Raw genomic sequence first — 137,869 nt, 5'->3', positions numbered from 1 at the left:
TAAGAGACCATAAGTGTAAATGAGAAAAACACCATATCAACTTTGTTCCGAATGGGGCATAGCATTCTCTACCCTTTTTCTAGGCCAAATGCTACCTGAAATTTTGTTTTCCAGCACAGTTTAAAAGAGGTTCTAAAACAAAAATGCTTGACTTTGAAAACATATATCCACTGCGATTGAACGCATCACACACGTAACTCATTGGGAGAAATTATAATTCTTACCGGGGAGTTTTGGGGGGAATCTTGAAAACAAGAATAACCACTTATGGGGTGTCCCTTCTGCTCCTGGGAGTCTATGTGCATTATTGCTAACACACCTGATGACACGGAGAATGTATTTTATCACTGCCCTTTATATTTGGGGAAATGGAAGATTGCCCAAGGTAATATAGCTGTTGCTTGAGATTGGCTACAGAATATTCATACATAGGTATTGGTAGGTGCCACAAATCTGGGCATCCCCCCCAAACCCTCAGTGGCCAGTTGTTAAACATTTAGCCTCACGTCACTGGCTGCCAAGCCCCTGGGGCTCCAGTGGCTTGAAATCCCAATGATTTGAAGGATCCTACCCAGGAGGTCTGCTAACAGTCTAGCCACCCCTTCTTACTACCTTATATTCCTTTTTAAAATATTTATTTAGTTTGGCTGCGTCGGGTCTTAGTGGCATGCGTGCGGGATCTAGTCCCCCGACCAGGGATCGAACCCGGACCCCCTGCATTGGGAACGCGGAGTCTCAACCACTGGGGCGCCAGGGAAGTCCCTCTCCCTTATATTCTGACGGGGCTGCTGCCCAAGAGCCTCATGGAGATAACTTCCATTTGGCCCCCACAGCTCCCAGTTCGGGGGATCCCTGTAAAAGAGAAGTGATCACCACCTAGACTAGTAGTTCTCAAAGGGAGGCCCACACACCAGCAACATCAACACCACCCGGACACTTGTTAGAAAATTTCAAATTCTCAAGCTCTTCCCCAGACGCCCCTGATGAGAAACGCCAGGGGTGAGGCCCAGAAATGTGTATTTTAACAAGCCCCCTAGGTGATCTTAATGCTTGCTCGACTTTGAGAGCCACGGGGCTAGGTTGTCATGATGAGGGTTGGGTCCAATCCATGAAAGGAGACAATACATTTAAAACCAAAGCTCTGCATCAGAGGATTGGAAAGAAGCTGGAGTTGGAGGCAGGATGGCAGAGCAGGTGGCTCAGGGTAAGTCTGGGATTCTGTGAAGGATTGGCTGGCGTTCCGATCCTGGGTTTGGGGAGAAGCTGATTAAATGCTATACTGATCTCCCAGCTCATCCCACCACCCCCTTCCCGCCCTGGTAACCATAAGTTTCTCTTCATCTGTGACTCCTTTGCTGCTTTGCAAGTAAGTTCATCTGTATCATTTTTCCAGATTCCACATATAAGTGATATTATACAATATTTGTTTTTCTCTCTGACTTACTTCACTTTGTATGTATATATGCAGCATACATATATATATACACTACTATGTATAAAATAGATAACTAATGAGAACCTGCTGTATAGCACAGGGAACTCTACTCAGTGCTCTGTGGTGGCCTAAATGGGAGGGAAATCCCAAAAGAAGGGGATATATGTATACTTATACCAGATTCACTTTGCTGTACAGCAGAAACTAACACAACATTGTAAAGCAACTATACTCCAATAAAAATTTTTTTTTAATTTAAAAAATTAAAAATAAAAAAGCAAAGTGTTTCCTACCAGCTCCTTACCTGAGAGGGTCTTTGTGAGGATTTCATCACACACGTGTAAAAGGACACAGTAGCTGCTGTCTTCCTTACCTCTTCCCTCCTCAGGAAGCAGGAGTGGATGCTAACAGGTCAGGGCTCATGTCTCCATACTCCCTTCCTGGTTCCATTTCTCACTTGTGTAATAAAACAGGGAATCAAGCTATCAGCTGTGAGAAGATGAACCCCGGAAGTATTTCTAGGCCAGAGCACCTTCGAGGTCCAATAATCCAAGTTGAGGTCAGCTGATGAGCTTGAGACTAAGACGACGGGTTCTTTACCAGCAGGAAGAACAGGTGGTGTTAGGCAAGGCCTCCTTGAACCATCAGGCACCCCAAGAGGCGCTGGAGGTTTATATCATAAGTCAAAGGCACTTCCAATCCAGTTGAAAAGGTTCAGGGCAAAAGACTTTCTCCTTTGAAAGTAGAAAATGGTCCAGGACCCACAAGTTTAGCATACTTCACCTGGGGCCAGCTTTGCGAGTTTGGGTCTCTGTCCATGGCTGCCTTCAGAATCAGGCCTTTCTAACTGTTCACCTCTCTCCTTCCCAGTGTTTCTGTGGCCTCTGCCAGTCTTAAAGTTGTAGTTTACACAGCTGTTTGCCCAACCTCAGAGGTGGCATATTTTCCGGGTGCTAGGCACAAAGCAGAAGTGCCCTTAGGTCCTTTAACAGAAAAGCTGCTAAAAGGGACACAAGGACCAGAATAATCCTGACACCCCTGATGAGAAGAAATCAGGGTGGAGGGCTGTCTTTGACTATGGGAGGTGCTCAGGGCTCAGGGCTCAAGGTCACTGGGGACATGCCCATTGCTGGGAAGTCTTAATAGCTCTGCAGCTTGGTGTGTTGAGTGTCAAGTACAGAGGCCCAGGGAGCCCAAGAGGACCTCGGACAAATGCCTGACCCAGCAGTGGGGGAGATCTTCGCTAGGTGACAGTAATATTCCTGGGATCTTTATTCTGAGGATTTTAGTTTGTACACACTTGAGTGTTAGGAGATAAGAAAGCTGGGACCAGGGAGGTTGCCTAAAGGAAGAGGCTCATTTCTTGCCCTTTGGGATTTTATTCAGGGCCCTTTTTCTTTTTGTTTTGTTTGTTTTAGCAAATAAAACTTTAAACAGGATTTGTTGCTACTGTTGAATTTTCTAAGTTCATTTCTTACCCAGAAGTGAGATCTGGAGAGTCTGTTTTAAGCTCATTGAGACAGTTCTTTGGTCTAGGAATAGGACAGTCTGTTCACAGCCAGTGATGACAGTAGAGAAAACTGAAAGACCAGGCAGGCTTTGCTGCAGATTCCTTGTCGTTTAGCGCCATCTCCTTCCCAAGTCTTCCATCTAAACCACACACGACTGTGGAGCTCGTGGGAAATCAGAGGCCAGTCTCACAAGGGACCCTATAAAATGCAAGGCTCCCAGTTTATCAGCATTGGAATTACCTGAAGATATTGCAAGAAATGCAGACCCTCAGGCCTCCCACCCCAAGGTCCTGGGCAGCTGTTAGCACATGGACCACTTTCTAGCATCTTCCATGGGATTCCTACAGGCTGGGCATCCAGGGCCTCAGAATCACGTGAAGGTGGGGACAAAGGAGAACTGATGGATTCTCCCAGGGAAATTAAGTGGGGAGGGGTTGGGAAGTGAGGCAGGGGGCAAGAATAAAAGAAATAGAGCTGAAACAAGATCTAGAAAAGTACATCATTAGAAAGGATTCATAAATTCTAACCATGAATCATGTGCTGGGCACAGCTGCAGTGGACAGGCCCAGGGCCAAGCGGCAGGGCGGTACACAGTCATAAACCTGCTCTCCCTGCAGTGTCTGCTCCTAGAAGCCAAAACCCACCAAAAAAGAACCTCAAAAATGCCAGGATGTCCGCAGGGGACAACATACAGCCAGACCTGCTGCAAGGGAGGTGGCCAGGCCCAGCCCTACGACTCCTGGCCCTGGGCACGCAGCAATTCTGGGAGGCTTCAGAAGAGCACAGTGTGGTCTCAGGCCCCCCAACTAGGGATGAGTGCCCTGGGAGGACCCTCCAGGGCAGAGCCTCCAACCTGGAAGAGTGTGACTGTCCTGACTGTCCTCCTCCTGGTTTTCGACCCCAGGCCCCTCGCCTGGGTGGAGGCAGGCACATGTGTGACCGTCCCTCCCTCACCCTTCCCGAGTCACAGTCCAGAAGCATGATGGCTGACAACCCTCCGCCATCCACCTGTGGCACAAGCACTGCCAGGGGCGGCTGCTACTTGGATCTCCCGGGGTCTGGGTTCCCGGCTTCGCCCTCCTCAGCCACCAGCTTCTCCTCCTGTGGTTCGTCCCAGCAAAGCCCGGCGGCCCAGGGATATTGGGCAGGCTGGGCTGGTCGCTGGCGGCACGAGATGCTGGGCTCCCAACCTGCCTTCCGCAGGGTTTGCAACTGAGTGGGTGGTGATGCCGAGCTGCCGCCAGGTGCCCTTGGCTCATGCCCCCTACCCCAGCCCCCAAGGCCCTCCCCAGTGTTCATTCCAGTAATGCGTACCCTTCTGATGGGCAGAGCAAGGTGGGTAGAGTAAGACCCAATTTCCATTAAAAAAAAGAAAATACTAAACTCAAAAAAAAATCTATGTGTGAGCCTGTGACTGTATACAGATATATCCAAGCAAGGAAAATGCAAGGAAGGATACACAAGTATTTTTGAAAATTGGACACATTAAGACAGGAAGTGTAATTTACATATGAGGAGGTGGCTGCAACTATAACTACTTCTTTTTTAAAAATCTGTATTTAAACATGCTATAGAAACGTTAAGACCTTTATAAGTTGAAAAACAAATTTTTAAAAAGTTCAACAGACATACGCTTTGAATGTGTCATTTTAAAAAAGAATGACGTTCGGTTAACATCTTAAAGATAGAAATAAACTTATTTTGTCTTAAAGAAAAAAAAACTTAGTTGAATCTATTTAAATATGTTAACAAGTCTTGTAGTTGGATTCAAAGATTTCAATCAAAGAATGAAAGCACACATAGACGATACAAAAGTCAGACCCAGCAGAATTCTATCGTGGTATTCAGAGACAATGACCCCTTTCCGTTCTTTATACCTCAGAATGACCAGAGTATTCTGTGAGGGTTAAAACAGCATTCTTCAACATCTACCGAGTGTACATGTCTAGTGGTGAAGAAGAAGGCTGGACACCACATGCAATTCAAAATAACGCGTGAGGGACTTCCCTGGCAGTCCAGTGGTTAAGACTCTGTGCTTCCAATGTAAGGGGTGCAGGTTCAATCCCTGGTCGAGGAACTAAGATCCCACATACAGCATGGCACGGCCAAGAAAATATAAAAATTAAAAAAAATTTTAATTAAAAAAATAATAACGTGAACCACCCAAGATTCTTTACTCTGATAGGCACCAATCCCAACTTCCTGCCCCAAAGGCCCTACTAGAAAATCCACCATGGTGCATTCGAGGCCTTTTTTGGGCTGTACATAGAGGAATTTTACTAGAAGTATGCAGTTTGGGGGGCAAAATTTTTTTTCAGCCAAAAGGTTTTTTGGACAGTGGGAAAATTCCAGCCAGCCTCTGCTCATCCTGGAAATGCCAGACCATTCCCAATTGGTACCTCTGAGAATCACAAGCTTTCCTTTTTCATCATCAGAACCATGCAGAATGGATCCTGCTTCAAAGCCCCGGCTTCCCCCCACTACAGACCCTGTCACTCTCAGAATTCCTCTCCATCCCTCTGAGAAGTACAAACAGGACAGCCTATGGATGGATGTGTCAGGCCTGGAGCCCCTGCCCACACATCCTGGGCCCTAAAGGTTCCCTATGTCACTCCTCTCATCTCCCAGGGACATGGACACACCTCTGGCACCCCCAGGGCTTCCCAAGCCCTAAGAATTGATGCTGTGGCTGTGACTTTGGTATTTCTGCCCAAGATGGAATCTGGGCCTGAACATGCCCCTTCCCATCCTCACCTGGATCATCTGGGCCATCGCTATAATTCCAGGGTTGAGGGGCCTCACCCTCTCTTTTGCTGCTTGATTCTCAGCCAGGTGTTTCTTCCAGTTTTCTGATCTCAAGATAGGTCCTACCTTGATACCACAGGACAAAGAAAGAATAAGTGCCACGGATGTGTTCCTCAGCAGAAGGTAAAACCTGCTCTAAAGGGACGAACTAGTTTCTAAGCTGCTTCCATGGCACCTGAGAGGCTCCCTTGCAGAACTGTCCAGAACTGGATCTACTGTTCTGAGAAGAGCACAGCACCCAAGCCCAGCTGCCACCTCTACTCCGCCCAAAGAGGCAACAGACATCCCTCCAACCCCAATTCTCCCAGGGAGGCCAGAGGACTTGGATGGTGAGCTGACCCCTTAGAGGCCCTGCCCTCCTCCTGCAGGGCCTCCTTCCTGCCTCTCCCTGGAAGTGACTGGGAAGGGATCCTGCTGTCTTGGCTAAGGGCTTGTTCCCATGGCTCTAGTGCAGGCTGGTTCCTCCACATCCTGGAGTCCTTCTGTGCCCTCCCCCAAGGAATCAGCTACACCCCCTTCACAGCCTCTCCTCTTTAGAGCTGAGGCCCCTCCCAGTCCCCAGAGTCCCCTGAAATCCGCTTTTCTTTCCCGACTTACGCCGTGGCCATCTTCAGGGTCTCCATGGGACTCATCCTCTAGGTGAGGCCTCCAATCTGTCCTGGCGGCCTAGCCTCTGCCCTGACTTGGTATCCGGAGTCGGCTGTCCCAAAGCCCCGGGGCCTTCCAGGCATCCCTCCTGGGCACATGGAGGGCGAGGGCGGACCCCGGAAGCAGCGGGTGCAGGGGCTCCGGAGGCGATGAGGAGCTTGCCCCGAAGGCTGTCGGGACAGACCCAGACCCCCCATACCTGCTCGCCGTCCGGTGTCTGAGCGCAGCCCTTACAGCGCGCGCACCCGCCTCTGCCGGGCCTCCTCCAGCAGCCGCCTCAGGGCCCGGCTCCGCGCCCGCAGCCTGGCCTCCGGGCGCCGACAGCTTTCCTCCTGGGCCTGCACCTCCCGGGCCTCGGCCGCCAGCAGGCGCCGCTGGGCGCGCGGTAGCAGCGTCGGGGCCGGCGTGGCGGCATCTGGGCGGCCGGCGCTCCAGTAGCTCCTTGGAGAAGACGCGGCAGTTGGGAAGCCCTCCTGATCCCGCACTCGGCATGCGCCACCGCGGGCCGAGGCCCCGGGAACACCGACAGCAGGCCTTCCGGCGGAAACCCGTCTCGCCAGCCACTCGCGGGTGGCCGCGCGCCTCCGGGACAGCGGGCTGGGCGGGCTCCAGGCTCCGGAGCGCCGGGCAGGGACTCGGGGTCTGCGGGGCTGGGCAGGGAGCACAGGGTGCCTCCTGTGAAAACGCGGGGAAGCTGGTCCTCGGGGACGCTGGCGTTCTGGGGCTACCAGGCCACGGCTACCCCCTGCACCGTGCGTACTCGGGTGTCATGGGCACAGCGCACCCGCCGCCTCTCAAATCGCGCCCAGTAGCTGGACGAGTGAGAGGTCCGCTCCGTGGAAGCCGAGGACCGAGACCTCTGTGCTAGTCATGGGGTCTTCCTGAGCCCGGCGCTCGGGCTTCTTGATTCGGACGTTGCAGGCTTCATGGCCTTGTCCTCCGGGGTTGAGGCTTCTGAGAACGGAGTGTGAGTTACATGAGATCTGGGGCCTGGGGCGTGGTCTCTGTGCTGAGGCTCTGGTCTCAGGGGTCCCTGGGGCCTCTCCATCCCTACCCTCCTCCACCTCTGGAAATCTCATCACATCTTGCAAGGTGCTGGGAACGCTGCTGGGGGAGATGGAGTCTCATGAGCACAGTGGTACCTTATACCAAAAGTCACTGGGGAGACACTATAAGACAGGTTGAGAGCTGATGTTCGTAATTGGAGGATCTTCAAGGTAATTTTTTTTCAAAATCCGTTTAATACCAATGAATTTTGTCCTTTGGCACGTGGAAATCAGCTATTTCCCCGGAACCTTCATATTATTATGTTATTTCTGTGAGATGTTGTCTGTGAAGTGATTTTCTAGTACATTTAGGGTGTTAGCATACAACAGGTGAAATACCTCTTTCCAACCTCTCTTAAAGAGAGCACCTATAGAAGGATTGTACTTCAAGACATAATAATGTGTATACTTTGTTAAGGTTCTTGCATGTACACTTCTTCCCTGTGCCCTTTTAAAACCAAGAATCAGTAGCAGGTGAAAAACCTTCTCCAAACAAGCTCCTTGAAGTTGTCCCTGTGAGATGAACTCCATCAGTATGGAGGCCTCTGGGGGCCCTGATCCCAGCCTCCATGGCCAGTACGTAAAAACCTCATGTGTCAGGGCTTCCCTGGTGGCGCAGTGGTTGAGAATCCGCCTGCCGATGCAGGGGATATGGGTTCGTGCCCCGGTCCGGGAAGATCCCACACCCGTGAGCCATGGCTGCTGAGCCTGCGCATCGGAGCCTGTGCTCTGCAACGGGAGAGGCCACAACAGTGAGAGGCCCACGTACCACAAAAAACAAAAACAAAAACCAAAAACTCATGGAGTGCATCTGCGTGGGTCAGACGTGCCAGCTTCAGGGTCTGTGCGTGTTTCTGATAGGAGGGTAGTTTGGAAAGCTCAGGATGCTGAGAGAGGTGGCGTTGCGTGTTTCTGCGGGTAGAGAGAAGAGAAAGGTCCAGGGAGAGACAGCAGAGGGCGAGGAGGAGCCTAGGAAGGTGTTGGAGGCCAGGCCAAGAAGGGAAGGGGACTCAGGACTGCGCCAGGGGAGAGAAGATGGCGGACATGGTCCAGATGGCAAACTGGCTGTGAAAGTGGGATCTGTGGCAGAAGCACCGGTTAAGTGGGAATTGACCTTGGGATTCTGATGTGACCCCATGTGTGCGCAGCTGAGGTCCTTGGAAGAAGTGGGTAGAGGCCATACAGGGAGGTCCGTGGAGCTGTGGGAGGGAGTCTGCCCAGACCTTTCTTTCTCTCCGCTGGGGACAGCTGCAGGCCCACCAGGGCAGGGACCCCGCGGCAGCATGGGGTACCGTGCTTCCTCATGCCACCCACTCCCATAGCCTCCTGGTCAATTGTATTTCTTAAAGCTGCACATGATATCTTAACTCATTGTCAGTGGAAAACGTGATGACTTGAAGGACAAGACCCCAAACCACTTCCTCCCCAGCCCCACACCCACTGCCCCACTTGCCCACTTGCTCCCTTTCCAAGGACACAGGAAGGTCTCAGGCTTGAAGAGCCGAGTTCCTAGTCTCAGCCCATCCAGGAAAGGCCCTCAGACTCCCAAGAGGAAATTCTTAGGTTCAGTCACTCATTCCTTCATTTCATCATTCACGTTACACACTGAGTGAATTGTCTCCTAAAGGGCGGTTCTTTCTCAGTGAGCCTCACCCCTCACGCCAAATCCTTCACCATCACTCTCCTGGCCCCCTGCCCAGGGAAAGCAGACCCCTGGCTGCCTGGCTCCATCATCCATCAGACCATCTTCCCCACCCCCAACCGCTTACCTGGACTCTTAGAGAAAGCATCTTCCTCCCATTGCCGCTCATTCATCCTATCGGGGCGAAGGTGACCTAAAACGTGGTCTCTTTTCAGCCTGGCACACGGCAGATGGTGCTAAGGTCAAGACCAGGAAGCTATTCAGTTCACTGAACACAGATGCCATTTGAAACTCAGCCCAGCTTCTTGCAAATAGATATCCTTGATCACTAAAAAGACGGCCCCCACCTCCTCCCATTCCAAGCCCACTCCACACATCCTGGCCAAGTGCATCCTGGCACAACCCTACCCATGCCACCCACATACTCAGGATGGTCCGAGGTCTCCCCGCAGACACCCCCCCCACTCCTCTGTGACTTGGTGGCCCCCCACCCAACACTGTGCCAGCCACACTGTCCCACTCACTGTTTCTTTTCTTTCTTTTTTTTGTTTTGCCGCGCCACATGACATGCGAGATCTTAGTTCCCCAACCAGGAATCAAACTCGTGCCCCCTGCAGTGGAAGCACAGAGTCTTACCCACTGGACCACCAGAGCCAGAGGAATCCCTCACTCTTTCTCCTTGTACATATAACTTTGAGATGTAATCCACATACCACAACATTCACCCTTTTTAAAGTATACAATTCAGCAGGTTTCAGTATGTTCAAAGCTGTGCAACCATCGCTACTATTTAATTTCAGTATATTTTCATTACCCCCTAAAGAAACCACATACCCATTAGCAGTCACTCCTGATTTCCCCATTTCCCCAACTCCTGGAAACTACTAATCTAGTTTCTGTCTGTACAGATTTGCCTGTTTTGGACATTTCAGATAAATGGAATCATACACTATGAGGCCATCTACCACTGGCTTCTTTAACACAGCATAATGTTTTCAGTGTTCATCCATGTTGTGGCATGTATCAGTAATTTATTCCTTTTCATGGCCGAATAATATTCCATTGCATGGATATACCACAGTTGGTCTATCCATTCATCAGTTGATGGACATTTGGGTTGATTACATTTTTCTGACTAGTACTAATGACACTGCTTTGAATATCTTTGTACAGATCTTCTTCAACTTAACAAACCTGAGGTTACATCCTGATAAACCCATTGTAAACTAAAAATGTCGTAACTTGAAAATACATTTAATACACCTACATTATAGAACACCATAGCTTAGCCTAGCCTGCCGTAAATATGCTCAGAGCACTTACATTAACCTACAGTTGGGCAAAATCATCAAACACAAAGTCTATTTTATAATAAAGTTTGAATATCTCATGTAATTTGTTGAGTACTGTACTGACAGTAAAAAACAGAATGGTTGTCTGGGTCCAGAATGGTTGTAAATATATCAGTTGTTTACCCTCATGGTTTTGGGACTGGCTGGGAGCTCTGGCTTGCTGCCTGTACCCAGCATCACGAGAGTATCTACTGAATATTGCTAGCCTAGGAAAAAATAAAAATTCTTTTCTTAAAAAAATATTTATTGGGCCTCCCTGGTGGCGCAGTGGTTGAGAGTCCGCCTGCCGATGCAGGGGATACGGGTTCGTGCCCCGGTCTGGGAGGATCCCATATGCCGCGGAGCGGCTGGGCCCGTGAGCCATGGCCGCTGGGCCTGCGCGTCCGGAGCCTGTGCTCCGCAACGGGAGAGGCCACAACAGTGAGAGGCCCGCATACCGCAAAAAGAAAAAAAAAAAAAAAAATTATTTATTTATTTGGCTGTGCTGGGTCTTAGTTGTGGCATGCAGGATTTTAGTTCCCTGACCAGGGATCGAATCCCAGTCCCGTGCACTGGGAGTGCAGAGCCTTAACCACTGAGCCACCAGGGCAGTCCCAAAATTCGAAGTACAGTGTCTACTGAATACATATCACTTTCTCACCATCGTCAAGTCAGAAAATCTTAAGTCAAACCATCTTAACTCAGGGACCGTCTGTACAAGTTTTTGCATGGACAAGTTTTCAATTCTCTCTGGTATATACCTGGGAGTGGAATTTCTCAGCACTTGTTAACTCTTATGTTTAACATTTTGAGGAACTGCCAAATTGTTTATCAAAGTGAATGTACCATTTTGTATTCCCAGCAACAGTACATGAGAGTTCCTATTTCTCCACATCTTTGCCAAAACTCTTTATTGTTTATCTTGTTTATTTTAGCCATCCTAGTGGGTGTGTAATTGTATCCCATTGTGGTTTTAATTTGGATTTCCCTAATGACTAATGATGTTAAGCATCTTTTCATGTGCTTTTTGTCCATCTTGAATAGATACATGATGATGATGATTATGATAGATAGATAGATAGATAGGTATTCTATCTTGTATACATCTTTGCAGGAAAGTCTATTCAGATCATTGCCCATTTTTAATTGGGTTGTTTGTCCTTTTTTTTTTTTTTTTTTTCCTGTGGTACGCGGGCCTCTCACTGTTGTGGCCTCTCCCGTTGTGGAGCACAGGCTCCGGACGTGCAGGCTCAGCGGCCATGGCTCATGGGCCTAGCTGCTCCACGGCAGGTGGGATCTTCCCAGACCGGGGCACGAACCCGTGTCCCCTGCATCGGCAGGAGGACTCTCAACCACTGCGCCACCAGGGAAGCCCCTGCAGGAGTTTTTTAATATGTTCTGGATACAAGTTCCTCATCTGGCATAAGATTTGTATCAAATTTCGTTATTGAACTTAAGCACGATATGGCAAGATATGTGTATACCTTCTTGGAAAAGATATATTTCACATATTACAGCAAATAGAACAGGCAATGTTTACAAAATCTTTTTGTGTAGAAATCATGCTGGCTTTCTGTTTACTGTCAACCCTGGAACAAAACCCTTCCCACTGAACCACCTCATACAAAGTATGGGAGGTATCCTTAAACCTCATCTTGGATAAGCAATCATTTCTGCCTCAGGGGAGATAATAAAGGAGTTAAAACAACTCCTAGCTTTGGGGCAATTTCAGGCAAAACCTTCCAAGAGTGACCATCCCCCCTCAAAGAAAAAGAAGTGTCCAGAGATGCTCAAGATATAAACAAAACTCCCTTCACCCTCAAAAGGTAGAAACCAAGGTGGGTAACATCTGAACGGTGTTTGATCTTGCTTAGGGTGGAGGGTGAAGGGGTGACAGTAAAACACCTTTCTCTAGGCTCGCGTCTTCCCACCTTGAAATTCCCTCCTTATTTCTGTACTATAAATAAATTGAAATCTCCTCTGGGACAAAGAAAGAACTCAGTTTGGATTTCAGTAAGGTCCTAAAATACCTCTATAATAATAGATTTTGCTTTACTCCAATGGCGATTGGAGCCATTTAAAGGTTTTAAGCAAGAGAATGACATGATTTGATTTGAGTTATTAAAGATTGTTTCAACTACATGATGAAGAATGGAAAGGGCCAACCTGAAAATAAGAAAAGTTCGAAAGTTGCTGCAATAATCTGGAAGAGAGATGATGGTGGGTGAGGACAACAGGGGTGGAGAGAAGCGGACAAATACACGGCCTTGGTTGTTAAGAGTGTGGAGTAGAGTGAGGTCAACTCACGAATGACTCCTGCGTCTCGGATTTGAGAGGTTGGGTGGGTGTGGTGCCACTGACAAAGATAAAACACATGAGAAGAGGGCCAGGGGTAGGGAAGAAGAAGATTGGTTGGGTCTTAGACACGTGGAGATAAAGCAGCCTTAAGTGCAGCTGACGGTGATTGGAGGTGTGGGCTTGAAGGTCAGGAGGGACAGGGTAGCTTGGTTGGTGGTCTGAGAGCCGTCAGCACAGAGATGGTCACTGGAGCCTTGAGAGTGAGCAGGATGTCTAAGCGATGGTGCACGGACTGAGGCAAGAAGAGGGCAGAGCCCCAGGGAGCTTTGAGCCCTAAGAAGGACATGCCAACTGGGCAGCCTAAGACAGATAGCAGAAAGGACAGAGGAAAGCCACAGGAGATGGACAACATGGAACGAAGGGACGAAGGAGGATGCTATGAACTGAACGTTTGTGTTCCCCCAAATTCATATGTGGAAGCCCTAACCCCCTATGTGATGGTATTTGGAAGTGAGGCCTTTGGAAGATAATTAGATTTAGATAAGGTCATGAGAGTACAGCCCCCAAGATGGGATTAGTACCCTTACAAGAAGATGAAGAGACACCAGAGCTTCCTCTCTCCACCAAGGAAGAAGGTGGTGTCTGCCAGCCAGGAAGAAGTCTGTCACCAGAAATAGAACTTGCCAGCACCTTGACCTTGGACTCTCCAGTCCCCAGAACTGTGAGAAAGAAATGCATGTTGTTTAAGCCACCCAGTCTATGGCATTTTGTTATAGCAGCCCAAGCAGACTAAGACTGAGGGCATGGAAACTGAGCTCAATGTTGACAGAAGTAAAGAAAGAAAAGGAAGGAAGACGGGAAGGAAAAAAAGTAGGGCTGTTGGATTTAGTCATTTAAAGTCATTGACACCCTTGGTGAGATAAGCCAGATCTTAGTAAATTGAGCAGTGAGGGGAAGGTGTAGACAGTACGTGCAGAGAACACACTCGAGAACAGGAGCAGAGTGATGAGGAGGTGCCTGGAAGACCCAGCTAGAGGGTTGGTAATATAATGCCTTGTGCTCTGTCTTCTTGGTCATCCAGAATTTAATGCTTTGCAGTTGAACTTTACTTGATGATGTGTCTGCGTCTCCAACTGGTCCGTAAACACCTTAATTCCAGAGATAGTCTTATTCCTGTCTCTGGCCCCAGTGGTGCCTAATATTATAAGAGCTGCTCAATAAAAGGTGGAGGAATTTTTAGTTTATATTTTTCTGTGTGACAGGTAGTGTCTGGGTTAGAGGACCCTGGGCCCACTCTCCAGGGCAGAATATATGTTGTGTCACTTGTTTCCACAGCATTTGGAAGGAGGCAACTGTGTTCCTCCACTTGAAGGAAAAGCATATTGAGCTGGCTCAGCCACATAGGGAATTCATTGTTTTTTCTACCATATGGCCTGGTGCTGACAACAACCGGGGGTAGTCACTGCCGGCTCCCACGAGCCCCAGGATGTGCAAGAAGTGAGGCAAAGCAAGGGTAATAACACAGCAAGAGCTGGAAGGGGCCTAACATCTTGCTAAGTCCAGACCCTAAAGATCTAATCATGCTACTGTGGCAACAATTGTTTGTACAACATTCTCTCAAGAATGCATTTACCTCCGCAATAGTCAGGGTGATGGGACCCGAGGTCCTGCTCCACTGACCCAGAAGCTCTGCGGAAATGGCACTCAGGTCCCCTTGCAACCATTACCTTCCACTTTCACCACTTGGAGGGCAGCTGGAGACTGGGACACACCACCATGTTATTCTCTTGGGAGGTCTTGTAGAGAGAGGAAAATGCACGGTCTGGGAGTGAGACAGACCTGGGTTGACTCCCCAATCTGAGTTCAAATCACACCCAACTGAACTGACAATGGAAGATTGGTTCTCAATGGATTCTTTAATTGAGGTTCGTGGAGGGATGCAGGATCCATGGCGTCTGTATTAGTGCCTCACTACCCTTCCTCATTCCCTGTTATAGCCCTGCTGAACTAGAGGCCCAGACACACCTCTTTGTGAAATGCACGCTCGCTGGCACTAGATAATGCTGTCAGGATACTAGAAAGAGGAGTGACCTCTCCTAACTTTTGAATCTTGTACCATGTGACTATTTACCTATTAAAAATATGACTCAGGGACTTCCCTGGCAGTCCAGTGGTTAACACTTTGCCTTCCAACGCAGGGGGTAAGTGTTCAATCCCTGGTCAGGGAGCTAAGATCCCACATGCCTCCCAGCCAAAAAAGCAAAACGTAAAACAGAAGCAATACTGTAACAAATTCAATAAAGACTTTAAAAATGGTCCACATCAAAAAAATATATGAATCAGAAGAAAAGCAAATAAGTTGTGAGGGAAAGAATTCCAGTATACTTCTTGAATTTTTTTAAAAAAAGAAAAATTAAGACAATCAATATACATTCAATTGGAGTGGCTGGCACCTGGTATCTGTTATAATAAGCTCTGTACTTGCCTATGATTTTTTTTTTTTTTTTTTTTTTAAATTATTATTTTATTTATTTATATATTTTTGCGGTACGCGGACCTCTCACTGTTGTGGCCTCTCCCATTGCGGAGCACAGGCTCCGGACGCGCAGGCTCAGCAGCCATGGCTCACGGGCCCAGCCGCTCCAGGGCATGTGGGATCTTCCCGGAGCGGGGCACGAACCCGTGTCCCCTGCATCGGCAGGCGGACTCTCAACCACTGCGCCACCAGGGAAGCCCTGATTTTTTTAAATATTCTTTTTTTTTTTTCTTTTTTGGCCGCGCAGCATACAGAATCTTAGTTCCCTGACCAGGGATTGAACCTGCACCCCCTGCAGTGGAAGTGCAGAGTCTTAACCACTGGACCACCAAAGAAGTCCCTAAAAATATTCTGACATAGTGGAGAAAGAAGCAGATGCAGCAGTGGCAGTGGATGGAGAGAAGGAGGTGGTGATATTGAGGCATAAGCCAATGACCCTTGGTGACTGATTACAATCAGGAGGTCAGGCAGGGATGACTGTGGCTGACTTTGCAGTGTAGACCTTAGAAACCTGGCTTGGGCGGTCGTACCCAGGATTGAGATGAGGAACTCAGGAGAAGTGATCTGAAAGGAGAGGGTGATATGTGTAGTTTAAGCATGCCGAGTTTTGGTGCCTGAGGGCCATGGACAGGAGTCCGTTCTTTCTTTTTTTATTGAATTATAATTGACTTATAATATTATATTAGTTTCGGGTGTACAACATAGTGATTCAATGTATTTATATGTTACAAAATGATCACCATGGTAAGTCCAGTTACCATCTGTCACCATATGGAGTTATTACAATACTATTGACTATCTTCCCCATGCTGTACATTACATCCCTCGGACTTATTTATTTTACGGCTGGATGTTTGTACCTCTTAGTCCCCTCCACCTAGTTTGCCTGTCCCCCTCACTCTCCCCACCTCTGGCAACCATCAGTTTGTTCTCTGTATCTCTGAGTCTGTGTCTGTTTTGTTTTGTTTATTCATTAGTTTTGTTTCTTAGATTCCACATATATATGAAACCATATGGTATTTGTCTTTGTCTGACTTATTTCACTGAGCATAATACCTTCTAGGTCCGTAAAACTCCTAGAAGAAAACACAGGCAGTTAGCTCTTTGACATTAGTCTTAGCAATATTTTTTGGACATGTCTCCTCAGGCAAGGACGACAAAAGCAAAAATAAACAAATGGAACGACATCAAACTACAAAGCTTTTGCACAGCGATGAAATCAAATTTATACTTTAAGGCAGGACAAGAAAATTTAAACATAAAATTCTCTCTCTGCATCCCTTTGGGTTTCCTCCCTCTCTAATGTGCAGGGTGCACCTGCATTATACATTAACCAGACCTCCTCAAAGATGGGAACGCCTGCTCAACCTTGCAGATCAATTTTTTTCCTCCCTCTTGATGCTAACAATATAACTTCTTAAAAGAACAGCATTCTTTCCCAGCTCTGCGGGGGGCCACGGTGACTTGCTACTTGCTTTGTACATGCCTACCTGGACCATGTGTCTTTGGTGAACTTTATGTAAATATCAGTATGTCATCCTGATGAACGATCCTTTATCTCGAAAATGTGTATAACTGTGCTTTTAACTTTTTTTTTTTTTTTTAAATCTTTGGCTGCATTGGGTCTTCGTTGCTGCAGGCGGGCTTTCTCTAGTTGCGGCGAACGGGGGCTACTCTTCGTTGCGTTGCCCGGGCTTCTCACTGTGGTGGCTTCTCTTATCGCAGAACACAGGCTTTAGGTGGTTGAGCTTCAGTAGTTGTGGCTCGGGGGCTCTAGAGCGCAGGCTCAGTAGTTGTGGCACACGGGCTTAGTTGCTCCAAGGCCTGTGGGATCTTCCCTGACCAGGGCTTGAACTGGTGTCCCCTGCATTGGCAGGCGGATTCTTAACCACTGCGCCACCAGGGAAGCCTGTGCTTTTGACTTTTAAGAGGCAGAACAGTTCTCAGAGCTTCTGTGAGTCTCTCCTGGCTTATCAACCTCAGTTAGGCCTGAATCAATTTCCCTTTTTTTAAATTCTAAACTTGATTGTTAATTGAATTTTTGTTGACAATAGCGAAGGAAGCCATCAACAAAATGAAAAGGCAACCTACTGAATGGGGGCAGATATTTGCAAACAATATATCTGATGAATTGATATCCAAAATATACAAAGAACTCATACAACTCAATATCAAAAAAAAAAAAAAGAGGGCTTCCCTGGTGGCGCAGTGGTTGAGAGTCCGCCTGCCGATGCAGGGGACACGGGTTCGTGCCCCGGTCTGGGAAGATCCCACATGCCGCAGAGCGGCTAGGCCCGTGAGCCATGGGTGCTGAGCCTGCGCATCCGGAGCCTGTGCTCTGCAAGGGGAGAGGCCACAACAGTGAGAGGCCCGCCTACCGCAAAAAAAAAAAAAAAAAAAAAAAAAAAAAAAAAAAAGAAACCAACCTATTTTAAAAATGGGCAGAGTATGTGAAGAGACATTTTCCCAAAAAAGACATACAGATAGCCAGCAAGTACATGAAAAGATGCTCAGCTTCACTCATCCTCAGGGAAATGCAAATGCAAACCGCAATGAGATACCACTTCACATCTGTCCGGATGGCTATTATGAAAAAAGCAAAAAATAACAAGTGTTGGTGAAGCTGTGGAGAAAAGGGAACCCTCATGCACTGTTCGTGGGAATGTAAGTTGGTGCAGCCACTATGGAAAACAGTACGGAGGTTTCTCAATAAACTAGGAATAGAACTACTATATGATCCAGCAATTCCACTTCTGGGCATTTATCTGAAGAAAACGAAAAGAGTAATTCAAAAAGACATATGCACCCCAATGTTCATTGCAGCACAATTTACAATAGCCAAAATATGGAAGCAACTTAAGTACCCATTGATAGATGAATGGTTAAAGCAGATGTGGTATATATACACAATGGAATATTACCCAGTCATAAAAAAGAATGAAATCTTGCCATGTGTGATGACAGGTCCTTTCATTATCCCCAAACCTTACTGATGAAAAAGCTAAAACTCAGTGATACATGGTTCATAATTTCTCCACTCTTCCAAACCTCTGACCTCTCCTCTGCCTTCCTCACTCTTTGAGTATAACCTGGCCTCATTCTTCACAAAGAAGATAGAGGCCACCAGACAGGAACCCCCTTGGCATGAACAGACCTGCCTTTATCTGCACTCAGGTTTCGTCCTCCCCCCCCGATGTGATAGAGGAGCCCCGTGCCTCCCAGTAGAACTTAGTTCCTCCTTCTGGACCCTGGACCCCACTCCCAGCCTTCTCAGGGTTCTAGAATTACCTGTTACCCTCACTAGCCTCTCCTTGTTTGTTGGATCCATCCTCTCAGCATCCCAATTGCTTAAGTCATTCCCTGCTGAAAACAAAACAAAACAAAAATCCAACAAAGTAAAATAAACAGAAAGAACTTCTCCTGAAGTCCTCAGGCTCCCCCACCTCCTTCACTTCTGGAGAGTCGTCGGACCTTAGTTTCTCCATCTCATGCCCTCCCGCTCACTCCTCTGCCAGTTCCAATCTGTGTTCCCTCCATTCTCTCCACTGCACTTGTTCTAGTGAAGATGGTTTGGAACCCGGACACTGCTGAGCCCCAGGCTTGCTTTTCCGTCCTCATGGACTTGATTTTCTCAGCTCTCAATGGCATCCACCACCTCCTCCTTGGTGTGGTTGGCCCTTTTCCTGAGAGTCCCCTCTGCCACTCCACACCCCTCTCCTTAGCCAGTTCATCCTCCTGCACCCAGGATGGAAACACTGGTGTCCCCATGTTTAGTCCTCCGACCACCCCCCTTGCAGTTTCCGCTCTCTCTGGGCAGTCCGTTCCGGTGCATGACTTCAGTTACCCACACATCCCCCCAGTTGTACATCTCTTCTGGGCTCCCATCCCCTGTATCTCACTGCATCTGTGAAATTCCAACTTGAACACCCCACAGATGTCTCGGACTTGACGTATCACGCCTGCACTAATGATCTATTGTCCCCCAGAACTGCTCCTGACCTCAGCAAAATGCCTCTTCTTCTGCTCCTGCCCCACCCCTGCCTGATGGCTCAAGTTAAAACCCTGAGCACTGTCCCTGGTAGGCCCCTCTGTTGAAACCCCCCAAACTAGTTCACCACCTAGTCCCCTTAGCTCTACCCTCAAACATATCTGGAAGTCCTCATTCGGTGTCATCCGTCCCTGCTAACACCCTGGTACAGGCCCATCATCTGATGCCTCTGGATGGACCCCTGCCACCACCCTGCTGTCCTTTAGTTCTCCCAGGCTACTTTAAGATGCACATCTGGAGACTTCCCTGGCGGTCCAGTGGTTAAGACTCCTCACTTCCACTGGAGGGGGACACAAGTTCGATCCCTGGTTGGGGAATGAAGTTCCCGCATGCTGTGCTGTGTGGCCAAGAAATAATATAAATTTTTTTAAAAAGATGCAAATCTAACCAAGTCCCCCTCTTCTTAGAACCATTCTCAGGCCCCCCATTGTTCTTAGAATGAGGGCAAAATCCTTATGGAGACCTCCAAGGTCGTTCATGGCTGACCCCTGCTCACTGCTCTGGCCTTATTTCCTGACACACTTACCCCTGCCCTAGTCCTCTTTCCATTCCTCCTTTGCTACATGGAACTCATTATTACTTCAGGGCCTTTGCACATACTGCTATCTTGGTCCGCTCTTTCCCCATTCCTTGCCCGTTTAGCTCCTTCTCTCTGTAAATGTCAGCATGAATGGCACTGTCTCCAGGAAGCTTCCCCAAGTGCCCAGATCCTATCACGTTCTCTCAGGGTGCCCCTGCACTGCTCCATCAGACACAACGGAATTGTAACCAGATATTTTGTACACATTTGTTTAATGTAACTCTAACCTACTTGATTATACATTTTGTGAGAACAGAGACTATGTCTTCTTTTTTTTTAATTTTTATTTTATTTTATTTATTTATTATTTTTGGCTGCATTGGGTCTTTGTTGCTGTGCGCGGGCTTTTCTCTAGTTGCGGCGAGCGGGGGCTACTCTTCGTTGTGGTGCGCGGGCTTCTCATTGCAGTGGCTTCTCTTGTTGCGGAGCACGGGCTCTAGGCACGCGGACTTCAGTAGCTGTGGCTCGCAGGCTCTAGAGCGCAGGCTCAGTAGTTGTGGTGCACGGGCTTAGTTGCTCTGTGACATGTGGGATCTTCCCGGACCAGGGCTGGAATCTGTGTTCCCTGCATTGGCAGGTGGATTCTTAACCACTCTGCCACCAGGGAAGTCCGACTATGTCTTCTTCATTCACTGAATTTACAGTGGGAACCCAGTAGATAGATACTTGTTAAATGAATGAGTGTGTGTGCGTGTGAGAGAGAGAGACAGAGAGAGACAGAGAGAAAGGGGGAGAGGAGAGGCATATATGTGTGTGGATAGGGAGGGAGAGAGGGAATGAGAGAAATACTTGTCATCCTTTTGTAGGCTCGTGGGGAATATGAAATTACCAGGCACAGGATAAGAGTATAGCAGACACAAAAAATTGGGGTCCCCTCCTTCTTCCGTAGCTAGAAATGACAGGTTATTGTCCTGTAATCTGAACAACCAGGCTCTCCTGAGGCAGGTCATCCGAGGGTCATCAGTAGTGGCCATGGCCATGGGAATTACTGTAAAGGGTACCCGGGACTCTCACCTCACTACTGCCTGGCTGACCCTTTTCAATGACAAATTCATCAACCTTAGGGAAGAAGACAAGAACTGATCACAGACACAGATTGGGTGGTCTGAGATTTCATTTCAGTCTCTCTCCTTTCCTACCCTAAGCTCAGACCTTTTTAAAAGTCTTATCTCTCAGCTTTTGCTCTCTTGCATCAGCTCTTACCTTCATGGGGGCACAGCTTACTTGAATTAGAAGTGCATCCCATCTGCTAGACAATGCTGAGATTTGGAGTCTGGAGGTAGATAGAGGATATGGGGAGATGTCAGCAGTGCCTGGAGCTGTACCTCATACCCAGCCCTGAAGGGGAGGAGGAGGCACAGGGAGTGAAGAGGAAAAATGGTCTTTTGGGAGTGGGGATTCCTTATGGCTCTTCAGGGGACTGTGGGCTTTTGAGCAGGCAATGCTTCCTGGGAAGCATCCATCCAGGCCCACTCACTTGTATGAGAGTCAGGAACCACAGACCTAGGATCAGGACTGTGATGAGAGCTCTGTGAGTTCCGGAAACCCTGCACTCCGCCCGCCCCCAGCCATTTGCTACTGCCTTCTGCTTGCCCAGAGAAGAAGCCCCTTAAAGCAACAGTGCGTGCCTGTCTCTGGAAGTAAAGCAGGAGCGAAGCTGGGGCTCAGTCCCACTCCACAAGAAAGCCCAGAGACAAGGGTGGGATGCGGAGGCCAAGTTCTCAGACGACGCGTAACTCTAGACTCCAGCAAGGATGGAAAAGAGGATCCACAGTAAACGGGGACTCTGCAGCACCAGGGCTCCTGAGGGGCCACCAACTGGAGCCTAATCTTCCCGGGAGCAGGTACAAACCTCCACACCACGTCTCAACACACACACACGCACATACACATACACACACACATACACACATACGTACACACATACACACACATACACACATACATACACACATACACACACACACATACATACATATACATACACACACACACATGGTCACCCGTTCTGGGCTGAAGGAGGAGACGAGGGGCCCAAAGATCTCTGTACTGAATGATGCAGATCCCAGAGAGGTCAGACTCTTCTGGGCTGAACTTTCAAACTCGATGGTTCTTGAATCACTTGGGATCATGCTTGAACAAAGATGACTGGGCCCTTCCTCCCAGAGACTCTGATTCAGATCTGCGATAGGGCCCACGAGTTTGAACAGCTAACACAAATGAGAATTCCCAGGTGACGCTGATGCTGGGGTCCTGGGGCCACCCTTTGGGTTCTCAGGGGCTGCTATGGTCAGGCCGCAGGGAGATCAGTTTAGGAGTGTTGACAGACTGGGATGGCCTTGGGAAAGCCTGGAAAAGAGAGGAGGAGTCATGGAAATTGGTGCATGACATCCTGGCAGGTGCCAGGACAAAGGTGTGACAGCAGAAATTAATGGGAAAGGGTCAGATGGAGAACAATTGCTTTTGCCTGGAAAATTCTACAGCCCGTAATCCTCCACCAGTCACAGGATCTTTTATGCTTCCTGTGAACCTGCTGGCATTCCTCCAAAAGTTAAAGACAGAAAACTACTCTATGAGTCAGCAATTCCCCTCCTGGGAATATGCCCAAGAGAACTGAAAACACCTGCCCACACAGAAACTTGTATAGGAATGTTCACAGTGGCCTAACAGTCAAACAGTGGGCAACAACACCAAAGTCCATCAACTGGTGACTAGATAAACAAAATGGAATATTATTCAGCCATAAAAAGGAATGCAGTATTGATCCATGCTACAACACGGATGAACCTGAAAACATGCTAAGTGAAAGAAGCCAGTCACCATGGACTCATATTTTGTCCTCCCAGTCCTATAAAATGTCTACAATAAGCAACTCTATGGAAACAGAATGCAGATTAGTGGTTACCAGGGTCTAGGGGATGAGGAGAAGAGGTACTATCTATTTTATGGGTGTGGGGTTTCTTTTTGGAGTGATGAAAATGTTCTGGAATTAGACAGTGGGATGGTTGCACAACATTATAAATATACTAAAAACCACTGAATTGTACATTTTGAAACACTTCAGATTGATATGTACACATTGCTATATTTAAAATGGACCTACTGTATAGCACAGGGAACTCTGCTCAATATTAGGTAACAACCTGAATGGGAAAAGAATTTGACAAAGAATAGATACATGTATATGTATAACTGGATCACTTTGCTGTACACCTGAAACTATCACAACATTGTTAATTAACTATACTCTAATGTAAAATAAAAGTTAAAACAAAAACATTTAAAAATAAAATACTTCAAATGGTGGATTTTATGTTATGTGCATTTTACTTCAATGAAAAAAAATTATTTAATAACCTGCTTACATTTTCTTTCTCTCTAGATCCCCTTCAGGAGGGCAAGACTTGAATCCAGGACTTAGAAAGGAGTGTTCACATAGGGAAGGGCAGACTTTGAGGGAAACAGCTCAGAGTGAGTGCCCTGCCTTCATTTACCATGGCTCAGTAACGCCTGTAACTATGGGGCATGTAACCAACAGATCTAGTGGCTGAATGCTATGAAGTCTATTTCTTGCTCAAGTTGTCCATGACCAGTAGGGGTCAGTAGGGAGCTCTGCTCTACGCAGCCCTTCAAGGACCCTGACTGATGGAAATTCTACCACATTGTGGCGGTACTGTTTGGAATCCATGGCTTTCTCCATCACCTGGCAGGAGAAGCAGGTGCTGAGAAGCCTTTACATTGGCAATTAGAGGCTTCATCCTGGAGGGGACACACTCATGTCCACTCACAATCCATTAACCAGCAAGAGTCAAATATAACCCTCCCATGTGCCCAGAAGGAGAGAATCACTGTGGATGAGCACTAGAAGCCTCCACGATAGTCACCTCCAGGGGAGAGCACCCATTTCTTCCTATGGACTTGGTGGACACAAATATCATAACAATATAAGTAGTAAAAAATGCAAAGGAGGATGTTCAGAATCCCATCACCCTAACAAATCAACCATTTTTGGTTTTCTTTTTTTTTCTCTTCCTTTCACTATTCATCTGAATAAATAATTGTACATTGTTTAGTGTTTGTCATCATGTTTTGCTCATTATCATATGACAAACATTTTCCCACAATCTTCATTAGCATTACTCTCATAACTGGCAACCATTTCAATTGATGCATCCATCTTTAATGATTTTTAACTATTCTCTCACCCTTGGCGTACTCATTATACACCAGGCTCCGCACTCACGTTTTACCTGTGTAACCTGGTTCAGTCCTCACAACACTCCTAAAATGCAGACATCCGTTTATCCTCCTGTCCAGGGAAGGAGCCCGGGACATGAAGATGGTGAGTAAAAAGCCCAAACCCTCTCAGTGAATACGTAGCAAAGCCAGAATTTGAACCCACATCTGTCTGGCTCCAAAAGTTCACCCGTGGTCACAGCCAGCTCGTCTCTATTGTGGATCTTGCTTCCAGAAACCCTTCGAGTGTCTCATGGCACCAGAGCTTTTGCTGTTGCCCTGCATCCCACAGAAACCCCCCTTCCCTGGCACATTAAGACCTTCCCCAAAAGGGGTTCCCAAAGAATTCCAGGTAATGGGATCTTTACTAAGGATTTTCTCCAGGAGACAAGAGAAGGTTACATTGTAAACCATTCAGCAAGACTCTCTGAAATCTTGTTCTAAACGTGTCTTTCTCAGAATGTGTGTGTGTGTGTATATATGTTATACATATATATATATATGTATAACTGAATCACTTTGCTATGTAGTAGAAATTAACACAACATTGTAAACAACTATAAAATAAAATAAAATTTAAAAAATCACGTCTTTCTCTCTTCGCACAATATCAGCCCCTCGGGCAGCTGTTTGATAATCCCTCCCTCCACCCCCTTCCTGCCTCTCCCCTGCTGCCTCTCTCCAGAGTCCTCCCCCTTATTCTGCTCGAGCTGCAGCTCCAGAACCTCCCGAAAACTTGTCCTCTGCTTCCCAATCCTCTCCCAGATCATTTCCTCTGGCTGCATCTCTTTCTGGGCCGGGAACTCGTACCCTCTCCCGGCTCTCCAGTTCTCTTCACCCCCCGCCCCCTTCAGCAAGAGGCGATCCTGGATGCCCATCCAAGATGCAGGCCAGCTACGAGTCCTTCCCCCTTTAAAAGGTGACAGGAGGGTGGTATGCATGACTAAGGTGGTCAGGGGTCTTCCATGCCATACCCTTCCCCTCATACTTTAGTGTATTTCCTGAGGGCACGTGGGTACCGCCTGGAAACAGGCTACAGAAGAGCAGCACCTCCATACCTCCTCCTACGGTACGAGGGACCATAGGCCGGGCTGACACTTCCCTCCTGCACCTCGTCCAATGGGGCTTCCCTCCCTTGTCTGCATCTCCAGCCCCGAGGGACACTGAGCATCGACACCCTTGAGTCTTCCCCTTCCAGCTAAATGCCCTGAGCCCTTGGCTTGGCAGAACCTAGGGAGACAATAGACCAGGAGGTCTGGTGTCACTTGGCCACACAGTAACAATTTCAACTTCAAGAGTGAAAACGTGACGATGGCAGGTGAGGCGGTTGGACATGGCAGAAACTGCCTCAGCCAGAGACTCAGGAGACGGGTTCTAGTTCTGGGATTTTGGACTGAAGTCTCAGGACTTTGGACCAGCTACTTAATCTCTCTGTACTCTCCGTTTCCTCATCCTCAAAACAGATATCGTTCCCTGCCCCCTCCGCCCTGCCTGTACAGATGATGTATGAGAAAGGGTCCTGCACACTCTGAGCTGGTCCAGCTGGCGGGCGCCATCTTCTTCCCTGGAGCCTCTTCATTTAGGACTGGGTCATCCATCAGTCCTTTGCAAAATGCAAAGAGGAGGGACGGGCCATCACCAAAACCTGCTGCCTGCAGCCCTTCTAGTTCACTGAGAGCATGAGTCCGCCTGAAGGTTCTGGCCCGAAATGCAGGGTGTTGGGAGAGGGCGGGGGAGCTGACCCCACAGCTCTGGCTTGTCATCAGCAGCGGGAGGGAGCCCAGAGCAGAGGCAGAAGTCATGCTACACTGCAAACAACAGCCAACAGCTGCAGATATTCCAAAGCTTTCCCTCAAAAGCCACTTCCTCCGCCCATCCCAGGATGGTATGCCAGAGCTGATGGGAAGCTCAGGGTGCTCTAGTCCAGTGGAGAAAAGGTGACCAGAGAGAGCAAAGGGTTGGTCCAAGGTCATGTGCAGAATCCTGCCCAGTGTGCCCTTTCCAAGCTGCCTCCTGAGGTGGCCCCTGAGGTCTTTCCTGAGGGTCTTTGGGTCTCCTCTTCCCAGGTCTCGGAGGCAAGCAGCCCTCCTCTGGGCTAGGACATGGCCAGACAGGGAGAAGCCCACAGCTGAGCTTTCACTGGCAGACCCTGCCCCAGTGCCTGACACCCAGCACGGGAGGCAGGAGCTCTCCCATCCCCACCAGGCAGCAGCCTCGCCTCCCGCACCAGTTACCCCACCTGGGTATCCATGTCCTCAACTCGGGCCCATCGCTAAAGACACAGAACTTAAGAAAACAGTGACCCGCCCTTGTGAACATGCACTCCAATGACGAGAGACAGACCACACACAACTATACAAGTAAGTACAGTGGGGATAAATGCTACAAATAAACAAAGCAAGGTAAGTGAGACACAGTGGAAGGGTCAGAGTTTCTATTGTGTATAGAATGATCATGGAAGTTATCTGACATTTCAGCACAGGAGAAAGGGAGGGTGCTGCCTTTGTTGATCTCTGATAGAAGAACGGTCCTGGTAGAAGGAGCAGGAAGTGCAAAGGCCCAGGGACAGGATGAACTGGGGATGCAGAAGAGCCTGTTGACTCTCATGCTGAAGAGGCATGAGTGCGGGTGGAAGGGGCAGGAGAGGAGGGTGGAGAAAGACCAGGGTGCTCTCCTAGGGACTGTAAGTCATTGAAAGACTTTGGATTTCACTTTGAAATGGAAAACCAGTGGAGATTTCTGCAAAGCAGTGGTAGGTGTGTATTTTTTTCCACTATTATTAGTGAAACATTGCTTTACAATGTTGTGTTAGTTTCTGCTGTGCAGCAAAGTGAATCAGCTATATGTATACATATATCCCCTCTTTTTTGTTTTTCTTTGTTTTGTTTTTTAAATTTATTTATTTTGGCTGTGTTGGGTCTTCGTTGCTGTGTGCAGGCTTTCTCTAGTTGTGGTGAGTGGGGGTTACTCTTGGTTGAGGTGCTCAGGCTTCTCATTGCAGTGGCTTCTCTTGCTGCAGAGCACGGGCTCTAGGCGCGTGGGCTTCAGTAGTTGCAGCATGCGGGCTCAGTAGTTGTGGCTCACGGGCTCTAGAGCACAGGCTCAGTAGTTGTGGCACATGGGCTTAGTTGCTCCGTGGCATGTGGGATCTTCCTGGATCAAGGATCAAACCTGTGTCCCCTGCATTGACAGGTAGATTCTCAACCACTGTGCCACCAGGGAAGCCCCTATCCCCTCTTTTTTGGATTTCCTTCCCATCTAAGTCACCACAGAGCATTGAGTAGAGTTCCCTGTGCTATATGGCAGGTTCTCATTAGTTATCTATTTTGTACATAGTAGTGTATATATGTCAATCCCAATCTCCCAGTTCATCCCACCCCATTTCCCGCCTTGGTAACCATAAGTTTTTTCTCTACATCTGTGACTCTATTTCTCCTTTGCAAATAAGTTCATCTGTACCATTCTTCTAGATTCCACATATAAGTGACATTATACGATATTTGTTTTTCTCTTTCTGACTTACTTCACCCTGTATGAGAGTCTCTAGGTCCTCCACATCTAAAACGGTGGTAGGTTTTAAAGAGGGCAGCTGTGGCCACTGTTTGGAGGAGTGGCCAAATTCTGAATGTATTCTGTAGATAGGACCAACTTAATTAACTAGTAAGTGGAGAGTAAGAAAACACATCAAAATGACGGGAGGAGTTGAGGCTGAGTGGAATCTGCTGCCTGTGTCTCCTTACCCACGGCAGAGCCGGTTTCTCAGGCTGTGCCCCCCTCCCTGTGGGCTTCAAGAGAAGACCACAGTTGTCTGGAACCATGAAGCTGCCAGCCACAGACAGCAAGCTGCGTCGCCCAGGCCCAGAGCAATCGGAACCTTGGGCTGGGAAGGAGACAGACCAGTATGACTCTCCCCCGCCCCAGCCCGTGTCAGAGCTCAAATCCCTCGGCAGCCCTCCAGGCAGTGGCCACCCCCCGGGGCTGTGCTGAAATGTTACGGGTGATTTCAAGCCACCAATGGCTTACAAACTGGCTTGAAATTTTCCAAAAATTTAAAACTGGCTCTTGCCAGCTAGTACAGGCTTATACTAGCGCCTAGGGCACCACTTCCCTCCACTCTCTTGTTGAGCCTCTCCTCAGACGGAAAACTTACTGCGTTCATAATTCATCCCATGCTGGGTTATAGCCAGAAGCTTTGGAAATATTTTCCCCCAACTGTCTCCTTGCGAATCCCGCCATTGAAGTAAAAGAATCCCTGGGCCGGGCTTCCCTGGTGGTGCAGTGGTTGAGAGTCCGCCTGCCGATGCAGGGGACACGGGTTCATGCCCCGGTCCGGGAAGATCCCACATGTTGCGGAGCGGCTGGGCCCGTGAGCCATGGCCGCTGAGCCTGCGCGTCTGGAGCCTGTGCTCCGCAACGGGAGAGGCCACAACAGTGAGAGGCCTGCGTACCGCAAAAAAAAAAAAGAATCCCTGGGCCACCAGCAGGAATTGGGAACCAGGAAGCTATATGCCTGCTTCATGATGAGGTCATAGATGCATGTCACCTGCTTCAGAGAAGACATTGGTACCCATAAACGTACTAGGGACCCACGGGCACAGATTCTGGGCCTTCAGTGGCATCACTGGGGTACAAGCTGATGCCAATGATGATTGCCAAGCAGGGAAGAGCAAACAGACTCCACAGGGTAAGGTTGGTGCCCCCCTTCCTGTAGTCCCTCCCACAAAGAGGGCAGGCTTCCACATAAACTGACTCCAGTGCTCAAATATCCACCCAAATCAGGTGCAAACGAGTGACACTGTAATCCTGTTGAAAGCGACCTCTGAGTTAAAAACTCAGTAGACACAGGGCATCCCTTTATGAAGGATGCCACTGATTTGTTCCCGGTGGACGCTGAGTAGGAGCAGGTGGGTAAATTTCTCTTTTAAAAGGTCAACAATAGGGCTGAGTCAACCCAGCAACACTCTGCTAAGTGGTTTACATTTGATGTTGCATTTGATCTCTGCAACAATCCTGCAGAATTGTTATCTCCATTTAATGATTGAGAAGATGCCCTGACTTGGCCGTGGTTATATGTCTGATGAGTTCCAGAACTGTCTGACTTCAAGTCCAGCATTCTTTCCAGTGCATCCCCAACTCTCCCCAGGGACCATGGAGCCCATTTCCAGCATCACAGTCTCAAGCTAATGACCACTGTGGTCAAGAGTGATATAATTGTCTGCTTAATGTTCCCACCCCCTTTTCTCTGGATGGAGACATGTCAGAACATGGCATCACTGTTCCATTCAATGGTTGTGGTGATTCATGTCATATTCTATTATGGCCCCATCCCCTTGGCCACAGTTTACTGGCTATGGGAGGCTGTATTGTTGCTCTGGGTGACCCTGGCTTCACTGACATTAGGCTTGGCCAAGTGATTTGCTCTGGCAGCAGCTTTAAGACCTGTGTCCACTCTTTCCCTCTGCCATCAGGCCAAAAATATTCCATATAGAAACAAGTGGGGTTCCCAACAACGTACCAAGCCACAGCCCACCCACAATGGACATGCAGTGTGAGTGAGGGGTAAACTCTACTGCAGTGAGACGCTGAGATTTAGGGTTGGTTTGTGACCATGGCATAACCTCGTCTATCTTAACTGATGCCCCAGCTAGCGGGAATGTGTCCCAAGCTGGGTTAATGAAGCCGTGACTTGGAAATTTAAAAACTAAGAACCAAGAAAATTCATCAGTTTGGGTGACTAAAGCTGTTACATAAAACTCAGGAGACTGCCGTGGTTTCATGGGTTGAGGAGGAATGGAACCAAGTGTCAGATTAAAGAGAAGAAGCAGACATGGTGAGGACAGAGAGAAGCCTTGAAACCTGTGCTTCTCCAGCAGCCCTTTAAGCTAATTGGCATCTCGGTCCTTACTCTGCCTTGGTTGTCTTATTCTCCTTGGATTCTCTAATCCTTCCAGGATGTATTCCTTATTTTTAAGCTAGTTTAAGTTGATTTCTGTCCCTTGCAACCAGAACCCTACCTTACCCATCTCATTTCACAGATGAGACCCTAAGGATCAGAAAATGGATAGGACTTACCCAAGTTCTCAGTGTCCTCTGTGGCAGTACCAAGACTTCACCCAATTTGGTCCAGTGCACTGTCCTCATTCAGCTAGAGGGCAGGAGGAAGGTGCACAGGGGATGCTTGGGATTAATCTGGGGCTAAGAATTCTCAGCCAGGGAACTGAATTCTCAGAATTTGAAGAGAGAGACGAGATTGGGAAAAGCCTAGAATATCAGGATGCTGAAGGACTGAAACATAAAGTGGGAACTTTCCCCCAAGATTTTTTTTCTGAATGTTTAAATTATATATGTTCATAATTTTTAAAACCTATGTCATTTAGAAAAGTATAAAAAAGAAAGTAAAAAAATCATCTGAAATTCCATCATTCAGAAAGAAAGACTGTTGAACTTAGTTGATTACTCATCCGATATTTCTCTAAGCCTATATATATAATATATAGTCATATATAAATAGATTCAACGTTACATAAATGGGATTATATTATGTATGTGTGTCTTAGTTCGTTCAGGCTGATATAACAAAATACCATAAACTGGGTGTCTTACATGCAGCAGAAATTATTTCTCACAGTTCTGGAGGCCGGAAGTCCAAGATCAAGGCGCAAGCTGATTTAGTGTCTGGTGAGAGCCAGCTTCCTAGTTCACAGACATGTTTCCTTCCTGCTGTGTCTTCTCATGGTGGATGCAAGTAGGGAACTCTCTGGGGTCTCTGTTACAAGGGCATAGTCCCACTAAGGAGGGCTCCACACTTATGACCTGGTCACCTCCCAAAGCCCCCACTTCCTATACCCTCACAGGGATTAGGTTTCAAAACATGAATTGTTCAGGGACATATTTAGTCTATAGCAATGTGGTTTTGCAAACTTCCTTTTACACTTAACATTATGTCGTGAACATTTTTTCTGCCAATAAGTACAGAGTCACATTGTTATCATTAATGGCTACAAAATTCTCCACGCTATGGAGGAACTCATCCTGGCACGTCCTCTGTGAGATTCCATTAAGTACACAACATAGCACAAGAGCTGAGAGCTGGTGTCCGGAGTTAAACTGCTCAGTTTAAATCCTAGTCCCCCATTTTCCAGCTGTGGGAACTTGGGGAAATTGCTTGACTTCTCTGTCCTGTCTCCCCTTCTGTAAAATGTAGATGCTAACACTATCTTTCTATTCAGCTGGAGTTAGTAGGGGGGTTTGGAGAGATTTGTTTTGTTTTGTTTTGTTTTTAAGAATTAAGCAAGTTAATACACAGGAAGCGCCTAGAACAGTGCCTGCATCACAGTAAAGTCTCAATATATGTCATTATTACTCAATTAACCCGTCCCCTAGCTATAGACATTTAGGTTGTTTCCAATTTTTCACTGTAATAAATTCTTTATGCAAAGCAGTAAACATCCACTGTATGCACTTGGTTCCCTTGTCAAATTATCTCTTTAGATAAATTCTTGAAAATGGATTTGCTTGGTTTATGGCTATGCACATAAAGTATTCAATTTTGTTCTTAAACTGCTTTCTGGAAATAATACTAATTTACATTCTCAGCAACAGTGAGAAGAGAATGCCTGTTTTTCCAAGCCCCACGCCAACACTGAGTTTTGTCAATATTTTAAAGTTTGCCAATCAAGAAAGTAAAAAGCACAACCTTCCAAACTTCTTATTTGTATTTATTTCATTGCAAGAGAGGATGGCTATTTTGTCCTATTTACCGGATGTTTTGTCCGATTTACTGGATGTTGTGAATTGCCTGCTGGTCTCTTTAATTCTCTGTTCTATTAGGGTGATCATCTTTTTTGGTAATGACTGTAAAAGTTCTTTGTAAATTATGTACATTAAAATGTTGCTGTAATGTTAGGTCTACCAGATAAAAGATAGGACATCCAGTTAAATTTGACTGCCAGATAAACAATTAATGGCACATACTCATACTAAAAATTTATATGTTGTCTACCTGAAATTCAAATTTAACTGAGTGTTTGTATTTCTATTAGTCAAATGTAGTAATCTCATATCATATATATACATATATATAGTAAATATCTTTTCCATTTTGTCATTTACTTTTTAACTTATTTCATGATGTCTTTTTTATTTTAAATGTATGTATTTATGTATTTATTTTTGGCTGCATTCGGTCTTCATTGCTGCACGCTGGCTTTCTCTAGTTGCAGCAAGCGGTGGCTTCTCTTGTTGCAGAGCACGGGCTCTAGGCGCATGGGCTTCAATAGGTGTGGCGCACGGGCTCAGTAGTTGTGGCTCTCTGGGCTCTAGAGTGCAAGCTCAGTAGTTGTGGCACACGGGCTTAGCTGTTCGGTGGCATGTGGGATCTTCCCAGACCAGGGATAGAACCCATGTCCCCTGCATTGGCAGGCGGATTCTTAACCACTGCGCCACCAGGGAAGTCCCTTATGGTGTCTTTTTTAACAAAGAAATTTATTTGGATTTTTAATAAATCATACCTATCAGTCTTTTCCTTCATGATTTCATGATATACTTAGAATTTCACAATCACAGGTTTACAACAAGTATTCACCTATATATTCATCTAATTATTTTTTGGCTTCACTTTTTTACCTTCAGTATTGGATGGATTTGGGATTTATTTTGGCCTAGGGAACTATGTTGAAAATCAGCTTCCACTAGTCCAGTATCATTTTTTGAAAAATTCCTCTATTCTATCAACTTGAAGTGCCACATTTTAACACCACAGCTTCTCATGTACTTCTAAATTTGGGCTCTTCGTCCTGCTCCATTGAACAGTCATCTCTGGGGCAGTAACGTGCTATTTTAATTACTGTGGCTTTGTGATAAAGGCGGTGTAGTCTGAGGGAGGTTTAAGCACAGGTGCAGAGGTTATGGAGGCAGAATGCCTGCTTCACATCCCTAATCCCCCACTCCTAGCTGTGTGATTTGGGGTGTGATATTTATCCTACAGGGCCTGCATTTTCTTATCTGAAAGTGACAGCAATATTAGTATCTGCAGCACAGGTCTGTTGTGAGGATCAAAATGCATTAATACATGTAAAGCACTTCCTTAAATAGTAAGCCCTGGGTCACTGTTGCATTTTATTTATTCCTTCATGCATGTATGCATTCTTTCAGTTTAATATCCAACAGGCCTAGTTTCTCTTATACAGAACCAGGCCTAGTTTCTCTTCTTTATCAACATTGTGTTGACTGTTCTCTCTTTATGCTTCCACATGAGACCTACAATCATTATGTCAAGTGAAAAAAAGATTCTACTTGGAATTTGATGAACACTGTATTGAATCTACAGGTAAAGAGGATGTCACAAGGTTACAATGTTGGCGTATTTTTGTCCCAGAGAAAGGATTGTGTCTTAATAGATTCCAGTCTTCTTTGGTGCCTCAGTAGATAGTAGAAGTTTTTAACAAAGTAGCATATATTCCCTGGTAAACTTATATTCCTAGCTTTTTATGGTTTTGCTAGTAGTAAGAATGATATTTTTTTCCACTGGCATTTCTAACTGGTTAGTAAATGCACAGGAACGCTGTTAATTTGGGATGTTTATTTTGTAACCTGCCAGTTCCTTGGAAAAGACGACTATTTCACTCAATCTTCAGTTTGGATTTTCCATCTAAACAATTACATCTGCTGCATATAGTCACTGTTTTTCTTCTACTTCCAAATTTTTAAAAAGCGCCCCCCCCCCAATTTTTTCTTTGTTTTACAAAGGCACAACTTCAGTGTTTTTACACCTTTTTCCTTTTCTTGTCTAATTGCATTAACCAGACTTTCCAAACCAGCCTCTTGGTCCTGCTCCTAACTTTGATGGAAACGTTTGTCTCGCTATGAAGCATAATGCAGGCTGATCCTCTGAGAGACGTATCTGCTTTCCCATGAAGGAAAAATCTGATGGGAACGCTTGTGAACAGCATATCAGAGAAGCCCAGACTGGTCTGTGCGCCTGCAAGGGGCTCTTGAGCCCCCTCCGCGCTATCCACGCTCTGGTCTGGGGGGCTGAAGTTTCTCCCTGCGTTTCCGCTTGAACAGCATCCAGCTGCCTCGTCTTTAAAATGCCAGGGCGGCCGCGGCTCCGCTCAGAGCCCCCCTCTCGGCGGCTGGCCCGCGCTCGCCCGCGCCGCCGGGGCGCTGACTCAGCCGCAGCCCGGCCGCTGCCCGCCGAGCCGGGCCTGGACAGCTCCCTCCGCGCCCCGGGCCCCTGGCCGGCACGCGCCGCAGCGAGCGCTCGGGACGGCCTCGCCAGGTAAGCATTGCAGGAGCATCCCGGGACCCGCCGCCGCGGTGCCTGCGGGGCTGGGGCGCAGCGCGGTCGTTGGTGCCGCGGCGTCGCGCGGGTGGGTCCCCGGCAGCGGAGCCAGCCCGCCGGCCACAAGCGGAGGATCGGCTCGCTGGGGTCCCGCCGGGCCCCGCCGCCCCCTCCGCGAGGGGACCCGCCTGGCCAGCCGGGACCGGGACGCCCCTCCTGGTGGCACGGCGCCCGGGGCGCGCCTCGGTGGGCACGGGAGGGCTGGCAGGTGGCAGCAGCCTTGGGCCGCCCGGGTGGGAGCCGCGCAGGGCTCCGCGTTGCAGCAGCCCCAGTTCCGCTTCGGGGCTCGGGGCTCTAAAGCCTGGAAGAGCGGTGTGCTGTGTTCAAGGCGTAGTCACTCTCCTGGGCCATCCCCTCTCCCTTTGGGGGCCCTCGGCCCCTCTCCACTGGGGGTTTAAGGAGTCTGAGTTGAAACTGAATCAAAGTTAGAAATTTCTTCTCGTTAAGTTCAGTGCCTAAAATTCAGTCCCTTCTTGTGGCTGACAGTATACCTGGAACAGATTTTTCTCAGTGTAGCTGATGAAGGTCACATTTGAGGTAACTTCTGGGGAAAGTTCTGTTGGTGGCAGCCTTTCTAAAATGTCCGGCCCCGTTGGACTTTGTCCTGATCTGCAGCGAAAAGCCTCATACAACCTTTCAAATATTTTTTCCCTTGTCAGTGTAGAAGTGGAGAATGACTGGGTGATTTTGGGGGAATGCATTATGGAACTGAATTTTATAATAGTCTCCATTACCCATAAGGAAAGTTCTGGAAGGGAAAACCTGTCAGGAAAGACCAAGGTGATACACCTTCTCACTAGATGCTCAGTAAGGTCACAGTGTGGCTTTGGACCCAGAAATAAAGTCCCAGGCAGGGCCTTTCCTGGGAGAGATTCCATTCTAGTCCACTTCTGCATCAGCTTGAAGGATCTTCTTAATCACCGTGTGGGTTTACCTGAACCTCCCCAGACTCCAACCAGAAAATCAGAGTATCTATGATGCAGTCTTACTCCTTTACCTAAAATATGTACCCAGTAAATTAGGGGGTTGATGCCTAGGTGCCAGGTAACTTGGGTCTCCTGTACTCTCCCTCTGTCTCTTTAAGCCACCACTTGAGATGAACGGTAATAACCTGATTTGTGGTCTTTGCAAACCTACAAAGTGGGTTTAGGACATCAGAAAGCCAAACATCCAAGGCCTTAGATGTGATTTACGAATTGGATTTGGATTAAGGCTACATTTTCAGGGATGGCTCAGCCTAAGACATGTAGCAGCTTTGAGGAGAAGGAAAACTGTCAAGCAAAAACTTACCCTGGAAAACTGTTCTGGAACCAATGACTTCACATTTATCCAAAAGAGATATTGTGGGTAAGCTGTTAGTTGATTCTATATGATCTTTAATATAGTCTTATTCCAAACGATTAATTTCCCAGTCACTTTTTTTTTCAGTTGTATTTACTATTTTCTGAACAACGTTCAAGTACTGAATGCCTGAAGTATAATGTGTCTCTGAACTCAAATATGTTTGGAAATTTATAGGAAATTTCCAGCCATTAGCTAGTTAAGATGTAAATTTAAAATAGACAAGGTTATGGTATAATAAAGGGCTTTTAAAATAGTAGGAACCTGAATTCGCCTGAAAAAGAAATAGTTCTGTTAACTGCTTATACGTTGTGATTCAGAGGACTGCATATCTCTCCAGTTTATTTACGTACAGTGTTAATGAAAAAGGTAGCCACTCTGAATATACTGCCCTGCTAGTTAATTTTTCTCCCACAAATATTGACACTGCCAGGCCACACTATCACAGTACAGACTCAAAATCTGCAGTCCTAAGGTGGTTTGTGTGTCGTATCATTCAAATTCGACAACATTTCCAAGATTTAAATGGAAAATGAAATGGTATCAAGGAAAATGTCCTTAAGTTATCCTTCCGGCCACAATAGAAAGAACAGTGTTTCTAAAATGGACAAAGTTCCAAGACTCTGAGGCTAATGCTCTAGTAAGTCCTGACGTGTGGGAAGACCATAATGGCTCTGAATTTTGGCATCGAAGGCTCTGGAACTGGTCCATGTCAGTGAATTTTTTAGATAACTGAAGTTTCACATTAAAACATTAAAAGTGGCAACATTTTCAAATATTTGATTTGTTTGGGAAGGAAAGATTCCTCAAGTGCATTCCGTGCTTCCCTACAATGAGAAAGCTGGCTAATGGGAATGTATGCATTTCCTGACGCCTGGGGACCAGCCCTGTGAAAATCAATTATCTTGTGTCCACAGGGGAGAAGGAGCCCTGACATTTGCATCCAACAGATCAGCATTTAGTCCTGGCTCTGCCTGTGGTCAGATGACCTTGACTTAATCTAGATGCCTTTCTGAGCTTCTATTCTCTCATTTGTAAACCCTAGGAGAACCGATACCTAAAAGTCAGTTCCATTTGTTAAGTACTTACTGTATGCTAAACATTTTATACATGCTGTCATTTAATTCCCAGAAAAACAATTATCATTCCCATTTTCCTGATGAGGAAACTTATGATCAGAGAAACAACTTGAATTACCCAAGGTTAAAGGGTAGGAAAGCTGCTCTTCCAGACTGGGATCATCTGATTTTGAAACCTATATTCTCCTGACCTATCATATGAAGTTGCTAAAAGGAAAACATCCCCGATGTAGAGTCAGCACTCGAAACAAACAAACAAAAAAAAGGTAGCTGCCATTAACTATGATGACCAGTTCCACTCTGTGAGGAAGTTAAATGAGGTCATTCACACTTGAGCCTGGGGAGTGGTCCCTCTGTAACTGGTCTCTATACAATCAGTTATTACATGGAAGCTCCTAACTCCTTCTGAGACTCGGTTTCCCTGTTTTAAACTTAGGAAACCATTGCCTTCTTCTTCTTTTTTTTTTTTTTTTTTTGTGGTACGCGGGCCTCTCACTGTTGTGGCCTCTCCCGTTGCGGAGCACAGGCTCAGGATGCGCAGGCTCAGCGGCCATGGCTCACGGGCCCAGCCTCTCCGCGGCATGTGGAATCTTCCCGGACCGGGGCACGAACCCGTGTCCCCTGCATCGGCAGGCGGACTCTCAACCACTGCGCCACCAGGGAAGCCCACCATTGCCTTCTTTGCTGGGTGGTTGTGGAAATCATAGTTGGTGATGTATATGAAAGAGCCTAGCACATAGTAACGAAGTCCTTGTGGACCCCCCTTCCGGAGTCTGCCCCTGTCTTTACCATGGACATCCGTGCTCCATAGGTTTCCTCTGTGTGTTCTTGAACACAGGGCCCTATGCTGGCCATTCCTGAAGGTGGTCCCCCCAGGGACAATGATGCTTCAAGCCCTTCAGATGGAGCCCCCTTGGAAAACTTATTTCAAGGGAACTATCGAAGGCCAACATCCTTGATGGGAAGAGGTGAGGTTGGGATCCCTCATGCCAGAATCTCGTAAGAGACCCCTGTAACACAGAGCGGCGTCCATACAAACAAGCATCCTTCAGCATGCCTGTCCCCTTTAGTCATGTCCTGCCCTCTTGCTGATCCAATGACAAAAGAGTGAACATGCCCCTGGGTCTCAGTAAATGACTGGCCTCAAGGCACACATTTCATGTTCAGTATATAGTTTACACTCTGTTCTTATGGGAATTTAAAAAATTTTTTAATTCTTTTGATATTTTTTAATGTTTACATTATTTTTAAGTATTTTATTCTACTCCATAATACAACTTTGTGTCAGTATAGAGCAAGGCAGCCCACTACCAACACCACTCTGGGAAGAAGTGCCCTTCTATCCTGGGCCACACTCCTGCACCCTCCATGGTATGCATACCCCAGGTGGGGAGGCCAGGCCTTAGAAGGGTTTGGACCCTTCCTCTAAAAGATCTGACTCCTAATGCCTTGGCACATAGAACCCTACAGACTCCAGAATGGCATTTAATCCTTGCCCTTGGGATGGAGTGACAGAAAGGAGCCCTGATTTTCCCCTACAGATTGAGCAGGGTTAGAGAAGCAGCCACTCCTGCAGCCCACGCCCGTGGCAGACATTGGGGTTGAAATATGATGTTGTTTCCATGGACATGAACGTGGACATGAATTTTCACGCACACGTAGCCATAACAAGTTGACCAGAGGTGACATTCTATTTGTCATCCAGCGGTTGGCATTAATAGCCAACAAGTGTCCTGGAAGTGTATGGCCTTCATCATGACATCCAGCTCTCTCCAATGACACTGACTTCTCCTTGGCTCAGATTGAGCTCCCTGTGTTCTAGAAGACTGCAAATGGATTGGACACATCTGTCATGCCTCCTTCACCTGCCCAGAGCAGAGCAGATATCCAAAACAAAGAATTGATCTCCCCTCTTACCACTCCACTCCCCGTCCCCTCAGTGCCTCCACTCCCCCATCCTGTGATTCCAAGGAAGGAACCCTTCAACTGCTCACAAGACAAAAGCTACCATCTTAGAGGCATCTTAGAAGCAGAGGTGGTGGGGGTTATGGGATAATTGAAGGAAAGGGCTTCCTACATGGGAATGTGGCCAGGATGATGGAAGATGGGGAAGAGAGAGATCCAGTAATCAATTCCTTGGCTGGTGAGACTCAAAAATTATGGGACCTTGGAGATATTCTCCCAGGGGGGACACAAGGGACTCTGGGTTGCCAAGTTCCCCAGACCTGGCTCCAAATCTTAACTCCACTGCTTATAGCTTTGTGACCACGGACAAATCACCCCACCACTCTGAGCCATAGTTTTCTCACGCATAAAATGGAGATATGAACGCTGAATTCTGAAGTTCCAGGAGGAGCATACAGAAGAGAACATGTGAAATCAAGTAACACCATGCTTACCCTGCAGCAGGCCTGCGGAAGTGTGTGTGGAACCTGACTCTGATTGTACCTGACGTTGCAAGAATGAAACAGAGAAATTCTCGAAGAATCAGGTGGGAGGCTCGGTGTAAGATTCACATTCAGAGGCTCAGCTCTGAACCCATGAATCAGAACTACCCGGCACAGAGCTGGCAATGCACATTTCAACAAGCTCTGAGAGAGATGATTACAGGCTAAACTTTGGAACCTAAAGTTTGAGAATCATACCCCTGCTTGGGAAAATTAACACTGTTTGCACCCTTGCTTGATTTAAACTGTGGACCCCTCCCGGTCCACAGCTCCTTCTGTCTGGACAGAAACACAAATGCTCTCTCTCCCTCTCAACCTAGAGAGGCACATTCGTTCCCACAACGGGCTTCACTCAAGGGCATTTTGTAATTTCCTGTTTTCCACAAAAGTCATGACACAGCCGGCTGTCAGAACGACCTGTAGCCAAAGCTTTGCTGTCCAGGCTGACTTGGCCTCAATCTCCGTTGCACCAGCCCTGGAAAATCACAGAAGGACAAACAGCAGAGGCTGTATCTGGAAAGAAACCTGTGCTTCTAGGTCTAAGGCAATTGTGTCTTTGACCATTACTTTTTTACCACAAAAGTCCAATTTCAATCTATTGCTCCAATTTCAATCTATATATTCATCTTTGATCTGTCTTGTGGTATTTTTTTCACCTTTATACAGAGTAAACTTTGAAATTGTCTCAGTTTGCTTCTTTGGAGGAGAAAGATTTTAATAGCTTAATAGCTGAGTCCTTTGGATTCAGAGCAAGGAAGGTTTACCATTTATTTTTAAAGGTATTTGCTCTGAAAAAAATTTTTTCTCATTATTCAAGTGACAGATATACTTTGTAGAAGTTTGGGGAAATACCGAAAAATAAAAAAAGAAGGAAATAACAACTACCTACGATCCCCAGCACATAACTATCATTTTGGTAGTTCCTCCTGTATATACCTTTTTCCCCTGTATACATACCTTTTTGGTGTTATTGCTCATTTGCTTGTTTACATAACTGGAATTTGTGAGCATAAAACCAATGACTTGTGGTCAAGAGCAGAGGATGCTGTAGGGTTCGGGGTGGTCTGGGGCAGGGCTCACTCTTGGAGAGTGAGTTTGATGAGGCCTTTGGACGATGGGCAGGATTTGAGCAGCACAGGTAGGCAGGGTGGCATTTCAGGCAGTGAGAGTGGTGGCGGAAAGAAATAGGGGCAGCAGGGACAGAGCCTCAGGGTGGTTTTGAAACATGTCTGCAAGTTCTTTGATACTCATTCCACCAAGAGGTGGAGCCCGTGCCCCCAACCCCACCCCCGCCTTGAGCCCAGGTGGGCCTTCGTGGCTGCCTCAGTGAATAAAATTTTTAACACAAGTTTGTGTGCCCGAGGCCCAGTGAGGATGCACAGTGAGGCCAAACAAACTGAAACATCGGAGTTTGGAGCAGAGAAAGGTTTATTGGCTCATGCCCTAAAAAGCCTCGAGCTACCCGAAGGGTTTTGGCAAAGCCTTTTTTTTTTTTTTACATCTTTATTGGAGTATAGTTGCTTTACAATGGTGTGTTAGTTTCTGCTTTATAACGAAGTGAATCAGTTATACATATACATATGTTCCCATATCTCTTCCCTCTTGCGTCTCCCTCCCACCCTCCCTATCCCACCCCTCTAGGTGGTCACAAAGCACTGAGCTGATCTCCCTGTGCTATGCGGCTGCTTCCCACTAGCTATCTATTTTACACTTGGTAGTGTATATATGTCCATGCCACTCTCTCACTTCGTCCCAGCCTACCCTTCCCTCTCCCCGTGTCCTCAAATCCATTCTCTAATAGGTCTGTGCCTTTTTTTTTTTTTTTTTTCTTTTTTTTTTGCAGTACGCGGGCCTCTCCCTGTTGTGGCCTCTCCCGTTGCGGAGCACAGGCTCCAGATGCGCAGGCTCAGCAGCCATGGCTCACGGCCCCAGCCGCTCCGCGGCATGTGGGATCCTCCCAGACCGGGGCATGAACCCGTGTCCCCTGCATCGGCAGGCCGACTCTCAACCACTGCGCCACCAGGGAAGCCCGGTCTGTGCCTTTTTAAAAACCGGGTGAGGGAGGGGATCGCAGGGTAGGTACTCAGATCGTGCACAGTTCACTGATGGGCTGATAATGAGGGAACAGGGTGGTGTCACAGGGGTTAACTTTGTCAGTCCTTAGGCTGGGAGGCCTGGGGCAATGTGCTCATGGTCATCAACTAGTTAACATCTTCCATTTGATGGGGGGTTTTCACATCTGCAAAACAACTCCGGAAATTTGCATCAAATACTATTACCTAGGTACTTCAGAGAGGACCTAAAGCAGAGGATATGGGGGAAGGAAGGCCCCATAGGGTCCTGCTCGGTTACAAAATGAGGTGCAACGGATGCTTTGTGGCTTCTGGACTGGGTTAGAAAAGGCCATTCGACTAATGCTGGCCTCTCTTGGGACACTTGCTCTGTGACCCTTGAGCTGCCTGAGGTCGCCACGTGGAGAGACCACGTCACTGAGGGCAATGCCCGAGGAGCCTGGCTGCTCCAGCTCCCGCTATGAGTCTTCCCAGGCTGGACGTGAGACCCGTGAGTGATGGAGCCTTCCAGAGGACCCCAGCCCCACCCAGCACCCGACCTTAACTGAACGTCAGAACTCTGAGCAAGAACTACCTAGCTGAGCCCAGTCAGCCTCCAGCTTCATCAGCAAAACAAATGACTGTTATTTGTTTATGAATAAATAACCAGAATAAGTCTCTTCAGGGACCATGTTTATTTCAGTCTTGAGGCAAACACACAATGGCCAAGGGCAACACGAAGATGGCTGGGGTCAGAGCCTAAAGGCCCTTGATGCCCAAGGCCTGGTTTCCACAAACTGCTCAGCTACAAGTCATCACCTGCAGAGGGATAGAATAAGAGCAGCTGGTGTTTGCACCATCATCTCTACATGTGGGCACCATGCTTAGTGCTTTCTGTGACGTTACTCCTCTAATCCTTATCTTGACTCTATAAGGTTGCTGCTGTAACCATCACCCTATTTTACCCGTGAGGAGACTGGGGCACCAAAGATTAAATAATTGACCCCAGGTGCATTGCCAGGAAATGGGATCGGGGCTGAGATTCAAAACCCAGGGACTGGCTCCGGTTCCTAGTCTCAAACTTTATACTCTCTCCCTGTCCAGGGAGGGCTGGAATACAGACGAGATTGTATATCTGAAGGTGTAGGTACTTAACGTATCAGGGGCTGAACTGACCTTCTTTGCGGGAAAGATCTAGTCCAAAGAGCTCCGGGAGGGACTGCAGGAGCAGCGGCATCACCAGGAAACTTATCAGAAACGTAAGTCCTAGTCACTGTGTCACCTTCGCTTTGATTGCAGAGGACAGTGTCTGGGTCTGATTAACCTTTCTTACAACCAGCACTGTGCAAAGCTATCCAATCCTTGCTGACCAGTCCACCAGCATCACCCTTTGCTGTGAGCCCTTCTGTACAGACTCAGAGGAGAGTCTACCCAGTCTTCATCAATGACGGTCCTTTACTTTCCCGAAAAAGAGACCCCTTAATTTTCTGCATGTCCTCCTGGGAGAGGGAGGTCTGGCTTTGCCTCCCGTGTCTTACCTGGGGAGCAGGCAGCTACAAGCCCAGCCTGCCATAGTCAACTGTGTGTCACGCTGCCCCTCCCCACGGTTCGGTTTATCAAGAATAATAAAAGGATGCTTGTAGGGCCTGTTGATTTCAACACATCCTTTACCAGCGTAGCCCCCATCGTCCTGAGCTGAGGGCTTTGCACATAAATTCTCAGGCCTCATCTGTTCACTTGAATCTGGCTTGCTGGGCTCAGAGGAAAGAAAGCATTAGCAGACTGTGAGAGGATTGCTCTATGTTCTGCAGAAAAGAAGCCAACATTTTCAAGGACTCTAAACAGAGAAGGGTGATGAGAAATAGCAGGCTGGACTCATCTTCCCATTTCCCACACCCTTGGTGACTGGGATGTGAAATTCGTCCAGGTGCTGTGTGACGGTCTCTGTGCGGACGGGGAGATCCAGAAGATGGACGCTGCGCTGCGCCGCGCTCCAGCGGAGCCGGACTCCTCTCGCTCTGCAGGTGGCCCAGAGCGTCAGACTCCTCCAACACCCGCTGCTTTCCCCCAGGAGCCGCCAACACCATTCTTTCCACTTGTGCAAAATGCTCTCCCATGTTTGTTTTGTTTTTTTAATAAATTTATTTATTTTATTTTATTTATTTTGGCTGCATTGGGTCTTCATTGCTGCGTCCGGGCTTTCTCTCTAGTTGTGGCAGGCGGGGGCTACTCTTCCTCGCGGTGCGTGGGCTTCTCACTGCGGCAGCTTCTCTTGTTGCGGAGCACGGGCTCTAGGCATGCAGGCTTCGGTAGTTGTGGCATGTGGGCTCAGTTGTGGCTCACGGGCTCCAGAGCGCAGGCTCAGTAGTTGTGGCGCACGGGCTTAGCTGCTCCACGGCATGTGGGATCTTCCCAGACCAGGGCTCGAACCTGTGTCCCCTGCATTGGCAGGTGAATTCTCAACCACTGCGCCACCAGGGAAGCCCGCTCCCCCATGTTTCCTGCTCCATCGAAGCCGGCAGCCCCGAGAGGTGGGTGTCACTGCCCCATTCTCGTGAGGAAGCACAGCGACCCACCCAGGCCGCCCCACTGGTCACTAGCTCAAACTGAGCCCAGTTTGAGACGGCCACGTCTGGTCTGCATGCCACCTCATCTCACGGGCTCCCAGCTGGGAAGCATCCTTTACCCAAGGTGGCGGAGAGAGATGCTTTTGCATCCGAAAGTTTGCAGGAAAGGTAGGAAAGGAGGTGATGACACTAAGGCGTCTGGATTCTCTTAATGTGTCACTACCTGGCTGGCCCTAGAGGATATCCCTGACCTCTTGTCCAAGGCATTTGCTGCAGCTCTTGGGCACCAACCTGTGAAGACTCTCCCATTTCAGGGTCCTGCCCCCCCCACTCCTCTTTCACCCACCCAGTGGCCACCCTTCTAGGTCTCCTGGGGCCTGGTTCAGAGAACAAGCCAAGGTGACAGTGGACAAAGGGAATTCTCTGGGTGGTAAAGTGTCTAGTAACCATTGGAGTGGCCACTCCCCATGTGTAACTTTTCCAGCATACCTTGGAGAGACCTAACTTTGCATTTACCAAGCTGGGGGAGCTTAAAAGCCCCCAACAACTAGGCCACATAGGAGACCCTGGAAGCTCCTGAAGCCAGGCCTTGCTGGTTGTGCTCACCCACATCTGTTCTGGGGGACAGGTCAAGGGAAATGCACAGCCTCCTTCCTGAGTGAAGAGGATGTGGTTGAAAGGAATCAGAGGATTGGCAGATGGAGGCTACAGCTCAGCGTGGTCACAGACGAAATCTCTGACAAGTCCAAGGCTCTGGACCTCCCTGGGTAACGAAGATTGCATGTTCTAACTCATGACCTGCTTCTTTAAGCAGCACATGCCTGGGATAGCAAAATCAAATACCTCTAGAAGCCGGGCAGGTGACATAATGACTGAAGGAGCTGGGTCTAAGACAATAGGGAGTGGTGGAGACTGTGGAAAATGAGACCCAGGAACAGTCTAAAAGGGACACTGGCAACTTAGCTCTGACTACACGTTGCCGAGCAGATATGTAGACCCAGGATCGCCAGAACCGACAATCTTCCAAAAGCAGAAATTCTGAACCTTATCTAAAATCTCCCAATGGCCAATTCTTTAAAATTAAAACAAAATTAAACTCATAGCCATCCTGCAGCCCAAGCATAACATATCTTTGCCCAAATCCACCAGAGGACACTTTTGTGACCTTGGACGTCCACACTACGCTGGCATTGTCTGGTGGAGTGAAATAGGAGACCCAATCTAGAAAACAGACAATTCAGAGCTGTTCTGGTGAGGAACAGCCAGATGGGACCATATCTTGGCCGCCCTTTGCTGCCCCAGGGGGTGTTGGCCCTGAGACCATCGAAACTGAGGGTTCTTCCCCAGGCTCACAGGAGCCCCCTGGTGGGCCAGGAGAGTTTCTGCAGGTTTCAAACTAGCCGCGAAGTCCCTGAAAGCAGAGAGTGAGGGGCGTCTGGGGTGAAGGAGCTCGTTTCAGGACCCGTCCGTCTCGCCTGCCTCTCAACAGGGTCAGTCACTTGGAGTGACCGTGATGCAGTCAAAATGCAGCCCCTCTGTCTCTTTAGGGTGGTGCCCCCAAATCTTCTCAACCTATGTCACGTATAATAGGCTCAGAGATACCTGCCTGGATAAGGAGGTCTCTCCCAACCTCAGTTTCCCACCTATAACATAGGAACACTAGTCCCCGCTCTGTCTACCTCCCAAGGGCGTTATAGGAATGCAAGTGGGATACGGATGTGAAAGTGTTAGATGTGAATCAAGGCAGAAGATAGGGCTCATTGCCATTTTGCATGTCTGGGTTCTTGGCTCGCAAGAGCAGACGAACTTGACTTTGGTCCTTGTCTCCTCCTTCCCCAGCTGCACTGGGCAGGCATCCAGGAGGTAGGCCCAGCATTATGGGTTTCTGAATATCCTGGTCAGCAGGACGCTGTGGTTTTGCCAGTGGCAGTGTGTTTCTGTCATGCTATGGGTAGAACGGGTGGCCCACAAGCAGCTCTGCTTGCTCCTGGGTGGGCTAATGCAGGGGGCCCACACTGCTCTTGAGGGGCACCTGCCTCCTCGACAGCCAAAGAGCCCGTCCAGTCCTCCAGACACTGGGTGATAGCAAAAGGTAGAGCAGGGGCTGCCATCCTCACTGTCCCCAGCCACTGAGCATCCCCTCTGCTCAGAGGGGTGTATGGGGGTCCCTGCCCTCAAACGGGGGGAGGAAAGGAAGATGGGCACATGGCTGCTGAAGCCTTTCTATGTTGGACCAGAGCACACACTTGAAGCCAAGTCATAAGAAACCCGAAAGGAGATCTTCAATTCAGATCAGAAGGGGTGGTTTTGAACTTGGCCTGAAATATTTCTCTGGGGAGTGGGCTTTAGAGGCAGAAGGGTCTGTGTGAACAAAGGCATGGAAGTGGGGAAAGATCTTTTTTTCTTTTTTTTTTTTTGCTGTACGCGGGCCTCTCACTGTTGTGGCCTCTCCTGTTGCGGAGCACAGGCTCCGGACACGCAGGCTCAGCGGCCACGGCTCACGGGCCCAGCCGCTCCGCGGCATGTGGGATCTTCCCAGACCAGGGCACGAACCCGTGTCCCCTGCATCGGCAGGCGGACTCTCAACCACTGCGCCACCAGGGAAGCCCAAGATCATTTTTTTTGGAACCAAGATTTTCCGTTTAAGAGGTAAGAGATATATTCATTTGTTCATTTTAATTGGCATTATTATACATTTATGATTTTTTAAGATATTTTTCCTGATTTGATCCAATGAAAAGACCAAGAAGCAATACACCCTCGTAACAGTGAACATCCCTAGGACCCAGATTTCGGTATCTAAATACAATTTCCCATTAAAGGGAACCAGTACTCCTTAGGGAGATGACTGCTTCTAGGGAATGTTGCTAACTGATGCCAAAGACATCTTGTTGATCTAAAAAGCAAAGAAGACTTCAGGGACTGAGATGATGTCAAAAGGTTATAAAAACCAGATTAACAGGGCTCCCTCCGGTCAAAACTGGGACAATTTTTGCCTAATTCTACTTGACTTAAATGTATTGACTATGTGAAAATCTACTGAATTGATCAAAATATTGTGTTTGTGAAACACAGTGATTGGAGTATAATATATGAGAAAAGGAGAAGCAGGAGACAGGAAAGGAAGCGGAGGGGAGGGGAGGGAAAGGAGGAGAGGAGGGGAGAGAGGGAATGGGGGAAGGAGGAAAAGAAGTGAGGGGAGGGGAGCAAAGGCCACCCTCCCGCCTAGACACCCGCTGCCTTAGGAAATCTGGACTGTTAAAAATAGGAAGGCACATAGCACAGGGAGATCAGCTGGGTGCTTTGTGTCCACCTAGAGGGGTGGGATAGGGAGGTTGGGAGGGAGACGCAAGAGGGAGGGGATAGGAGGATATATGTATAGGTACAGCTGATTCACTTTGTTATACAGCAGAAACTAACACACCATTGTAAAGCAATTATACTCCAATAAAGATGTTAAAAAAAAAAAATAGGAAGGCCTTTCCTGCCAGCTCCCTGCCCATCCAAACCCTACTTGTTCTGGAGGGGGGAGGCGGGACTCTTGGTGGGAAGGCTTCCCAGGAGACATCCCTGCAGGGCTCCTCCTGCCCTGAGCACCTACACCCTGGCCCTGGGGAATGGTCTGAGTGAGTGGTCACACCCCGGGGCTCTGCTGCCCATAGATGAGCCTTTGACCGCCTGCCCACTTCTTAGTTGCTATTGGCTGGGCCATTGCTAGGTTTCTTTTTTTTTTTTATATATGAATAGAAATTTATTATTTGTAGAGCACAGTTCCAATAAAATTGGGAGACTTTTCAATATCTCTCCCTTAATAAAGAAAAATTTTAGTAAACAAGATGACAAAGTATCCACATTATTTGGAGAAAAATTTTAACATACCTTGTAAAACAATTCTGAAATTGAAGAAGGTAAATGAAAATGATTATTATGGACTAATATGAATGATTTAATGTTTTATAGGTGAATTTCTTAAAAGTCACTAAAGTTTATAGCAGAGGTGTATTTTATATGTGTTAATACCTGTGTGATACCCAGGGAATCTGTTTCTTTATTTATAAAGCAGAGGTACCGTGACTCTCCCCACCCCCAAGGCCTTGGCCAGGGGGCAGTGAATGAGCACTAAGGCTTTCAGGCACAGCAGTTGGTATTGGCTGGATTCCAGCACTTTCACCACCATAGCGCTAGTCTCTCAGCGGCTTCCCCTCAGGGCCTGGCGCGAAGCAGGACCCAAAGGTGAAGGAGGCCAGGTTTCTCCTGGGGACTTCTTTACATCCCAGAATGTCTGGGTGGCTTCAGAATAATGATGCTGGCTGCTGAAAAGAAAATAATGTCCCTCGTCAAGGGCTGCTTGAGTGTTTATTCACTGGTTTTATTTTCACTTCCATGTGACATGTGCCACTGGTTTTTATATCTTGTACAAAGTGCCTCCAATAAACAGATGCATTTTTTTTTTTTCCTGGCTGCTCTGTGCGGCATGTGGGATCTTAGTTCCCAGACCAGGGATCAAACCTGTGCCCCCTGCAGTGGAAGGGCGGAGTCTTAACCACTGCACTGCCAGGGAAGTCCCAAACAGATGTATTTTTAAAGCGCTCTTATCAATGAATCAGTGAGACAAATCAGCTTCTAAAATCCCTTTCCCCTTAACAGATGTCTGGAAAGTTCTCAGGACTTCCAGAAGGGAGTCTCCATGGAGAGACTTCTCACTTTACACGGTGATTAGGAAGGGATTCCGCTGCGAAGAGCTTATCATTTGGTGGGAGGAGGGTGCTGGGGGGAAGTTGAGCCCGCAGTTCAATGTAACAGATCCGCAGGCTGGCGGATGGATCAGTTTAGCGTGGGCTCTAAGCCGTGTCCCCATCGGGATCGCCTGGTGAACAGGCAAATCAAGACAGCCATACAGAGAGGGAGAGCTTGGTCCTCCCTGGGGATGAGGGACACGGGCAGATGCAGATTTTATGAGCCCTAAAATGTATACGGTTCAGGGAGCCCTCCTTCATAAAGCAACACAAAAGTATGAAAAAACATTAAGCACAAAAGAGAATCTTTATTTCAAATGAGGAAATAAATCACAGCCAATTACAAATAATAAAAACATTTCAAAAATGTTTTTGTTTTTAAAAAAGATAAAAACCCTACAGACATCACAAAATCCATAAAAATTAACATAATTTTAAAAATTCACTGAGCCCAGTGGTGGGCAGCTGGAGTAGGAAGTTGCAGTGTTCTTAATCATTTGAAGTTAATATATCTTGCTTTTGCAAATTTTGCTAAAATACATGACCATGAGAACATACTATTAGAGCACATGTCTCCCAAGGTCTTAGAAGGGGCCCATGCAAGTGAGGGGCCCTGAAACTTAAGCACCATTAGCCTTATGGGAAAGGCACCTCTGAAGAGGGACACAGAAGATCTGGGAGGGCTTCCTGGAGGAAAGGGCCATTGAGCTAGGTAAGCCTAGGAGACTTTTATTTCCTGTGTAACTGTCAATTTTATTTATTTTTTATTTTTTAATTTTAAAAAATTGCAGTAAAATATACATATCATACAATGTTACCATTTTAACCATTTTTAAGTGTATAGTTTAGTGGCATTGAGTACATTCACATTTTTGTATAGCCATCACCACCATTCATCTCTGGAATTTTTCCATCTTCCTAAACTGAAACTCTTTGCCCATTAAACAATAACTTCTCTCACTCAGGCCTAGGGGACTTTGGCTGGCCAATGAGAGTGAACATTTAAAGTGCAGGGACTAGAGTGAACCAAGGTCCCCGGTGTGTCAGGAGCAAAGGAGAGGGGGCAGGGAGGCTTGGGCAGAGCCAGGCCACAGTGGGCCTTGAAGTCTTGGCTAAAGGGCTGACTTGACCCTAGGGATGATGGAGCTGTAGCACGTTGGTGATTAATGCGGCCCTTTGACATGGCTAGTCTGGCAGTGGGCATCGGACAGGGAGATGGGCCGCAGGGGACCAGGAGGAGGGACCCAGGTCAGAGCACTAGGGCTTATGAAAGAGTGGGAAGGGAAAGTCTGGACAGGGAGGGCTTCAGAAAGCCGAGCCTCCAGAGCTAGGATGTGGCAGACAGAAACAGGAGGTCCAGGAGAACCCAGGCAGCTCTGCTGTCAACCATCGCTCAGAATGTTAACAGGTGTCACTTGAAAGAAAAAGGAAGATGTGGCCAAATAAATCTAGGAAACACTAATTATGAAACAGCTACACTGAGGAATGGATAAAGAAGCTGTGGTACATATATACAATGGAATATTTCTCAGCCATAAAATGAACGAAACTGGGTCATTTGTAGAGACGTGGATGGACCTAGAGACTGTCATACAGAGTGAGGTAAGTCAGAAAGAGAAAAACAGATACCGTATCTTAACACATATATGTGGAATCTAGAAAGATGGTAGAGATGATCTTATTTTGCAAAGCAGAAATAGAGACACAGACGTAGAGAACAAATGTATGGACACCAAGGGGGAAGGGGGGGTGGGATGAATAGGGAGATTGGGATTGACACATATACACTATTGATACTATGTATAAAATAGGTAACTAATGAGGACCTGCTGTATAGCACAGGGAACTCTACTCAGTGCTCTGTGGTGACCTAAATGGGAAGGAAATCCAAAAAAGAGGGGATATATGTGTACGTATAGCTGATTCACTTTGCTGTACAGCAGAAACTAACACAACAGTATGAAGCAACTATACTCCAATAAGAATTAATTTAAAAAGAAACAGCTACTCTGGATCTCTTGGGACCTCTAACACAGAAATCAGCACACTTTTTCAGTAATGGGTTGGATAGTAAATATTTTAGGCTTTGAGGGCCATGTGGTCTGAGGCCACTGCTCCCCTCTGCCACTGCTGTGCAGAAGTAGCCATAGATGTGTAAACGCAGGTGTGGCCATGTTCTAGGAAAACTGCACTTATGGACACTGAAATCAGAATTACATATCCTTTTCATATGTCGTGATTTCAGTTTTTTTGTTTTTTCAACTACTTAAAAATGCAGAAACCATTCTGAGCTCATGGGCTATGCAAAAACAGGAGGAGACCGGATTTGGCCCACGGGCTATAATTAGCTGATGCCACTGTTCCATATCAGGGTGCAGTGGGAACATCCCAGAGGGACCAAGAGATGGGGGGTTTCCCAAATGGACTGAGCAGCACTCAGGGGATCCCTTCCCTGTTCCAACATGTTCCAGAAAATGCCTCATCATCTCCTCTTGACTCCACAAGGAAGAACAGCTGAGGGGCAGGGGAAGAGCTCTGGTTGCAAAGCACAGAGAGGCCACGCAACCTGACCAAGGTCACACAGCCACCAGGAGGCAGAGCCATTACTCAGACTCTGGGGTGGGGGTCGCCCCTCAGCCTGCTGCTCTCTGCGGCTCACTGTCCCTGCTTCACTGAAGAGGGCCACGACCAAGAAGCACACTTGTGTCCAGAACTGACCTAGGGCGTCTGGAACACTGCGGGGTGTTGGGAGGGTGGACCGCCGGTGCAGCAGTTGTGAAGAGGGGGGCATTTTGATAGAGGTGATTTGACACAGCCAAGGTGTGGCATCCCAGTTTTTACATCTAGTTGTGCATAATAAGCGGCCCATCTCACCCTGTCCCTGGCCCTGCCCCAACCTCTGCCCAGACTCCATCCATCCCTGACCTCCATCACCCTACTAATTTAGCACAGTGCCTGGTTTTTAAAAAATATTTAGTGATTTGTTTTCCAAGTTTCGTCCAAATGCCCCTGGTCTCAGAGGATCAGCCTCCAAACTGTCAAGTTTCCATAACCAATCCCTGTCCCCAAACCCTCCCCTCCCCCAAGAAGTCTGCAAATGCATTGAAGGAAGAAGGCTAGTGTTCCTTGGTTTCCGGCTTCTGCACGGTGCCCTACATGCAAGGACGGAATCTGCAAAAACCAACCTGCCCGTTTTCCTGGTGAGGACACCAGGCTCGGTGACTTGCTCAAGGTCATTCAGCTTTTCCACAGTAGATTTGCTCCCATTCTGAAGGACACTCTTCTCCTCTGTTTATGAGGATGGAGGAGGTAGGCAAGGAGCCCTGTGATGGTGACCCCATTCCTGACCAGTGTCGGAACTTATGGGGAGCCCTGTGGATCCCCGAGGGCCGTGGACACCCACAGGGGTGTCGTCTGTCCTCACAAACATCTTTGCATATGCAGATGAGTCTTGCAGCTTGGAGGTGCACAGCCACTGTGGCTGCCTGCCTTGGAGGGACCATTAATTTCAGGGAGATTAATTACTCCCGGGGACAGCCAAGTCAGTCTCCTGCAGTTTGCCTCTGTTGGTCTGGGTCATTGTGGGGAAACAGGCTTGTGTCGCTCTCCTGAGCCCCTTGTACCAGCAAGTACAGCCAGCAGAGTGCAGCCCTCAGCCCTCTGATCCAGCTTTGGGTGGAAGGAATGCTCCTTGGATAATTCAGTCATTGTGGTTGGCCCCTTGTCAGAGGACACCAGGTGATTTGCTGTGTGGTTGGCTGTGTTTTGGGGAAGCCAGCACAGAGAGCCAGGCAGGTGTGCAGGCTGAGGTCTGGGAGCATCTTTACTCCTGCCGTCGTCTTGGGGGACTCACGCCTATGGAGGGACCATCAAAACAAAAATCAAAGCAACAGCAAATATTTTCATCACGTGTTTACTCTCTGTTGGACACTCTGCTTAGCACTGTTGACATACATCTTCCTTTATTCTTTTCAGAGATCCAGTGAGACTCATTGGGATATTACTATCCCCATTTTAAAGATAAGGAGACTGAGACTAGAAGAAGTTACATCACTTGGCCAGTGCCACATGGCTGGTGTGCCAGGTGGCCAGAATCTGAGCCTGGACATCTTGTCCCAGGATCTGAACTTTTAACCACTTCACTCCCCTCCTAAGAAGGGGACTGTTTTCTGTTTTCACATGAGAAAGGGCTTTGAGATGTTAACTATGGTGGTGAGAAATAACAGAAAAATGGCTCAATGTACCTGAGTCAGCCTGACTGTTTTTGAAAAGACACTCCCTGCTGAGGCTCTCCAGGAGGTGGAGGGTTTTCTTTGGGAGGATGAAGGGCACGAAGAACCATGCATTTCCTGGGAGTCCTGTGCCCAAGGTTGTGGCTGAGGCCTGAAAGGGCAGCCTGAGCAGAGCTGTTGAATCACATGTACTGCTCATCCGTGTCGTGCAAATCAATTTCGTTATGAGGAGAAAAAAGGTTGATTCTCTCCATTTAAAAGAAAAATCTGGGGCTTCCCTGGTGGCGCAGTGGTTGAGAGTCCGCCTGCCGATGCAGGGGACGGGGTTCGTGCCCCGGTCAGGGAAGATCCCACATGCCGCGTAGCGGCTGGGCCCGTGAGCCATGGCCACTGAGCCTGTGCATCCGGAGCCTGTGCTCTGCAACGGGAGAGGCCACAGCAGTGAGAAGCCCGCGTACCACAAAAAAAAAAAAAAAGAAAAATCTGTTAAAGGCTCTTTGCCAGTGTTGAAAAGATAAATAATTACATAAGGGCACAAATGAAATTGCTGTCAAATTAGAAATGTAGGTTGAATTTCCTAAACATCTCTTTGGCCGCTGGTCTGATGTAAGACATTTGGATCACTACAAATGAATGAGACTTTGTAAATGAGTCCTCCGTGCTTCAGAAAAAGAAAGGAAATTCACAAAAGCCAAGGGTTTTCCCTTTTTCGCTGGCTGCCTTGCCCACACTAGGCTGGTCCTCATGGCCACTACCCTCGTTCACAACCCTCATCATCTCTCTGCTTGTTGATTGCAGGTCTCCAGGTGTTCAGTGTCCCAGGCAGACCCCACCCCATTCCTAGGGCATGGCTCACCCCATGCCCACCCCAAGTACTTCCCTCCAAACATAGGAACTTACTACTCAGAGTCATTGTGGATCCCCACGCCCCAATGGCCCCAGAAGCACCACACTATCCGGGTGCCCAGACTGGAACATAGTCTCATGAACCTGTTTAGCTTGGTAACCAAAGCAATCCCACGGTTATTGCTTTAATATCACCATTAATGGAAACGCGTTTCCAAAATATAAACTGTGCACAGGTATCAGCCATTGCTGTTCTCAGCGTGCACAGACCTTTCCCTGGTCGCAAGATGGAAAATGTTTTTACGAAGTTAATGGGCTTTTCTCTTTCACCTTCACCCGGTTCATCTTGGGCAACGACTTGCTGGAGAGGAGATTAGAATGCTACAGGCGGCATGCAGAAAGAAAGGTCACACTCATATCCAGTTCCTGACACAATCAAAAATACAATTATGCAGCAGAATAATAGCCTTGCAAGCCAGGCTATTTTCCTGAGAAGAAATTTTCCAAACTCCCTTATTTCCTTCTTTATTTAGCAAACCACAAGCCAACTTAGAGTCGTTGGCTCATAAATTTTTCCCGTGGTTTACAGCCTTGTCTATGTTCTTAATGAGATATTAGCTGCATTCAAGAAGGCAAATTAGACTCAGGGGAAGTAAAATTTAGAAAAGAAAAAAAAAGAAGGCAGGACAAAAAATGGCAGGGGGGATGGTGAAAGGGAGATTGAAGGTGGTGAGATGTGTCCCCAACTTCTCCACACTTGGACTTGGCAGGGCAAGGTGCATTAGAGAAGTTGAAGGATCACTGAGGACTGAGGGTCCTTGCCCCTTGGGGATGGTGAGACAGACACAGAGAAGCAGTGGTCAGATGCCAGAGCAGAATTAAACTCGATATCAATAACAGGAAGGCAACCAGAAAATCTCTAAATGTTTGGAAATCAAGCAACACACTTTTAAAAAACGTATAGGTCCAAGAAGAAATCTCAATGTAAATTAGAAAATATTTTGAGCTTGTGGGTTACAGCTAAAGCACTACTTATGGGAAAATGGATAGCTCTAAATGCATAGGTTGGAAAGAGAGGAAAGGTCTAACTTCAATGATGTATGTTTCCAACTGAAGAAGGTGCAAAAAAAACAGCAAAATCAAAGGCCGTAAAGTAAGGGTAGAAATCAATTAGATACATAGCAAACATACAGCAAAGCCAAGGGTTAGCTTTTTTAAAAGATTAATAAAATTGGGACTTCCCTGGTGGTGCAGCAGTTAAGAATCCACCTGCCAATGCAGGGGACACGGACAAGCCCTGGTCTGGGAAGATCCCACATGCTGTGGAGGAACTAAGCCTGTGGGCCACAACTACTGAGGCTGCAAGCCACAACTACTGCAGCCCGTGCACCTAGAGCCCACGCTCCACAACAAGAGAAGCCACCGCAATGAGAAGCCCACACAACGCAACAAAAAGCAGCCTCCACTCGCTGCAATTAGAGAAAGCCCACACGCAGCAACAAAGACCCAACGCAGCCAAAAAAATTAAATAAATTTTTTTTAAAATTAATGAAATTGATAAACTGGTAAAGAAAAAGCTAATTACTGATATCAGGAATTAAAGGGCAGCATTACAGTAGATTCTACATATACTAGAAAATAGTGAGATGGGACTTCCTTGGTGGTCCAGTGGTTAGGACTCTGCACTTCCACTGCAGGGGCTGCGGGTTCGATCCCTGGTTGGGGAACTAAGATCCTGCATGCTCCGCAGCATAGCCAAACAATAATAATAAATAAATAAATAAATAAAAATTAAAAAGAGCAAAGAAAATAGTAAGAGAGTGGTATAAACAAACAACTTGCAGTCAATGTGACAATCTGGATGAAATGGATACATTTCTTTAAAAACACAGCTTAGCAAATGTAGTGGTCCGAGTGAGGTGGCCTTAAACTTTGGCTTTTTCTGTGTGGCCTCTGAGACAACACTGAGGCTCAGCACCCCATCCCAGAGACTGAAGTGAGCTGCACGGCCATCAGGTTGGATGGTGAAAAGAAGAGGGCTCAGAGACTCTACAGCCAGGGAGAGCTGGTGAGAAGCCACGTCAACCAAAGAACCAAAACACCACTGCCAAGTTACAGCAGCCGACAGCATGAGCAAAGAAGAGTGAGATGGGACCTAGCCCCAGTGACCAGGGAACAAGGGCAGCCACCACACCCAGTGCCACAGGACACATAATCCATACACCCCACCTCCCTGGAGCCCAGACATCATCTTAGAGAAGGATGAACTTAGAGAAGACTCTTGGAAGGACCTACCTTTTTCTTCCCTGAAAAGCCCGACTGTTGCCTTAAGGTGCTGCATACAATCATCAGATCAGACAAAATTTAAACTGCGTTTGACACTTGGAAAAAGATTACTTCAATAACAGGCAAAACAGAAAGACCATTCCATATCATAGAGATGGCAATTCATTACTAATTAATTTATGAATTCAGCACAATTCCAATCAACATCCCAACAAAATGATTCTAACATATTTGAGGAGCCAAGGTACTCTTGAATAAAATTAGAAAGTGGAGGACATGGACTAGCATATATCAAGATGTACTATAAAGTCATTGTAGTATAGTTTCAGACAGCATCGTACTGGCACAGAGAGAGACAGTAAACAAAAATAGATAGCGAGCCCAGAAGTGGACTCCTGTGTACATGTAAACTTGAGGTTGCATTACAAATCACTGGGGAAAGGACTGACTAGTCAATAGATGGGGATGGGATGATTGTCTATCCATATCGGGAGACATAACTGTACACCTCCATGTCAGATAACATGAAAATCAATTTCAGATGGATGGTAAACCTAAGTAAGAAAAACAGAATGTCAAAATTCTAGAAAATATATATAGGAGAATACATCAAAGATACCAGGATAGGAAAGGATTTAAGAAGTCACAGAAAGCATAAATTATAAAGGAAAAGATGAATGAGACTGACTATATTAAACTTTAAAACAATTTGAACAAGTATAAATAGATTCTATGAACAAAGTTAAAAGACAAGCCACAGACTGGGGGGAAATTTTGCAAAGCACAGGACCAATGAAGAAATATCTAAAATGAAGAAACAGGGACTTCCCTGGCTGTCCAGTGGTTAAAACTCTGTGCTTCCAATGCAGGGGGCATAGGTTCAATCCCTGGTTGGGGAACTAGGATCTTTCATGCCATGCGGCACAGCCATAAATGAATGAAAGAATGAATAAATAAATAAATAATAAATAAAATATAATGAAGAAACAAACAAGAAAAAGAAAAGTATACCTAGGAATAAACCTACCTAAGGAGACAAAAGACCTGTATGCAGAAAACTATGATACTGATGAAAGAAGTTAAAGATGATACAAATAGATGGAGAGATATAGAATGTTCTTCGGTTGGAAGAATCAACATTGTGAAAATGACTATACTACCCAAAGCAATCTACAGATTCAATGCAATCCTTATCAAACTACCAATGGCATTTTTCACAGAACTAGAACAAAAAATTTCACAATGTGTATGGAAACACAGAAGACCCCGAATAGCCAAAGCAATCTTGAGAAAGAAAAACAGAGCTGGAGGAATCAGGCTCCCTGACTTCAGACTATACTACAAAGCTACAGTAATCAAGACAGTATGGTCCTGGCACAAAAACAGAAATATAGATAAATGGAACAGGATAGAAAGCCCAGAGATAAACCCACGCACATAGAGTCACCTTATCTTTGATAAAGGAGGCAAGAGTATACAGTGGAGAAAAGATAGCCTCTTCAATAAATGGTGCTGGGAAAACTGGACAGCTACATGTAAAAGAATGAAATTGGAACACTCCTTAACACCATACACAGAAAAAAACTCAAAATGGATTAAAGACCTAAATGTAAGGCCACACACTATAAAATTCTTAGAGGGGGCTTCCCTGGTGGTTCAGTGGTTGAGAGTCCGCCTGCTGATGCAGGGGACACGGGTTCATGCCCCAGTCTGGAAAGATCCCACATGCCGTGGTGCGGCTGGGCCCGTGAGCCATGGCTGCTGAGCCTATGCGTCCAGAGCCTGTGCTCCACAACGGGAGAGGCCATAACAGTGAGAGGTGCGTGTACTGAAAAAAAAAACAAAAACAAAAACAAAAAACTCTTAGAGGAAAACATAGGCAGAACACTCTATGACATAAATCACAGCAAGATCCTTTTTGACCCACCTCCTAGAGAAATGGAAATAAAAACAAAAATAAACAAATGGGACCTAATGAAACTTAAAAGCTTTTGTGCAGCAAAGGAAACCATAAACAAGACAAAAAGACAACCCTCAGAATGGGAGAAAATATTTGCAAATGAAGCAACTGACAAAGGATTAATCTCCAAAATATACAAGCAGCTCACGCAGCTCAATATCAGAAAAACAAACAACCCAATATAAAAATAGGCAGAAGACCTAAATAGACATTTCCCCAAAGAACATACACAGAGAGCCAACAAACACATGAAAGAATTGTCAACATCACTAATCATTAGAGAAATGCAAATCAAAACTACAATGAGGTATCACCTCACACCGGTCAGAATGGCCATCATCAAAAAACCTACAAACAATAAATGCTGGAGAGGGTGTGGAGAAAAGGGAACCCTATTGCACTGTTGGTGGGTATGTAAATTGATACAGCCACTATGGAGAACAGTATGGAGGTTCCTTAAAAAACTAAAAATAGGACTACCATACAACCCAGCAATTCCACTACTGGGCATATACCCTGAGAAAACCATAATTCAAAAAGAGTCATGTACCACAGTGTTCATTGCAGCTCTATTTACAATAGCCAGGATATGGAAGCAACCTTAGTGTCCATTGACAGACGAATGGATAGAGAAGGTGTGGCACATATATACAATGAAATATTACTCAGCCATAAAAAGAAATGAACCTGAGTTATTTGTAGTGAGGTGGATGGACCTAGGGTCTGTCATACAGAGTGAAGTAAGTCAGAGAGAGAAAAACAAATACCATATGCTAACACATATATATGGAATCAAAAAAAAAAAGTTCATGAAGAACATAGGGGCAGGACAGGAATAAAGACACAGATGTAGAGAATGGACTTGAGGACATGGGGAGGGGGGAGGGTAGGCTGGGACAAAGTGAGAGAGTGGCATGGACATATATACACTACCAAATGTAAAATAGATAGCTAGTGGGAAGCAGCCGCATAGCACAGGGAGATCAGCTCGGTGCTTTGTGACCACCTAGAGTGGTGGGATGGGGGGGTGGGAGGGAGAGGCAACAGGGAGGAGATATGGGTATATATGTATATGTATAGCTAATTCACTTGGTTATAAAGCAGAAACTAACACACCATTGTAAAGTAATTATACTCCAATAAAGATGTTAAAAAAAAAGAGAAAGAAAAGTAACCCATCAATTCAAAAAGAGAAAAACGAATTGCCCAATAAAGTTATGAAAATATACTCAACATCATTAGAAATCAGGGGAATGCAAATTCAATCCACAATGAGATACCATTCACACCCACCGGAATGGCGGTAGTTCAAGTCTAACAATACCAAGTCTTGCCAAGGATGTGAAGCAGGAGCTTCTAAGGACTGCTGGAGAAAGTGTGGATTGCAACAACCACTTTGGAGAAAAAATTCACAATATGCAATAAAGTTAGAGAAAGGCTTATTATAGGACTCAGGAATTCCAGTCCAGTTAACACACCATAGAAAAAACCCGGCCCAAGTGTATATGCATAAGAACGTTCATGAAACATTGTTTTCATTATTAAAATTTTGAAATCATATAAATGTTCATTATTTGGAGAAGAAATGAACAAATCTTGGTCCAACCACAGAATTCTACGCAGCAGAGAAAAAGGTATGACCTAGCATGTATTTTTAGCATGGGAAAAATTCCCAAAAGTCATCACGTTGAATGAAAAAGCAAGTAGCAGGGTGATGCAGACTTCATAACAGCCTGCATTTAAAGTTTTAAAAACACAGGAAATAGTACTCAATGTTGTGTATGAATGCATGCTTATATAGTAAAAATATAAAAATATGCATAGGAATGATTCACAACAACTTCAGGATAGTATTCATGTCTATAAAGGAAAATGGTATGTGGGCTCTAGTTAGAATAAATAGTTTGTTTCCACTATATCTGAGGTGTTTTATTTATTTTGAAAAAGGAGACAAGGCAAAACATAAATATGGTTAAAACTGGATAGTAAATATATAGATATTCTCCATATTCTCTCTAACTTTCTGCATGTTTAGCTCTTTCAAATAAAATACTGGCAAAAAAATGGTAATAGATACTATTGAGAAAAAAGGTAATGAGAAAACAATTCATTGGAAAGCAAGAGAAAAGCGTAGAATTGATCTATAACATCAATAATTTTTTAAACATCTTTATTGGAGTATAATTGCTTTGCAATGGTGTGTTAGTTTCTGCTGTATAACAAAGATATACATATACATACATCACCATATCTCCTCCCTCTGCATCTCCCTCCCTCCCACCCTCCCTATCCCACCACTCTAGGTGGTCACAAAGCACCGAGCTGATCTCCCTGTGCTATGCAGCTGCTTCCCACTAGCTATCTATTTTACATTTGGTAGTGTATATATGTCCATGCCACTCTCTCACTTCGTCCCAGCTTATCCTGCCCCCTCCCTGTGTCCTCAAGTCCATTCTCTACGTCTGCGTCTTTATTCCTGTCCTGCCCCTAGGTTCTTCAGAAGCTTTTTTTTTTTTCGATTCCATATATATGTGTTAGCATGCGGTATTTGTTTTTCTCTCTCTGACTTACTTCACTCTGTATGACAGTCTCTAGGTCCATCCACCTCGATATAAATAACTCAGTTTCGTTTCTTTTTATGGTGGAGTAATATTCCATTGTACACATGTGCCACATCTTCTTTATCCATTCATCTGTCAATGGACACTTAGGTTGTTTCCATGTCCTGGCTATTGTAAATAGAGCTGCAGTGAACACTGTGGTACATGTCTCTTTTTGAATTATGGTTTTCTCAGGGTACATGCTCAGTAGTGGGATTGCTGGGTTGTATGGTAGTTCTATTTTTAGTTTTTTAAGGAACCTCCATACTGTTCTCCATAGTGGCTGTATCAATTTACATTCCCACCAACAGTGCAAGAGGGTTCCCTTTTCTCCACACCCTCTCCAGCATTTATTGTTTGTAGGTTTTTTGATGATGGCCATTCTGACCAGTGTGAGGTGATACCTCATTGTAGTTTTGATTTGCATTTCTCTAATGATTAGTGAACATCAATAATTTTAAAATCCCATCAGAATGGAGAAACTTTGGAAAGTCTGATCAAGAGTAAGCACAAGTGAATACTATATGCAGAGAGAAATAAGCAAATAACAATGGCCAAGAATGACCCAAAAAAGTAATAAGAGAATACCATATACGATTTTATGTCACTAAAGTTGAATATTTACATAATATAGACAATTTCCTCCTCCAAAAACTTGTTTCCCAAATTGCTATAAGAAGAGGTAGAAAATCTAAATACACTGGCATCCATTAAAAAATCAAACTGTTGTTCATCATCCATTTCCAAAAAAGACCCCAGGCACAGGCTGAGTTTTAAAAACTACTAAGGAACAGATAATTCCTCTTCCTAAACTATTAGAGAGACAGAATTATATAGAAATCTTACTCTTGTGCTTAGAAATTAGCACAACCTTGATACAAAAATCTAACAGAATAGCACACCAAAAAATCAATAGATCCATTTTACTTAGTAACGGTTGTAATAACCCTAAATAAAACATTAACGTTTGAATCCAGCAGTGTTTTAAAAATAGTATACAGAGTAGAATTTATTCCAGGATATAAATTTGGTTCAACATTAAGATATTTTTTCATAGACAGTGAAAAACTCCACGCTCATCTCAAAAGATCCTGAAAATCATTAGAATACTAGAATCAATAAGAACAGCTAGCATTTATTAAGCATTTACTATGTGCTGAGAATTTCCCATGTTTTATTTAATTCTCATAACAATCCTATGAGGCTGGTGTCATTATCATCCCCTTTTTTTTCTATATAAGGGAACTAAAACTTAGGGAATTTAAGTACTTTGTCCAAGTTAGGAATAAAACTTTCTTAACTTGGTGGAAGTTATTTACCAGAAACTAATAGCCAACACCATAATCATTAAAATAGGATTCCAACCCCTTGCTTGGATCTCCACCAGCCCTCATCTTTGGCAGTCTTGTCTAAATTTCCTAGATGTTTCTTTTTAGAGCTATGTTACTATGCAGTCCACAGAGGCCCTGCTTATAACCGGCACAGACGAAAAACGCAAGATGAATTTTTTCCCCTCATGTCCTGGCACTAGAGCCTACCTTCTGCCATTGGAAGGAATTCAAGGAAATCAAGAGATTTTTGTTGGAGATCATGGATAGTGTCAAGTCACTACACTCCCCAGCAACCAGCATTCAAGAGTGCTGGTCCCATAAAGGGATCCTTGATCACATCATTTGCCCTCTCTGAGCCTCGGTCTCAAAATAATGGCACTGAATTGGATGCTGTCCAAGGTCATCACTTCTGATTCTATATTGAAAGACTAATTATCCAAAACAAGGCTCAAGTTACTTTTGAAAATTGCAGCAAAGGAATTTGCTTCAGCTTCTTGGCCCCCCTGCTGCTAGATAACACTTGTAAAATTTGTAAGAAGGAAATGTGAACATCTCAATTCATGGCTGGAAATGAATTATGTTCCTTAGAAAAGAAACATCTCTTCCCAGTTTGCAAAACTTTGGGCTCTTGTCAATTTACCCTTCAAACCCAGGAAAGCAATTTGTGGAGCTCTGCAGAGGGGATTTGCATTAATTTGGGGGAAACACTATCAACAGAAAGTGTTCCCCTTTGCCATATGTTTAACACGAGGAGAGACAGAAAACATATGTTCCATGCATTTTCATGGAGCCCCAGCCCTAGCAAACAGGAAGACAGTCTTCAAAGTTTTCTAACGCAAGATGAGATAAGGACAGACATTTAAAAATGTCATGTTGGTTCTGTGCAGCAGGATATTCAAAGGGATGGAAATTTAAAATTTCTTTCTGGGAAATAAACTGCTGATGAGCAGACCTAGAGAGATGCGGGGGGAGGCGGGCATATTTGCATGAGGAGCCTGGGAGCCTCGTGAATGGAAACTGATTGAGACTCTACCCCTTTGTCCCCGAGATTCAAGTTCCAGAAATCTGCTTCAGTAGCTCACCATTTGCCTAAACAATATCCAGAGCGAGAAAGAGCAACGAAGCCTCTGAAATAAAATCATTGTGAGGATAAAAGCATTAGGCTTGGAATTGGTGTCTCTTGAGAGAGGAATGGTTTGAATCCCTGAGGCTGTGGATCCTGGGATCGGTCACAGTCCAGCCATCCTGGAGGCTGACTAGAGTCCCAGGAATGTGGCTCATACATGGGAGTGAATCTAAGGAGCTGTGACGTGGGGTCTCTTGACAGCGCACTTTGGAAGGCTGGAACAACCCACACCTGGAAGAACCACCTACGCTATAAAGTAAGCTTCATTGTTGTCCACCAGCTTCCCAAGGTGATGTGGCATCCTTTGGCCTCAAGGGGGCACTCCACCTGGAAGACATGAGCAAACTGGCCCTTTGGTCATAAATAAGCACGTTGGGGACTTCTTAGTCCCAGGGAACATATTCAAAGTTGGTGACTTTGGAGCTTGAGCTGTTCAGTAGAAGTATTAACAAGAAATGTGTTCCTGTTGTTTTGTAATCCCAAATGGGCAAAGAGGAACACAGATGTATAAGAGAAGAGGAAGCCTAGTGGTGGCCACCAGGCTGTCCCCAGTTCTCAGAACAAGGAAGGGTGCCTCCCCAGTCCAGGGAAGCTCCAGGGAGGCCATGATGCACTGGAGGACTTTAGGCAGCTTCATGGACTTGGCCTTGGTCTGCTTAGCCCAACTTGGGCTAAGCAGCGGCTCTTGACAAACCTCTCACGGAGATTGTTTAATTTTGTTTTCCAATACTGCATATTTTTAGTCCATTTTGACCATTTACATTCTAGAAAACATCCATATCACTGAATTTTTCAAATGTATTGGTGGAGTTTTACACAGCACTGCCTCTTTATGTTTTTAATCTCCTTAGTGTCTATGGTTGTAGCCTCTTTCTCATTCCTAAAGGTGTATATTTGCCTTTTCTCTTTTTTTCTAGATTAACCTTGCCAGAGGTTTGCCCAGGTTCAAACTATACAAAGACCTTTCTCTATGGTTTATTTTTAATTCTATTGGTGCTCTGTTTTGTGAATTGTTAATTTCTGGTTTTAATTTTACTAACTTCATCTTCCAGATATCTTTGATGCTGTTTTTTTAACTGTCTCAATTGATTTCTTCTTTCTCTTTGTTTAATTCTTTTTGTTTAATCATGAAAGCTATGATTTTGGTCCTGAGTGTAGTAAACAGCTGTCACTCACCTCACCCCCTAACTTCTAATATGTAGTATTCTCATTAGAGTGATTTTCTAAATATTCTGTAATTGCAGCTTAATTTTCTCATTAACTCAATAATTTTTTTTTTTTTTTTTTTCTTGCGGTACGCGGGCCTCTCACTGTTGTGGCCTCTCCCGTTGCGGGGCACAGGCTCCGGACGTGCAGGCTCAGCGGCCATGGCTCACGGGCCCAGCCGCTCCGCGGCATGTGGGATCTTCCCGGACTGGGGCACGAACCCATGTCCCCTGCATCGGCAGGCGGACTCTCAACCACTGCGCCACCAGGGAAGCCCAATAATTATTTTTTAACGTTATTTAAATCAAATAGCTTGTTGGTTTGTTAGTTTGTTTAATTCTTTGTGGTTGGAAAATACAGCCTGTAAAAATTCTACTTTTTAAAATACCTGGGTGTTTTCATTGTAAATTGACACTAAATCAATTTTTGTAAATGTTCCATAAACATTTGAAAATAATGTATATTCCCTACAGGCAATAAAAATGTCTCTTCAGCTTACCAATTATATTATTCAAGTCTTTTTTGTCATTCTCCTAGTTTTATCTTTAAATATTCAAACACATATCTTAACCTACACCAGTCTATCAATATTAAAATAGAACTGGCATTAAATTATTGAATTAATTAAAATTATTAAAATATTTCCATTACCCAAATAATATTAAAAATTTATTATATTCTGATTTCCTTCCCCTTCCCTCCACTAATTTTTATTGAAATAATGTGGAATTTTAGATACGGATTATTTTTATAAAGCCTTTTTTTAAATTTTTTGCTTTATAACAAATTAAATCAGTTATACATATACATATGTTCCCATATCCCCTCCCTTTTGCGTCTCCCTCCCACCCTCCCTATCCCACCCCTCCAGGCGGTCACAAAGCACCGAGCTGATCTCCCTGTGCTATGCGGCTGCTTCCCACTAGCTATCTACCTTACGTTTGGTAGTGTATATATGTCCATGCCACTCTCTCACTTTGTCACAGCTTACCCTTCCCCCTCCCCATATCCTCAAGTCCATTCTCTAGTAGGTCTGTGTCTTTATTCCTCTCTTACCCCTATGTTCTTCATGACATTTTTTTTTCTTAAATTCCATATATATGTGTCAGCATACAGTATTTGTCTTTCTCTTTCTGACTTACTTCACTCTGTATGACAGACTCTAGGTCCATCCACCTCATTACAAATAGCTCAATTTCATTTCTTTTTATGGCTGAGTAATATTCCATTGTATATATGTGCCACATCTTCTTTACCCATTCATCCGATGATGGACACTTAGGTTGTTTCCATCTCCGGGCTATTGTAAATAGGGCTGCTATGAACATTTTGGTACATGTCTCTTTTTGAATTATGGTTTTCTCAGGGTATATGCCCAGTAGTGGGATTGCTGGGTCGTATGGTAGTTCTATTTGTAGTTTTTTAAGGAACCTCCATACCGTTCTCCATAGTGGCTGTACCAATTCACACTCCCACCAGCAGTGCAAGAGTGTTCCCTTTTTTCCACACCCTCTCCAGCATTTATTGTTTCTAGATTTTTTGATGATGGCCATTCTGACTGGTGTGAGATGATATCTCATTGTAGTTTTGATCTGCATTTCTCTAATGAGTAAAGATGTTGAGCATCCTTTCATGTGTTTGTTGGCAGTCTGTATATCTTATGTGGAGAAATGTCTGTTTAGGTCTTCTGCCCATTTTTGGATTGGGTTGTTTGTTTTTTTGTTATTGAGCTGCCTGAGCTGCTTATAAATTTTGGAGATTAATCCTTTGTCAGTTGCTTCATTTGCAAATATTTTCTCCCATTCTGAGGGTTGTCTTTTGGTCTTGTTTATGGTTTCCTTTGCTGTGCAAAAGTTTTTAAGTTTCATTAGGTCCCATGTGTTTATTTTTGTCTTTATTTCCATTTCTCTAGGAGGTGGGTCAAAAAGGATCTTGCTGTGATTTATGTCATAGAGTGTTCTGCCTATGTTTTCCTCTAAGAGTTTGATAGTGTCTGGCCTTACATTTAGGTCTTTAATCCATTTTGAGCTTATTTTTGTGTATGGTGTTAGGGAGTGATCTAATCTCATACTTTTACATGTCCCTATCCAGTTTTCCCAGCACCACTTATTGAAGAGACTGTCCTTTCTCCACTGTACATTCCTGCCTCCTTTATCAAAGATAAGGTGACCATATGTCCGTGGGTTTATCTCTGGTATAAAGTCTTTATGTTATGTAACTTTTATTTTTAAAATTCTTTTCTTAACATTTACATTGTTTTATACCTATATTTATTATAATTATTTACACTATAGATTATTTTTTTGGCTTTATTATTCTCTGCATGTTTTCCTCTCCCTTGAATCTTTCACTTTGATTTGTTTATTGGTATGAATAAATTTATTCATTTATATCCATATTCATTTATTGAAAGGGGTACCTCTTCAAGCAAGTTTTTTTTTGGCTGGGAGGATGGAGGACTTGTATGCGTGAGATGGGTACTTCAAATCCATTAATACCTGAAAATGTCTTTCTGTTGCTTTAACAGCTGAATAGCATTATTTTATACAGAATTCTTTGTTTTTACTCTTCCCCCTCAAAACCCTAAAGATATCGCTCCCTGTCCTCAGGTAGTTAGTGTTATAGAGGAGGATCTGATGCCAGTCTATTGACATTACTTTCTTACACTCTGTGAATAGCCTACTTTTCTCTCTCTCTTTATATCCTCATAGCCTTTTTTCTTCCCCACTATCTTTGAAAGTCAGAGGTCACCAAGAAAAATGTAGGTGTAAGTCTCTTTCCATTAAAAATCCATTATATTCAATTAGTCCTTTTAAGCTACACACGTAAGGCTTTCTTCAGCTGAGGCAACTTTTCTTCTATTATAATTTCTTCTTTTCTTTTCTCTCCTCCTGAAATTCCTATTCCAAGTATAATTTAGCTCCTAGGTATGCCATGATACTTATTGTTTGAGCAAACCTATTCATTTCTGTTTTCCTTTACTTCTGAGATCTTTCGTGTTTCCTGTAAGTTTGAAAATGTCTGAGGCAAATGACAGGAGCAGGTCATGGACAGGATATGACATGCTCTTGCCAGAGGCCTGAGAAGTCACGGGCCAGGTGTGGAGGGTAGCTGTGTAGTCATCATCTACTTTTCAGTAGAAAGCACAAGCAGCAGTCAGCACGGGGAGGATACCAGAAGGATGTTCTGAACTGTGGGGAAGGGCAGAGAGACCTGCAGGCCAGACTGAGACCAAGAGAGTCTGGTGACTCAACTCCACATCCCCGTATGCACACTGAACCCAGGAACCAAGCAGGTGACTTGGGAACACGGTCTGCGGACAAACAGAGGGGAGTCTGAAAGCAAGCTTATCAAAGGAGGTAAAAAAATCAGAGAGCAAGGGGCTTCCCTGCTGGCGCAGTGGTTGAGAATCTGCCTGCTAATAATGCAGGGGACATGGATTTGAGCCCTGGTCTGGGAGGATCCCACATGCTGCGGAGCAACTGGGCCCGTGAGCCACAACTACTGAGCCTGCGTGTCTGGAGCCTGTGCTCCGCAACGGGAGAGGCGGTGATAGTGAGAGGCCCGCGCACCGCGATGAAGAGTGGCCCCCGCTCGCCACAACTAGAGAAAGCCCTCGCACAGAAACGAAGACCCAACACAGCAAAAATAAATTAATTAATTAATAAACTCCTACCCCCAACATTAAAAAAAAAAAAAACCAGAGAGCAGGCTCTGAGCAGACCAAGAGTAATGTAAAGCTTTCCAAGTGTGTTTTGTCCCTGCGCTCATGGGAGAATGGGAAAGATCTGGGCCAGAAAAGGACCATTCTTGCATTTGATCCACATGCCAACCCCATGAGATAGGCATGATTAGCCCTATTTATAGGCAAGGAGATTGAGTCTTAATGAGGACAACTTTTTCAAGATCCTCCATTAGTGAACAGTGAAGTCAGAATTCGAACCCACATCCATGTGTCCAGAGTCTGAGTTTTCCTATGGTGTCACATTGCCTTATATAGCATTGTATATATGTATATACACTATAACAATGTAGCATTATCTTTTTTTTTTAACCTGCTCCTCATAACCAGTAGAAAGCTAGTGCCCTTCCTGGCATTATTCAGCAAACTGCCTTCCAGAAATGAAGATGATTTTTTTCAGGTGTTTTCTATTTGAGAGTGATTCTATAAGGAACAGAAGTTCACTAAGTTTACCACAAATAATGGATCTTTTGGGCTTCCCTGGTGGCGCAGTGGTTGAGAGTCCGCCTGCCGATGCAGGGGACACGGGTTCGTGCCCAGGTCCGGGAGGATCCCACATGCCGCGGAGCGGCTGGGCCCGTGAGTCATGGCCGCTGAGCCTGTGCGTCCGGAGCCTGTGCTCCGCAACGGGAGAGGCCACAGCAATGAGAGGCCCGCGTACAGCCAAAAAAAAAAAAATATATATATATATATATATAATGGATCTTTTAGTGTAAGGACAAGAACAGCCTTGCCCCTGTTCTCCTCTCATTGCCTCTCATGGTGTCTACTGACGCGCTTGCTCTGGCTTCTCTTGTTGCTGTGACTGCTATGCCTGATGGATCAGCAAGCTGGGAAGGGCAGGATCTACAGCTCCCATTACACCAGGTTCCATGCCTCAGTTCTTGATGCTACAGCCTCATTAAGACCACTGATGAAGCTCTCCGTATCTTTTTTTTTTTTTAACTTTTATTTATTTTTGGCTGCATTGGGTCTTCATTGCTGTGCATGGGCTTTCTCTAGTTGCAGCAAGCAGGGGCTACTCTTCATTTCAGTGTGCAGGCTTCTCATTGTGGTGGCTTCTCTTGTTGCGGAGCACAGGCTCTAGGCACACGGGCTTCAGTAGCTGTGGCTCATGGGCTCTAGAGCGCAGGCTTAGTAGTTGTGGCGCACGGGCTTAGTTGCTCCGTGGCATGTGGGATCTTCCCGGACCAGAGCTCGAACCCTTTTCCCCTGCATTGGCAGACAGATTCTCAACCACTGTGCCACCAGGGAAGTCCTCTCCATATCTTTGTGCAATTTCTTTCCCCTCTCTTTCCCCAACTATATGGCTGCCTTTGTCTGACTTGCATCAGTGCCCAAAGCTGGTGTGCTCTTGTTCCACCTTCATTTTGGTTTTCAGTTCCCTTTTAAGGTGCGTTTTTCTGACAGCCTGCCAGTGAGTCACTCCTCCTCCAGTAAGTAGACATCATGTTCTTGTGTACCTTTGATTGATTTGTTTCTATTTCTCCAAACCTGGGGAAATAGAGCATGTCTTTTATAGATAGAATATAAGAATCAAAAGGATTGTGAACAGAAATGCCTTTATCTTAAACCTCTACAGTGACTTCCTGTTGCCTATGTAATAAATGACCACAAGCTTAGTGGCTTAAAACAACAGAAATATATTCTGTCACAGTTCTGGAGGTCAGAATGAGTCTTAAGGGGCTAAAATCAAGGTGTCAGCTGGGCTGGTTCCTATGGAAGGCTCCAGGGGAGAATTCATTCCTTGCCTCTTTCACTTAGAGAGGCTTCCAGAATTCCTTGGCTTCTGGCATCATCATTCCAGTCTCTGCTTCTGTGGTCACACTTCCTCCTCCACTGTAGCCAAAAATCTCCCTCTGTAATTACTCTTCTAGGACACTTGTGTTTACATTTAGGACTCAGCCAGAGAACCCAAGATAATCTCACCATCTTAAGATCTTTAAATTAATGACATCTGCAAAGTTCCTTTTGCCATATAAGATAACATTCACGGATTGCAAAGATTCAGTTGTGGACTTCTTGAGGAGGTATTATTCAATCTACTGAAGTCCACTCTCTGGCTTCCAAAGATTCATCTCTATCCTATATACAATCACCCCATTCTGACATCCCCCAAATTCTCAACCCATTATAGCATCAACTCGAAGTCCAAAATTATCAATTCCAAATCTAAATTATCTAAATTAAGTATGGGTAAAACTCTGCCTATGATCCACCCTGGGGCAAAATTCCATCTGTGGAACTAGAAGTCAAGTTATCTGCTCCAAAAATACAGTGGTGAGACAGGCACAGGATAACAGTTACACACATTCCCATTCTAAAGGAGGAAAAAAAATGGAAGGAAGAAAGGAGTCACCAGTCCCAAGCAATTTCAAAATCCAACTGGGAAAACTTCATTAGTTTTCAAGGTCTGGGGAATAATCTGTGACTCAAGGATCCACACAGCTCTGCACTCTGGGCCAGAGCTCTTCTTCTCAGAGTCATTATTCTATTGTCCTGAAGGGTAGAACACTTTGTAGCTGACTAGTTTTATCACCATGTTCCTGCCTGTAGAAATTATAGAGTCCAATAGCCTTCCTTCGTTTTATCTTGTCTCTGTCTCTTTCGGTTCCAGCCAGCAGCATTTCTAATGTAACATTCTCAAAACCTTTGTATATTACCCATGCATGTCCCAGGGATTCACTCCATTAGCTAAGAGAGTCCTCCAAAGATCTTTTCTGGATAATCTCATTTCTATTCCTGGTTTCTGCTGAGATGGCCGAGTGGCACATCTAATCTCTTCGGTACTAGCAAAAGGTTGTCCAGTCCCACCCTTGGCCTTCTGTTCAGAACACGCTTTCCTGATAATGAATCTCCTAATTTTAGCATCTTGTGCAATCTGGGTAGGGTAAGAGTCCTTGATGTAAACTTCTAGGCATTTCGAGTTCTCTGCACGCATGGGTGAAGCAGCTGCAGTAGCCCAAGGGCAGTCTTCTAAAAAAAACAGTAGGTGCGAGCTGCTAGGATCAAAACGTACAGAGGCTGGGGGGTGTGCACACCAAATAGTTAAGGGAGTACGAGATCTAAGTGAGACCAACAGCATCAGCATCATATTATAAAAGTGATACAGCAGAACTGGTATGACGGCTTATGGAAGTATGATACCGTGATGATGCATTCTCTTGGCAGAACTATTCTCTTTTCTTTTATATGAAACGGTGCTGCTTCATACAGCCTCCTTGCTCTGGAATGTTTCTTAGAGGTTAGGGATATATACATATCGGAAGATAACAAGTTCTCACCACAGTATTCCATGAATCCCATCCCCTCCATACATCCTTCCAGCACTGGTAGTGGTTATGGTCTTAATCACCTCTTAGCACATACTCATCATTTCTCTCTGGCAAGCCTGTTAATTGCTCTGATGGAGGCGTGGAGCCACCAAGCGCAGTCCCACAGGTCAACGTAATTGGTGTCGGGTTATGACACTGGACATCTTCTGTGTCCTGAGCAAATGTCATCCACTTAACCCATCTGTCATGTGGGGAAGTGATTCTGACAGGTCACATTTCATAATGGCTCCACTACTATTTATAGAACCAGTGGATGATTGCACGTGATCAGCTCCAATCTTTGTTACCTGATTGAATTCACAATGTCGATACAGCCCATTGTTTCTCCCCACAGTAATAAGTGACATGCTTTTTCAGTCCCCTTGCTTCCTCCCATTGGTGTCCAGAGGGCAGCGGCTAAGTGCAGGTTTGCATCTTCTCTGATCTTTCCTCTGAACCCACAGTGGGTGGGCCGGGCCTGGTTCCAGGCTGGCAGTGCCCCTCGGGCAGACTTGGACCTTACTCTTGAGGAACTGACACACTGCTATGGACTGAATTGTGTATCCCCCCAAAATTCGTATGTTGAAGCCCTGACTCCCAGTGTGTTGGAGATAAGACATTTAGGAGGTAATTAAGGTCAAACGAGGAAATAAAGGTGGGGTCTTCGTCTGATAGGATTGGTGGTCTTATAAGAAGAGGAAGAGAGGGCAATGTTTCTCTCCCTCTTTCCGTGCTCATATTGGGCTGGCCAAAAAGTTTGTTCGGGTTTTCCGTAAGATGTTACAGAAAAACCCGAACGAAATTTATGGCTAACCCAATACATTGAAGAAAGGCCATGTGAGGACACAGCGAGAAGGAGGCTTGTCTGCAAGCCAGGGAGAAAAGCTCTCACCAAAAACCAAACCTGCCAGATCTTGATCTGGGACTTCTTGCCTCCAGAATTGTGAGAAACTTAATTTCTGGTGTTTAAACCACACAGTCGGTGGTATTTTGTTATGGTAGCCCTAGCAGGTAAGACACACATATGTACAGAAATAAAGAAATATGTCAGCCCAGAGAGTAAGGTCTTGAGCACCCCACTCCCAGCCCTCGGGTAGTACACATATTTGTATGTAAATCCTCTATTTGTGTACCCTTTGAATTGTGGCTGCCCTATTGCTTGTTTTTTTCCTAAAACCCTGACTGATACTTGTTTCCAGGGCTTATATTTGGACTGGTCACTTTGTCCTGTGACTTTCCCATGGCGTCTGGCAGGACTCTTTTCCATTTGGATTTTCTACACCCCACCCCTAAAGCCGCTCACTTTGACAAGTGTGCTGGGTCAGCCCAGAAGCCATTCCCCTTCAGGGTCATTCACTTGCCCAGATCAGAACCCCGGATTCAAGCAAGCTCACCTCCAGCCTCCCCAAGAGCATGGCATATGGAGCATCTGGCTTGCACAGGCGCCATGCTGAAGGATGGGTCAACTCTGTTGGGGACCACTGAGCTGGCCCCTGGGAAGGCCGGCTCCTCAGCTCCCAGGGAACAGCAGCTGAGCTCAGTGTTGCATCACTCCCGGGTGTCATGTCCTCCCTGGGAAACGGGACTGGAAGGGACATGTGCCAGCCCAGTAATTAACATTAATGAGCACACTCCATCTGGAGGGTGGAAAGATGAATCTGTTCCTTGCATCCAAGTTCTTGACATTCATTCCAGCTGGAAGCATCCAGAAAATGCTGATAATCTTCCTCTGGAGCATGCTACCAGGTTATAGGGACCAATCTTCGCCCCATACAAGACACGGGAGGGTCACGAGACAATTTCTCTGAGGTCTGACTTTTACAATTGGTGCAGGGTATCTGATATTAATTTAAGGCAGACCATTGGCCAGGGATTTCAGAGTCTGTGCTTGAGAGGTCACACTGGGTGCAGCTGTGAAACACAAGAGCATGAAACTCCAGCATGTCCCTCCATCCCTGAGAGCCACCAAGGACCATGTGGCATCAGTGCATGTGGCCCAAAGCACAGGCCTGGCTGGGGTCAGAAATGTGAGTGTGCTCCAAGGTCAGCTATGCTATCGCTCTGAGATGCTGAGAAACCCCCTCCCCCTCCCTAAATTCTAGTCTCTTCATTTCTGAAATGGAGAGAGGTGGACTAGATCCGTATTTTCAAAGTAGGGTCCAAGGAACCCTAAAAGTTCCGTGGGTGCCCTGAGTGGAAAATGTACACCACACTCAAGATGGTGTCACCACTGGATAGGGTGAGAGGAAGTGGTCCTGCGTGCTCTAGTAGTTACAACAGAAGGATATATTTCTGGAAAAAGAAAAGACAAAGCAAACATGATTAGGCAATACAACTGACCCTCAGTAGCTGTGGGGAGTCTGTTCCAGGATTCCACTGGATACCAAAATCTACAGATGCTCAAATCCGTTATATAAGATGGCATAGTATTTGCATGTAATCTATGCACGTCCTTCTGCATACTTTAAATCGTCTCTAGATTCCTCATGATACCCGATACAATGTAAACACCACGTAAATAGTTGCAAATACAATGTCTCTGTATTGAATACCTCCAGATGAGAGGGATGTCTGAGGACCTCATAACAGTAGTTGTCTGTCTGGAAATGAACTGGATTGCTTGGAGAGAGAAGTCGTTAAAAACTGCTCTTCGTGGTTTTCTTCTTGTACTTTTTGAATTTTGAACTGCGTATAAGTATTGTTTTATACAACGAAGTTAAATATAATCCTCAAAAAATTAAAAATAGAATTACCGTTGATCCAGCAATCCCACTTGTGCAAAAGAATTGAAACAGGAGAAGGCTCTAGATGCTGTGAAGCAGGAGGCACTTTGGGATCGTCCGCAGGATTGGGATGCTACAGAGGCGGCCACGGAGCCCGCCGGAGCCACCCTTCCTACTGCTGCTGCCGCCGCTGCCCGAATCGGAACCGGTGGGCCGCAGCCGCCGGCAGTGCCGCAAAAGAAGAGGAATGCAGGCAGTAGTTCAGATGGAACCGAAGATTCCGATTTTTCTACAGATCTCGAGCACACAGACAGTTCAGAGAGGGATGGCACATCCCGGCCATCTGCCCAAGTCACCCGCTCCTCAGCCCGGCTAAGTCAGATTTCCCAAGATTCCAGTCCTGTTGGAAATTTGCAGTCTTTCGGCACCGAGGAGCCTGCTTATTCTACCAGGAGAGTGACGCGTAGTCAGCAGCAGCCTACCCCAGTGACTCCGAAAAAATACTCGCTTCAGCAGACTGGTTCATCCGGCTCAGAAAGTGAGCAAGTGGTTGACTTTTCAGATAGAGAAACTAAAAATACAGCTGATCACGATGAGCCTCCACCTCGAACGTCAGCTGGAAATACCCCTTCTTCTGAGTCTGATATAGACATCTCCAGCCCCAACGTGTCTCACGATGAGAGCACTGCCAAGGACGTGTCCCTCAAGGACTCGGGCAGTGATCTCTCTCATCGCCCCAAGCGCTGCCACTTCCATGAAAGCTACAATTTCAGTTTGAACGGTCCTACAGCAGGCTGTAGCTCCCTAGGACATCTTACAGGAAAACACGAGAGACATTTCTCTACATCAGGATGCCCACTCTATCATAACCTCTCAGCTGATAAATGCAAGGTGAGAGCACAGAGCCAGGATAAGCAGAGAGAAGAAAGGATGCTGTCCCACAGGCAAAATGGCAACAACAGGCGTGCAACCAGGCACCAACCGAGAGGCAGTTGCGATATAAGGAAAAGGTTGCTGAACTCAGGAAGAAAGGAAATTCTGGGCTGAGCAAAGAATAGAGAGAGAAATATATGGAACACAGGCAGACCTATGGGAACACTTGGGAACCTCTCCTGGAAAACCTGACTAGCGAGTGACTTGGATCTTTTCGGAAGAGCACAAACCTGGGCTTCAGAGGGTCTGGAGAAGTTAAGGCTGCAAGGCCAAATCACAGAGGGGAGCAACGTGATGAAAACTATTGCTTTTTGTCGCTATGAGCTTGATACTTGGTACCATTCTCCCTATCCTGAGGAATGTGCACGACTGGGATGTCTTTACATGTGTGAATTCTGTTTAAAATACATGAAGAGGGCTTCCCTGGTGGCTCACTGGTTGAGAGTCCGCCTGCCGATGCAGGGGACATGGGTTCGTGCCCCGGTCTGGGAAGATCCCACATGCCGCGGAGCGGCTGGGCCCATGAGCCATGGCCGCTGAGTCTGCGCGTCCAGAGCCTGTGCTCCACAACGGGAGGGGCCACAGCAGTGAGAGGCCCATGTACGGCAAATAAATAAATAAATAAATAAATAAATAAATAAATAAATAAAATAAAGTAAAATACATGAAGAGCCAGACAATACTCCACTGACACATGGCTAAGCATGTGTGGAAACACCCACCCGGAGATGAGATATAATGCAAAGGTTCAATCTCTGTGTTTGAAGTGGATGGCAAGAAAAACAAGACCTACTGCCCAAAACTGCCTGTTGGCCAAGGTGTTTCTGGACCACAAGACATTATATTATGATGTAGAACCCTTCCTGTTCTATGTTATGACAGAAGCAGACAACACTGGTTGTCACCTGATTGGATAGTTTTCCGAGGAAAAGAATTCATTCCTCCACCACAGTGTATCCTGTATCCTTATCATGCCTCAGTACCTGAGACAGGGCTATGGCAAGATGCTCATTGATGTCAGTTATTTGCTTTCCAAAGTGGAAGAAAAAGTTGGCTCCCCAGAACGTCCACTCTCAGATCTGGGGCTCATAAGCTACCGCAGTTACTGGAAGAAGTGCTTTTTCGTTTCCTGCATAACTTCCAAGGCAAAGAGATTTCTATCAAAGAAATTAGCCAGGAGACAGCTGTGAATCCTGGGGACATTGTCAGCACTCTGCAAGCCCTTCAGATGCTCAAATATTGGAAAGGAAAACACCTAGTTTTGAAGAGACAGGACCTGATTGATAAGTAGATAGCCAAAGAGGCCAAAAGATCCAACTCCAATAAAACCGTGGATCGAAGCTGTTTAAAAGGGACCCCTCCAAAGGGCACTTCAAGTGACCCGTTACTCCGAGCCAGCAAACCCCAGCAGGAGGAATCCGTACTCTAGGGATCTGTCTGTCATTTCTGTTGCTATTGTGATTGGCACAAGAGCTCTTGTGATTGGCATCCCGCTCAGGACTGTCCTGGCTCCGACCTTCATGTACCCTGCAGACGCTGGTTCTGAGGAACTGTTTTTCGGCTCAGTGAGGTTGCCTGGATGGGATATCTGTGTTAGACTTGAGTGCAGATCCCTCGTGGCACTGACCCAAGGTGTTGTGTTTTGGTACTGTACCTGTCCAGTCACTGGTTCTCTCCTCTGGCCCCATGAGGTCGTGTCGTGTCTTCTAAACTTTGTAATAGTGCTTCTTGCCGCCCGGTCACCAGGCCACCAACTATGGTTACCGCCACCAGGACCTTCCCAAATATTCCTTACGTGTGTTTTTGGAGGGGCAGGAAAGAGGTAACACTTCTGAGTGTGTGTGTGTGCTGGGAGGGGGTCCCTTCCCTTTGGATTTCATCTCACTTTAAGTTTTTTCCTCCATTTTTACTGAAACACCTGTTTTTGATCAGTATCAGGCTGACCAGAGCCAAATACTTTTGAAGACTCTTGCAGGGATTAGTCTTGGTTATAGCACATTATCTGAATGAGATGGAGAAAAGAATTGAGAGGTGGTGATTCTGTATTTGGATTTGAGTTCACCTGTGGGCAGTGGGCAATGTCTTGGTGGAAGGGAATGGAATACGACTTTTTGCCTCACCAGAAAGTGCTCAGTAGTAAATGCTTTCTTCTCTTTACTCCTTGCCCGTTTTTACGTTTGCAGGTGCCCAAATAATTTCCAGTTCTCCCTTTCATACTGCATGTTAACTGGTTAACTATACTGCAGAGACCTTTTCACCAGTACTAGTCTGATATAGCACACCTATACTTCCACATAAGTTACACTGCTTTTGTCTGAACATCCTTGGAGAAGTGACTGACAATGACTTCCGTGTCTCAGCCCATGACTCATCAAGGCAGAATGGTCACCGGTGCCAGGGTTTGCTTCCCTGTTCACCAGTGCCTCCCCCTCCCCCTAGGACTAAAGTGCTTATGCCCTTCCAAGAACTCCTCCCCCATTTCCTTTTTGGGATTTACCACCATCCCCCCATTCTCTGGCCTCCTATTTTTGGTGTTGTTTAAGTGAAGGAAGAGATGTTCCCTCTAACCTCTCTAGCCCATTATAACATGCTACCTTGGGGCAGCTTTTTTTTTTTTTTTTGCAGTATGTGGGCCTCTCACTGTTGTGGCCTCTCCCGTTGCGGAACACAGGCTCCAGACGCGCAGGCCCAGTGGCCATGGCTCACAGGCCCAGCCACTCCGCGGCATGTGGGATCTTCCCGGACCAGGTCACGAACCCGTGTCTCCTGCATCAGCAGGCGGACTCTCAACCACTGTGCCACCAGGGAAGCCCTTGGGGCAGCTTTTGATGTATGACATGTCACCCTTTCCTACAACACCACTGTCTTCATGTGGAGCCCTCACCACAATCCCAACTCTGGTCATTTGTGCGTTTCTCTTGTCATCTTTGTACACTGCTTATCTTCACTGGGGGTTGGGGGCAGCTAATTTTAAGCATGTTCAGTGGCAGCTCCCTGCCAGTTTCAGTGTCACTGTTAAAATTTATACAAAAGCAACTTCACTGGGGGTTTTCCTAAGGGTTAAAGGCCTTTTACAGAAGATAACCCTTCCCCACATGTAGTAGAATGTGCTGTTCTATATCTACTCCTCAGTAGAGCATGTTCTCTGTTCAAAAAAAAAAAAAAAAAGACTTGCAGCAGGGTCTCAAAGAGATATTTGTACACCCATGTTCACAGCAGCATTATTCACAATAGCCAAGAGATGGAAACAACCCAAATGTACATCAATGGATGAATGGATAAACAAGACATGGTATATTCATACAATAGAATATTTATTCAACCTCTAAAAAAGAGAGAAGATTCTGACATTCATTGAATGACTCTTGAGGACGTTACACTAAGTGAAATAAGCCAGTCACAAAAAGAAAAATACTGTATCGTTCCACTCATATGAGGTACCTAGAGCATAGGACTGTGGATGCCAGGGACTGAGGGGAAGGGGGAATGGGGACCCGTTGTTTCCTGGGCACAGAGTTCAGTTTTGCAAGACGAAAAGAGTTCTGGAGATGGATGGTGGTGATGGCTATACAACGATTTGAACGTCCTAAAGCCACTGAACTGTGTACTTAACAACAGTCACTATGGTAAATTTTATGTCATGTATATTTTACCACAATTTTTTTAAATGTTATATATTTTATTTTTAAAATTAATTTTTATTGGAGTATAGGTGCTTTAAAATGTGTTAGTTTCTACTGTACAGCACAATGAATCAGCTATACATTTACATATATCCCCTCTTTTTTGGATTTCCTTCCCATTTAGGTCACCACAGAGCACTGAGTAGAGTTCCCTGGGCTATACAGCAGGTTCTCATTAGTTATCTGTTTTATACATAGTAATGTATGTATGTCAATGCCAATCTACCAGTTCAGCCCAGTTGTTTCATGGGCACAGAGCTTCAGTTATGCAAGATGAAAGGATTTCTGGAAATGGATGGTGGTGATGGCTGTACAATGATTTAATGTCCTAAAACCACTGAACTGTGCACTTAACCACGGTCACTATGGTAAATTTAATGTCATGTATATTTCACCACAATTTTTTTTAATGTTATATATTTTTAAAGAGAGAAGGAAAGAAAAAACAGCATCAGAATAAATTGTGGCCACTCCCACCACCATGCCCAGGGAGAAGCTGCCCAGGCCAGACCTTCCTGCCAGCCCAGCTCATGACTGGGAGTGGGCATCTTGGGAGGTAATCAGCCTTCTTCTGTCCTATTCTGTTCCAGCTGCTGCCAAGTGTGGGTACCTGCTCTATAAGGGAAAGGCCACTGCTCTCACTGACTCCCAGCTGTGATGTCTGTTCACTCCCCCTCCCTCCTGGAGCAGCCCCACCCAGGGTGCGAGCCCACCCAGTGGCTCTTGTGAAGTGGTGATCACTCCAACCAGCAGGTCAGTGCCCTCTGGAAAGGGGTGAGGATGGAGACGATGTCTGAAAGAGGGGCAAGCAGGACTTCCCTGGCAGTCCAGCTCCTCTAACACAGGGGGCATGGGTTTGATCCCTGGCCAGGGAACTAAGATCCCATATGCCATGTGGCGCGGCCAAAAAAACTTTAAAAAAAAAAAAAAAAAAAGGAGGGGAAAGCATAGTCACCTGTGGTTACAGATATGCCAGGACCAGCCAGCCCAGGGTTGCATAGGTGCCCTTCTGAAGTTGCAAAGCGGGTGGGGGAGATGGGTCCCCACTTTACTTTCCATCGGAGAAGAGACAGGCATGCAGAGGCCTAGGGGTGGGATGTGGGACCTTGGGTAAGTCATTTCTCCCCTTCCTGTGACTCAGTTTCCACGTTTATAAAATGGGCATATTGATACACGGCTAACATGCCTCCTGGGCTGTCGTGAGGATCAGATAATAAACTGGATGCGAAAGCGCGGCGTACAGCTCAAGGGCTCTGAAAATTCAGCGGGGGGGCGGGGGAGGAGGGTGATAACGAGCAGCTGTGCCCCTCGTCCTAAGCTCTCCCTGACCGCTGGGCTGCAAGGACGTGACCTGCCATCTTGGCCTGCTCTGGGGCACCCACAGGGCCAGGGACCATGCTAGATGCACTGAATCCTCACACCCTTGTGATGCAGCCTTGCGCCCTGTATTATCACAGCAGGGAGGCGTAGGCCTGATACAAGGATAACCTTACACTGCCCAGGACTGCACTGCAAGGCAGCTGGGCTCGGCGTCCACCTGACTGCCAGAACTGTTCTTCCGTCACACCCGCAGTTTTCCAGCTGTGACTCTGGGCCTCAGCAAAAGTCCCTCAGGAGTCCCAGCAGGCCCCCATAGAGGGGGAAGGGATGCAGACCCTCCATGCTGCCTGCCCACCCAACTCTGGGACAGCAGCTCCTCTTCAATCTATTCATGTATTGGTATTCAACGTTCATTTTCATTTGAAACGTAAGTCCTACTGCTTTAAAGAAAATATATTAATTACCTAATGTTTAAAAATGCTTTCTGGGGACTTCCCTGGTGGTCCAGTGGTTAAGACTCTGCGCTCCCACTGCAGAGGGCACGGGTTCGATCCCTGGTGGAGAAACTAAGATCCCGCAAGCCGATGCAGCACAGCCAAAAAAAAAAAACAATGATACTAAAATAAAATAAAATGCTTTCTGCTCACCCTCAGTCAGTGGCTTGGCAGAGTTGAAAGCATTATTATAACTCGTCCTAAAGGGTTTCAGAGGGTGGAGGCAACTTCAGGGGCTCCATCCTCAGCAGGTGCTTCTGCTACAGCCCAGCTCTACCCCTGCTGGGACTCCTCCGTCCCCTCCCCCACCCACTAGGATGCACTGGCTGGGCCCTGGCACCTGGGTTGCCTGTAAGGGTCAGGGCTGAGACCACGTAGGTGCCTGAAAAGGAGGCACGTGACCCTTCCTCTCCTCGCCCTCATGAGGGGGAGGGGAGGGGGAGCAGCAGACTCCCATGCCAAGGGGACATATAAGAAGGGGGAGGGCTGTGCCCTGCCCGCACCCCAGGCAAGTTGGCACGACCCTCCGGTCCCTACCGCTATGGCTCTCTGCAGGGGTGGAAGATGGTACCAGTCAACCGTGAGCCGGAGGAGGAGCCCGAAGCCGCTGCTGAGAGATGGAGGACCCCACGCCTGAGCCCGTCTACGTCGACGTGGACAAAGGACTGACCTTGGCCTGCTTCGTCTTCCTCTGCCTCTTCCTCGTCGTGATGATCATTCGCTGCGCCAAGGTCATCATGGACCCTTACAGCGCCATCCCCACATCCACCTGGGAGGAGCAGCACCTGGATGACTGAGGCGCCCGCGGGCGGGGGCCGCGGCGAGGGACCGAGACCCCAGCGCTCTCTGGACAGGGTTGCCCCGGGATGTGCCTCTGTCCCCTGGCCACCGGCTTTCCAGCCCATGGAGGCGAGAAAGGATTTGGCCACCCGGGGATGGAGAAGGTTCACCTTAGCCTTGCCTGCTCTCACGGGAGCAGCAGGGTGAGATGCTCGGGATGCTGTGGGTGTTGCAGTGGTGGGCCAGTCTGGGGATAAGAGCGCTGGACCGGGAGTCAGGAGGCCTGGATTCCAGTCTGAGGAATCACTGTGAGCTTAGGGGGCGGTCATCTTCCCTGGCTCACGCACACCTTTTGGCATCGGATACGGAACAGTCACCCACCATCATAACAACAGTGGTCTCGTTTTGAGGAGACTCTTGCCCTTAACATGCAAAGTAGCACACACACTACCCCTGGAGGCTCCCAGCACAGACGTTCACCTGAGCCCCAGCCCCTTCCCAGTGGGCCAGCAATGGGGCGTGGTGTGACGTGGGAAAGGAGTTGGAAGGTGCATCACCCCAAATTCACAAAAGGCACGGGGGCCGCTTCCCAACAGTATTTTTTTAAACTAAAATATAGAGGGGTATATTTTTCCTGTTATAAATGAAATGTGTATTTTGGAAGTTTGGGAAAATACAGAAAAAATAGAAGGATGGGGGAAAATAACACTTATAATCCCACTTCCCCAAAGCCGCCATTTTGATGTATTTTCTCCCATTATTTTTTACATGTATTTTTAAATAGTCAAAATCATACTGTGTGCATGATGTTGTATCACTTCATATTAGAGCATGAACACTTTCTCATTTCATCAAGCACTCTTTATAGCCATCATTTTTACTGGCTGCAGAGTATTCCATCAGGTGGATAGGTCATAGTTTCATAATTATCTCCTTTGGTCTTACAATTCTTTTTTTTTTTTCACTGACTTTTCCTCATGCAAAATTATTTCACCCAGTGACCTCTTGAGAGCACACAGTTATGAGATTAATATCAGACAGGAAGACCTGGCTTCTAGTCCTGTCAGTCACTCTAAGGCTGTGTGACCTTGAGCAAGTCACTTCACCTCTCGGTGCCTCCGTTCCCTGATTTTAAAAAGGGGAGGAAAAGCCTTGCCCTTTTGTTTTGTGTAAACCTCATGTGAATGAAAGGACAGGAGTGGGAGTGCTTTGAATGTAAACGTGCTGTGGGGGGACACAAGGGATAAGTTGTTGATAATGACTCTTCTCCCTCTTTTCCCACCCTTCTGACCCTCTCCCACCCCATTACCTATATCTAAGACCTTGCAGCAAGAATATTGGACCAGAGCCCACAAACCTGGTCCCAAGTCCCAACTTCTCTACTTCTTTTTTATATGACCCCAAATAACTCAGCCTCTCTGAGCCCCAGTTTCCTCATCTGTAACATGAGGGAATAACATCTACCTCACAAGGTTGTTGTGAGGATGAAATGAGAGAACGTGGGCAAACATTGGTGTATTTTCTTGATTTTACCACCCCAGGAGAAGCCAGGGGTCTGAGCTGGGAGGAAGAGAGGTCTGGCTTCCCCCGTCTCTGCAGAGCCTGGAACCCTGGGCTTTCCTCAGTTCCCAGGGCCACTGCTGAAAGGCCAAATATCCCAGCCAGGACCACTGGTCAGAGGAATACTCACAGCAACCTCTCCCAGCACCTGACCTCAAGGGATATGGTGTCTATTAATTTACGTAATTATCATTGTCATCGGTATTCCCAAAAACATAATATGAAGTTAAACTAGACCACCAGAATTCCCCCTCCTTCTGAATGCATTTATTCCATCCCTCTAAGGCACACCTGCCATCCCCATCAGAAGTGCCCTGCAGCTGTGAAGAAGCTCAAGGCTCCCTTCCCACCACCTGCATCCCAGCCATGGGTCCCACTCCATCCCAGGTCACCTGGGAAGTGGGTTTCCAAAACACCATCACTACTAGGTGACCCCTGAAAGTGAACAAGCCCACAGCTGCTCAGACAGCTTTCCAGGGCATATCCAGCTGTTCCTCCCTCCACACCCCCACTGTGTGGGATGCACAAAGGGACAGCTGGCAAAGGCAGTGGACCAAGGTGCATTGGAGGCTCTGTATGAGGGGAGGATCTAGAGCAAGGACCTTGTACATTGCCTCAGGCCTAGCAGCAGCCTTCACTCTGCAGCCTACCTCAGAGATACCAAGCACTTCTGTGAAAAGCTCATCAGCATGGATTTACAATGCAAATCAGAACCAACGCCCAATCAGTTAATAACAGATCCCAAGGAACAAGAAGAGGTCTTGAAGACCTCACTTGGAGATACTTTAGAGCTCTCAGGAGTGAAAAACAGGTGCCTGAGGGCCATGCTACTCAAACCATGATGAAGGACAAATAGCATGTCCAACATTGAGGGGCTTGTTAGAAATCCAAAATCACGGATCCCTACTCCAGACCTACAGAATCACAGTCTCTGGAGATGGGGCCCAGGAATCTCTTAGCAAGATCTACCAAGCGATTTGTATCCCTGTTAAAGTTTGAGAAGCACTGCCCTGGGGATCCTTTGGTCTCAATTATTTCTTTTCCACACCTAGATTCTCTAATATTTCCCACTCTATCTCTTGACTCTTTTCTTGGTGGCAGAGGGAAATAACATTTCAGAAAAAGATGGAAAATTTCAAAATCACTCCAAATCCAAGCCACTACAAAATAGTGATTTCTATTGTGTGTCCATGTGTTCCCTTCTAATCCTTGTCCACGTGCAAGATATTTTTTTCATAAAAAGCTTTGGTTACATCATTTAAATCAATATCTCCTAACATTTCATCATAAGCATGTTTCTGCTACAGTCTTCCTATTTATCATTTTACTGGCTATAAACCATGCCATCTAGTGCATGTACATAGTTATTCAGAGTCCTATTAGTAAGTACTTGGATTGCCTTCATTTTCCCTATTATACATGTTGCAAAATAAAAAAAAGAAAGAAAGAAAGCTAAAGACAGATATGACGAACCCTGGGCTTGCTCAGGTTGGTGGAGAATAAATATTTAAATAACACCCCCTCCACCTTAGAGACACATGGGGGACGAAGAGCCATCTAAACATTTGATCATATTAGGGGAAAAACCAACTGAAATTTCAAGCTTCATTGTTGCTTTAGCTGCTAAAGGATGGAGGAGATGGTCCTTTGTCATCAGAGCATCTTAGCCAGTTTCTAGCTAGCTGAGATGAAGTTTGGGGTTTGGTATGGAGAGGTAAACTGTCCAGCAAAAGAAATGAAGAGAATTTTTGAAGACTGGAAGCTGGCAGAGAGCAAATGAAAAGCATTTGTGGCATTGGCCCTAATCCAGGACTTAAGGCAAAATATGATCAGAGAGAAACTCCCCGCGGCAGGGAAAGGGTGAAGGATTTTGCGGACAGTGGTGTCTCGTGGTTGATTTTACGTTGTTGCCTGTTCTGTGCTCTGCTACAATCCCTCCATGTTACTCCAAATCCTCAGTAAAGTCTGATACACAATCCACTTTGTGGTTGTGGTATTTGGGGGCAATAAAGACCTCTGGAAGGTGGTCAATGTGAAGAAACGTAATCTGGAAAGGGATAGTCATCCCAGGGACAAGTGAGGTGGCAGAAATAAGCAGAAGCAGGAAATCAGAAAGCAACTAGAGTCCAAGAAAAATTAATTTAAAACATCAGAATGACGGTTGCTAGCATAAATGTGACCTCTGAGAATGCTCAGATAGGCTGATATGAATAATAGCACACTCGTTTTACCAGCATGGTATATCAATTCCCATCATCTCTATTTCATTTTTTCCAATTAGTTGCTCAAATATCTACATGCTCTTATTGAATTGAAAGACCCGTGACTCCCTCGCCTATAAAATTGCCCCAGAATTTCAAGGCTAAGTCAATCCAAAAGGAGCTGGTCCTAGGGCTTCCCTGGTGGCGCAGTGGTTGAGAGTCCACCTGCCGATGCAGGGGACACGGGTTCGTGCCCCAGTCCGGGAAGATCCCACATGCCGCGGAGCAGCTGGGCCCGTGAGCCATGGCCGCTGAGCCTGCGCGTCCGGAACCTGTGCTCCGCAATGGGAGAGGCCACGGCAGTGAGAGGCCCATGTACCGCAAAAAAAAAAAAAAAAAAAAAAAAAAAAAAATGGAGCTGGTCCTGCTTCCAAATGTCAGGTAGAGAGAATTTCAAAGCCTGGTGTGTCCACTAGTGTGGTTTCACACCCTGCAGTCTAGCTGTTGAAGATGTGTCCTACGTGTGTGATGGATGACAACCTGCAGGGCCCTCTTTGGTTTATAGCCCAGTCTGCTGAGAGGTGCTCGAGCTAAGCTCACTGGTCCACATTCACATGTCCAGTCGTTCTGTCCAAACAGTACAGCCAGGTTGGCTGTGTTCAGGGGGACAGGATGGCCATGACCACACCAACCGGCCCCCTGAATCCTCACGTCCTTGATCATCATCAGCTAAGACTCTCCCTCCTTCCTGGGGAGTTTGTCTTTGGGACTCGTATCACTCAGAAACCTAGCAGGAAAGAGATGCACACCCAAAGCATTAAATGAGGAGGGTTTAATGAAAGAATATTTACAGAGGTTGGGCAGGGTTAAGGGAAACGAAAGGGGTTGGCAAAATACCCATGGATGGGCAACAGGGTGAGTCCATTACCACTTGGGCCTGAAGCGACAAGGGGAAGGGGTGTTCTCAGAATCCAGTGGAAGCTGTAGCAGTGGGAGAGGAGTCCTCCAACAAAAGCCATGGCCACAGGTAGACAATCAAAATGCAACCCAGTGAGAAGAGAATATATACCTTGATTTCTCACCTTCTGCCCTCTAATCTCCTATGCCATCAGCCAAGAACAGAAGCTAAAGGACAGGGGACTCTGGGTGATATCCTTCATATATATTAGCAAACTAGAGCAAACGAAAACTAACCAGTACAGTGCACCCCTATTACCACTCAGCATTCATCGTGGTTGGGGAAACTATATATGTCCCCAACATAGGGGAAATATAAATTCCCATCAACAACCACATTGTCTGAGGCTGCTATCAGTTTAGTTCCGCTTCCCAGGAACTTACATTGTAATGTATCCACTTGTAGATGAGTGAATGAAACGATTCATATAAAGCATAGCTGCTAGAGTCCCCTCTTCTATGGCTGGTCAGGAGGCCTAGGTTGACAACCACAGTGTCATTCTTCTGCCACCCATTCCATATCCCCTCTACCTTCTGGCAGTCCCTCCACTGCTGGAGTCTTTTATCCAGTGGAATGACCCAAATTTTCCTTCATAGAGGATCCAAATTCTTGGTGCCCTGTCTTTTTTTTGGTTGCCAGTTTCCACAGATCCCCACCCCCTCAAAGAAGTTGACAAGGCTTTGAAGGCCTCACCTGGAAGCATTTTTGAATACTCAGGAGAGAACAGGTGCCCTAGGACAGCGCTAGTCATGCTGCGGTCGTAGGACGGATAGCCTCAGCATCACTGGGGAGTTTGCTAGGAATCTAAATACATGCCCCCACCCCAGACCTACAGAGTAGGATATGGGATGAGGAATAACGAGAGATTCCCCAGTGAATCCCTGGGTTCCAGAGCTAGTCCTCCTTGCCCTCATTGTAGAGCAATACCGTTTCTTCTGAGATATTGGAATAAATCACCCTGACAGCACAGGGATCCCCTTCTCCACCTCCTAGTCCAAGATGAGGAGACCCAAATGGCTACAGGATGATCTCGGTTTCCAATTTAACAGACCCATGACTATGTTCCCTGGTGGAAATATTTCTTCTTTGTTACTAGGAATTTCCAAACCCACCAAGTCCAAGGTCACAGGATGGAAAACAAAAATTCTATAACTGGGTTATTAGGTATCATAGTGAGAGGAATCACTCTCGCTTCCATCCCTTGGTTCCCAGACTAGCATCATCCAGCTCAAGGGAAGATGCCAACGTATACTGGTCTCTGGTTTAAGGTGAAGACTGCATCCTGTAGGTCAGCCACCATACCTGAGCCTTCCACAGGCCATTCTAAATGTCACTCAAGCCAACTGCTTCTGGGTGATGAGGCATGTGGTAAACCAGTGAATTTCCTGGACATGAACCCACAGCTGCACTTCCTTCACAAATGAGTTCTCAGGGACTTCCCTGGCGGTCCAGTGGTTAAGACTTCGCCTTCCAATGCAGGAGGTGCGAGTTTGATCCCTGGTCGGGGAGCTAAGATCCCACATGCCTCAGGGCCAAAAAACCAAAACATAGAACAGAAGCAATATTGTAACAAATTCAATAAAGACTTTAAAAATGGTCCACATAAAAAAAAACTTTAAAAAACAAACAAACAAGAAACACATGGGTTGTCTGGTTTAAGGTCATGTTTGTGAGATACACTGAGATAAATGAAAGACTACAAACGGCGAGGGGGGCAGAGGTATGCAGAATACGAATCTATTCCCACCACCCTCCATGATGGAAGGGGTCCGTTGTAATCGACTTTGCCAGTGGTGGCTGGCCTGTCTCGCAACACCCATCCCTGGGGAAGGATGCCGTGTATCAGGGGCTGGGCATTGGCTTCATCCTGGGCAGGGTGCATACCCAGAAGTGTTGGAAACCAACCAGGTGAGCCTTAGTGAGGGAAAGCCCATGTTGTTAAACCCATGTACAGCCTCCATTCCTTCCACTACGGTCACTTTGTTCACAGTACCACTGAAAACACACCAGAGTGGAGAGGGGAAGGCATCCCCAGGTTGGGTCATCATGTCCACCTGAATATTGACGGCCTTCTCTGCAATGGATACCTTTTGATAGACATTTAGGTGGCACATGAATATCTTCACATTCAGGGCTCCTTCAAAGACATCCTTCTACATAAATCTCCTCAAGACTGCCTTGAGTCCTCTCTTCCAATCTTACTGCAGTTGGGTCAGCACTCTGATTCTCCTACTGGGGAAAGTCAGAAGCTCCCAACAGCATCTTTATCTGCCACAGACACTTCCTGTACCATTGGGTCTGCTGGGTCTTAAGGCTCAATTGAGCAGGTAGCTTTCGTCACAGCCTGAACCATTCTAGAGCCTTTGATTGCTCTAGGTCCCATTCCGAACCAGCAGCCTTATGACGTACCCAGTAAATGCAGCAGAGTGGCACACACAAATGTGCTCCACATTGCCTCAAAAACCCAAAGAGGCCCATCATCCATGGAGCCTCTTTCTTCATGATGGATGATGCAAGGAAAAGCAAGGTTTCTCACCTAAGAGGGAATATCCCAACATGCCCCCGACTGCTGGAATGCTAAAAAGTTCTCCAATATGGCAGGCTCCTGGATTTCCATAAGGGTTTTCTCTCACCCTCTGACAAGCATGTGCCATGTGTGTTGCTTGCTACTTCACCAGAGCCGGTTAGCATAATGTCATCTATATAATAGACACTCATGAAGTTCTGTGGGTTGTTAAGATGATCAGGGCCCCTACAATACAACAGAGAGAAGGAAAATGGCAAATCCCTGAGGTAATGCAATTAAGGGGTACCACTGTCCCCTGCCCGATGAAGGTGAACTCTTTTTTATTACCTTTATTTTTTTTTCCTAAAGTAAAACTTCAGTTTATTCATCTGCTTATGACACAGTACTCAGAAGGCAAAGTGTTTCACATCATAGATTTCACTTCCAACTCCTTGGAATGTTCATTTCTTTGACTATAAAGAGAGACTAGATCAGAAAGCCAGGTAATACTGAGGCAACTAAACTAAGGATGGAGCGGGTGGGGTGGGCAGTGCTAACGTCATCCTCCCAGGGATGGGCACAAGGGGACTGAGAGCCACAAGCTGATTGTGTAGAACTGGTAGCTGGGAGCACGGAACAGCCATCCTGGACCCTTGGGCCATTGCGGGCTTCAGTCATCCCTACCACACAGGTACAGCAGCGCTTTCTGGTAGTCGCCTTTGGTGTCTTGCTGAATGTAATAGTATAGGGACTTGCCATACTTTTTCTTGAATTCAGATCTACTTTTCAACATGACCACTTCACTGTGGGAGATCATGATTCTAATCAGGACCTTATCGTGAGTGCCCTTGCCCTTCATGGAGTTGTACAGTCTGTCAGCAAAATACAGGGGCTTTGTCTGAATGCACTGGACTCCATTCAGGAAGGCATTTTCCAGGTCTCCTCTGACCTCCTTCTTGATGCTCTCCAGCATGTCATAAGGGCTGCAGCTCTTGTACCTTTCAAATACTTTCTGGAGGTGGCACATGCTCTGTTCGGTCACGATGCTGATCCACTTGGGAACATTAGTTCCTCTCCTCTTCATGCCAGCATCATAGAGATCCCAGGCATCTTGGTCAATCAGTTCATAATCAATGACAGAGCCATCCTCTGCTCTTTGACCCTTCGTGAGGGCAATCATCAGCTTGCGGAAGTCACCAGATGTGTCGGAAATGATATCCTTCTCCAGATCGGTCTTGTACATTTCCTTGTAGACTCTGTTGATTTCCTGTAGCTCCTGGTTGGTCCTTGAGCAGATGATCTCAATGAGGGAGTCCTCATCGGTCCCCAGCCCCTTCATGGAGGCTTTCAGATCGGAAGCTTCATACTGAGCAGGTGTTTTCAATAGGCCCCAAATCACTGTCTCCAGGTGGCTGGACAAGGCTGACTTCAGTACTGATGCAAGTTCCTTTTTGGTCCTTCTCTGGTAGGCGAAGGCAATATTCTGTCTCTGTTCATTGCTGCGGTTGGTCAAAATGTTAATGATGGTTACCTCATCCACATTTTTAGTCTTGATGGCCGTTTCATTGTTCAGAGCATCCCACTCAGCATCAAAGTTGGCGTACGCTTTGACTGACCCATATGCACTTGGAGGTGTGGAGTGATCACCCTCCAAGCTGAGCTTGCAGAGAATTTCATGAACGGTAGACATTTTGAAAGAAGCTGGGCCGGGTGCAGTGTGATGCGAGTATCCCCAGATGCAGAACCTATTATCTTTGTTAATTGGAATGCAGTAGAAAGTATTTTCTGGTACAGCGGTTCTCAAACTTTAGCGTGCATCAGAATCACCTGGAAAGCTTGAGAGAGAATAACCTACACTGAGCCCTGGATGCTCTTCCCTGCCAACAGATCTTAGGCATGGCCCGCTGAGTGCTCCAAAACCAACTCTCTAACTTTGAATACTTCAGAAAGGGGATCAGAGTGTCTGTCACTGATGCCCCTTGGGCTTCTTACAAAGTCTGGCTCACTATCTCTCCTCCCTTCTGCACCAAGGACAGGGTGACCTTGCTAAGTTCTGTTGTACTCCCTTCTCCAAGAAAAGGAGTGCCCTCTGGTCCTGATACAATAATTAAGAGGAACCACAGAACTCAGAAGCCTTCAGCCTAACTACACAGAGAAGCAGCTGGTTGATACATGCCTCCCCCCCATAATTATACTCTGTAGTATCAGCCAGCCCCATTTCATAACAGCCCATCAAATGGGGAAATGTTGGGTTTCACCCTGAAGGTAGAATGGGGGCTCTGGCTTCCTATGAATATATACTAAGGAAAGAATGACCCCAGAGGGCTAAAAGATGGGATGACACCCAGCAGGCTGAAATTTGGGCTACATAAGCAGTGCTTCAATGACCATTCTTATGCACATGACTGTTTCCTTCTCTTAGATTACCAAATAGAGCTCTAAGATAATTTGAAAGAAGAGCTTCGTGTTGAGCTCATAGCTGTGAAACAGGGAACTCCTTGATACAATGCCACACACATTTATGAGCAGCTACTGTTTAATGGGGGGTTTGAACACAAAGATGAGTCAAGCACAGCCCTGCTCTTAAGAAGCTCACTTCCATGGGTCAAAATCAAAGTTCCAACCACTGTTCCACAATTTGACAGCCTCAATGTTAAATTTCATGAGGTTGATAGTGGTACTGTGGTTATGTAAGAAAATATCCCTGTGCACAAAGTGAGAGAGTAGCATTGACATACATACACTACCAAACGTCAAATAGATAGCTAGTGGGAAGCAGCCGCATAGCACAGGGAGATCAACTCGGTGCTTTGTGTCCACCTGGAGGGGTGGGATAGGGAGGCTGGGAGGGAGATGCAAGAGAGAGGATATATGGGGATATATGTATACATATAGCTGATTCACTATGTTATACAGTAGAAACTAACACAATATTGTAAAGCAATTATACTCCAATAAAGATGTTAATAAATAAACAAACAAATAAATAATAAACAGATAAATAAATAAAATAAACATTAAAAAAAAGAAAATATTCCTGTGCTAAGAATACACTCGGAAGTATTTAAGGATAAAGGACCATAATATATGTAAATTACCCTTAAATGGTACAGAAAAACTAGTCTGAGTATATACATTTACATATATCATATTGGAGAGTATAAACATATGTACATGTAAAGAGAGAGAGCACAAATGACACAGCAAATGGGGTAAAATGTTAACACTAGTTAAATATGGCCAGAGACTTCTGGTGTGGTCTTTATATGGTGTTCTTTATACTATCCTAATTCTTGCAAGTTTTCTGTAAGTTTGAAATTATTTCCAAATAAAAAGATTTGTTTTAATGGTAATAAAAGGTTACCATTTCTCAAAAAACCCCCACAAAACACCACAATTTGCCAGGCTGAGAAAAGTGTTGCCCTAGAAGTTCAAAGATGAGGAATCCAGTCTCAGCTCTGCCACTCACTAGCTATGTGAAATGAACAAGTCTCTTCGTTTATAAAAAACTATCAGAGACAGTGGCGGGTCCAGAGATGGAGGTAAAGAAGCAATAGTGCCCTTAGGCTTGGGGAATAGGCGGGCTTTCCCTGGGATCCATGCCCCGGAAGGCTCAACATATCACAAACATACACACACAAATGAATATATTCAAGAGCACGCGGGCCCCTCTCCCCTTGGGACTCATCCTGATGCGGCCCCACCTGTATCCTATGTAACCTCTCAAGAGTAATACTGCCCAGACCCCAGGGGAACGCCTCTTCACACCTCTGGGCTGCGTCCTCAAAATAAAAGTGCCCACGTGAATGCCACACAGCCGTGGGTTGGGTCACTGCTAGCGCTGGCGATGGGGGCGTCCTCCCACCTGCGGGGGTGCGGGGGAGTGAAAGCACTTTGGTAAGAGAAGAGATGGATGAGGTCACTCAATACTTCCTCCTAGCACGGATACAACTGATTCTTGCCCCAACCTGTGTCATTTTTCGGTCCTACCCAAAATTCATTTTCTTGATTGTTTTCCAATTTGTGGTTCTGGCACGGGATTCACAACAGCTGCACATGGCAATTAGGGAACATTTTGCAATGTTAACTAATTCATATTAATTTATATGTACATAAGTCTCGACATAACATAAATGGAGCATGATACTAATTCTTTACTTTGGCAACCAGATGGACACTGAACACTAGGATTATGAATAGTTTTATTTTTATAAAAAGTGCTTAATAGGATTTAATCAAATTAAAAAAAATAAATTTAGACATTTCAACTTGATTTAAATAAGCTTGATATGAAATACTGATGTTCTTTAATTATAATTTGTATCTTGCCTTTTCATTTTAATAGATAATTTTGAATGTCAAAGAAAAATAACTGGAAATGAATATCAAATACATTTTTCAATTTTTAACATTTAAGGTGTTGATGAAAATATTTACACTTCATATACTTTGAGTATAGCTCAATTTACTTTGTAATCATTTACATTAATCTGTCAGTAAAACCCAAATTATGTGAAAAGCTTGATTAAGATAGGATAATTAGTGATTCTAATGAAATTAAGGCAAGAAAAACTAAAATTTTTAAAAAATAAAATTTTATTTTAAAAATATTGATATAGCAATTCATGAATTTGTACATCTTTAATGCTCATTCCAACATCACCAGCCCATCAACACTCTTCAAGTGCAATGATAATTATATTCATTTATATTTGATATTTTGCCAGTTTTCAATCATATAAAAACCATAGCTTTGCAAATGTTTTTGTTTTGTAATTATGAAAATGTGTATGCCAAGGTAGGAGAATAGAGAGTATTTAACAGTTTGTAGCTTCACTTATAGCTCTTAAATATTGAGACATAAGTGGGTCTCCATGTGTATTCTTGGCCAAGCAGGGGTGGACTTATGAATACAACATAATCCCTGTCCCCAATAATCTCCCAGATATTCATTCATTTATTTAACAAGTATATATTGAGTGCCTACTCTGTGCTAGGTAATGAAGAACTTTCCATGAGCAAAAGCTGACTCTGCCTCCAAGAGCTTAAAATCTAATGAAGACAGACATTGCTCAAAAATCACAGACAGCAATAGTGTATTCACCTCTGGGATCAAGTCCTCTGTAGACACAGAGATGTTCCATCCAGATCCCGCTTCAAGAAAGGTCTTATTGTTCCAGGTTTTGTGTGCTGTTGGCAGACAGCCTCAAAATAAGACTGGCCCCAGTCTTATTTAGTTTCTCTCTAAGAGCAGAAAAAAACCAAAGCCAAACAGACAAAACAGACCCTTCAAGCAACCATCATTTGTAACCATCTCCCATAGATCGGTAGTTCTTTGAGTAACTTTCTGCCTCTCCCTCAGCCCTGGGGTATCAGAGAGGACAGAGAGAGAGAGATACACAGAAAACAAACTCTTACTGTGGAATGCAACCCTGCCACATTAATTTTTCTGGGGTTGCTAAAAGGAACACGCTTCCAAACTAAAGAAAGAAAAGAAAATTTTAAATGGAAACACTTTGGAGGTCCATTTTTGTATCGAGACTCTTTGAGATAATTATTAATTATGATACTTAAAATCCTAAAGTTCCCAGACTTCCCTGGTGGCCCAGTGGTTAAGACCCCGCGCTTCCAATGCAGGGGGCGTGGGTTCGATCCCTGGTCGGGGAAGTAGGATCTCACATGCTGAGGGGTGGAGCCAAAAAAAAGAAATCCTAAAGTTCCCTTGTCTTCAAAACATTATCTTGGCCCAAATCTACCCTCATCCTCAGAATAGCTCTAAATGGCATTTTAAAAATATTTATTTATTTATTTTTGGCTGTGTTGGGTCTTCATTTCTGTGAGGGCTTTCTCTAGTTGCGGAGAGCGGGGGCCACTCTTCATCGCGGTGCGCGGGCCTCTCACTATTGCGGTCTCTCTTGTTGCGGAACACGGGCTCCAGACGTGCAGGCTCAGTAGTTGTGGCTCACGGGCCTAGTTGCTCCGCGGCATGTTGGATCCTCCCAGACCAGGGCTCAAACCCGTGTCCCCTGCATTGGCAGGCGGATTCTCAACCACTGCGCCACCAGGGAAGCCCTCTAAATGGCATTTTAAGGTAAACCAGTGTGAGTGAGCAGGCGCAGGGCAGGGAAGTCCCATGGTGAAAGCAACAAGGCTCCTCTTTCCTTGCTCCCCACCTGCCCAGGGCAGGGGCTTCTGGGCCCTGGTACCCAGTGCCTGCCATGCTCAGGATAGTGGCACGCCCGTGAGTCCAGCCGGCTCCCTCTGACACCCTCCAGCAGAAACTCCAGCAGGCCGCATCCTGGCAGAAACATCACTGGGATTGCTCCTCCTCCTCAAGTGAAGTTTAAAATGGATTCTAGGGCTTCCCTGGTGGCTCAGTGGTTGAGAGTCCGCCTGCCGATGCAGGGGACACGGGTTCGTGCTCCGGTCCGGGAAGATCCCACATGCCGCGGAGTAGCTAGGCCCATGAGCCATGGCCTATGCGCCTACGCGTCCGGAGCCTGTGCTCCGCAACGGGAGAGGCCACAGTAGTGAGAGGCCCGCATACCACAAAAAAAAAAAAAAAAAAAAAGGATTCTATTCTCAGTTGCATAGTCATCCATTTAGATTCATCATGGGCCACTGGTTAAAACACGAAGTGTGAACAAAGTATGAATTAATAAGGAAGATACAGTGATAATTACAGCCAATTTGCCTTGGGATGTTCATCACCGGATCTGTCAGCTCCATCTATTTGATCAAACGTCTCTAGTTCTTAACATACCATTGTTAAAAAGAGAAGATTTGACCATGAAAAGCATTTTTGTCTGTTTCATTACCATTATACACAGGTAGGTTTCAGTGAGCTCGGTTCCCGAACTAAAGACTATTAAATTCACTTCTCATGTGGACCTGGCAATGGGAATTTCGAGATTGAGGCTGGAAAACAAAGAGGCTCATGTTGCTGAAGGTTAAGGGAAAGTAATCGTTGGAGAAATCCCACGCCAGACCCCCTATTAACATCCACCCTGTGCGTTTCTCAGACTCCAGGGCCAGATCCAGCGGGTTCATCCAGCATCACCAGCCCCTAAGCCCATTAAATGCACAGTGAGGGGATAAGTATGTGATCTCCATAGCTGGCATCAGCACTCTCTGGTGCCAGCGGGCAAGTGGATTGATAATGATTTTAGATGACTTTTGCCCACGACCCAGGGACCTCTGGTGAAGATCTGCCATGTGCAATAGCTCTTTAGGTGTATTTAGATGAGGAAAACAAGATGGGTCACTCATGCATGCTGATGCCAGGAGATAGAGCTAAGGGAACAATTCCAAACACAAGGTGGAGAACAGAGATTTCAGTGAAGCAAGCAGGAGCAGAGGTGGCCCTGGGAACACAGCCCACAGGAATTCCGAACAAACCCAAGGATGACTTCGGTCTTCCAAATTCAGAGAATACATGTTTGGATCAATCTTATCTAGATAGTAGGGCTCTGGGAGACCCTGGTGACTCTACAGTAAGTCCCCTACATACGAAGCTTCAAGTTGTGAACTTTCAAAGATGTGAACGTGCGTTTGCATGTCCAGTCACGTTGTTAGTTCACGTGTCTGGAGTATATTGTCACATGCACGCATCCTCTACAAGTGGTTGTGCTTTTGTGCGCTTTACTGTGCAGTACTGTATAGAGTACAGTAGTACAGTATCTTTATTTCAAGCCCAGGATGTCTGGAAGCAAGTGAAAAGCAGCAGTAGACAGCCGATTGTGTTAGTTGGGCACCTAGGCTAACTGTGTTGGACTTTCGAACAAATTGGACTTACGAACGCACCCTTGGTACGGAACTCATTCGTATGCAGGGAACTTACTGTACAGGATTTCCACTGAAATCAGCAAAGCATTGAAGACCATGGCCCCAGTGCACAACTTCGTGGAATAAAATCAGCTGGGCAAGACCAGTTCAGCCTCAGAGCACGATGCTTCCCAGCCTGTGTGTGGCAGAGACTATGAGCTGCACCCCACCCCTGAGGATTCCATTCTCCCCTTCTTCTTTAGCAGCCGAGCTCTGATTTTAAGCTGAGGAAGCAATGTGTTCAGTTAAAAGACTATATTCCCAGCCTTCCTTGCAATGAGGTGTGGTCTTGTGACTACGTTCTTGGCAATAAAATGCAAGAAAAGTGTAGTATGGGGTTCCCAGGAAGGCTGCTCAAAGGGTACCTAACTCATCTAGGAGGAGGGCCCTTCAGCCCTTCATCCCCCCAACCCTCACCTCTTTTTCCTTCTGCAAGCCTGGAACTTGGGTGTATTGGCTGGAGCTCCAGCAGCTTTTTGCACCATGCGGTGACCTTGAGGTTGAACCCCATGTGCTGAGGATGAGGACCCTGGGTCCCTAATGACACTGTGGAGTTGCCTTACAAACTCCAGACTTCCTGGATCCAAAATGCTTTTAGGTGAGAAACACCTTAATGTTCCTTCGAATTGATAAACGTGCTCCACTCTCAGGTCTTTGCACTGGCTGGACCCTCTGCCTGGAGCACTCTGCCCCAGATGTCCATCTGCCTTGATCCCTCACTTCCTCCAGCTTTTTAGCAAAAAAGCACTAAGAACCAGAGGCACTAAGGCCTTCTCTGACCACCCTGTTTACAACGGCACCCATTGTTCCATAGAACCTATCCCCATCTGTCATAGCGTAACCGAAAGTGGGGTCCGGCTGCTAGCCACTCAAAGCCAATGAAGAGGCAAGGCTGGTGGAAAGGAAAGTTTGCTTTACTTTGGATGTTGGGGGTGGGGGTGGAGGGAGGACTCCTGTCCTAAGGCTGACTCCCCCCCAGCCAACAATCAGGGGGCAAGAGCTTTTATAGACAGAGGGAGGGGGCTACATGCAGAAACAGCTCCGACAGTCATCTTGAAACTGGTCATAGGTGGTCTGACCACCGTCATCTTGATGGTTTTAAGTACAGTTAATCTTCAGTTCCAGGGTTGGTTTGTTTCCATTTCTTTGAGGCCAATTCTCGGGATTGTGGCAGCTTATGTCATGGCTACAGTCTGGTCATCAGGTAGTTAACTTCTCCACCTGGTGTGGGTTTCCGTATCTATAAGACAGCTCACAGGATATGGCTCAGAAAATTATCTATAGCCCTTGAGAAGGAACTAAAGGTCCTTGACTATGCTTAATGACTAAACTATTATTATTTGGTCTCCTTTGACTGTTTTCTTTTGCTTCTGCATTTTCTCACTTCTCTGATTAAACTTATCCTTTGGCTAAAGTTTTTACACAGACAGAAGGCAGGCGGAGGACATGGGGGGCATAGACCATAGGGTCCGCTCCATTTCAATAGTATGTATCTTTTCCTTGTCCATTTGTTTCCTGTCTATCCCCCTCCACTAGGAAGTAATCATCACAGGGCACAAGGGCATTGTAAGTCACAGCTATTCTGTGACCGCTGCACCTCTTGTGCCTAGTACAGTGCCTGGCACAGAGAAGGCACTCAGTAACGATTTGGTGAATAAATGAATGAATGAGTAGCGTGATCTAATGGGCAGGCTCCGCAGGCTCAGTCATCCTCCCAGGCCCTGGTGTGGGGTCCATTAGGCCCAAGATGTGTCACCAGGCATCCTCTTCCCCTGTGGTCACCAGGAACCAGGCTGCCTGTCTGCAGTGGTCAGGGCAGAGGAGACGGGGCAAGACTCACTCTCCTGACTCTGGTGGGCTTGCAAGGGGAGAAAAGCAAGCCCCTGACCCTTTTCCTGCCCTTTCACAGTTCAGGTGTGTGAACCCTTGACTTGGGGGCTCAGCCAAAGGTTCATAATGTGCTGATATGGCTACAGGGCCCTTGAACCAAGTCTGCACCCCACGTACGTCCATCAGTCGGCCCCAAGAAATACTGAACGTGAGGGGTACTGTGATGCGTAAATTTATGTGTCAACTTGGCTGAACCACGGTACTCAGATATTTGTTCAAACATCCGTCTAGGTGTGGCTGTGAAGGTAGTTTTCAGATGAGATTAACACCTAAGTCAGTGGACTTTGAGTAAAGCAGATTATCCTCCATAATATGGGTGGGCTTCATCTAGTCCGCTGAAGGCCTTAAGAGAAAAAAGCCTGATCTCCCTGGAAGAGGGGATTCTCCAGCAGACCACCTTCAGACTCAAACTGCAGCTCTTCCCTGGGTCTCGAGCCTGTGGCCCACCCTGCAGATTTTGGACTTGCCAGCCTCTACAATCACATAAGCCAGTTCCTTAAAATAAATGTCTCTCTCTATATACACATCTACTTGGTTGTATTTCTCTGGAGGACTCTAAGCTAATACAAGTGCCATTCTTTTTTCCATGTTCCAGAGAATACTGGGAGCTCTGGAATGTCTGAGGAGAAACATCAGACCCTCAGCCTCACTAATAAAAACTAGAAAACAAATTAATGAATGTCTCTCAAGGAAGCAGTACACACCTTGACCCACTGGGTCAAACCAAGAACGCGAAGAGACGCTGCACACTCAGAGCCACGCCAGGCTCAGATGGAGAGGGAGCATGATGGCTTTATTTATTACTGAATGAAGAACCAGGCCTGTGGCCTCAGTGGGGGCCCCTGGTCCCCCGCAGGGAGGTGGAGAGGGCAGTGCTCAAGGCTTGTGTTTCCAGGAAAGCAGAGAGAACCTCAGGCCGCTGAGAGGGCAGGCAGCACTTTTCCTGCACACTGGCCAAAGCCAATGCGGTACCCGTCCCCCTGGCACTGTCCTGCAACAGAGGAGGACAGGGGTCAGCCATGAAGCTGCTGGGCTCAGGGGAACCAACGCCCAAGCGGCCACAGTGCCGGTCAGCACACAGCTGGGCCCAAGGCAGGAAGGCACCATCAGAATGACAAACAGGTATTTTCGACAGAAAAACCACCTTCTCCAGAAGCTGGGCAGAGCTGCAGGAGCACCAGGATGGAACTCCAGGCCCTCCCTACTGTCAGGGACCCTCACAAGCGGTGCAAGGATGGCACAATGGCTTTCCTGAGAGGTAAAGGAATAGGTATAGGTCAACTCTCTGTAAGTAAGTCTGAGTTCAAATCCTAGGCTTGCTAATTAGCCTGAGGCTAGACTGACTGGGTTCAAAGCCTGGCTCCTCCACCTACTGGCTCCATGACCTTGAGTCCCCTTGGAACTCAGTTTCTTTTCTTTTCATTTTTGTTTTTTTTATTTTTAATATTTATTTATTTATTTGGCTGCATCGGGTCTTAGTTGTGGCACGTGGGATCTTCGTTGTGGCATGCAGGCTCCTTTAGCCTAGTTGCAGCATGCGGGATCTAGTTTCCTGACCAGGGATCAAACCTGGGTCCCCTGCATTGGGAGTGTGGAGTCTTTACCACTGGACCACGAGGGAAGTCTCTGGAACTCAGTTTTCTCATCTGTGAAATGGATCTAATGATAGTACTCACTGCACAGGGCTGTTGCAAAGATGATATGAGTTATTACACAGAGAACTCCAAAAGAGTGCCTTGCCCAGGGGAAATGCTCAGTGTCAGCCATTATGATGATTCTATGCTGGGGGATCAGGGGCAACTTGTTTAACCTCTGAGCTCAGCCCCCTTGTCTGCAAATAGGAATAGCAATCCTTACCTCTCAGGGTTGTGAGGATTCGATGAAACACGTGGCTGAAGCCCTAGCATGACATCTCTCCCAGAGCAGATGTTAAACAAAATTCTCTCAATTCCATTTCAACAGAAAGGCAGAGAGGAGGAGGCCCTTGTCCCTGGACCTGAGAAGGGTCCATTGAGTAGGAGCAGCTGTCTGAGTCAGAGCAGAAAAGTCTATGAGGAGCTGGGAGAGCAGCATGGAGGAGACAGGAGCAGAAAGGAGGGAACATCAGAGCTGGGACTTGACAGGTGGATATGAGTTCACCAGGGGGGACACAATGAAAAGGGTGTGCCGGACAGAGGGAACAGCGTGTGCAAAGGCACGGAGACCCAGGCGAGAGATGCACAAGGTGCATTTATTCAGTGAAGCTGTTGTGTGGGGTCCCCTGAGAAGCCAGATTACAGAGTGTTCTTAGAAGCCATGTTAAGGAGTTTGAACCTTTTCCTGAGGGCACTGAGGTGACTCAGGAGTTTTCAGCAAGACAGTGAAAGCTGTGTTTTACAGCTACGTTTTAAACAGCGCCCTCTCCAGTGGCCCCTAGGGAGAAGATAGATGGAAACACATAAATTTATGAGTGTCAGGCCTATACAGAGGCTCCCAGGCTCCTCAGATTGAGATGCTTCTCAAGCACCATGAGCTAGGGCAGTGTTGAGGTGACGGCCACCTGGCCCATGACGAACACGAGGGCCACTGCAGGGGATGCCCGTGACCTTGAGTTACACAAAACACCACCAGACCCCCTCACCTGCTGAAGACGACCCCCATATCTGGAGTTAGGCCTTCTGCTACCCAATGTGAAGAAGGGAAAGCAAGGAGTTGCAATATTCCCACAACCGAGAGAAACAAATCGAAGCTCACTGCTGAGAGGACTCCCAGCCAACTGAACACTGAGACCAAAGACAGCTTTGGGAGGCGGGGTCAGGGACATCCCAATGAGCCCTTCCAGTGAGCCCAGGGACAGTTCTCACGGCCACTTGTAGCTCAGTACAGCCTACCCAGCCTGTCTCCTCCCACTTCCCCCCACCTGCCCAGTCATCCTACCAGTCCTCCCTGTGAGGGCTGCTCTGACTGCTGGCCTTCTCTGGGGAGGTGGCAGCTTGGACACCAGCAACATCCCCAAACCAGCCCCTCGCCCTCCCCGGCATCACCAAGGCACATCCTTGCCACCCCAGCGCTGACCCTTAACACTCAGTGTCACCTTTTGTCCAGAGCAACATCCTTGCCTATTCTCTTTCATTATTTTTCCATCAGTCACTTTAGAATCTCAATGCTCAGAAATATTCGTGTCCCTGGGGCGGGGGAAGCCTATTAAAGCAAAACCTGGCAGAAATTCATCAATCATCTATCAAAGCGATTACATCCTGGTAGGAAAGCTGGCCACTTCCTCCCCATTTTACAGCTGGCAGGCAGATGGTCTAGATGGGTTTCTTAACGTCAGAGACGATCTTCTGAGTCAGATGACTCTTTCTCGTGAGAAGCTGTCCTGTCCACTTAGGATGTTTAGCAGCATCCCTGGCTGCCATTCGGAGACAGCCGGAACTGTCTCCAGACGTCACCAAATGTCCCCCATGGGGCAAAGCCACTCTGGTTGAGACCACTGGCCCAAAAGATGAAAAGTGAGGCTCTGCACCCAGCTGAGGAAGGTCTTTCCAGACTCCCAAGCTGCTACTCTCCAGTGCACAGAGGAGAAGCTGGGGGCAGGTGCGTTCAGGCAGGGACGGAGGGCCCCGAGAGGCCAGAGCATGAGGAAAGTCTGCACCCAAGTCAGAGCGTGTCACCGAGCCCTGGGCAGAGGGGAAAAGCAGCTCCCTGCCTCCCTGGGTTGGACTCCATCAACCATGGAAATGGAAGAGAAAAGTATACTCATCTCCTCTGGAATGTTGTCTGACCTCACTGGCCCTTTCCTGAAAACTGAGCCTCCGCCTAGTCCCCACTCCATCCCACCAATGGGAATGAGAATCCATAGCTACAGCCCAGTTTTCCAGCTTCCTGGAATGCTACGCCTGCAAGCACACTAGGGTGCACCCATCACCTCCCAGAGGGAGGAGATCCCAAGGCCCAGAGACAGGAGCCAGACCCAGCTGAGTTACTGGCAGAGCCAGGCCTGAAACCAGCGTTTTCTCTGCCACCAGAGCTTCAGGGGAGTCCCAACTGTATTATGTCACTGAATGAAACTAAAGGAAATGATCTGGGAAAGCAAATGGGAAGGGCTTGCAACTGTGGGGAAGTGAAGGTGGTGAGCTTTGCATTCCAAGGGAGTTGGTTGCATTCCAGGGCTGTCACCTGCCAGCTGTGTGATTCTGGTCCAGCTGCTTCATCTCTCTAGACCTCCAATGGTTCATCTATAAATCAGAGTAATAGCACCATGGGAATTAAATGTGATAATGCAGGTAAAGTGACATGCACGGTACCTAGCACACAGTAAGTGCACAATAAATTGCTGTTGTGTTACTGTTGTCTTCATCGTGGTTTTCTTGTGTTTCAGTTAAAGACTGTGTTTTAGTTAATGATTTTGTGTTTTAGTTAATGATAAATAGCTTTAGGCTAGACTTCTGGCTCGAGATAGGGCATGATTCTATACATTAACATTTTCCTTCTCTTATATTCCTATGGAAATGGTCAAAGCAATATAGATATAAGGGAAAAGTCTGTGGCAACACTAGAAACAAGAATGGAAATACTAAAAAAGATGGAACTTGTGTTGGGCGTTAGAAGACATGGAGGATTAAGGATGGTGGGAGGGGGTGGAGGGCATCCCAGCAGCAGGAACAGCCCAAATGCCTGGGGTTGGCAGTGGGTGCTCTGTTCTGTAGACAGAGGAGGCCTCCTTGCCCAAAAGGTTGGCCAAGGCTGGAGCACAGGAGTGGATACCATTGGTTGGGCTGGGGCTTTTGGTCTCCCAGAAATGAGAACCACATGGCACCATAGGCAACATGACATTTTGGTTTAAGAGCACAGACCCTAGAACCCAACTGCCTGGGTTCAGATCCTGGTTTCTACACTTTATCATTCCAGTGGTTAGAAACGGATCTGGGGAATAGTCGCCCATGATGAGAGAGCAGGGAGATGACAAGGTGGCATCTGAGAGGGTACAGCCAGAGGAGTAGGAAGAAGGCTGGAAAAGAGCCACAGAAACCCGGCGTGGCTTCCAGCAAGAGGGTGGCTCACCCGGATCAGGTGCCAGAGGGGTCGTGGCAGGTGAGGGCACAGCACTCTGCCCACTGTGGTGACCTCAGCAAAGGCAACACAGCTGACACGCCCATGCCCCCGGTCCACCTCCCCACATGCAAGCACAGAGATCAAGTCTCAGCCACATTCACTCCCTAGAATTTGTCAGGCATCTCCTTCAGTGTGAAATCTCTTCTTCTTGTTTGTTTTTTTGTTTGATTAATATATAACTTATACCTCTTCTATTGCCAAATTGCAATTTTTATTCTTGTTCCAGGGAATTCCACCAATCTATTTCCATTTCCCTCTTTTCTTGCCAACATGTGCATCTTCAGATCCAAGGAATTGCCTTTCTCTGAATTCCTCTGCCTGGCCTCCGTAAATCCTTCTGGAACAAGGCACTGTACACAGACAAACAAGTGGCCCTCGCAGCACTGTGGCTCCTTCCTCACCCCTTCCTTGGCTCAAATGCCAAGAACACATGTGAATCCCATCTGCCTGAGTACTCATCTCCTTTCTTCCAGGCCCTGGGCAGCTGCCGGGTCCACAGCGGCTTAGCTGGGGGCTTATACAATAGTGACAAGAGAGAGAGCTGAAGCCGTCACTTCCTCCTCTCCCATCCCATCTCCTTCCTTCCTTTCCTCAAACCAAAACTTCAGAAAACGCTTTCACTCGATCCATAGAACCACGACTGAGGGCCTGCAGTAGCTCTGGCAAGCACTGTAGGACCTCTTAATCAAAGCTGGCAAGGGAATCAGAAGACCAGAACCTTATCCTGCTCCCTCAGTGTGTGAATTTCTGCCAGTAACCTACCTCCGATCAACCTAAGTTTTCTACTCTGTAAAATCGGGGCCATGACCTTACCCAAGGGCTTCTGTGAGTATGAAACAGAATCATGGAAGCAGACGTGGCTGTAACATGGTTGGCCCCCACAGATATTCAGGAACCGTTAGTTAAAACTGGTATTAGAAAGGGTATGATAGGGCTGTAGGAACAGTAGGGGCAAAATGGGTACTTACTGGTTAATTCTGGGCATCATTTGCTGCTGTCTTGAGCTCTGCCTGCATCTTCTCTACCAAATCCACTTCATTTATTCAACCAACCAACAACCACACTGAACACCCACTATGGGGCTGGCACACAGTCAGACTGTAGAGAGAGGTAAGGTCTGGACCTTGTCCTCTAAGAACTCTGTAGTAGGCTGACTAATGCCCCCCAAAGGTATCAAATACTAAACCATGCAACCTGTGAATGTTACCTTATATGGTAATGTTTTTGCAGGTGTGATTAAGTTAGGGACCTTAAGACGAGGCGCTTATCTGGGTGGACCCTAAATGCCATCACAAGTGTGTCATAAGAGAGAAGCAGAGGGACATTTGACAGACAGAAGCAGAGGAGGCAATGGGAAGACGGAGGTAGAGACTGGAGTGATGTGGCCTCAAGCCAAGGAATGCCAGCAGCCACCAGCAGCTGGAAGAGGCAGGGAATGGGTCCTCCCCTCGAACCTCTGGAACAAGTGTGGCCCGGACAATACCTGGACTTCTGACTTCTGCCCTCTAGAGCCATGAGAGAATACATTTTTGTTTTAAGCCAGCAAGTTTGTGGTCATTTGTTCCAGCAGCCCTGGGAAACTAATACAAGCTCTTAGCCAAGCATGGAAACAGACATGTGTACAATTAACCAGAATTCAGTGAGTTGCTCGTGGAGAGGTCAGACTGATTCTTCCTGAGCAACCAGAGAAGACATCATGTGAACTAAGCCAGATTTAAGCTCAAAGGACGGCAGGGAGTAGGGAAAGCAAGGTTATGATTAGAATGAGGCTCAGTGTGGGGGACAGAATCAGATGAGGGAAGGGTATGAATTTAATGAAACAGGCAACACGGTGCCACGAAAATTAGGAACAGAAGAGTAATAGGGGGAAAGCAGACCTGAAGATGATCTTCCAGGCACCATGAGCAGGATGGATTGCAGGGGGCGGGAGCGAAGCTGTGCAAGCAATCCAGACACGGAAGGATGGTGCTTGGAGCAAGCCAGCTGCACAGAGATGGCAGGACACTTCAAAGGGATGGCCGACAGGATGTGCAGATGAAATGGGTCCAAGGTCCCAGCCCACAGAGCAGAGAGTCAGCAGTACCAAGACAGGGGCAGGAAGTAGGGGTGACAATAGGACACAGGAAGGGAAATGTGTGGTCGGCAGGCAGAGACCAGGATGTGGAGGGCGAGTGCAGAGAACGGGTACCCCCTTAACCTGCCTGTAGGGCAGATGGGCGTGGCTGATTCCCACGCTTCAGGTAGGGACTCCTATTAAGGAGGGGTCAGGATGCTGGGCATTCTCAAAACTGGGTTCTGGAAAAAACAGCAATGACAATGAGGACAACGGTGAAGACCGTCACCAATTTTAAGCACTCACAAGGTATCATGCACCTTGTTAGGCTCTTTAGATATTATCAAAGGGCTTAAGAATTGGGGTTCTGAAGATAAGCTGCCTGGATGCGCAATCTGATTATGCATGACTTACTGGTTACAAGATCCTGGGCAAGTTATTTTCCCCCTGCTAGGCCTTCATTTTCCCACCTGTAAAATGCAGATGCAGCAGTGACAGTGGAACATGACCCCAGGGGGCAGATCCTGCACTTGCCTTGTTCACCACTGGAACCCCAGCATGGGAGTCACAGCAGCTGCTCCAGAAACGTCCCCTGAAGGAATAAACTGGTTCGTCTCATCCTTACAACCATGCTGTGAGGGTAACTACTGTATCTATCATTAACTCCATTTTAAAGATGAGGAAACTGAGTCCAGAAAGGTTCAATAACTTGAGGAAGGTCACAGGGCCTGTGGGGATGTGGGAGTCTAACCTGCGCCTGACCCTGAGCAGCGGGCTGCTGACCACGGCGGCATCTTCCTCTCCAGCAATGATATGTGGTCGACAGAATGACCCCCCAAGATGTAAGGGGTGCCCTGACCTCCTCGGAATGGGCTGCTGGGAAATCTCGTCACTAACTCAGCCAGGTCATAAGGCACAGGGTCATAGGGCACAAGGTCATAGGACACAGGGTCTTTGCACTGCAGAGTCCAGAACAATGGGAACCTGCCATTATTTTAGAACTTCGCTCAGGGAGGAAGGAGACAAAGCGGGACTTCTGCAGTCTTTTTGGTTCGGGGAGACTCCGATTTAAAGTCCCTGGCAGGGACTTCCCTGGCGGTCTAGTGGTTAAGACTCTGCGCTTCCGATGCTGGGGGCGTGGGTTCGATCCCTGGTCGGGGAACTAAGATCCCACATGCCGCGTGGTGCAGCCAAAAGATAAAAAAAGTTTTTTAATTTAAACAAAAATAAAGTCCCCGGCAGCCAGGGTTGGGGCGAAGGCCAGTACAAGCAGACACACACCTGGGACTGCCAGAGTGGGGACGAGTTGGGACAGATGGCTTCCTGGGCTGACGGGTAGGACAGCGCCCGCGGGCGAGGAGGAGAGGACGCCCGCAGGCCCCGGCCCCCTCACCTGTGATGATGACTTCATCCCCGTCCAGCAGGAACTTCCTGGTCTGCCCATCCCCCAGCTCTATGGCCCTCGTTCCCTTCCACGACAGCTCCAGCATGCAGCCAAAGCTCTCTGGCTCCTTCATAACGGGAAAGGGAAGAAGGTGTGATAGGTATTTACATCACGGTGAGCGTGGCGGATCTGGCGTGGGCAGTGGTTAGCAAGGCGGGGGCCGGGGGGCGTTGGGAAGGGGCGGGGGATCCTGCAGTCCTCAGAGACCCTGCCTCGGTGGGACCACTGCAGAAGTGTCCTCGAGGCCGGGCACCCTACCTGCCCTGCTCACTCCATCCAGGACGCGGAGGTGCGGGATGCTGGACGAGCGTGCCCAGGCCCCTCCTGCCAGGCCCCTGCCCACTCCAGAGGCTGCGGCTTACCCAGACGCTGTGGCGCCTGACCCCACCCACTGGGAAGAGATTCTCCGTCAAAGAGCCTGCAGTCTCGACCTTGCTGGAAGTGACTGGTACATGCACCACCCAAAAGTCATCACCAAGGGCTCATGGAGGGGGGCTGGGGGAATCAGTGGGCCACTCATCCTGGGTGGGGGCACTGTGAGGTGGTGACAACCAGACACTGTAGTGGTTTCCTGCGTCTGCCCCCGTGTCACTCTCACTCTCCCCCAGTACACAGGACACAGCCTCTCATCCCTACACCAGCCTCTTCTGAATTTGATAAAGAAGCCCCTCCTGCACCCAGAGATGGATGAAGCTCTGAGCAGGACAGAGTTGAAAGATACACCTGCTTCGGGCTGGAATCCCTTCTCAAGGGAGAGCTGAGGGCCCTCCAGTCTGTAGGGGGAATAGGGGTGCTCCAGGTGGGCAGCCCCCAAGGCAAGCAGATACTCACCGGCCCGCTGATGGTTCCAGAAGCCAAGAGGTCCCCTGGCCGCAGGTTGCAGCCATTGACAGAGTGGTGGGTGAGCTGCTGCAGCATCGTCCAGTACATATACTGCGGGCGAGGGACACAGAGGTGGGGACGGGCAGGGCGGGCTTCTCCCAGCCTCCTGCAGCAGTCCGCCAGCCTGCGCCACTCACTGAGGCCTTCCCTGGGCTCTCTCCCGGCCCTCAGAGCAAGGACGAGCTGTCCTCCTGCAGCTACCCTGTGACCCTCCCCGCCTCTCTCCCCGCCCCTTCACGAGCTACAGCCTCCGCTCCCCTGCCCCTTCCAGCCCTCCCCTAACCCACCTTCTCCACGAAGCGCTCCGTGAGGAGCCGAACTCACTGCTCAGACCCTAAATCTGCAATGTGCTTATCTGTCCATAATTCCACCCTGTCCTGTGATTACCCGAGTCCTAAGTTGACAAGGTCTAGGTCCTCGTCATAGCAGAAGCTTCTCATGAGCAAAGACCTCCTTTCCAATTCTCCCACTCTGGGCTTTGGAACAGACACTGGGCAACAGAGCTGAACGACTCAAACAGGACCTCAGAGCAGACTGAGGAATGAAGGAGCACTGAAGGAGGTCAGGCTTAGTGGGGGCGGGGAGAGGACCACCCCCCCCCGCCCCCAAGCAGCTCAGAGGCGGCACGCCTGCGCCTCTCCAAGGTCACAGCTTCTCAGATCTGCCACTCCTGGAGCTACACATCCAGGCAGAGGAAATCTTAGTAATGGATTCTTACCCAAGAGACCCCTTCAAGGAGGCCCCCTTATTCCTTCTTAGTAGCCTAAGGAGCCCAGAATAAAGTTAAATTAGAAGGGAGACGGGAGGAAAAAGGAATACATTGAATCAGAGGATGCTCAAATGGTCAACAAGCATATGACAAGGTGCACAGCTGCATCAGTCTTTTTTTTTTTTTTTTTTGCGGTACACAGGCCTCTCACTGTCGTGGCCTCTCCCGTTGCGGAGCACAGGCTCTGGACGCACAGGCTCAGCGGCCATGGCTCACGGGCCCAGCCGCTCCACGGCATGTGGGATCTTCCCGGACCGGGGCACGAACCCGCGTCCCCTGCATCGGCAGGCGCACTCTCAACCACTGCGCCACCAGGGAAGCCCTGCATCAGTCTTTAGGGAGATGCAAACGGAAATCACAATCCCCCAGAAAGGCGGAAATGAAAAGGCTGGAGACATCACGTGTTGACTTGGATGTGGAGCAGCCAAAACGCTTACATGTTGCTCGTGTGAGTATAAATTGGAACAAGCCCTTTGGAAAAGTGTTTGGAAGTACCCCTCAGCTGAGTATGGATATATATCCTCTATGACCCAGCAATTCTCTTCCTGGATATCCACCCAACAGACATGCGCACATACATGCACCAAAAGACTTGGACTAGAATGTTCACAGTAACTCTCCCCCCCAAAAAAAATGGAAACAGGGGCTTCCCTGGTGGCGCAGTGGTTGGGAGTCCGCCTGCCGATGCAGGGGACACGGGTTCGTGCCCCGGTCCGGGAAGATCCCACATGCCGCGGAGCGGCTGGGCCCGTGAGCCATGGCCGCTGAGCCTGCGCGTCCGGAGCCTGTGCTCCGCAACGGGAGAGGCCACAACCGTGAGAGGCCCGCGTACCGAAAAAAAAAAAAAAAAAAATGGAAACAACCCAAATGTCCATCAAGAGCAGAATGGAAAAGTCCATTGTGGAACATTTATACTGTGAACACGACACAACAGGCAAGAATCAGGAACTGTCACTGCAAGCTGCAACATGGTTGAATCTCAGAAACATCATGTTAAAACAAAAGAAGCCAGGAAGAGAAGAGCATAGACCATATGACTCTGTGTTTATAAAATTTAAAAAACAGACAAAATGAATGTAGGGTAACAGAAGTCAGGAGAAAGTTTACACCTGACGGGGAGAGTGCTGATGTGCCTGGAAGGGGGCCCAGGGGACAGCTGAGGTCCTGGAGGTTTCCCATTTCTTGATCTGGGTGCTGGTTGCACAGGGATGTCGTTTTGTGAGAATTCATTGAGCTGTACACTTATAATGTGTGCATTTTCATATTTATGTGTTATGCTTCAATTAAAAGTTCACTTAAAAAAAATAAGTCACTCTGATCAACCCAGCCCCTGGCAAGACAGGAGATGTCAGGGACTAGCCCCTTAGAGGAATATCTATTATTCGCCAGGAAAAGCACTGGCCGTGTCCATGCAGCCTCCATCTGGAGGGGTCTCTGTGTCCTCCTGGCCTCTTTGGAAAGAAACAGGGCCACGGAAGCTCTAGGTCCACATGCTGACCCATCATCATAGCCCAAAATGGATGCTATTCCCCTGGTCCTCCCAGGAAGAAAGGTCTGCCTCACTTCCAAAAAGCAGTTTGCCTAACTTCAAAGCTTACCTTAAAATTGGACCTGCATATGGCAGCTGCTTGGTTCATTCCTTCTCCTGTTGGGTAGACAAGACAAGTAACATTGACAAAGAGACCTAATTCTATTCATCAAGGAGGGAGGAACCCACCTTGTAGGGGAAACTGTTTTGTGGTTTAAGCTTCCCATTGTCTAATGTGATTCTACCTAAAAAGTCCATGAACCAATGAGCTCATAGGATATCAGAGCTGGGAGCCGTCCACAGAAAGGATCTAGTCCACGGATGGCAAAGAGATGCACACAAGACACCACTTCCTCCTCCCACACCCACGGCAAACAGCACAAATTGATCACAGTACTGGTATCCTCTGAGATCAGAGGTAGCCTCAGAACCCCCCTTAACACGATGCTCCTGGAAGCTGATCAACTGGAGACAGTGTACAAGTTGAAACTGACTTGCCATGCCCCCCAGAGCCCTTTGGACAGCTGAGGCCATCTGTCCCCTGCCCAACTCCTCCCGTGATGGATAATGTGCTACTATTTCAACAATACTTATTAAACAATTACACACCTACTACACACAAGGTACCAGGCCATTGCTGTACCATTTCTGAAGAGTGCTAATAATCAGAAAGCTCTTCTACTGCCCGAGGACTGGCCTTCCTCCCCTGGCCCTGTCTTCCTTTCTGAGGTTGCACAGAACAGGTGTGCTCATCGGCCCCATGGAAGGTCAGGGTCCCCCAGGCCTGCTTCACCCAGACCCCAACTCAGAACATCAGAACTGCACATTCAGGACTGGTGTGGGGAAGGGTCTTGGAAGCCATCCCTGCACTCGGTCCTCCCTCTTCCAGGTCTTTCTACATCTCTGGGCACTGCAGCTTCTTGATAATCTTGTCCCTTTCTCCGACAGTGCACTCCCCTGGATGTTTCCAGATGGTCAGGATGAAAACAAGACAGAAATGAGCTCCAAAGAGGCATCTGTGGGTAGGAGGACACCAGCCTAGAGCTTATGACATTTGGCTGTAGTCTCAGCCTTTTCATCGGCCGGTTAAATGACTCGGGGTGAATCCCTTTTCCTCTCTGAGCCTCACTTTCCCAATTGATAACGTGAAAGTGTGGGACCAGCACAGTTTTCCAGGGGCGCTCTGGCGGCTATGAGGCTCTTCCTAGGAGCCCTTTCTTGCGTGGAGCATCCTCCTCCCGAGGATTCTGCTGCCAGAATCACCTCCGTGAAGGATGGAGACCCTGGAAGCTGCAGTGAGAGAGCCACAGCAGAGCCTGGGGTATATAAACAGGACAAAAAGAGGAGAGAGATCTAGGAAGAAAAGAGATTGGCCAGAGTGTGGCCCAGGAGGTCTGTGTGCATCCCCCAGACTAGCCCTCTCCCAGCGCCAAGGGCCCCCATCAGGATCGGAAAGTGACACCTGATTCTAGCCAGGTGCAGGTGCTGTTCTAGACCCTGATGTGAATCGACTTGCTTACCGCTCACAATTACACCTTGAAGTCGATACCACCATTATCCCACTTTCCAGACGACAAACTGGCACAGACGGATTCAGTAACTTGTCCAAAGTCCCACCACTGGGCGGGGGCGGAACGGAGACTCGAACCCCAGCCGTGGCCTGCAGAGCCCGGCTCTCTCTTACTACTGCTCCACTGGCCTGTTACCTCAGCCCAGCCGGGCAGCCTCAGGGGGACGCGGGCCCTGCTGCGAGGCTCTCAGGGCTGACGGAGAGCAGGACCCGGGGGCTAGGTGTGCTGGCTCCGTGTGGTCCCAGAGGACAGAGCCAGGCCCACGAGGACAGGCTTTCAAACGGGCACTGGACAAAACATGCCACCCAAGGGTGAGGGGTTGGCAGTGGCGTGTGAGCAGAGGCTCGGCAGACTTTGGTTGGAGAGGCTGGAGAGGGGATTCAAGTGGAGGGTGGAGGTCCCAGACTCCACGGTTTCTGGCCCTAACAGCTGAGGGCCCGGTGCTATGGGGCTAAGGCCACGTGGGCCCCGTGCGGCTCGCAATGAGCATAAGGATGTCCCTTCCTGTTCTTTACAAGATCCCCACGTGTCTCCCAGTCTGCAGCAGGTGGCACCCCATCACCTCCCCCCTTCAGAAGCTTCAGCAGCCACCTGGGCAATGGCACGTGGGCACAGGGGTCCACCCAGCTGCTGGACACACCCTTCGACCCCACGACAGTACCTTTCAGGGTGACAGAGAGGTTGATGTCGAACGTGTAGGGCTGGTCGTGGCGGAGATAGGGCAGGGGCTTGGGGTCCTGTGAGGGCAGAGCACAGCACAGAGGGGCTGGGCCAGCGGACCGAGCTGGCCCAGGCTGAGCCCCACAGCCCAGCAGAGCAGCTGGCAGAGAGAACCTGAGGGAGAAGGGGTGTCCCCTCTCCAGGGCCCAGCACTGTGTCCCTGGACACTGGGGGACGAGGGTGGTCATGTGTGCTGGACTCTGGGAAAAGCAGCCGAGGGAGGGGCATCGGCAGGTCAAAGGCAGAGAGAGGACCCAGAAAGCCAGGGAGGGGAGCGCTGGGGAAGGGGGACCGTGGGAAGCGGACAGTGGGAAGGCCAGAGATGCGGGAACAAAGCCAGGCCTGCAGGGAGAGGCCAGGCCAACAGAAAGGGAAGGCAGAAGGCAGGGGCGGCCGGCAGAGGCGCTCAGCCCTTCTAGTGCTGGACTCAGTGTGTAGGCAGCTTTGGTAGCCAGGCCAGAAGGTCTGCACTTTGGCCAAAAGCAGTGTTTTCCCAAAGAGCAACATGTACCTGCATCACTAGTGGGCCATGCGACAATGCGGGGTGATTTTATTCTAATAGTTATGTGTTTCTCTTTATGATTAATTTGGTGGCTAGTAATGCGGATAGGGACATAAAGTTCCTTTTCTAAATACATTATGAGAGTTTTCAGATGGAAGCTGTTTTAAAGAAAAGCATTTACTAAATAATCGTTCAGAAGTGGCAAGGATCGTGAAGGTTGCACGTAAAGGGTATTTGGGAAGGGCTGGCATGAAGGTAGACAGAGCCCAGAGGTCTCCAGCAAGGGAGCAGCAGTGCCTGTGAACAGAGATCTGGACCAGGGATGGAGCCTGGAGGAGATGACCAGGGGGTGTGACGGCAGGCCAGGCGGTCCCGGGAGGGCGGGCCTCACCAAAGACCGAAGAGACAAGTCCCTGAGACTGAAAATGATGGGGAGGGAGATGCTGTGGCAGGAGCGGTAGAGGAGGGAGCAAGGGGACAGGGTGAGAGCCGCACAGGGGCTTCACGAGGCACCGGCCTGTGGGGAAAGGCTCCAAGTGTTGGAGCACAGCTCCACGGGATGACAGGAAGGCTGAGAGGTGTCCAGGAGCCACGTGTGAGCAAGGCGAGATGTTCAGGCGAGGGGGAACGGGACCGGGGGAAGGGCAAGGCTCAGAGCTCAGCTAGGGCTGCCCCCATGTGGAGGACGGAGTCGGCTGGAGCATCGCAGGACTCTAGGAGATACAGGAGAACCAGGACAGGTCACATGCCAAAAGCCAGGGGGAGAGAGTGCCTAGGAAGAGTAGGGGGCCACCAACGGGTCCACATTGAAGAGGGCACAAGGCCCCGGCACTGACCAAGGTCACTGGGCACTTTGGTGAGACCACCGGTGCTGATGGGGTGGGAGCAGCGGCCAGACTGCGACAGGCTGAGGAATAAGGGCTAGGATTGTGAGACGGGCCTGGACAGTGGTGCAGGGACAGGAGGCTCGGGGAACACGAGGCTCAGGACCAGGACGGACGCCTTGCTATCTGACTCTACGCTGCATTCTATCAGTTGGGCTCCAGGGGGCGCCATCACACAGAACACAACTTGTTGACCTGGAAAGTTGTACAATGTGGTGATACTGGAAGGGACCCCTTTTCCTGCCAACTGGCCAGTTCCCGGCCTTAGAGGATTCTAAAGGTTACAAAATTCCATGTTCTCCTCAAGAACTGTGCAGGGGGGCAGGGAAAGCACAAGGCAGAATGATTAGTGCCATGCCTGCCTGGAGGTGCCCACAACCAGGACCCCCAGCACATGGGCATCCTCCAGACCCTCTCCATGCCTGCTGGGCAAACAGCTTGGAGGCAGAGGGGCCTGGACTTCTTGCAGAGGGCGTGCTTACCTGCTCCGGGTTGGGCACAGCAAAGGGCATGAGGGCATCCATGGGCACCACCCACGGAGAGATGGTGGTTCCAAAACTCTTCCCGAGGAAAGGCCCAAGAGGGACGTACTCCCACTTCTGAATGTCTCGAGCTACAGAAGAAGGGCCGAGCAGGGCTTACAAAGGCTGACCGGGCCCCGCGGCAAGGCTCCCCCCGCCTTCCCTTGACCAAGGAGCACAGAGACACTCAGCACAGCCCTCCCCAACCCCCGTGCTCTGGCCCCAACCAGGCTGGCTGCCCCAGGACCAAGGACAGAGGTCCTCTGAGGTCACTGTGCCAGGCTGCAGCAAAGAGAAGGATGACCAAAGGGCAGGCAGGATACTTCCCCTTGAAGGGGTTGGAAGCTCATCCTCACACTGGGAGGCAACACTTGCTGAGATTCACGGCACCACTGTCCTCCTACAAATGGCAGAGGGGTTGAGATGGGCTCAGAAACGGGGCGGCTCTGTTTGAAATCTTAGCTCAGCAACGAGCTGAAGTGGTCCCTGTGCCTCATTCTTTACCCGTGTAAAATAGGAATAGTGATATAATCAGTGTCTCGTAGGGATCTGGCAGGAGAGTCCATGTGACATATTCAGCCCTGGGCCTGGCACAAAATTGCTCAAACATCCGAGCTGTGACATCAGCCTTGTCCCTGTTCAACTTACAAGAAAACTGGAGCTCAGAGAGGTGAAGTCACTGGCCAAGAGCTCAGAGCTGAGAAGTCTGTTTGATACCCAAGCCTGTGCTCTCAGCCACTTTCACCGGCACCAGACCCAGGAGACCATCCATGGCTTCCCCAATACCCAGCCTTCACCCAGAGCAGAGTGCACACAGGAAACTCAACACCAGGACGCCCGACATCCCGTAATTACCACTCCAGTCGTTCATAAGGACCATTCCAAAAATGTGCTCATGGGCCTTAGAAATGGGGATCGGCTCTCCAAGTTTGTTCCCAGGGCCTACAAAGAAAGCCTGACAAGGGGAAAGGTTGATGAGAATCTGGCTGCCCCAGGTCACTTGCCTGGAGGGTAAAGGCCAGGCATTTCCAAACCCCGGCTAGGGAGCTGGACCGTTGTGTACGAATCCACTGTTTCTATGCCATGACCGGCACCCAAGCAGACAGACGGCTACCCCGGGGACATGGTGAGCAGCTGCGTGCCAGTGCCCACCCAGGGCCCCCACTCATGGCCCCGATCACCAAGGCACCCCCTTTCCCTCCTTCAGCCCACTCCACGCCTCTGCCCTTTCCCCTTCACCCAATACCGTGCTCTGCATTTTAAGATTTGACAGCTACACCAGGCTTGTGAAAAATGAAAATATCAGGGTTTGTATTCGTGTCACAAAAAATCAGAAGGCCTGTGTGATGCAGCAAAGAGAGCCTGCCAGGGTGTACCCCACACCCCAACCCATCACCCACCGTCTCAGAGGAAAGCATCATCAGCACAACATCCAGGAAACAAGAGAATATATAGACATCATTGGGGGGCAAAATTGAGAAGATAACTGTCAAAAGCACACAAAATCAGCTATGACATTTGCACGACCTAGGCTGCAGTTATATTCATTCTGTGACAGTATTTAAATGTTGCAAATTTTTGTCAAGATTCTAAAAAAAAAAAAAAAAAAAAAGATGCCATCTTATAGAGAATCTTACCACCATCATCAAGATTATCTGTGCTCCCTACCCGTTACTGTTTCTCCACACTATGACTTTCTATTTTTCCTCTGCCTGAGACCATATGGGACCTGGGACCCTGTGCTGCAGTGCTTGCACCTGGACAAACCTCTCCTTGAGCAACAAAACGCAAAGAAACTATATAGGACTAAAAATGACTGCGTGCATGCGCAGGTGGGGCAAATTATGGACAACAAGATACAAAAGACCGAAAAACCCAAGTGCCATTTCTGAAGAGCTGGGAGCAAAACCGGTGTTGGGAACAAAAGCAGGGTACTGCGCATGCCCCCTGCACACACCACCACCTAAAGGGTGGGCAGACCACCTAAGACAACCCTCTGGCCCAACCCCTGGACACACCCCTACCCTCACCCCAGATAAGGAACAAGCTCGCCCCGCCCCCCCCTCCCCCCACCGCCCCGGCTCAGGGAGCAAGGGAAACTGTTGTTTGTTCTCGCTGTCCCCTTCTGCAGCAGCAGGGGCCCCAATAAAGCCTTGCCTTAATTTGTCTGCCTCTAGTCAATTTCTATTAATTAAGGACGCCAAAAACCCTGGGCCATATCATGCCCATCCCTTCCACCACCACCCTGCCCCACCGAAACAGGAACCAACACAGGTGAAGCATCTCTCTGCAGAGTCCTCCGTTCCCCCAGAGAGAAGACCCTGGCCCCCAACCAGGGGGCCCTGCTCTGGGGGATCGGGGTTGGGAGACCTCCTCTTAGGGTTCACGGGGCAGCCTCACAAAGGCATCAGAGGGCAGAGGGCTGGCCGGTAACGCCCTGCTGGGATGAGGGGACTAGTGCCCACTTGTTCCCCTCCTCTGGACAGAACCCAAAGAAATCACAAGGCAGGGCTGGAACTACAGGGAGGTCCAGCCTGCCTCCAATCAACCTAGATTCCCAGGCCCCCAGCCCTACCAGCAGACTCCGCAGCCGCTTCCCTCCACCTGCACGAGGAGACACTCTGTGAGCATCACCTGAAGCCCTGAGTGCTGACTTTGAGAAGCCCCCTCCATGGCCTGCCCGCACCTCCCTGCCCTGGCCTGGCTCCGCTACCCAGCATCCGATGACCCGGCAGAGACTGAAGACACTGCCGGTGTCCTGAGATCCTCCCCTCCAGTTCAGCTCTTCCTTCCCATCTCTTTCCTGGTCCCTTGACCTTGGGAGTTTCCTGGAATTCAGTGTCCCTCTCAGAATGCACAGCCCTGCAGCATGAGGGGTCCTTGGGGTGAGGGAACCAACTGGATTGATGTCAACATCTGGCTGTGAGATGGCAATCTTGCTGTGCAGGATGTTACGTAAACTGGGGGAGAGTGTGTGAAGGATTCTGGAGCTCTCAGTACTGTTTCTTACACCTGCATGTGAGTCTACAATGATCTTAAAATAAGTTTAATTTAAAAAAATGCACAGCCCTGAAATAACCACAGTTCTGAGGTTGTGCAGGTCCAGCCACAAGTGCAATGAGGCTGATGTAGTTGATTCTTGTTATTGGTAATAATTATATTCTATAAAGTCATTAGAAACACCGAGTTAGCAAATACAGGTATATCGCTTCTAGGGGAAATACGGGGTTAAGTTCCTGCCAGCCTCTAGTCACAACATTCACATCAACAAATCAGCATATAACCTTGCTTTGTGTGTGCTTCTGTTTAAGGACCGCTGGTTTCATATACAGGCCTACCTTGGTCATATTTCAGGTTTGGTGCCAGACCACCGCAATTAAGCAAAGATCTCAGTAAAGCGAGTCACACTAAATTTTTTTGGTTTCCCAGTGTTTATAAAAGTTAGTTATGTTTATGAAATAATGCCATTTGCAGCAACATGGATGGACCTAGAGATTGTCATACTGAGTGAAGTCAGAGAGAGAGAGAAATATCGTATAAAATCGCTTATATGCGCAATCTAAAAGGAAATGATACAAATGAACTTATTTACAAAACAGAAACAGACTCACAGACTCAGAGAACGAACTTATGGTTACCAGGAGGGAAGGTTGGGGGTTGGGGGGAGGGATAGTCAGGGAGTTTGGGATTGACATGCACACACTGCTATATGTAAAATGGATAACCAACAACGACCTACTGTATAGCACAGGGAACTCTGCTTGATATTATGGAACAACCTAAATGGGAAAAGAATTTGAAAAAGAATAGATACATGTATACGTATAACTGAATCCCTCTGCTGTACACCTGAAACTAACACAACATTGTTCATCAACTATACTCCAGTATAAAATAAAAAGTTAAAAAAAAGAACTTTAGAAAAAAAATTCAAAAATCAACTGAAACTCCAAAAAAAAAAAAGTTATGTTTACACTATACTATAGTCTATTAAGTGTGCACTAGCATTAGGTTTAACCATCAATATACATACCTTAATTAAAAAATAATTTACGGCTAAAAAATGCTAACCATCATCTGAGCCTTCAGCAAGTCATAGTAGTGACATCAATGATCACCAATCACAGATCACCATAACGAATACAATAATGATGAAAAAGTTTGAAATATTGGGACTTCCCTGGCAGTCCAGTGGTTAAGACTCTGTGTTTCCACTGCAGGGGGGCGTGGGTTTGATCCCTGGTTGGGGAACTGAGATCCCACATGCCGCGTGGCATGGCCAAAAAAACCCAAAAAAGTTTGAAATATTAAGAGAGGGGACTTCCCTGGTGGTGCAGTGGTTAAGAATCCGCCTGCCAATGCAGGGGACATGGGTTCGAGCCCTGGTCCGGGAAGATCCCACATGCCGCGGAGCAACTAAGCCCGTGTGCCACAACCACTGAGCCTGCGCTCTAGAGCTGGAGAGCCACAACTACTGAGCCCATGTGCCACAACTACTGAAGCCACACGCCTAGAGCCCGTGCTCTGCAACAAGAGAAGCCACCGAAATGAGAAGCCTGCGCACCACAACGAAGAGTAGCCCCCACTCACCACAACTAGAGAAAGCCCGCGCACAGCAACGAAGACCCAACGCAGCCAAAAATAAATAAATAAAATAAATTTATTTTAAAAAAAACAAGAAAAGAAATATTATGAGAATTACCAAAATGTGACACAGAGACACAAAGTGAGCAAACCCTGTTGGAAAAATGGCACCGGCAGACTTTGCTCGATGCAGGGTTGCCACGAACCTTCAATTTGTAAAAACACAATATCTGTGAAGTGCAATGTAGCAAAGTGCAGTAAGACAAGGTCTGCCTGTATGTGGTTGATTCATGAACATGAACTCAAGGCACAGGCACTATCAGGCCCCAGGGCAGCTTATCTAGCACACACGTTTTCTACAGGGTGCACATCACAACTTTCTTGTGCTTGGGAACACTAGCTAGCACCTCAATGAAAAGCGCAAAAATGGAAAAATAACGTGGCACTGAATAGAAAGTAAAAAGGACACTTGTTTGCAGAATGAGAGCTGAGACACAACGGCAGAGCAGGGCCTTGTTCAACCTCAGATGGGGACATGCACATCGGGAGACTCAAATTTTTTGCCACGCTGTGCATGCCCTCAGGTGACCCCCAAAAGCTCCCACTAGTATTGATTTGGAGGTTACGAACGAACTGTTAGTGAGTAGGTGAATTTTCAAATATGGAATCAGTGAATAATGAGGATGGCCAAGTGGGGACCCAGGACTGCCATTAACGTGGCTGAGATGGGGGAACGGCCTGTCGTCCAGGGCGGCCATCCCAGGGAGCTCTCCTGCCCTAGTGTTTATACAGACCCTACGCCAATAAAACACCAAGACATGGCTTACCATTTCCAACTCGAAGTCCAAGAGTTTGCAGGAACCATACACAGGAGGCTTAGCTGGAATCATACCAGGAAGAGAGGCTAGTGAGTGCCGGGCATGGAACTCAGGGTGCGGGGACACAGAGCGGAGTGCGGCAGGGTACTTACAGTCATCGGGTCTCATCTGTCCCATGGGCCTGCGGATTGGGGTGCCAGACACCACGACGGAGGAAGCACGGCCATGGTAGCCCACTGGTAAGTGCAGCCTGAGGAAGGAAGGAGAGAGAAAGCATCAACACTGTTACACGTGCAAAGTAAATTTCAAAATGTTTTCAAATTAAAAATGAAAGGGAAGGGCCTCCCTGGTGGCGCAGTGGTTGAGAGTCCGCCTGCCGATGCAGGGGATACGGGTTCGTGCCCCGGTCTGGGAGGATCCCATATGCCACGGAGCGGCTGGGCCCGTGAGCCATGGCCGGTGGGCCTGCGCATCCGGAGCCTGTGCTCCGCAACGGGAGAGGCCACAACAGTGAGAGGCCCGCACACCGCAAAAAGAAAAAAAAAAAAAAAAAAAAAAAAAATGAAAGGGAGAAGGAATAGTCAGGGAGTTTGGAATCAACATGTATACACTGCCATATTTAAAATGGATAACCAGGGGCTTCCCTAGTGAAGCAGTGGTTAAGACTCCACACTCCCAATGCAGGGGGCCCAGGCTTGGTCCCTGGTCAGGGACCTAGATCCCACATGCATGCTGCAACTAAGAGTTACATGCCACAACGAAGGAGCCCACGTGCCGCAACCAAGGAGCCCACGTGCCGCAACTAAGGAGCCCACTTGCAGCAACTAGGACCCAGCGCAACCAAATAAATACATAAATATTAAAAAAAAAAGTGGATGAGAAAAAGAGAGCTTTAAAATGGATAACCAACAAGGACCTACTGTATAGCACAGGGAACTCCGCTCAATGTTAAGTGGCAGCCTGGATGGGAGGGGAGTCTGGGGGAGAATGGATACATGTATATGTATGGCTGAGTCGCTTTGCTGTGCACCTGAAACTTTCACAACATTGTTAATCAGCTATACTCCAATATAAAATAAAAAGTTAAAAAAAAAAGAAAGGGAGTCAACATATATACATGGTTCAAATATCGAAAGGTACTCCCAAGTGTCCAGCAATAGATAAATAGATAAGCAAGAATGAGGTCTATACATACAATGGAATATTGCTCAGCATTAAAAAGAATGGAAATAATGACACAGGCTACACCACGGGTGAAGCTTAAGGACACTGTGCTAGTGAAATGAGCCAGACACCAAAGGACAAATACTGCCTGATTCCACTTACATGAGGTACTTAGAGGAGTCAAATTCATAGAGACAGAAAGTAGAAGGTGGTGGTGGGGCGGGGGGTGGAAACGGGGAGTTATTCTTGAGTGGGTCCAGAGATACAGTTTGAAAAGATGAAAAGCTTGTGGAGATGCATGGTGGTGATGGCTGCACAACAATATGAATGTACTAATGCCACTGAACTGCGCACTTAAAAATGCTTAAGATGGTAAATTTTATGTTATGTGCAATTTACATTTTTTTAAAAAGCAAAAGGTACTTAAGCAGTGGGAAAAAGTATGATTTCCTCCCATCCTTGTCTCCAGCATCAATATGGTGCTGATGCAAATACACGCAGAATAACTGAAATGGTTACTGTGTACGTACTCTGCACTTAGAATACGCAGCATCACATGGGGTGCTTTCCTGTTGTTTCCCTTTTCATGCCCTCCTCACAATAGCCCTGCACGGTAGGCGTAATGGGACAGCGCTGAGCAAACTCAGGCTCAGGAGCATCCAAGGCTTGGCCGAGGTGACCCCGTGTGAAGTGCTGGCATTGGAATTCAAACCTGGATCTCTCCCACCACAAAGTTCCGCTGCTTCCCCTGTAGCCCCTCCCTACCTACTACAACGGGACCCCGGGACTAGATCATAAAGCTTGGAGCGGGAGAGCCACCCAGAGCACAGGAACACTGTCAAGGGCTCTGTTTATAAGACAGAAATATGGGAGAGGAAATGAAAGAGGAAACAACTCCCAAGTATCGAAACACCATCATAAGGTGATTTACGGTACGGTACTGTACTGCTAGGAACAGACCAATTGAACAAGCTGGTTAAAACAAAGAACATAATACATAAAAGGTGAAAAACGTTTTTGCATAACAAGATAAGTTAGATCCTGTAATGGGTAGAATATGGTTCCCTGGAAGTATGTGTACGTCCTGACCCCTAGAAAATGCGAACTCGACCTTATTTGGAAAAAGGGTTTAAGTTAAGGATCTTGAGATGAGGTCATCCTGGATTAGCCAGGTGGGCCCTAGATCCAGTGACAAGTGTCCTTCTTAAGAGACACAAGAGGAAACACAGAGAAGAGGCGAAGGCTCTGTGTAGACAGAGGCAGAGTCTGCAGTAATGCTGCCCAGGAAGGATGGCCTGCAGCCACCAGAGCTGGACAAGCAGGGAGATGGCTTGTCCCCTGGAGCCTCCAGAGGGAGTGAGGCCCTGCCAAAACCTAGATTCCAGACCTGCGGCCTTCAGAACTGCGAGATAATACATTTCTGTGGTTTTAAGCCACCCAGCGTATGGCAGTTTGTTACGGCAGCCCAGGAAACGAATACAGACCCACACCTCACATCACACACCAAAGGAAATCCCCAGTGGATTACAGATCAGAATTTATGCAGAGTAAGGCTCTAAGAAGTACTAGGAAAAAATACCTCCCAAATCTTCAAATTCCTGGGGTGGAGAAAGCCTGACCACGACATAAAAGTAAATGCCACGAAGGAAATGATTGACATGTTTGACTTTATAGAAAGGTAAAATTTCTGCATCAAGAAAGACAGCAAATAAAGTAAAAAGATGCCACATTGGGAGAAAAGAGTTGCACCGCATTACAACAAAGGGTTAATTTCTATTCAGCACAAAACAGTCTTTCCAATTAATAAGAGAGCACTGACTGTGTAGAAGAATATCTGTGAAAGAATCTCTAAGCAGCTGATAACAGTTTTGCCTTCAGAGAAAGGAAGGAGGATGAAGGACAGGGTGGGAGAACCTTGCTTTGTTCCCCCTGTTTACCCATAAACTCCTCTGGAATTCCGGACTATGTACATGCATTGATGATTTTTTGTAGCTTTTAGTTTTTTAAATGTTTGAAAATGTATTTTGCAATATTTATGATATACAAAAAGATATAATAAGACAAATAACCACACAGCACCAACAGGCTTTCTAAGCCAATTAAAAACGCCCCCTTCATAAGGACCTCCCTGGCGGTTCAGTGGTTAAGACTCCGCGCTTCCACTGCAGGGGGCATGGGTTAGATCCCTGGTCTGGGAACTAAGATCCCATGTACCGCGTGGCCAAAAACACCAAAAAATAATAATAACACCCCCTTCGTAGCCCTCCCGGTCCCTTCCCTCTGCTTCCCACCCCTCCTGACCCCACCCCAGAGGGGGCCACCACCTGGAATTTACTGTCCCTTGGTAGTTCTATACACTTTTACCACTGTCTAGTGTTTTTCGCATCTTGTTAGATAAAACGGCAATTTACCATGCATTTGCCTTATATTACCTAATCAAAAAAAATCTATTTTCGTAAAGACTGAGGTAGATTTAAGTTTATTTACACGGAGCAATGTCAATGACATATTAAAGTGAAAAACGCAAATGTCAGTCAGCATGGTCTCGTTTTGTTAACTAAAGAAATGAAACGTGTATGTGGCTGTGCGTGTGCGTGTGTGTGTGTGCGCACCCGTAACCTGGAGAGGTGAAGGCGATGGGCCAGCCACCATTCAGAGTAATGGCCTCCTCTGGGGAGTGGGCTGGGGGTTTCCCTCTTCTCCCCCTTTGCTCCCCTTATTGGCTTAAGTTATAAAATACAACTGCGTGCAATTACATTACAGGTAATGATTCAAACAGCACAGAAGTTAGTCAGCTCTCCCCATCCAGCCACTCCCCTGAAGGAAGTAAAGTTGGTCTGGAATCTATTATTCTGGACCTTTCTCTACGCTCATTGCAGTCTATGCAAATGTGTGCGTGTGTGTGTGTGTATGTGTATGTATGAGTGTGTGTATATGTGTAGGTATGTGTGTGTACATGTATGAGTGTGCACGTGTGTGTGTGAGGCTCAATAATAGCCTCTCAAAAGATACCAAGGTCCTGGGACTTCCCTCATGGTCCAGTGGTTAAGACTCCATGCTTCCAATGCAGGGGGGAGTGGGTTTGATCCCTGGTCAGGGAACTGAGATCCCACAAGTCATGAGGCACGGCCCCAAAAACAAAAAAGATATTCAGGTCCTACTCCCTGGAACCTGTAGATGTTACTTTCTATAGCAAAGGAGACTTGCAGATGTGATTAAGTCAATGATCTTGGGATGGTAGAGATTATTCTGAATCATCCAGGTGGTCCCTAAATGTAATCATAAGGGTCCTTATAAAGGGGAGGCAAGAAGGTCAAAGAAGGAATTAGGACAATTGCAGATGGAACTGAGACAGGCTGGGACCTGGGACCCTTTGCTGCAGTGCCTCAATCCTTGCACATGGACACACCTCCCCACGAGCAACAAAATACAAAGAAACTGTATGGGACTAAAAATAACTGCGTGCATGTGCAGTTGGGGCAAATGCTGGACCCAAAAGATACAAAGAGACCAAAAAAAACCCAACTGCCACTTCTGAAGAGCCTGGGGCAAAAACAGGGTGTCGGGAGCAAAAGCAGGGTACTGAGCATGCCCCCTGCACACAACACCACCTAAGGGGTGGGCAAAACACCTAAGCCACCCCCCTGGCCTGACCCCTGGACATACCCATATAAGGAACAAGCTTGCCCCCCTCGGGGAGCGAGCAAGCAAGGGAGCCTGTTGTTTGTTCTTGCTCCCCCCACTGCAGCAGGGGCCCCAATAAAGCCTTGCCTGAATTACTTGTCTGGCCTCTAGTCAATTTCTATTGCTTGGGGAAGGCCAAGAACCCTGGGGGGTAACAGAACCAAGAGGTTGGAGTTATTGAGGCAGGGGTCCCAAGTCAAGGAACGTGGGCAGCCCCTGGAAGCTGAAAAACACAAGGAAATGGATTCTTCCCCTAGAGCCTCCCAGAGGAACCAGCCCTGCCGACACCTTAACTTTGGCCTGGTGAGGCTGATTTCAAACTTCTGACTTCCAGAACTGTGAGAGAATATACCTGTGTTGCTTTAAGCTACCAAGTTTGTGGTAATTGGTTATAGCCACCACAAGAAACTAATACAGTATGAATGTACATATATTTTTCTTTGTCTTTTTATAAAAATGAGAACTCACTTTACACAATACCTTCACTTCATATATCATGCAAGTGGGGCTTCCCTGGTGGCGCAGTGGTTAAGAATCCACCTGCCAATGCAGGGGACACGGGTTTCAGCCCTGGTCCGGGAAGATCCCACATGCAGCAGAGCAACTAAGCCCATGAGCTACAACTACTGAGCCTGTGCTCTAGAGCCCGCGAGCCACAACTACTGAGCCCGCATGCCACAACTACTGAAGCCTGCGCACCTAGAGCCCGTGCTCTGCAACAAGAGAAGCCACCGCAGTGAGAAGCCTGCGCACTGCAATGAAGAGTAGCCTCCTCTTGCCACAACCAGAGAAAAGCCCATGCACAGCAACAAAGACCCAACGCAGCCAAAAATAAATAAATAAATAAAATAAATCTATTAAAAAAAATATATATATATATATCATGCACATGACTTTTGATCCTAAATCTTTCTTTCAACAGCTATAAAACATTTCATATTGTGAACAGACCATGATTTTTCAACTAGTCCTCCACCAATAACCATTCAGATTGCTTCCAGCTTTGGGTCCTTAGAAAGATTGCTGGTAAACATCTTTGCCCTTGAATACAAACATCATTTCTGTAGGATAGATGCATGAAAGTAAGACTGTGGGTCCAATGGTATGCACATTTTAAATTTCTAGTGTTTTACTTTAGTATTTTATGTATTTTCTGTTTCGGTTAATCACAGCAAGCATATATTACCTTTATAATAAAGGATATATGCATAAAGTAAAAAAGGCACAGCCGCCGACTGCTTTGCATCAAACATTGAGAAAGCCTGTTTGCTGTTATCCTGCAGAAGGAAATGGGCTGAGACTCCCCCACTTGGCCTGGACCATGCATAGAGCCAGAATCTTGACTCATTGGCCTCCTGCAGTCCTAGATGCACCCTGGCCTTGTTCTGCAACCTTGGCCTGGTTGCTTAACTTCTCTGGGTCGTAACCCACTCTCTTCCCCCTTCTTCCTCTTGGTTCTGACAGACGCAGCCCCTTCTGGCACAGCTTGTCTGAAACACCCACTAAAAGAGGGGAAAGTCTCTGTCCACCCCAGTGACCGTGTGTGGCCCAGGGCACTTGGCCTGGGGCGTGTGCCTGCCACTCTGCTCTGAATAACCGTCACATCTAGAGGACAACACACAGCAAAGGGCAAGGATCTTGGCTCTGCGTTCTAGGCTCCGGCAATGGCTTTGACCTGGGAGTTAGGAGACAGCCTTTAGCCCTGTTTGTCCTCAGGCAAGTTGCTCCTTCTTTAAGTCTGTTTCCCTTCCTGTGAAATGGGGTTGTCAGTCATAGCCTTGGCGACCCCAAAGAACCCCAATGAGGATCAAATAAATACATGCAGCCCCCATTTCGAGCTGACCACACTTTGAGAAAACGCAGCACTGGGCACACTTGAGGATTCTCATCCATCAGAAGAGTCTAAGTATGGAGAATGCTGGCATGGAAGACTTGTCAATAGAACCATAATTCACAGCTTACAAACAAAAGGATCTGGAAGGATGTTAGTGAGTCAGGATCTAATTCCAACCCGTGTTCTCTAGATGAAAGGGCTTAAGGGAAGTCCCCATGATCCCACAGCGGGTCCAGGGCTGAGGGGAGAGGAGGACCAGAGTCTGAGGCCACTGTTTCCAGAAGTGGTGACATCATGGTCATTGTTAGTTTTCCTCCCGGGTTTCCTTAACCTGAGAGGACTTGGCAGCTCCTGGGACAACACGCTGCCGGGCACGTAAAGACAGACTTGGAACTTAGCCACACACTGGTCCAGAACATACCAATTGGGCATCAACGGGTTCTCCGTGCCCCTAAACATGACTCCGACGTTGGTGGCGTGGTGCCGAGAGGAATAGAAGTCCGTGTAGTCGCCTGCGGGGGAAAGGTCGGGAGATGCTGTCAGTGACCTGGATTCCGCAGGTCAGAGAGGGGCCAGTTCCAAGCGGGGGTCGGAGCAGGAGAACAAGGAGGGGTGAGCGGAAGGGGCAGGGAGAGCAAGCCCGACATGCAAGCCCGACATGCGACACAAATTCGCCTCACTAAAAATTCGTTTTGGGCTTCCCTGGTGGCGCAGTGGTTCAGAGTCCGCCTGCCGATGCAGGGGACACTGGTTCATGCCCCGGTCCGGGAAGATCCCACATGCCGCGGAGCGGCTGGGCCCGTGAGCCATGGCCGCTGAGCCTGCGCGTCCGGAGCCTGTGCTCCGCAACGGGAGAGGCCACAACAGTGAGAGGCCCGCGTACCGCAAAAAAAATAAAAAATAAAAACAATAAAAAAATTAAAAATTCGTTTTGAGAACTCCCAATTGAGAAACGAAAAAGAAACAAGGAGCCAAGGCTTCCTGAAACAGACAATGGAATTTGCAAAAGAGTGGCAGACACCCCTCCCACCCACGGGCTCCGCTCGCCAGGCCTTTGCTCAAGCTGTGCCTGCCCGAGCAGCCAGCTGCTCCGTGTGCATCCTGGTAAAGAGACTGGACTCACCTATGGTGGCCGGAAGATGCACTGTGGCGGAAGCCTGGGAGGTGAATGCACTGAAACACAGAACAAGGGGCTTCCAGGTCAAGCTTTGGTCATTCACAGGCTCAGCCTAGATCATGGTCCAAGTCCTGCTCACAATCTCCAGCGAGCACTTCCAGACTGGCCTGGGGCCACCCCAGGATGGGCATCCACCCACTAAAGACAAGTTGCCTCTCCCTCGCTTCTATGTTCCACTCTAGGCAATGGGCTAAATTACCCCTTGTTTGGAAACCAGACAAGGACACAAATGATGCTGAAGAGGAATGGCTGAGTGAACAAGGGAGTGGGCTGGTGGGCCAGGCATGGCCTGGACACCCCAGTCCAGGCAGAGGCGTAATCCCATTTGGCCCAGAGCCCTCTCACCAAAATGCAGCCCAGGTTGGGGCTGGATGAGGCCAAGGCAGCCAACCCGTGACTCAGAATGTCCCCGACGACCACACCGTCCTCTTCCGACAAGCCAGGTCCCCTCCTCCCCACCCACCATGGTCCACGGGCCCCTCACCGCTTCCGAAGCTCCGTGTCATCTCTGAGCCTGGCTTGGCTGGCGGACAGCAGGTTCTGCAACAATCCTCTTGCCTCCTTCCAGGCAGCCTGACCCAGGCCCATGAAGCTGTTGAGAGTTGGCTAGGACCAAGATGCGGAGGAAGAAAGAAGATCACACATGGGAAAGCCCCTTGTGCTACCCCTCCTACTGACAGGAGCGAGCCTGGCCAGCTTTCTGGATCCCCTGTCACTTATCCCAGTTCAAACTCTCTGGACTTCGGTTCTTAGTTCTGTCATCTGTTCATCGAGCTGGGGAGATGTGTCATCTTTCCTGATGGGGCTTCATCCCCTCATGGACTTGCAATTGGCAAAGCCTGGGAGCTCCTATCTGGGACAGCTGCCTGGTTAAGCTTGGCCCCGCCTGCAGTGAAGATGGCTGTGTTCCTCCAGGGGGGACCTCCGGTCCGCAGGGGTACTGAAGTCTACACCAATCCCCTTCACATAAGTTAAGAAGAGGTTTCTGAGCCAGTGAAGTGTAGCAGAAAAAGCACTTGTGGATTCTCAAGGCCAGAGTTCCAACCCCAGCTCCAATCCTTGTAGCCATGTGAGCTGGGAGAATTGTGTCCCGTTTCAGATTAGACCCTCATCCATCTAATGAGGATTCCATTCCTACGCCAGAGGGTCATCGTGAGAATTGAACAAGAGATGTGGGTAAAACTCCTGACACATAGGAGGTACTCAATACATATCACCTTCCTTCCATGGAACGGGAGGGAGGATGCACACCAAAGCACTGGACCGTCTACAGGGAAGTAAATTCACGTCCATCACTCATGTACGTATCCTTCAGGCTGACTCCTAAAGTGGTGGCAACACAGAGGGCACTTGGGGCAAGCTGTCCATTCTTCCCAGGCTGGAATCAAACCTGGAGGGCAGGGCTCATGGCTCCCTCCCTCGGAGGGCCCAGCACCAGCCTGGAACAAGCAGAGACTCAACCAGCTTAAGATGAGGAAATGAACCAGTTATTGGAGAACATCATCTCAGAGACAACTGGGGAGGGCCTAGGACTGTGGAGGGACTGACACTCTTCTCACCCAGGAACCCACCCTGCGCTGTCCCAAGGCTGCCTCCTGCCAGCCTGTCTGTCTCACAGCCACCCCCCAACCTTACCCGAGTAAAATCTCTGAGCCCTCAAGGCACTACCTCTATCAGAAACGGAAGGCAAAGGGCATTTTCTTAGTGGCATTTGCAACAAAGGCCACTGAGATCCAGGACGAGCCATGTCACAATGTCCTACCTGATCAAAGACATCCTGGTGTTGGGAGAGGACAGGCCCAGTGAAGAGGTGCTTAATGACACTGAGGTCTAGGATCTGGTCACCAATCGCCACGCCGATCCTTGGTCTTGGCTGGGAGGAAGGGGGCATGGTCAGCACTGGGCAAAGCCTCAGACAGGCTTGGCTCACTTACACAGCAAGTCTGTCTGTTTACGAGCCCATGGCTTTTGTCTTTACATGGCCCTCTATGGAGAGGGACTGAGGAACTGGATCCTTAGCACCGTACCCCAGCTCCCTTTGCCTCTCAAAGCGCAGAAATTGACCCTGTGATCTCTGTCCGGGAAGAACCTGGTGCCATGTCTGCCTCTAGGACAAGAAGGGAAAAGAATCTGTGTTTCCTGAATGGAAAATAAATCAAACACCCCTTGGAGTGGGTAAGTTGAAAGAGGCCTAGTCCAAGCCCCTTATCCAGGCAAAGTCCCCAGCAAAGTTTCTCAGGTGTTGCTTAAAAGCCTCTGGTGATGAAGAGCTCACCACCTCACCAGGCAACTGGATTATTTCTCAGGTTTAACCTAGGCCTTCCCTTGGGGGCAATTCCTCTGCACAGCAGAGCGTGTCCCAGGCACAGTGCTGAGGGCCAGGGGCTTGGACTAATGAGCTCTGTTATGGCTCAAACAGAGCAGAGCTCGGGTCACCAGGGAGCATGAAGCCAGACTGCTCAGAGCATGCAGGAAAAGTTCCTTTCTGCACCATCAAATCCCAGCTTCAGCCCTGAGTGTGACAATGTCGCAAATATTTGGCAAAGCCTGACCTCTGTCCACATGGCCCTGAAATCTGCTCATCAACAAGGAACTTGAGAGCATGTCTGCAGACTTGGACCTCCTAAAGCTCTGTCCTGAGCTGAGCTTCTAGCTCTCCTGAACCACCAGCTTTGCCATTTCAGTTCCAGGGAGTTTAGAGGTGGGGCTACTGGCTGGCCTTATCTCCGGTGGCTGCTCATTTCAGGGGGCTGAGAGAAGATGGCTATCCCTCCGTGCACAGGGGTAGACCGGAGCCACACCCTCACCTGGCCCTGAGGCCCCAGGCAGACCCTGCCCATGAGGAAGCTGCCTGGAGAGGCTGGTCCTCATTCCCAGCTCCCTGGGCCTCATCTCCCTGGGCAATGAGCTGGGCCACCTGGACCCCAGCGGCTGCCCACTTAAGGGATATGCAGGCAGACCCCTGGGCCACTTCTCTGACCCTGGCCCCCACACCAAGCTGCAGGAAGGAGCCAAGGCCACTGAGCAACATCAGAGACCTAATCAAAAGTGTGGCTGCCTGCCTCCTCGGCGGCAAGCAATGGCGAGAAGCTGCCCTTGTGTTTCAAACCCTGGCAATTGTGAAACCATATGTTGAATCTTCTAGACCTAGACATGAGGAGCTGAGAGGGTGAGTCCCTCTACTTTAACTGTTGGGAGTTATTTTCTTCAGTGTTAGACTTCCGATCCCTGGGGTCCTGCCTACTCTGTCATTCACCATCTTATCATTTTGGACAAGTCCCTGGTCCTCTGAGGGCCTCAGGTTCCCATGTATAACCTGAGGAGACAATTAGTAAGAGATATCCTATGTTTAACTTTAAGAGAATGCGTGTGCATTGCCTCTGCTTTATAACATTTGGTCATATCCGATAGAATGTTGTCCAAAGGAAAGCTTTACCCACCTCCCAGCTTGACAGAGGGAAAAGGATGGGGTTTGGGAGCTCACAGCTGTGGGGTGGAACCCCAAATCTGCCTCTTACTGGCTGTGAGACCTGGAGCAGAACTCTTAGCCTCTCTGAGCCTCAGTTTCCTCATCTGTAAAATGGGGACAGTAGCACAACAGCAAGTTTGTAGTAAGAATTCAATTAATTAACATCTGTAAATCTCTTATCACCAGACCAGACACAGGGCAGACATTCACCCAGACAAAAAAATTTATGGAGCATCCACTTCATCCCAGCAGTATACTAAGGCTGCAGAAGCACTGACGATAGAGGAGAGACATGGTTCCCCCCCTCCAGAAGCAAAAGGAAGCACACGGTGAGGTGACAGACGATAACTGTGGCTGGAGTTCAGTGGTGAGCTCGTTCAGTGAGGGTGCTTAGGGGCCAGCCCTGAGGAGGTGACATTTAAGCTGGGCCCAGAAGAGCGAGAAGAAATCAGGCATACATAGAGTAGGAAAAAAGAGTATTCCAGATGGAAAGAACAATATGTGCGAAGGTCCTGAGGCAGGAAACTGCTCTTAGAAAGTTCCAGAAACTGGGACTTCCGTGGTGGTCCAGCAGTTAAGACTCTGCGCCCCCAATGCAGGGGGCCTGGGTTCGATCCCTGGTTGAGGAACTAGATTCCACATGCTGCAACGAAGAGTTTGCTGCAACTAAAAGATCCCCAGTGCTGCATCTAAGACCCAGTGCAGCCATAGTAAATAAATAAATATTTTAAAAAATGTTTCAGAAACTGAAAGGCAGCCAGTCTGGCTGGAGAGAGCAGAGGGTCTGGAGGCAGAGGCAGGGCCCGAACCACGGGACTTGAGCACCTTGGCCGTCAGCTCCAGATTACTGCAGCGTCTGTTTCTCAGAAGCCACGGTCCCTGTCTTCACAGAGAGAGCCAGGGTCTGCTCTACTAGTCCATGAGCAACCCAAGATGGAGGGAGGGTGTCCCGTGTGCCTTTGATCCCCAACTCCCAGCCCAGAATCTGGCCCAGAGTTGGGGTTCATAAGCATTCACTGAATAAAAGAATGACTAAAATGAAAGCCGGATTAATTCACTATTGTTCCACCCAAATTGTGCATGGCTGGCCACTGGCATGGAGGAGAGAGAGGCTGTGCCCCGGCGACTAGGTCAGCCTGGAGAGGCAGCCATTACCTTTGGAATGCCCAGTGCCTGCAGCCATAGCTTCAGACACAGCTTGTTCCACTTGAAGGCCCTCAGCCTTCTGCAATGCCCAGGGGGCCCACAACCAACCCCCAGCACTCTTGTCAGAGGGCAGTGAACCTCCCTAGTGGCTGTCCTTGCACATTCTAATGTGGAACTGCTGGGGCATGGAGTCTGAAAGCCACTAGCCATACCCTAAGGGGCATTCATTCCAGAGTCTTCTGGGAGACCAAGTCAGAGCACCCCCCACCACCACCACCAAAGGCTTCTGCCTAATGGATTTGTAGAGTGAAGGTTGAGGACACACAGTTGAGGACAAAGTGTCAGAGGAGTGCAGGGGAGGGCTCGCCAGCAGAGTGCACTTGGCTAACGCAGGTTAAGGTTTAACATGTCTCTTATTTGTATTTGCGGCCCTCCAGGGGACTGAGTGTTACCTTTTTGCATCCTTGCAACAACTGGCCAGGTCAGGCAGTTGTGAAACCACATGTTGAATCTTCTAGACCTAGGCATTTTTTGCCATGGGGTCAGGAAACCCAGTTTCCAGGAAGGGGCTAACTGCCAGGAACTCCATTTAGCAAACAGTTCCCGAACACTTGGGCGCAAGCAGATTCTGGGCTTCGATGAATCAGGAGTTTACCTTTAAAGTTGGGAGCAGAAAGCTAAGCCCAAAATACCATGAATAAATCCAGGGGAATCTGCTTTCCCCACCCAGGGACCTTCTTATATATTTGTTGATAAACCCCCAGTTTTCAAAGATTTCTTTCTGCCAATCAGACTACACTTACTAAGTGAAATTTCATTTCTCTGCCCAAAAGGGCTTCTTCTGATCAGCAAAGGCACTCATCCCTCCGAGCTACTGAAAATACCGGGTCAGTTAATATTTCCCGAGTTCTAGGGTTAGAGGCTAACCTGGGAGAAAACAACCGGTCACAACGTGGTGCCTTGGGGGAAGACAACAAAGCCAAATGACTTCGGAGTAGGCAGCATGACTGTGCTTCAACTCCTCTGTAATGAGAGAACTTGCTCTGCCTACCTGAAAGGGAGACTCATATGTATCGTTTCATTTTGCATTTAATTCTCACACAAACCTGCAGAAACTGAGGCTGAGAATTTCAATAACTTGCACATCTAGAAAGCTACCAGGAGGGATGTGAACCCACAAGTACTCTCCATGATCGGCCCCTCCAAAGAAAAAAGGCCCTTGCCTCCACCCCACCTCCCATCGCACTCCCCAGGGAGGAGAATGCGAGGCACCGCTCGTTAGGCCCCAAATGACACCGGGGGTCTTCGCGAGAGGCGTCCAGCAGGGAAACGACGGGCCCGACGTCCTGCTCCGTCGGGTGCTGGCGGAGGTGGCAGGGCTGGGCTGAGGCCCGGGGCGGAGCAGGAAGGTGGCGTGGGGGTCCCGGGCGGAGGGGAAGCCCTCCCTCCCCGCGCCCGGAAGCCGAGCGCTGCAGCTCACGTTGCCTTTGGTGGAGAAGACGCCGTAGGGCAGGTTGTGGATGGGGAAGTCGGAATCCTCGGCCACTGGGACGAAAGACATGCTGGTGGGCACGGAGCAGGGTGGCGGGCTGCGGGCTGCGCGCGGCCAGCAGGACTGGATTCGCAGAGGTGGTCAGGCAGGGTCACGCCTCCTGCGGGCTCCGCCTCTTCAGGCCCGTCCCTCCAGAGTGGACGCTGTGACACTGTAGGACCCGGCCCGCCCCCTCCGAGGGCTCCGCCCCTCCTGGAGCCTCCGCCCACCAAGAGACCGCCCCTCCACGAGGCCTGTTCCTCCGCAAACTCCACCCCTGCACAATCCCTCCTCTCCCTGTCACTCCAGCTTCGCAAGCTCCACCCCCGCACAGTCCTTCCGGGCTCTCCCACTACAGTTTTGACCCTTCGCAAGCAGCCCCGCCTCCTCTTTGAATGTCCTCGTCCCGGAGTCCACCTCCCGGGAGACCTCGGTCCAGCTGCCAGGCCCAGGGGCCCTGGTCCTACCGAGAGCAATCCCCAGCTTGGCGTTTAAGGCTCTGCCCCTGGTGACTTCAGCCTCGTTTTTCCCCGGCTGCGTGGCCCGCTCTTCTGCTCAACAGAAGTCTTGTTGGGTTTCCGGGACACAGCCGACCCTTTGACGCCAGACGCTGCCTCCTGGGCTGGTACAGTGCTTCCAGTCTCGTCCTTTCAGCCTTCGTAAACCATGCTAATCTGTCAGCTATAGCATTTCCACTTTATCGGGGAAAGGAACAGTCGTGCCTGTTTGGAAGGCTTACATTAATGAGATTAATATTCTAGAAAATATAACTCACCTGTTTATTTCATATTCTCGTGCTAAAGTGACACTGACAAGATGTTTGACCTTGGACAAGTTACTTAACCCCTTTCTGCCTCAGCTTTCTTCTCTGTATGACGTTGATGATCATGGTTCCTGCTTCACAGAGTTGATAGGAGAATTGAATTAATTGTGGAGCATTTGTGCCTGGCATACAGAAACTATTTGTTTGTGTGTAAAGATTGAAAGGGGAGACTGAGAAAAAAAATACAGAGAGAAAAGAAAGAGAGGGAAAGGGAGTGAGGGAGAAAAAAATGAAGGAAGGGAGGGAGAGAAGAAGAACAAATTTACACCTTAATCCTCTTTGCAATGCTGGTGACTAACAGCAAAAAGGATGAAGATTTGAGATCCACCTCTGACAGCACCAAAAGTGTGTAGCTTTAGGCAAGTTAAACTCTCCAATCATCCGTTTCCTCATCTGTAAAACAGACATAATGACAATACCTACTCCAGGATTTCTGTGATGGTCAAATAATGCCTGGCACAGAGTTAGTTATCAATTAACTACTTTTTTACCCCCAGGGACATCCAACCAGAAAGTTAGCCATTTCTTTGTGTCTGGGTTTTGCTTTTCTTTTTGAAGAGGACAATCAGAAAAGGAGAGAACACAGCTATAAAGATAAAGTGGTCAGCACTGACTGAAAATACATTTATAATAGAAATGCAATTTTTTTTTTTTTTTTTTTTTTTTTGCGGTACACGGGCCTCTCACTGTTGTGGCCTCTCCCGTTGTGGAGCACAGGCTCCGGACACGCAGGCTCAGCGGCCATGGCTCACGGGCCCAGCTGCTCCGCGGCATGTGGCATCTTCCCAGACCGAGGCACGAACCCGTGTCCCCTGCATCGGCAGGCGGACTCTCAACCACTGCGCCACCAGGGAAGCCCCAGAAATGCAATTTCTTAGAAACCTAACAAAATTATTTCTTTAAGTGGGTTAAAATTAAAGTATAGGCTGCACAATACTCATCAATACACAAACCAGTATTTGCAACACTGACTTCTGATTAATTTGCTTGGGTATTCTTACGACAGAGTCCAAAGTTAAAGAATTCATGGATACACAAGCAGAGATGTCTGAAAATAAATTTGAAAACCAATTTAAGTCAAAATCCTAGAAATTATTTTTAAACAACATTTTAAAGGTGGCAGAATCATCCTAAGGTTTGTAAATATAACAAACTGTTTCCCTTCAAAAACATTTCATAATGAATAATAATGATAGATGGAAAGACCTAAAAGTAAATGAGAAGTTGCACCTCCTTTGCCTGCAATGTCTTGCCCATATCTCCTCTCATCCACTATCCTGCTCCCTAAATCAGGTTCAGTCATCTTCATTCTTCAAACACATTTGTCAACAGCCAGTCCCAAGTCTCCCAGCTGTTCCTCCCTGTCTTCCTTTCTCTGACCTCACCTCTAAAACAACGCTGCCTTTTCAACAAGATCAGCAGTAAAGTGTGTACCAAAGAGCTTGTAGTTAGAATCAAGTATTAAAACTGTGGGTGACTGGGACTTCCCTTGTGGCACAGGGGTTAAGAATCCACCTGCCAATGCAGGGGACATGGGTTCGAGCCCTGGTCTGGGAAGATCCCACATGCCATGGAGCAACTAAGCCCGTGTGCCACAACTACTGAGCCTGTGTGCTGCAACTACTAAAGCCCAAGCGCCTAGAGCCGGTGCTCCGCAACGAGAAGCCACTGCAATGATAAGACAGTGCACCACAACGAAGACCCAATGCAGCCAAAAAATTGATAAAAAATTTTTTTAATTAAAAAAAAAATACACACACACAACCCTGCAGAGTTAGGGAGGCTGCCCTGCAGTTTGGCTTGGAGGGAGGAGAGGCTGGGTTGGTGGCATCATGTGAGATAAGAGGGCCTGAAACCAGAATGCCTGAGATGAGGGGGTATTACAAGTAGGGCTGCTGCTGAACCCCCTCCCTAGGCCCGGATGGTTGGAGCTGACCAGTGGTCACCCTGCAAGGGGCTCCCTCTTGCTCAACCTGTTCTCGGCTCTCATCTCTTGCCCCGAGTGTCTGTGCCAAGGGTAGACCTCAGTTTTGGTTAAGTCTGCCCTGGGTGGGGGGAGGGGGGATGAAGGGCGGTCTCTGGCAGTGGTAGATGTTCTGACTCATTCTGGCAGGTTCCAGAAAGGGGAAAAGAAACAGGACAGGGTCCCAACTCTTGTTCTGTGGCCTTATAATAATAAGAAGCCTTCTGAAACGGAGCAGGACCCTATGGTCTATGCCCACCATGTCCTCCGCCTGCCTTTTGTCTGTGGAAATACTTTAGCCAAAAGATAAGTTTAATCAGAGAAGTGAGAAAATGCAGAAGCAAAGAAAAGCAAACAGGACTAAACAATAATAGTTTAGACAGTAAGCAAAGTCAAGGACCTTTAGTTTCTCCTCAAGGGCTACAGATAATATTCTGAGCCATATCCTGTGATCTGTCTTGTAGGTACCGAAACCCGCACCAGGTGGAAGAAGTTAACCACATGATGACCAGACTGTAGCCATGACATAAGCTGCCACAGTGCAGAGAACTGGCCTCAAAGAAATGGAAACCAACCATGGAACTGAAGATTGACTGTACCTAAAACAATCAAGATGACGCTGATCAGACCACCAATGACCAAGTTCAAGATGACTGTTGGAGCTGACTGTGCTGTTTCTGCATGTAGCCCCCTGCCTCTGTCTATAAAAGCTCTTGCCCCCGATTGTCAGAGAGGGGAGTCAGCCTTCGGACAGGAGACCACCCTCCCCCCTGCCCCCCAGTTGCCAGCATCCAAAATAAAGCAAGCTTTCCTTTCCACCAACCTTGCCTCTTTATTGGCTTTTGAGCAGCCAGCAGCTGGACCCCACTTTTGGTTACTCTTCCAGGCAGCATCTAATACCTACAGAATTCTAGTGACTCTTTAGCTGCAGGGCAATGAACTATTTACTTGTCCTATACTGGCCCTGCCCCTCCCCTTAGAGACAGGAACTATCTTTCTTATTCTTTGTGTAGCTTTGTCAACGCCCAGCAAAACACCTGGCACAGAATAGGTACTCCATAAATACTTAAATAAATAATAAGAAACTGCTGACTGAAGGCAATTAATCAATAACCAGTGAGCCTCCTCCCCTGCCCTCCACCCCATCCAGGCCCTGGGCATACTGCACAGCAGCTTCCTTATTTTCGTAGCATGGGCTGTGTGAGCAATGGGCCAGGAGCTTCCCCTGAATACTCACAAGCTAATGAAAGCCTAGATGATAAAAACCATGTAAAGAGAAAACTTTTGGGGGGAAGGGTGTGGGGCTGATGTGTGTATGGGAAGGGGTGTGGACATGAGATAGTTGAAGGGGGAGGAACATTTCGTAGTTTTAAAATAGACTTGCCAACCCACTAATTATATATAGTGTCTGAAGACACCAAAGCTGTTGTCTATTTGGAAAAAAACATTTGAAGTAACTTGCAAATACACTATATTTTTTCTTTCTTCTCTTTTGGGAGGGAGTGTGTTGAGCA

General features: G+C 47.6%; 3 protein-coding genes and 1 pseudogene across 12 annotated transcripts; 2 read left to right on the top strand and 2 right to left on the bottom strand.

Annotated features, from left to right (window-relative positions):
* The first annotated feature begins 73,250 nt into the window (after positions 1–73,250).
* LOC308614005 (histone acetyltransferase KAT7-like) lies at positions 73,251–76,288 on the top strand (annotated as a pseudogene). Its single transcript has 3 exons — positions 73,251–73,365; positions 74,107–75,404; positions 75,746–76,288. The product of its transcript is annotated as a histone acetyltransferase KAT7-like (transcript).
* Positions 76,289–81,092: 4,804 nt separating this feature from the next.
* On the top strand, positions 81,093–81,272 carry CTXND1 (cortexin domain containing 1; the record flags this gene model as incomplete). The annotated part of the gene is made up of 1 exon (XM_081227856.1): positions 81,093–81,272. One exon carries the CDS (start codon positions 81,093–81,095, stop codon positions 81,270–81,272), a length of 180 nt encoding a protein of 59 aa, XP_081083982.1.
* A 7,609-nt stretch (positions 81,273–88,881) lies between these two features.
* On the bottom strand, positions 88,882–90,217 carry LOC308614442 (annexin A2-like). Its single transcript, XM_081228897.1, has one exon. It carries the CDS (start codon positions 90,168–90,170, stop codon positions 89,151–89,153), a length of 1,020 nt encoding a protein of 339 aa, XP_081085023.1. The 5' UTR covers positions 90,171–90,217; the 3' UTR covers positions 88,882–89,150.
* A 6,029-nt stretch (positions 90,218–96,246) lies between these two features.
* On the bottom strand, positions 96,247–133,704 carry FAH (fumarylacetoacetate hydrolase). 9 transcript variants are annotated; one of them, XM_081227317.1, is made up of 16 exons: positions 133,519–133,601; positions 132,966–133,089; positions 132,491–132,693; positions 129,186–129,296; positions 127,908–128,029; positions 127,370–127,419; positions 126,668–126,758; positions 119,717–119,814; positions 119,574–119,626; positions 115,018–115,117; positions 114,124–114,254; positions 112,197–112,272; positions 110,035–110,081; positions 107,617–107,718; positions 106,735–106,852; positions 98,967–99,185 (listed from the first exon to the last, which is right to left on the bottom strand). In XM_081227317.1, the coding sequence occupies exons 5-16, from the start codon at positions 128,009–128,011 to the stop codon at positions 99,106–99,108; spliced, it is 1,050 nt and encodes a 349-aa protein (XP_081083443.1). In that variant the 5' UTR covers positions 128,012–128,029; positions 129,186–129,296; positions 132,491–132,693; positions 132,966–133,089; positions 133,519–133,601; the 3' UTR covers positions 98,967–99,105. The 9 variants fall into 9 exon arrangements, 8 of the variants coding, with proteins under 8 accessions (XP_081083439.1, XP_081083443.1, XP_081083441.1 ...); XM_081227315.1 differs by lacking the exon at positions 132,491–132,693; XM_081227316.1 differs by lacking the exon at positions 132,491–132,693 and having other exon boundaries at positions 132,966–133,085; positions 133,519–133,589.
* Between the last annotated feature and the right edge of the window lie 4,165 nt (positions 133,705–137,869).

Source organism: Mesoplodon bidens, assembly GCF_964165515.1.
Source record: "Mesoplodon bidens genome assembly, chromosome: 3".
Taxonomy (NCBI): domain Eukaryota; kingdom Metazoa; phylum Chordata; class Mammalia; order Artiodactyla; family Ziphiidae; genus Mesoplodon; species Mesoplodon bidens.
Note: the sequence above shows the minus strand (reverse complement) of the source record. Positions and strands in the feature narration are given on the sequence as shown.

Excerpts from the sequence above, each read along its gene's own strand:
- FAH (XM_081227311.1), bottom strand. The coding sequence starts at position 133,599 with ATGTCTTTCGTCCCAGTGGCCGAGGATTCCGACTTCCCCATCCACAAC. Across the intron at positions 129,297-133,518 it reads TCTTCTCCACCAAAGGCAAC|CCAAGACCAAGGATCGGCGT; the intron begins GTGAGCTGCAGC and ends CCTTCCTCCCAG. Across the intron at positions 107,719-110,034 it reads TATGCAGGTCCAATTTTAAG|TATATGTACTGGACGATGCT; the intron begins GTAAGCTTTGAA and ends CCTCGCCCGCAG.
- LOC308614442 (XM_081228897.1), bottom strand. The coding sequence starts at position 90,170 with ATGTCTACCGTTCATGAAATTCTCTGCAAGCTCAGCTTGGAGGGTGAT.